This window comes from Anolis sagrei, chromosome 6 (genome assembly GCF_037176765.1).
Source record: "Anolis sagrei isolate rAnoSag1 chromosome 6, rAnoSag1.mat, whole genome shotgun sequence".
In the NCBI taxonomy this organism is placed as follows: domain Eukaryota; kingdom Metazoa; phylum Chordata; class Lepidosauria; order Squamata; family Dactyloidae; genus Anolis; species Anolis sagrei.
Genome location: NC_090026.1, coordinates 49,184,408 through 49,328,586, shown reverse-complemented (window position 1 = coordinate 49,328,586; position 144,179 = coordinate 49,184,408). Strand labels below are relative to the sequence as shown.

General features: G+C 43.2%; 1 protein-coding gene across 4 annotated transcripts; it reads right to left on the bottom strand.

Moving 5' to 3' along the window:
- Window positions 1–47,203: 47,203 nt before the first annotated feature.
- Window positions 47,204–143,912, bottom strand: PCGF2 (polycomb group ring finger 2). 4 transcript variants are annotated; one of them, XM_060781244.2, is made up of 10 exons: window positions 143,707–143,912; window positions 90,051–90,193; window positions 87,007–87,103; window positions 73,755–73,810; window positions 72,003–72,053; window positions 71,792–71,900; window positions 68,456–68,504; window positions 65,685–65,783; window positions 56,967–57,104; window positions 47,204–51,110 (listed from the first exon to the last, which is right to left on the bottom strand). In XM_060781244.2, exons 2-10 carry the CDS (start codon window positions 90,160–90,162, stop codon window positions 50,748–50,750), a joined length of 1,074 nt encoding a protein of 357 aa, XP_060637227.2. In that variant the 5' UTR covers window positions 90,163–90,193; window positions 143,707–143,912; the 3' UTR covers window positions 47,204–50,747. The 4 variants fall into 4 exon arrangements, with proteins under 4 accessions (XP_060637227.2, XP_060637229.2, XP_067326195.1 ...); XM_060781246.2 differs by having other exon boundaries at window positions 57,024–57,104; XM_067470094.1 differs by having other exon boundaries at window positions 65,685–65,780.
- Between the last annotated feature and the right edge of the window lie 267 nt (window positions 143,913–144,179).

The following is a 144,179-nucleotide window of genomic DNA, read 5'->3' as shown; positions in this document are numbered from 1 at the left end:
AAAACTGAACCACTTCTGTAAGGGAGTTCCCATTTTTATTTGTCAGCAAGAGTTTTACAAATTTGTCTCTTGGCATCTAGCAATGTGTGCGTCAGTTGTGTATAACAACATAGGAATCCCTATGCACGCCACTCTTGTCCATATGTGCCCCACCTTATCACATTCCTGTGACTCCTCTGATTGAAATGTATTGCCTGGGAAGAGGGTTTTTCCCACCTTCGTTTCATGGGAAGTGCTGGGTGAAAGTTTTATTAATATTCAGTTCCCATTTCAATTTGGAAATGCTGTGTTCAGGTTGCATTTCTTCCACTAAGCAAATGCATGCATTCAGACGCCAAAGAATCTGCTTGCTGTTTGATTCTGCCAGTCTGATCAGTGTCCTTACACGACCTTCCAGCCCCAACGGCAGAGCCTTGTTTGCTTTCCTTCTTTTCACTGACACACTGGAGCATATATCGTTCTCTTACTTCCCCTGCTGACATTCATACAAATGTGCTTATCAGTTGGGACTGATGGGAATAGTCTTAGCTTTTTCTGCCACATGGAGAAACAAAGAAATACAGACAAAGGGTATCGACTGAGACTGCTCAGAACGGCGATCTTATTAAAGATTAAAACAGAGGGTCCAGGGACAGAAAATAAATTAAGGCAGAAAACACAACTGACAGGTAGATTCTTTACCTTCGGAATCAATATTGTTTGAACAATGTACAAATGAGAGGGAGGAAATAGGCTGGTTTCCTGCATCACTTATTTCAGTGTTTCTCAACCTGGAGGTCGGAACCTCTGAGGGGGTCGTGAGGGGGTGTCAGAGGGGTCGCCAAAGACCATCAGAAAACACAATATTTTCTGTTGGGCATCAGGATTCTGTGTGGGAAGTTTGCCCCAATTCTATCATTTGTGGGGTTCAGAATGCTCTTTGATTGTAGGTGAACTATCAATCCCAGCAACTACAACTCCCAAATGTCAAGGTTTGTTTTCCCCAAACTTCACCAGTGCTCACATTTGGCCATATTGAGCATTTGTGCCAAGTTTGGTTCAGATCCGTCATTGTTTGAGTCCACAGTACTCTCTGGATGTGGGTGGACTACAACTCCAAAACCCAAGGTCCATGCTCATCAAATCCTTCCAGTTTTTTCTGTTTGTCATGGGAATTCTGAGTGCCAAGTTTGGTTCAGTTCCATCATTGGTGGAGTTCAGAATGCTCTTTGACTGCAGGTTAACTATAAATCCCAGCAACTATGCCTCCCAAATGATAAAAATCAATCCAGCCCCCAACCCCACCAGTATTCAAATTTGGAAATATTGGGTATTTGTGCCAAATTTGGTCCGGTGAATGAAAATACATTTTGAATATCAGATATTTACATTACATTTTAAACAGAGGCTGGATGGCCATCTGCCAAGGGTGCTTTGAATGCAACATTCCTGCTTCTTGGCAAGGGGTTGGACTGGATGGCCCATGAGGTCTCTTCCAACTCTAGGATTCTATGATTCTATAATTCATAACAGTAGCCAAAATTACAGTTACGAAATAGCAACAAAAATAATTTTATGGTTGGGGGTCACCACAAAATGGGGGGTTGTATTAAGGGGTCACGGCATTAGGAAGGTTGAGAACCACTGAATTATTTAGTTACATATCAATCGTGGATACAGAACAGTTACCCAGATTTACACATCCATAGCTATTTCGTATTCTTCATTGCTACATAGTTATGATTATGATACTATTGCCATGAATTTCACAGGTATCAGATAAATGAGGAGATCAATTCTGCCAGCAATTGGAGTGCGAATTTGAAGAGAAGTTGGGCCAAGAGAAGTTACCTTATTAAGTACAGGTAGTCCCAGAGTTACAAACTGTTAAGTAGATAATGCACTGTTAAATAGGATTCTTTGACTGTAACCTCATTGTGCAATGCTGTTTGAAAATACAGTTCTCATGGATATGTGGTCACATACCTACTGAAGGGTTAAGTAGGTAGTGATGTGGAACCGAAGGGACAGTCAATAAACCCGAATCATCTATCTAGCATCATCATTATTGTGATTATTATTATTTTACTGACACAAAACCACAGTATGTCACAGCAAATGACATCTATATGCTGGATTTCGTATCACAAAATCACAAATCGAACACTTCCCAAGCGTCTAGGACTGTGTGATGTATTTTCAAATGATGCGTTCAGATCCAAGTAAGGTGGCCTTTTGCAGTTGACAGATTGTGATTTTTTCAATGTTTATTGTTTTGGCATGGCAACGCAATGTGCTGATGACGACTGGGACCGCCTGTACTGGTTTATGCCAGAACCTTTGCAGTCCGATTTTGAGGTCCTGATACTGGCTGAGTTTTTCCTGTTGTTTTTCCTCAATATGACTAAAACCTAAAACACAGACATCTGCTTTTCACCTTAAGAACAGACAAGCATCCCGAGCTCTGAGGATTACCTGGGAAGGAATCCCACTGGAACATTGCAGCGCACCCAAATATCTGGGAGTCACTCTGGACCATGCCCTGACCTATAAGAAGCACTTCCTGAATATCAAGCAAGAAGTGCTAGAAATAATATCATACGAAAGCTGACTGGCACAACCTGGGGATCACAACCAGACATAGTGAAGACATCTGCCCTTGCGCTATGCTATTCTGCTGCTGAGCATACATGCCCAGTGTGGAACACATCTCACCACACTAAAACAGTGGATGTGGCTCTTAATGAGACATGCCGCATTGTCACGGGGTGTCTGCGCCCTACACCACTGGAGAAATTACACTGTCTAGCAGGTATTGCACCACCTGACCTCCGCAGGAAGTAGCAACCAATAGTGAAAGGACCAAGGCAGTGACATCTCCAGCTCATTCCCTATTTGGATATCAGCCAGCACGTCAACGACTTAAATCAAGAAATAGCTTTCTAAGATTACAGAGACACTCGCTGGAACACCTCAGCAAGCGAGAGTTCAAAAGTGGCAGGCTCAAATCCAGAACCTCAATCAATGGCTGATACCAAATGAGAGACTCCCCCCTGGGCACACAGAAGACTGGGCGACTTGGAAGGCGCTGAACAGACTGAGCTCTGGTACCACGAGATGCAGAGCCAACCTTAAGAAATGGGGCTACACAGTGGAATCCACGACATACGAGTGTGGAGAAGAGCAAACCACTGACCATCTGCTGCAATGCAACCTGAGCCCTGCCACATGCACAATGGAGGACCTTCTTGCAGCAATATCAGAGGCACTCCAAGTGGCCAGATACTGGTCAAAGGACATTTAATCAACTACCAGGCTTGCAACTGTTAGGTCTGCTCCTGACACGATAAATAAATAAATATAAATGTGACTGTCACCTGTTATGGAGACATCAATAATCCATTTTTTTCTCTTTTCCACAATTGTGATGTCTGGCATATTGTGTTCCAAAACTTTGTCAGTCTAGATTCAAAAGTCCCACAGAATTTTTATGTGTTCATTTTCCACTACCTTTGCAGGTTTGTGATGCCACCAGTTGGTACTTGTGACATAAGTTCCAATGAATCATTTGGGCCACGGAGCTGTGCCTCTGTTTGTAGTCCGTTCGTGCTATTTTCTTGCAGCACCTGAAGATATGATAAATGGTTTCATCAGCTTTTTTTGCACAGTCTGCATTTTGGGTCATCAGCTGACTTTTTGATCCTTTTGTTCTGATGGCTTGCTCTTGGGTTGCAAGAAACAGGCCTTCTGTTTATCTTATCTTTACTTTTGATGATGATGATGATTATTATTATGTTTATTTCTATCCCGCTTTTTCTCTCCACAAAGTAGAGTCAATGCAGCTTACATTAAATACATTTCAATACAATTTAAAATCCACATATACAAACATTAAAACAGAACTAAACATCAGTGATATTAAAAACCTTCATCTTTGACTGCAGGGTCTAGGAGAACCCCTAAAATGTGGGCCTGAGATTAAAGGGGGAATATAACTCTATCCAGTACAGGCGGTCTTTGTTCTCTGGTCTGCCTTTTGGCTAACAGCAGAAAATCGTTGAGTACTAAGGCAACTTCTTTGTAGCTCTTATAAATCCTAGCCAATAGTGGGGAATTATGGACAGCTGCAATAAAAAAGGATCATTTCCAAATTCAGTGTTCCAGTGCCAGAACTGTTAAGTGGGGAAAACCCAGAATTAATCAAGACGGCACTGACTCTAAGCACTAAGGTGTCTCTTTTCAGACATTAACTGCTACATTTCTGTTTAAAGTTTGTTGCTTTTGTGTTGGCTTTCATCTGTAAAGCAATCTCTCCTCCTTGAACAAGTTCCTGCTCATCCCACCTTTCCTCCCGTTTCCCACAAAGGGAAATTCAGTTCAGGTTACACTTTGGTGGGAAAGTTTATTTTGACGCTTTCTCTCAGATCCCTTCTCACTCCTCAACTCGGCACCCATGAATCACTTCCGACTTTGCCCTTGCCTACAGCAAGGTGGGGAAAAGAGGGTGCACCGCTTGCCCTCTCTAAACTGGCACAAAGGCTGACAAGGTAGCAGAGAATGGAGCCAGCGGTAAGGAAATTGGAGAATCACATCCAAGTAGCAGTGCTTGGGCTAAAAGATCAGAGCTCCAATTACAGAATAAGCCTTCCAGCCAAAGTAGTTTTGCACTAGCTTCAATTATTTTTCAAGAGTAACTGCAGGGATATAGATTTTTGGTGGGTTACTGACGGATCTCGTCAGCATGATGGAAAGAGATCTAATATTCAGGGGGCATGACACAGCAAGCTGATTTTCCAGTGAGTGATTAGCATTTCTATTGTTGCCAGAGGCGGCCCTAGGTAATTTTCAATGGTAAGCAAACAGTATTTTGGCACCCCTCTAACCAATAATTGATATATATTTTCTGTTTGTCGTGGGAGTTCTGTGTGCCATATTTGGTTCAATTCCATCATTGGTGGAGTTCAGAATGCTCTTTGATTGTAGGTGAACTATACATCCCAGTAACTACACTTGCCGCACTTGCTCCCTTGCCTGGCCCGCTTTGGGTCCGGAGGCATGCCTGAAGACCCCGGCGTGTGCATCAAAAGTTACCTCTTCTCCTGACTTTCTCCTCAGCCATTGGGACCAAGAGAGAGAGAGACAGAGGTGGAGATGCCCACCTTTCCTGAAGGTAGGCACAAAAACAAAGGAGGGAGCGGAGGTGGGAGATACCTCCAGCTGGAGGGGCTCTCTCTCTCTCTCTTGGTCCCAATGGCTGAAGAGAAAGTCAGGAGAAGAGGCGACTTTTGGTGCGCATGCTGGGATCTTCAGACATGCCTCCGGACCCGAAGCGGGCCAGGCGTGGCGGCTCCGCTCCTTGACCCACCCATGGATTGGGGAGAGGAGAGGAGGCGGGTGGAGCACTGGGGATCAGGAAAGGGAGCCGGTCATTGGGAAGGGATCGAACGCAGAGAACTATTGAGCACCGGCTCTGCTCGCGCACCCGGTGGCCCGGTGGAGCAGGAACGAGAGGGGCTAGGCGAGGCTCAAGGGCCCGGCCCCTTTGGGAAGAGGATCGCCCGGCAGCGAGGCAAGAAAGCCGAGGCTCCCCCCAGACTGCTAGGGCTCTTGTGAACTGAGGGGGCGCTCCTCAAGTGGCGGTCGAGGGGCATTTATAGAGGCGCCTCTGCACTCCTGGCAAAAAAAGTGTTCTGCGACCGCTTACTTCGCATAATGGATGAGCCACCCCTGATTGTTGCTATAAAGTTATTAAAGAAGCCTTTGTTCTGAAGAGCATACAAGTATTTTTCAGATTCCATCATCCACTGAAGAGATATTAGAAATAGCTGTTGTGACCAGGTGGTTTCTGAGCCAATGGCTTATTTGTCAACATATCTGTGTTTACAGTTTCGGTCTCATATCTGCAAGGAAATGCAAAATGTTGGACAATAGTGGACCAATAGAAATGATTAACTTTTGGCAGAAACATACCATGGAATTGAATTTGAGGGCCTAGAAAATGCCTGGAGAGAATACCCTAGCCTTTCTAGGTCCTCCAACACAACTATATGGATGACTTCTAGAAGGAAAATATCATAGAATCACACTGGAAGAGTGAAAAAATGTTAGAGAGAATATATCTTTGCCATTTCTAGGTCCTCTATGGTCAGCCTCCTGCAGAAGAATACTATAGAATCACACCTATATTCTCTCTAAGCAATTTCCCAATGAAATGCATATTAATGTGTGGGCCTGTAAAGAATTTCCTTGAGAACAGGACATGCAACCTTTGCCCAGCGGGAAGCCAGGGGGCCCAAGGAGAAGTTCTCAGAGGTTTTCCACCACAAATGATCTTTAGATGGCTTTTGAAGTATAACAAAGTCTTTTATTAATGAACAATCAAACAGAAACTTCTCTTGTCTTCAATAAAGCTAAACAAATGCTTCCAAGCTTTATGCAACTGGTGACTTCCTAATCTTGCCCACGAAGGACAGGCAACTGTCTTCAATAACTTCTTCTTTACTTTAGATGGAAAATCCCTTTTTAACTTCTCCCAGGCTGACTGTAATCTAACGCTTACTGATGTGGGCTCCGCTATTGGGTCGAACTGAGTCTCGAAGCACCGAGTGGACCTACCAGTAAAAGTTTAGATATTCTCCAGCTGGAGTTCTTTGATCTTTAGGGCTGTTTTCCTGGAAATCTTTGGAGAGTCTTAAGACTGTTTTCCCTCGGAAAGTCTTGGATGCTCTTTAGACTGCTTTCCCCCGGAAAGTCTTAAGGGTTGAAGCTTTTGTACAGGGGAAGCTTGCACACGTCCTGTACATTAGCTTTCCTTGCTGAGACTAACTAAAAAATGGCTCCCTTCCCTGCCCAATTGCCCTGAGCAAGGGGCGGGACCAAAACTTAAAGATGATGCACAAGTGACTTGCCCTATGACCGCAACCAAAGGAAGCCACCTATCTGCAGAGTTCCTGAAACCTTGGACTGCAAGCAAACATTTAAAACAAAGCAAATAGAGTTGGAGCTCCTGGTACAGCCATACCAGCACAATGTGTTCTGGCCCATTCAAACCCCCCCCTTATTTTGTTACATATTTTTAAATAAACAAATGTACTCTATAAATAACAAATGATGTATAAATGCACATTCAGATGGAACAATAAAAAAGAAAGATCAACTTTAAAATGGCTGAAGCACAATGTTGTGGCAACGAAGCATAAGGTGCAAAGTGAAGAGGCCGAAGCATCATTTCCTTCATACTGTATATATTCCAGCTTTCCTCCCTCTCTTGCACTTTCGCTCTCTTTCTATCTTTTTATGAAGCCAAACATACCAGGAATCATCACACAATATCAACTAACCCAAAGTTTCTCAAAGCCGACAAGAGCAAAGCAGACAGCCATCTCCCAAAGCGGACAAGAGGCACAGAGGCTGCTCCCTTGAAGACCTAGAGCTTTGTACTCTCGCACTAGCGCTCCCTCTGCTGCTAGCTCTTAACTCAAAATGCTGCTTATACATCAAAGCGAAACCCAGGCTGAGTGACCGCTCTTAACTCAAAATATGCTTAAGTTGGGGTGCTCTTAAGTCAAGGTTTATTTATGTACATATTATTTATTTATCGTGTCATCAGCAACCATTGTATTACAATTCCAACAGAGCAAAACAAACACAGAGATTAAAAAGAAAAAGAAGAAAAAAAGAAAGAAAAAAAAACCACACAGATTTTGTAAATTTGGTATTTGGTTAAATGTCCTTTGACCAGTATCTGGCCACTTGGAGTGCCTCTGGGGTTGCCGCAAGAAGGTCCTCCATCGTGCATGTGGCAGGGCTCAGGGTGCATTGCAGCAGGTGGTCAGTGGTTTGTTCTTCTCCGCACTCGCATGCCGAGGATTCCACCCTGTAGCCCCATTTCTTAAGATTGGCTCTGCATCTCGTGGTGCCAGAGCGCAATCTGTTCAGCGCCTTCCAAGTCGCCCAGTCTTCTGAGTGCCCAGGGGGGAGTCTCTCATCTGGTATCACCCATGAATTGAGGTGCTGGGTTTGGGCCTGCCACTTTTGGACTCTCTCTTGCTGGGGTGTTCCAGCGAGTGTCTCTGTAGTTCTAAGAAAACTATGTCTTGATTTAAGTCGTTGACGTGCTGAGAGAAGCCTCCTCGCAGGATTGCAAGACATCCGGGCGTCCCCTGGGCAACGTCTTCGTAGACGGCCGATTCTCTCAACCCAGAAGCAACCGGAGACAACCGGAGATTTATGTACAAATACAATAGTATTCCAGGCCCTTCTCCCATTTGTTCATACAGCAGCAGCCCTTCTTAATTCTTCCTTTCTAATCTTTACACTTGGAGAGAGGGAGACTGTGGTCTTCCAGATATTTTTTTGGATTTCCAAAGCAGGGAAACTTTAAATAACACCAATGACATTTGCTGAAATTTTTTTTGTCATGTCAGGAGCAACTTGAGAAACTGCAAGTCGCTTCTGGTGTGAGAGCATTGGCCGTCTGCAAGGACGTTGCCCAGGGGATGCCCAGATGATTTGCTGAATGAGATTTTGGAAATACAGATCCAGTGTTACTGCTGGATAATATAGCAGTACATCAAACATAAGGGTGTGAAACAGAACTTTTAACTCAAATTTCAGCAAATTACAAAATAGGAAAGTTTCCTCAACTTTACTTAATAGGGCCATAAAGAAGAAGCAACTTCAGTCTGATTTTAGAGCAGCCAGAGACAATGGTAAGGACTAAGGACCACAGCCTTTTCCTATATTTTTTTTTGCTGGAGTTTACATTTTATTCCAATTATGTCAGCCTTTCAAGCACATCAGTAGACGGCCTCAGTGGAGCTGCCCATGCCCCCCTTTGTCCTTTGGAGGCAGCCCAGACGGCCGATCAGGATCAATTATGTCCCTTGACAGTGATGGATGAGTAGCTTTGTTTCCTGAATAAAATGTCGAATGGTTTATAAGGAACCCCCACCCCGGTGCTTAATCTGTCCCCTGCATCCCTCTTGGCTTTATCAAGGGATAAAGAGCAAGAATATGTTGCTATGAAGAATCCATTACATGGACATGTTGGGCAGGATAATAAAAACTATGGATATGATAATGTGTGTGTTTCTTGGACAACAGAACCCCAACCCTAATTCTGCATGAATTTGAAACTGAAACATTTCAGAAGAGAACTAGAATAATTACATACAAAGTGAGTTGTTTCTTTCTCAATGAAAAAAATGCACACAAGGGGTTTAGCATTGCCAGGCTAAAAATGGGGGGGGGGGGGGGGGGGTTGTTGGTGGTGTTGCATTCTTATATTAATTGTATAACTGCATTGAATGTTTGCCGTATATGTGTTCTGTAATCCTCCCTGGGTCCCCTTAGGGAGATAGAGCAGAATATAAATAATGATGATGATGATGATGATCATCATCATCATCATTATTATTTGAAACACAACAAGATGAGTCCACAGCAGACACTCTGCTGGCTGTTGTATTGGATCATACGTCGGACACTTCCCAAGTGTCTAGGACTGTGTGATGTATAGACATGCAGATCCCAGTAAGGTGGCCTTCTGCAGCTGGCAGATGGTAATTTTGTCAGCTCCTATTGTGTTTAAGTACAGGCCAAGGTCTTTAGACACTGCACCCAGTGTGCCCATCATCACTGGACCACCTTGTGCCAGAGTCTTTGGAGTTCGATCTTTAAATCCTCATATCATGCCAGCTTTTCCAGTTGTTTCTCTGCAATCCTGCTGTCACCTGGGATTGCAACATCGACAATTCATACTTTGTTTTTTAACACGATCGTGAGGTCAAGAGTATTGTGCTCCAAAACTCACTCTGTCTAAATTCGGAAGTCCCAGAGGAGTTTGACATGTTCATTCTCTGTAACTTTTTCCGGGTTGTGATCCCGCCAGTTCTTTGTCACAGGCAGATGGTATTTGTGGCACAAGTTCCAATGAATCATCTGAGCAATGGTGTTATGCCTCTGCTTGTAGTCTGTCTGGGCGATCTTCTTGCAGCAGTTGAGGATGTGATCTACAGGGAGCAGTCTACTCCACTGGCTGCCGTTTATTTTCCGGTCCCAATTCAAGGTGTAGGTTATCACCTATAAAGCCCTAAACGGTTTGGGACCCGCCTACCTTCGTGACCGTATCTCCCTCCACGAGCCAGCCCGGCCCTCCGATCTTCTGGGGAGGCCCTCCTTTCGCCCCTGCCAGTTTACAAGCTCGCCTTGTGGGCACAAGGGAGAGAGCTTTATCCTCTGTGCCCCCCCCCCCCCCGACTCTGGAACTCATTACCTGGAGAGATTAGGAAAGCCCCTACTCTAGAAATCTTTAAAAACAACCTTAAAACCTGGCTCTTCCGCTGTGCCTTCAGTGAGTAGGTACACAATCTCACACTATTGCTCAGCCTCAACGTTTCTGCCATTGGAGTACACGTCCGTCAGTCCCCCCTCCCGTGGGAAAGCTTGGTTCCACAATCCCTGTTTTAATGACCCCCCCCCCCCTGCAAATAACCTGCACCTCCTTTTATCTCACCTGAGTTTTTTAATCAGTTTTTAAATCATTTTATTCTGCACATGTGCCCCCCCCCCCATTGTCACTGTGTCTGTGTTTATTGTAATTTCATATTGCTAATATATTCATATGTTTTATGTAATTATGATGTTGTTGCTTGTTGCTTGTGTTTTTGGTTTTATTTTGCTGTAATTTGTTGTTTGGGCCTGGCCTCATGTAAGCCACCCCGAGTCCGCCTTGGGGGAGATGGTGGTGGGGTATAAATAAAGAAGATTATTATTATTATTATTATTAGCATTGAATGTTTGCCGTATATGTGTTCTGTAATCTGCCTTGAGTCCCTTTGGGGAGATAAAGCAGAATATTATTATTATTAATAATAATAATAATAATAATAACAACAACAATAACAACAACATATATAGACAGACACACAGAGGCTACTTAACATTCCAGCTTTTTGATGAGAGTGTTCTAGGCACCAGGGGAGCTGTCATTTCACCGTCCATTTGTGACACTGATGAAGTACTTCCTCATTCTTTGCATGCTCGCTGGAGATTTTTATGGCCTTGTAAATTAGTTAAATTTGCCTCCCCGCATAAGTGGTACCTAAATTTCCTACTTGACAGATGCAACTGTCTTTCAGGCTGCGAAGGTCGACAGCAAGCTATACAAAATTGTTCGGAAGTTCACTCTGACCCGGCTGGCTTCGAACTCATGACCTTTCGGTCAGTAGTGATCTTAATGCAGTTGACTCCCAGCCAGTTGTGCCACAGTCTTTCTCCTATCCTGGACCATCCTCACAACCTCTGAGGATGCTTGCCACAGATGCAGGTGAAACGTCAGGAGAGAATGCTTCTAGAACATGGCCATACAGCTCGAAAAACCTACAACAACCCAACTCATGCTGAATTCCTCCTTCTACAAAACCATTAAATCTATAAAAGCTATTTCCAGTTTGCATCCTGCTAGCCTTAATTTACATAGGTCCTTTTGACTCTAGATCCGAATTTCAGATGGATAAGTTTGTCCAAAAAGACTGAAAGTGCCACTTCTATTCGGAAAAAGGTAACTTCAAGACGGCGCCTGATTTGGAGGGGGAAGTGAACTCCTTTTATCCCAAACAGTATCTAAAATTCAATCTCTCTATCTCTTCCTGTTTCCCATAGTTAATTTTCTACCTAGAAGCCACAATGACTAACTAGAAGCTTAGCATCCAACATGATCCTACTCTAGATGTACATGAATCACTAGGAAAGACAGTATTATAATGCTCACTAAAGTGGAAGCAGTAATAAGAGGACAACCACACTGGAGATGGATTGATAAAGAAAACCACAGATCTGGTTTGGCAACATCCGAGAAATACTGTTAAGAACCACCTGTTGGAAATCTCTCATTCAGAGGTTTGCTATATATTAAAGACTAGCCGTCCCCTTGCTGTGGCCCACATAGGGGTTCTGTGTGAGAGGTTTGGGCCAATTCTATTGTTGGTGGGGTTCAGAATGCTCTGTGATTGTAGGTGAACTATAAATCCCAGAAACTACAACTCCCAAATGACAAGATTCTATTTTCTCCAAACTCCACCAGTGTTCACATTTGGGCATATTGAGTATTCGTGTAGAGTTTGGTCCAGATCCATCATTGTTTGAGTGCACAGTGGTCTCTGGATGTAGGTGAACTACAACTCCAAAACCAAAGGACACTGCCCACCAAACCCTTCCAGTATTTTCTGTTGGTCATGGGAGAACTGTGTGCCAAGTTTATTTCAATTACATCATTGGTGGGGTTCAGAATGCTCTTTGTAGGTGAACTATAAATCCCGGCAACTACAACTCCCAAATGTCAGGATTCTATTTTCCACAAACTCCACCAGTGTTCACATTTGGTCATATTGAGTATTCGTGTAGAGTTTGATCCAGATCCATCATTGTTTGAGTGCAGTTCTGTGTGCCAAGTTTGGTTCAATTCGATCGTTGGTGGGGTTCAGAATGCTCTTTGATTGTAGGTGAACTATAAATCCCAGCAACTACAACTCCCAAATGACAAAATCAATTTTTTGAGTGAAGGACATACATTGGGTTGTTAGGTGTATGCTGTCCAAATTTGGTGTCAATTCGTCCAGTGGTTTTTGAGTTCTGTTAATCCCACAAACAAACATTACATTTTTATTTATATAGACAATGCATAAGAGAATGTCCTAGGAACCTGTGTCCTATAGGTCTGTCCATTTTATTCTCTTATTGATGCCCAGTTCAGGCAGATGTCTCAGCTTATGTTTTGACAGGTACTTCTTCCCAATCAAATAGAAAAATGGGGAGAGCATTTGAGCAGGTTCCCTTCATTCAAAACCCCTGTGCCGGTAGGTCTGAAGACCGACAGGTCGCAGGTTCGAATCTGCGGAGAGCATGGATGGGTTCCCTCTATCAATTCCAGCTCCTCATGAAGTGACATGAGAGTAACCTCCCACAAGGATGGTAAAAACATCAAAACATCCGGGCATCCCCTGGGCAACCTCCTTGCAGAGGACCAATTCTTTCACACCAGAAGCGACTCGTAGTTTCGCAAGTCGCTCCTGAAACAACAACAACAAAAAACAATTTAGAAGAGAGGCAGAAGTTGTGCAGCAATATATGGTCAACATGATCCTATTTTGAGTTTAAAGATTTATCTAGACCAGGGGTCCTTAAAGTTTTTAAGCAGAGGACCAGGTCACAGTCCCTCAAACTGTTGGAGGGCTAGATTATAATTTGAAGAAAACATGAATGAATTCGTATGCACACTGAACATATCTTATTTGTAGTACAAAAGACACTTAAAAATTATACAATAATTCAAATGAGGAACAATTTTAACAAATATAAAGTTATTAGTGTATTGTTGAACTATCTACAGACCCACCAAAAAAATCCAACAAATGCTTCGTTCAGCAGAGGACAACAGGGATCCTCTCGCTTCCGCAGGAGTCTACCGTATACCATACAGCTGTGGACAAGTCTACATAAGGGACCACCAAGCGCAGCGTTGCCCAAACACGAATCAGGGAACATGAAAGGCACTGCAGACTACTTCAACCAGAGAAGTCAGCCATAGCAGAGCACCTGATGAACCAACCTGGACACAGCGTATTATTTGAGAACACAGAAATGCTGGACCACTCCAACAACCACCATGTCACACTACACAGAGAAGCCATTGAAATCCACAAACATGTGGACAATTTCAACACAAAGGAGGAAACCATGAAAATGAACAAAATCTGGCTACCAGTATTAAAAATCTCTAAAATTAGAACAGCACAACAACAGAGAGGAAACAAACAAGGACATCTCATCACCTCTCAACAAAAGATTGCTCCAGGCACTGCCAGGCCATCAAATGCTAATCAAGGTGGTCAGTTGAAACATTCACACCTAGCTCCAGCAGACAAGTCCTTTGTCCCACCCTGGTCATTCCACAGATATATAAATCCTTTTTTCTAGTTCCAACAGACCTCACTACCTCTGAGGATGCTTGCCATAGATGCAGGCGAAATGTCAGGAGAAAATGCCTCTAGAACATGGCCACATAGCCCGAAAAAACCTACAACAACCCATAAAGTTATTAGTACTTCAATGGAAAGTGTGGGCCTGCTATTGGCTGCTGCAATAGGATTGTTGTTGTTATTGTGTGCTTTCAAGTAGTTTCAGATTTAGGTTGACCCTGAGTGAGGGCCGGGTAAATGACATTGAAGGGCCGCATCCAGCCCCCAGGCCTTAGTTTGAGGACCCCTGATCTAGACAATTGGGTGATTCTGTCTGTTGTTTGTCTTTAGGTCCCAACTTCTACAGCATTCCTTATCCTAGGGTTTACTTGATTGTCTTGCTTTTTATTGAGAGAATGTGACTTACCCAAGGTCACCCAATGCCTTTCCATGGCTGAGCAGGAACAGAGTTCTAGTCCAACACTCAAACCATTTCATAGAATCATAGAGTTGGAAGAGACCTCATGGCCATCCAGTCCAACTCCCTGCCAAGAAGCAGGGAAATTGCATTCAAAGCACCCCCAACAGATGGCCATCCAGCCTCTGTTTAACAGCTTCCAAAGAAGGAGCCTCTATCACACACCGGGGCAGATAGTTCCACTGCTGAACGGCTCTCACAGTCAGGAAGTTCTTCCTCATGTTCAGATGGAATCTCCTCTCTTGTAGTTTGAAGCCATTGTTCCGCGTCCTAGTCTCCAGGGCAGCAAAAAACAAGCTTGCTCCCTCCTCTCTCGGATTTCCTCTCATGTATTTATACATGGCCATCATGTCTCTTCTCAGCTTTCTCTTCTTCAGGCTAAACATGCCCAGCTCTTTAAGCCACTCCTCATGGGGCTTATTCTCCAGACCCTTGATTATTTTAGTCGCCCTCCTCTGGACAAATTCCAGCTTATCAACATCTCCCTTCAGTTGGGGTGCCCAGAATTGGACACAGTATTCCAGGTGTGGTCTAACCAAGGCAGAATAGAGGGGTAGCATGACTTCCCTGCATCTAGACACTATGCTCCTATTGATGCAGGCCAAAATCCCATTGGCTTTTTTTGCCGCCGCATCACATTGTTGGCTCATGTTTAACTTGTTGTCCACGAGGACGCCAAGATGTCTTTCACACGTACTGCTCTTGAGCCAGGCATCTCCCATTCTGTATCTTTGCATTTCATTTTTTATGTCTAAGTGGAGTATCTTGCATTTGTCACTGTTGAACTTCATTTTGTTAGTTTTGGCTCATCTCCTCTTATTGGTACAGTGTCGTTCATTTATAGCAGTGGTTCTCCACCTGTGGGTCTCCTGATGTTTTGGCCTTCAACTCCAAGAAATGTATTGTCGAAGGCTTTCATGGCTGGAATCACTAGGTTTTTGTGGGTTTTTTTTCGGGCTATAGGGCCATGTTCTAGAGGCATTTCTCCTGACATTTCACCTGCATCTATGGCAAGCATCCTCAGAGGTAGTGAGGTCTGTTAGAAATAGGACAATGTGTTTATATATCTGTGGAATGGCTGGGGTGGGGCAAAGAGCTCTTCTCTGCTAGAGCTAGGTGTGAACGTTTCAACTGACCACCTTCATTAGCATTTGAAGGCCTGGCTGAGCCTGGGAAAATCTTTTGTTGAGAGGTGTTAAGATGTGCCTGGTTGTTTCCTCTCTGCTGTTTTGCTGTTGTAATTTTAGAGTTTTTTTAATACTGGTAGCCAGATTTTGTTCATTTTCATGGTCTCTTCCTTTCTGTTGAAATTGTCAGAGCACCTGATGAACCAGCCTGGACACAGCATATTATTTGAGAACACAGAAATGCTGGACCACACCAACAACCACCATGTCAGACTACACAGAGAAGCCATTGAAATCCACAAGCATGTGGACAATTTCAACAGAAAGGAAGAGACTATGAAAATGAACAAAAACTGGCTACCAGTATTAAAAAACTCTAAAATTACAACAGCAAAACAGCAGAGAGGAAACAACCAGGCACATCTTAACACCTCTCAACAAAAGTTTTTCCCAGGCTCAGGCAGGCCTTCAAATGCTAATGAAGGTGGTCAGTTGAAACATTCACACCTAGCTCTAGCAGAGAAGAGCTCTTTGCCCCACAGATATATAAACCCATTGTCCTATTTCCAACAGACCTCACTACCTCTGAGGATGCTTGCCATAGATGCAGGCGAAACGTCAGGAGAAATGCCTCTAGAACATGGCCCTATAGCCCGAAAAAACCCACAAGAACTCCAAGAAATTCTAACAGCTGGTAGACTGGCTAGGATATCTGGGAGTTGTAGGCCAAAACACCTGGGGACCCACAGGTTGAGAACCACTGATTTATAGGGTGATGCTATGTCCAAGCAACAGCAACAAGAAATAAGCAATCCCATTCTGTTATCTAGCTTTGATACCCAGAAGAGGGGCTTATGGCTTACGTGCTCAGAGACATGCAGGAACGCAATTTCTCTTGGCCAGATGCCTGAGCTTGTTGATAGGGGATGGGTATTTCCACATCCCCCTGCCTGGGTCTCTCTTTGATAGTGATAAGATGTGCGATAGATAGGAGGGGAGGAAGGGGTTCACTGAGAGAAAACAACAGGACCACTTCTTTAGGTGCTTAACAATTGTTTTGACACTGCATTGCCAATGCCAGGGCAGCTTGTGATGTTGTGATGCTGCTAGCGGGGAAGGGAGAGGGGTCACAAAGGACTCAGGAGAAAGCAAAGCAGGGAAATGTCTTTCATATTACTCCCTAGCTTGGGAGTCAACAGGACAGGAAGGAAAAGTGTGGGGGATGGCGGAGACTCTGCCCATAACAATGAATCCATGCGGCTGCCTCAGGAAATGACAAGCCTCTGCTACCTTCTCCACACCTCCCAAATGACCGGGTTGGACCGTAAGACATAGCTGTGATATCACACCCAGAATTACAGTCCTGGAGCATTCTTTGAGGTTTCAAAAAAAAAGTCTTCTAATTTGCAATCCAATCATGGAATCAGAGGGCAGAAGACAGGCCAAACTGGCCCTCCGTTGATCTCAAGGGATGGCAGGGCGGTCAGTCCATCTGTTTCCTGTGCAAACACAACAAAAGACATTTTTTTGAAGCAGGAAAGAATTAGAACTGAAAAGAATCTGAGACTGAAAGAAAGAGATCTGTACCTTCCCCTTCTCAGAATGTGCTTGCAAAAATCCAGATGCTACAGTCATCTTCCATTTCTTCTTGTATTGTAAAATCCTGCAAATCTCTTGGGAAGAAATAACGTTACCGCACCTCTGTACGACCAATTATAAGGAACCGATTGCTGCTAATTATAAGGAACTTAGCAGGGAAAGGAACAGGGGATTTTAAAACAGTGAAAGAGGCAACTGGGAGATCTTCAAATTGTTTCTTTAATTGTCTTCGCTGCCACCTTTTATTTGTTTGGTATTCAGTTGTATGTGGAGAGTATACTGAGCAACAACCTTTTGTGTTAGAGCAGTGGTTCTCAACCTTCCTAATGCCACGACCCCTTAATACAGTTCCCCATGTTGGGGTGACCCCCAACCATCACATTATTTTCATTGCCACTTCATAACTGTTATTTTGCTCCTGTTACAACTCGTAATGTAAATCTATATAAATAAAAATGTAATGTTCGTTTGTGATATTCACAGAACTCAAAAACCACTGGGGGAATTGACACCAAATTTGGACACAAGACACCTAACAACCCAATGTATGTCCTTCACTCAAAAAAATTGATTTTGTCATTTGGGAGTTGTAGTTGCTGGGATTTATAGTTCACCTACAATCACAGAGCATTCTGAACTCCACCAATGATGGAACTGAACCAAACGTGGCATACGGGACTCCCATGACCAACAGAAAATACTGGAAGCGTTTGGTGGGCAGTGTCCTTTGGTTTTGGAGTTGTAGTTCACCTACATCCAGAGATCACTGTGGACTCAAACAATGATGGATCTGGACCAAATGCTACACGAATACTCAATATGCCCAGATGTGAACACTGGTGGAGTTTGGGGAAAATAGAATCCTGACATTTGGGAGATGTAGTTGCTGGGATTTATAGTTCACCTACAATCACAGAGCATTCTGAACCCCACCGATAGAATTGGGCCAAACCTCCCACACAGAACCCCCATGTGGGCCACAGCAACGCGTGGCAGGGTATGGCTAGTATCTGATATGCAGGATGTATTTTCATTCACTGGACCAAATTTGGCACAAATACCCGATATGCCCAAATTTGAATACTGGTGGGGTTGGGGGGTGGGGTGATAATGATTTTGTCATTTGGGAGTTGTAGTTGCTGGGATTTATAGTTCACCTACAATCAAAAGAGCATTCTGAACTCCATCAACAATGGAATTGAACCAAACTTTGCACCCAGAACTCCCACTACCAACAGAAAATAGTGGAAGGCTTTGATGGGCATTGCCCTTGAGTTTTGGAGTTGTAGTTCACTTACATCCAGAGAGCACTGTGGACTCAAACAATGATAGATATGGGCCAAACTTGGCATGAATACTCAATATGCCCAAATGTGAACACTGGTGGAGTTTGGGCAAAATAGACCTTGACATTTAGGAGTTGTAGTTGCTGGGATTTATAGTTTACCTACAATCAAAGAGTATTCTGAACCCCACCAATGATAGAATTGGGCCAAACTTCCCACACAGAGACTCCCATGATCAACAGAAAATACTGGAGGGATTTGGGATGAATTGACAGTGATTTAGGGGAAATGTAGTTCACCTACATCCACAGAGCACTGTGAACCCAAATGACTATGCCAAAGGGATTTCTAACACCACCAGAAATGTGTTTTCTGATGGTCTTTGGTGACCCCTCTGAAACCCCTTCGCGACCCCCCCGAGGGGTCCCGACCCCCAGGTTGAGAAACACTGTGTTAGAGTATTGTTTGTTTTCTTTAGAGGGTTTAAATCACAATGATATTCACACCGAGGCTGGTATAAAGTGTTAATAATAACAAAACTTTTATTTAACAGGCTTAAACTTCTTCTCGTACAAATGCGTAGTGGTTTCAGTAAATTACTGGTACATAAGCTTCTGGTTACTTTTGATGTACAATTCTTAGATGGGTTCTGGGTTCAAATCTTAACAAAGCAGGAGATTATCTCAAGAAATTAATCGCTGATAATAATTCCAAACAAAATTCCCCCTTTCTGGAACCCAGCCAATAGTTCTTTGGCCTAGCCTTCCTCAGGGACAAAGAACAGACCACAAACAAGGTCTTATTCCACTATCTGTATTCCTAGCTAATTTCTCTAGCTCTTGAATACCACAAAAGATTAACCCAGCTCTCCTATCTAACACCAACCAACTGTTATCACCAACTGACAAACTCCCTACAGACAAACTCCAGCCTCAGTTCAAAAGGTACATTTTTTCTTTTTTGAACTCTAGGCTCCGCCCCCTATTTTCTAACCAATCCTGGCCGTCTAATCTCTGCTTCCTGGATTAGGACACACCCCTTCTAGAAAACCCTTAACTAAGATTGCATCTCCTTGTTTCCCTATCCTAAGATGGCCGCCAGAGCTTCACCAGGCCCAGGCAAGCAGTTCTTTAAAGAAGACAAGGGGACAATGTCAATGTGCTGGAAGAAGCAAAGACCACCAGCATTGAAGCAATTCTCCTCCGTCATCAACTCCGCTGGACCGGCCACATTGCCCAACCACCGTCTCCCAAAGCAGTCGCTCTATTCCGAACTCAAGAATGGAAAATGGAATGTTGGTGGGCAGGAAAAGAGATTTAAAGATGGGCTCAAAGCCAACCTTAAAAACCCTGGCATAGACACTGAGAACCAGGAAGCTCTGACCTGTGAGCACTCCAGCTGGAGGTCAGCTGTGACCAGCAGTGCTGTAGAATTTGAAGAGGTACGAATAGAGGGCAAAAGAGAGAAGCATGCCAAGAGGAAGGTGCGTCAAGCCAACCACGACCGGGACCGACCGGGACCGCCTTCCACCTGGAAACCAATGCCCTCACTGTGGAAGAAGATGCAGATCAAGAATAGGACCCCACAGTCACCTACGTACCCACTGCTAGTACACTATCCTACTCAGACAACAAAGGATCGCCTAAGAATATTCACAAAGGTGGTTGCAGTGTTGGGTTGACTGCCAGACCCAAGGCAAACGAAATTGTGTGTATGTGTGTGTGTGTATATATATATATATATATATATCTTAATTTCCATTTCTATGGGATGTGTAGAAGGGAGGGGGAAGGACCGAGGATGCAAATTACAGTTGAAAAGGCTGATTAACAGTCATCATTTGAAGTACCCCTGTAATTAGGATGAATGAATCCCTCTCTTGAAAGATGAGACAAAGCTCTGATGAGGGAAGATTTATGCTCGTAACCCCAGGAGCAAAACAAGAAAAGAGAAATCCTTATTATACAGGGTTTCATCCTCCAGGGAGAGTTGAAATGCCAAGCTCTCTAAAGTTGGAAACAGAACTGAGAAACAGCTGGGTTGCATGTTTGCAAAATTGGGAGAGTTAATGCCGTATATGTTTTGTCCAAGCAGTTTTAGGGGCAATCCTGGGGCAACCGAAATCCTGAACAAAATGAAATGAGAGAGCAAGGAGAGATAGAATAATATAATCATAGAGTTGGAAGAGACCTCATGGGCCATCCAGTCCAACCCCCTGCCAAGAAGCAGGAAAATTTCATTCAGAGCACCCCCGACAGATGGCCATCCAACCTCTGTTTAAAAGCTTCCAAAGGAGGAGCCTCTACCACACTCCAGGCCAGAGAGTTCCACTGCTGAACGGCTCTCAGTCAGGAAGTTCTTCCTAATGTTCAGATGCAATCTCCTTTCTTGTAGTTCGAAGCCATTGTTCCACGTCCTAGTCTCCAGGGCAGCAGAAAACAAGCTTGCTCCCTCCTGCCTATGACTTCCTCTCACGTATTTATACATGGTTATCATGTCTCCTCTCAGCCTTCTTTTCTTCAGGCTAAACATGCCCAGAACTTTAAGCCGCTCCTCATAGGGCTTGTTCTCCAGACCCTTGATCATTTTAGTCACCCTCCTCTGGACACATTTATTTATTTATTTACTATATTTCTATACCGCCCTTCTCAGCCCGAGGGCGACTCAGGGCGGTTTACAGAACCGGCACAATTTGATGCCACAATAATATAAACAGTTAAAAGCATATAAACATTCCATGAACAATAACATCAATAAAACATAAATCCTCTGTATCTAATTCCAGAATCTCTATCCGACTGCAATTGTCAACTAATTATTTACTACATTGCATTTGAGAAAGCCTGCTCACCTTTTTTTCGGAATGTTAGAAGAGTGGGAGCCAATCTAATATCTCTGGGGAGGGCATTCCATAGCTGAGGGGCCACCACTGAGAAGGCCCTATCTCTCATCCCCGCCAACCGAACCTGTGAAGAAGGCGGGACAGAGAGCAGGGCCCCAGCTTTTCAACATCTCTTTTCAATTGTGGTGCCCAGAATTGGACACAATATTCCAGATGTGGTCTAACCAAGGCAAAATAGAGGGGTAGCATGACTTCTCTGGATCTAGACACTATACTATTGATGCATGCCAAAATCCCATTGGCTTTTGTTGCCGCCACATCACATTGTTAGCTCATGTTTAACTTGTTGTCCACGAGGACTATAGGATGAATGGAGTCCCCTAGGATTATATTTCTTGTAGGAGCCCGCCCTCTCCCCAGTGGTGCAATGGGTTAAACCAGCGTTTCTCAACCTGGGGGTAGAGACCCCTGGAAGGGTCATGAGGGGGTGTCAGAGGGGTCGTCAAAGACCATCAGGAACACACAGTATTTTCTGTTGGTCATGCGGGTTCTGTGTGGGAAGTTTAGCCCAATTCTATCATTGGTGCAGTTCAGAATGCCCTTTAATTGTAGGTGAACTATAAATCCCAGCAACTACAACTCCCAAAATGTCAAGGTCTATTTTCCCCAAACTCCATCAGAGTTCACATTTAGGCATAATGAGTATTCATGCCAAGTTTGGTCCAGATCTATCATTGTTTGAGATCACAGTGCTCTCTGGATGTAGGTGAACTACAACTCTTAAACTCAAGATCAATGCCCACCAAACCCTTCCAAGTTTGGTTCAGAGCCCCCGGTGGCACAGTGGGTTAAAGTGCTGAGCTTGTTGACCAAAAGGTCGCAGGTTCACATTTAGGCATATTGATTTCATTTGGTCCAGATATATCATTGTTTTGAGTTCGCAGGTGAACTACAACTCCAAAACTCAAGATCAATGCCCACCAAACCCTTCCCGTATTTTCTGTTGGTCATGGGAATTCTGTGTGCCAAGTTTGGTTCAATTCTATCATTGGTGGAGTTCAGAATGCTCTTTGATTGTAGGTGAACTATAAATCCCATCAACTACAACTCTCAAATGACAAAATCAATCCCCCATCCACCTCACCAGTATTCCAATTTGGGTGTATCATGTATTTGTGCCAAACTTGGTCCAGTAAAAGAAAATACATCCTGCATATCAGATATTTACATTGCTATTAATAACAGCAGCAAAATTACAGCTATGAAGTAGCAACAAAAACAATTTTATGGTTGAGGGTCACCACAACATGAGGAACTGCATTAAGGGGTCACGGCATTGAGAAGGTTGAGAACCACTGGTTAAACCCTTGTGACAGCAGGACTGAAGACTGACAGGTTGGAGATTCGAATCCAGGGAGAGCACATATGAGCTCCCTCTGTCAGCTCCAGCTCTCCTTGTGGGGACATGAGAGAAGCTTCCCACAAGGATGATAAAACATCCGGGTGTCCCCTGGGCAACGTCCTTGCAGACAGCCAATTTTCTCACACCAGAAGCGACTTGCGGTTTCTCAAATTGCTCCTGAAATGAAAAAATATATTCTTGTGCCTTTCCCAGGCTGCTACGAAAGACAAAAACATTACACTTTGAAGCTGCAAGGATATTCAACCTGAGCCCTGCCACATGCACAATGGAGGGCCTTCTTATAGCAACACCAGAGGCGCTCCAAGTGGCCAGCTACTGGTCAAAGGACATTTAGTATAATAAAAGGTAAAGGTTGTCCCCTGACATTAAGTCCAGTCATGTCTGACTCTGGGGTGTGGTGCTCATCTCCATTTCTAAGCCGAAGAGCCGCCGTTGTCCGTAGACACCTCCAAGGTCATGTGGCCGGCATGACTGCATGGCGCACCGTTACCTTCCCGCCGGAGCGGTACCTATTGATCTACTCACATTTGCATGTTTTCAAACTGCTAGGTTGGCAGAAGCTAGGGCTGACAGCGGAAGCTCATGCCGCTCCCCGGAATCGAACCTGCGACCTTTCGATCAACAAGCTCAGAAGCTCAGTGCTTTAACCCACTGCGCCACCGGGGGCTCCATTTAGTATAATACCACGTTTTAAAACTTTGCTTGTGTTTTTAAATACATTACAAGTGTACCCTTAGTTTGTTTTTGATATGATAAATAAATATCCTCCATTTTTCAGACAGAAACTTTTCTTTTTTCCCCCCAGAGATTGGAAAAGTTATTTTTAAACACTGTAACGCTCATACAGAGATACAGAACTTTATAGTCCAAACAACTAAATTTCCACACAGTCCTTGATCTACTTTACTTTCAATATAAGATAAAAGACGAGTTGCCAGATCTGTGCCAACATTAAAAAATGGCTCACAGATGCACAAATTCTGGCTCCACTCGATTTCTTTCCACTTTGTGACCCAGTCTACAGTTTGCTGCCATCTTTAGAAAGGTCAGATGAGCTGTTACATAAATATACCGGGTGGCTGTATTTAACTGAGCTGGAGGATAAGCTGGCAGGATAAAAATAATTGATTTTGCTAAATCTGGTGAACGAACGGGTTGTCCTGATGGTGACATGGAGCAGCTGTCGGAGGGACAGCAGTAATGCACGATTTTGTCTCTGTCCACTCCTGATTTCACACGTGCAGGATCTTTCTGTTTTTCAGCATTTTTTTTTGATCCACCAGAAGCATGCCTCAGTCTGGACAAGAGCTATTGAGTGCTGGCGTTAGGTAATATTAGGACATTATCCCATGTAGGAATCATATTCTGAGCTCATGATTCAAGTGGAAATGGGGAAAAGCAGGAGGAAACACGTGAGATGGGAGCTGTCAAATTTGAATCGCTTCAATGACATGGAGTAATGGGTATTCCACAGCAGACTGAAAGCCAAAACCAAGGTTTTAACAACATGTTATAGAACTCCAATATGCTGATGACAACATCATCTGTGCACATTCAGAAGAAGACCTACAAGCCACTCAAAACACCCTCGCAGAAACATACGAGAAGCTCAGCCTGTCATTGAACATCGAGAAAACCAAAGTGCTGTTCCAGCAGTCACCAGCTAATCCCTCTCCAATGCCAGAAATACAGCTTAATGGTGTGACATTAGAAAATGTTGACCATTTCTGCAACCTTGGAAGCCACCTCTTCACAAAAGTCAACATTGACACTGAAATAGAACACCGCCTGAGCTCTGTGAGTGCAGCATTTTTCCAAATGAAGCACAGAGTGTTTGAGGACTGGGAAATCCATAAGGATACCAAGGTGCTTGTTTATAAAGCTACTAGCCGTCCCCTGCCACTTGTTGCTGTGGCCCAGTCTGATGATCTGGAAAATAAAGTAATGGTTTCTAATATATGTAATTCCTTTATGCTTGTGGGTAATCAGTATTCATTGTTGTTTCTATGTCAGTGTTGATGTGGAGATTGTCTGGTTTGCCTACTCTGAAACATGTGATATAGAATTGTCCTTCTTTAGGGGTCCCTTTCAAATCGATGATACTATATCTGTGTGTGTGTGTGACTCATATATATCTATCTATATCTATTGCTGGATGGCTCTTTGTCAGGAGGGCTTTGATTACGTTTTCTTGCCCTGGTGAAGGGAGTTGGACTGGATGGCCTTAAGTATTTTCTGTTGGTCATGGGGGTTCTGTGTGGGAAGTTTGCCCCAATTTTGTTGTTCATGGGATTCAGAATGCTCTTTGATTGTAGGTGATCTGTAAATCCCAGTAAATTTGGGCGTATCATGTATTTGTGCCAAATTTGGTCCAGATCCATAGTCGTTTGGGTTCACAGTGCTCTCCGGAACTACATCTCCCTTAAATCACTGTCAGTTCCTCCCAAATCTCTCCAGTCTTTTGTGTTGGTCATAGTGGTTCAGTGTGGGAAGATTGGCCCAATTCTATCATTGGTGGAGTTCAAGGGGCTCTTTCATTGTAGGTGAAGTATAAATCCCAGCAGCTACAACTCCCAAATGTCAAGGTCTATTTTCCCCAAGCTCCACCAGTGTTCGCATTTGGCCATATTGAGTATTCGTGCCAAGTTTGGTCCAGATCCATCACTGTTTGAGTCCACAGTGCTCTCTGGATGTAGGTGAACTACAACTCCCAAACTCAAGGTCAATGCCCACCAAACCCTTCTAGTGTTTTCTGTTGGTCATGGGAATTCTGTGTGCCACGTTTGGTTCAATTCCATCATTGGTGGAGTTCAGAGAAGGAAATAAAAAAGCGAAAGGAGAAAGAGAGGGAAGGAAGGAGAGAAGGAACAAAAGATAGGCAAGGAAGGAAGGAGAGAGGGAAAGAAGGAAAGAAAGAAAGATAGAGAAGCAATGAAGGAGAGAAGGAAATAAAAAAGTGAAAGGAGAAAGAGAGGGAAGGAAGGAAGGAGAGAAGGAACAAAAGATAGGCAAGGAAGGAAGGAAGGAAGGAAGGAAGGGAGGGAGGGAGGGAGGAACCAAAGAGCAAAGAAAGGGAGGAAAGAAACAGGTAGAGATGGAAGAAAGATGAGAGATAAGGAAAGAAAAAGAGGGAAGGAAGGAAAGAGGGAAGAGAGGAGAGAAAGAGGGAGGGAAGTTTGGCCATAGCAACGCGTGGCGGATACAGCTAGAAAACAGACAGCCAAGGGGAAGGACGAGGGGAGAAGAATCAGCAAATGGGCACAGAAGTGAGACAGACGCACTGCACTAAAGTAGGTGAGGATAATCTTTTGTAATTGAGAGGTGTTGATAGGTTTTTTCCCCCCATCAATAGTAAGGGATGGGATAGTCATGGAGAGGAGGCAGACCTGCAGTGAGATAGGAATGCTCCATCTGCAATGCTGGTTTTGTCAATAAAATTCGGCCTCAGAGCAACTGCTTCAAACATTTACAGGATTCCCTTCCATATTGAGTAATGAGAGGCAGCGCTGATCAATATGAGTTTAGAAGTAAATATTTTTATTGGGAAAGGGTGTGAATTTATTCAGGCTGAGCCCAGTATTCCAAAATTGGAAGAAACTACAAATCCAATCTCTTGTCGCAAATGAAAGGATACACAGCTAAAGCATTCCCTGAAAGTTGTCCATTCAACCTCTGTTTAGGAAGGAGAGTCCATCACCCTCCAAGACAGCCTATTCCACTGACAAACGTTTCTTATATTCACATTAGACATTATGTTTTCATGTTCTAGCTGTCCTAGGAACATTTAATAGCAATTATTCTTATGTATAAGGTAATGACTCGAGACGCGATTCAAATGAGCCATGCTTTAATGGATGTGGTGACAATACAATGATGAATGTTGACTCTTTCCTCCGTAAACCAGTAATAAGAAACTTCAAACAGTGTTGGACTGCAATTCCCATCAACCTTGGCCATTATGGCTAATGGTGAAGAACGCTATGAGGTAGAGCCCATCCACCCATCCACAGCTTGGAATCTCTATATTTGAAGCAGAACACGAAAAAAGTCACATGGAAAGCTTTTATGCCTAAATTATTGATGACAATGAGGAGATAACCAGTCTTGGAGAAACCTTAAGGCAGGGGTCCTCAAACTTTTTAAACAGAGGGCCAGGTCACAGTCTCTCAAACTGTCGGAGGGCCGGATTATAATCTGAAAAAATCATGAATGAATTCCTATGCACTCTTACTTACTTACTTACTTAGGTGATCCCTCGTTGTCTGAGTAGGATGGTCTTCCAAGGTCAGCGTTCTGGTGGGTCCGTAGGTGACTGTGGAGCCTTCTTCTTGATCTGCAATCTTTTCTCACAGTGAGGGCATTGTTTACAGGTGGATGGCGGTCTCAGTCGGGGTTGGCTTGACACGCCTTCCTCTTGGCACGTTTCTCTCTTTCACCCTCCATTCGTGTCTCTTCAAATTCTACAGCACTGCTGGTCACAGCTGACCTCCAGCCGGAATGCTCTTGAGTTTGGAGTAGAGCAACTGCTTTGGGAGACGGTGGTCGGGCATCCGGACAACGTGGCTGGTCCAGCAGAGTTGTTGGCGGAGGACCATCGCTTCAGCGATGGTGCTCTTTGCTTCTTCCAACACACTGATAATAATAATAATAATAATAATAATAATAATCCTTTATTTGTACCCCGCTACCATCTCCCGCAGGACTCGGCGCGGTTTACAAGAGGCTGAGCCCAAAGTACATCATTAGCAAAAACACAACAACAACAATACAATGCAAACATAAATAACTCGTAACAAAGCAGAACATTAACAAAAACACGACACTATTAAAAACCTGTGGCAGGGCCAAATGTAATGGTTAAAATTCTAAAAATGCTGGGCATGTCCAGATGAGGTAGGATGAATATTTTGGAAATAAAAGGGTGTGCAGACAATTCTAACTCTCTCATTAAGTGCATTTGGGACATTGCTTGGGATTCCTTAATCTGGGAAGGCACACTGGAACATCCATGTTTTCAAGCTCCTTCTGAAGACTGCCAGTGTTGGGGAGTGCCTGATGTCCTTGGGGAGGGAGTTCCAGAGTCGTGGGGCCACCACCGAGAAGGCCCTGTCCGTCGTTCCCACCAATTGCGCTTGTGATGCCGGTGGAATCGTGAGCAGGGCCTCACCAGATGATATTTGTTTGCTTGTCTTCCCAAGAGATTTGCAGGAATTTTCCTGCACATATCTTATTTGTAGTGCAAAAAACACTTTAAAACAATACAATAATTAAAACGAAGAACAATGTTAACATATATAAACTTTTGACTGATGAGATAGGATTGTTATTGTTGTTGTGTGCTTTCAAGTAGTTTCAGATTTAGGTTGACCCTGAGCGAGGGCCGGGTAAATTACCTTGGAGGGCCTTATCTGGCCCCTGGGCTTTAGTTTGAGGACCCCTGTCTTAAGGAGTTATTGTATAAATTGTGGCTAATGGGATAGTCCATTTGGACATAGGGCGAAAGTGGAAGGAGGAGACAAAAACTGGAACTTTTTAATAGCAGGTGAAAAAGTGGGATGATAGAGGATGAATTGGAACTGTCCCTACAAAAATCTAGATAGTTGGAGGATAATAATTCACACAGTGGAGTTGGAGTGTTGAAAGTCTGGGCATACAGTAAGATGAAAGTTACATGATCTTCCATTTGTGTTAAAGTGCAGCTTCCTACATTACTCACCACAGACAATGCCTGCCTTATCCAATTACATTATGTAACACGATTTTTATTCCTGAATTATAAGTGTCATTTCCTAATTGATTCAATTATGAAAATATAGAAAAAGTATATTAAACTGCAAAAACTTTGTTTTTGCGGGACATTCTATTATTTATTATTAATATTATTTACTATTAACTAGTTGTCCCCTGCCACGCATTGCTGTGGCCCAGTCTGTGTATATGTGTATACATGTGTGTATATATTTGTGTATGTGTGGTTTTGCGCATGCGCTGTAATTTATTTTTGTTTCTTAGCTTTTTAAGCCTCTTCTGCTGTGTTTTTCAATGTTTTTATGAGTGATGGTCATTTGTTGGTCTGATATGTGCATTATGTCCAAATTTGGTGTCAATTTGTCCAGTGGTTTTTTTGAGTTATGTTAATACCACAAACAAACATTACATTTTTTATTTACGAGGGGTATTTTTTAAATAAGGTCCACTGGAACATAAGTACACAACGAAAGTTTATTTCAAAAAAGTAAATTTATTTTCAGAAAGTACATACTTCACTCTATTTTTCGACATAGTTGCCAAGTTTGTTCAAACACTTATCATACCTCTGAACCAATTTTAAAATACCCTCTTCATAATAACTTGCCGCTTGCTCCAATAACCAAGAGTTCACTGTATTCAAAGAAGGGCGACCGGAGCAGTCCTCATCATGGACGTTGTCACGGCCATCTTTGAATTGTCGTACCCACTTACGCACTTTGCTTTCACTCATAACAGTATCACCGCACAATCTGTCAATGAATTTCTGCAGCAGGCAGGTTCCTTGCTGACAAAAACTGTATCACTGAGCGAACCTCACATGCGGAGGGTGAGTTGATAGTCTTAAACATTTTTAAAGCACAGAACAGAACCGTACAGGTTAGCTACAGAGCGGAAACTGAGCTCAGTTGTTCCCAAGGCATGCCGGTACACGACACACACGCTCCTTGTGGTATGCGCGCGAACTACTAGTATTTACAACAAAACGGACCTTACCCCTCGTATATAGACTAGCCGTCCCCTGCCACGCATTGCTGTGGCCCACATGGGGGTTCTGTGTGGGAGGTTTGGCCCAATTCTGTCGTTGGTGGGGTTCAGGATGCTCTGTGATTGTAGGTGAACTATAAATCCCAGCAACTACAACTCCCAAATGTCAAGGTTCTATTTTCCCCAAACTCCACCAGTGCTCACATTTGGGCATGTTGAGTATTCCTGTAGAGTTTGGTCCAGATCCATCATTGTTTGAGTCCACAGTGATCTCTGGATGTAGGTGAACTACAACACCAAAACCAAAGGACACTGCCCACAAACCCTTCCAGTATTTTCTGTTGGTCATGGGAGAACTGTGAGCCAAGTTTGGTTCAATTTCCATCGTTGGTGGGGTTCAGAATGCTCTTTGATTGTAGTTGCTGGGATTGTAGGTGAACTATAAATCCCAGCAACTACAACTCCCAAATGACAAAATCAATTTTTTTGAGTGAAGGACATACATTGGCTTTTTAGGTGTCTTCTGTCCAAATTTGGTGTCAGTTCGTCCAGTGGTTTTTGAGTTCTGTTAATAGCACAAACGAATATTACATTTTTATTTATATAGATAATATTATTTATTATTCCTGAATTATAAATGTCATTTCCTAATTGATTCAATCATAAAAATATAGAAAAAGTATATTAAACTGCAAAAGACTTTGCTTTTGCAGGACATTCTACAGCTTAGAATGTCGTGTCTATGTTGTGTGTCTTGGCATTGAATGTTTGCCATATATGTATACATTGTAATCCATCCTGAGTCCCCTGCGGGGTGCGAAGGGCGGAATATAAATACTGTAAATAAATAAATAAATAAATAAATAAATAAATAAATAAATATTTTGCTCTAGTTTTTCAATTAATAGCTCATTAAGTCTCAACCAAGTCAACATAATTTGAAAAGTTTTCTGTTCCTGAAAGTGTTATTTTCTGTTTAATTGTGGGGCACTTACTTTGAAAGTAGTTTTTACACTCCTGAAACTTTCTTTTTGTGGCTGCCGCAAACTATGTTGAGCTGCATCAATAGGAGCATAGTGTCTAGATCTAGGGAAGTAATGCTTCCCCTCTATTCTGTTTTGGTTAGACCACATCTGGAATATTGTGTCCAATTCTGGGCATCACAATTCAAGAGAGATATTGACAAGCTGGAATGTGTCCAGAGGAGAGCGACTAAAATGATAAAAGGTCTGGAGAACAAGCCCTATGAGGAGCGGCTTAAGGAACTGGGCATGTTTAGCCTGAAGAAGAGAAGGCTGAGAGGGGATATGATAGCCATGTATAAATATGTGAGAGGAAGCCACAGGGAGGAGGGAGCAAGCTTGTTTTCTGCTTCCCTGGAGACTAGGACGTGAAACAACGGCTTCAAACTACAAGAGAGGAGATTCCATCTGAACATGAGGAAGAACTTCCTGACAGTGAGAGCCGTTCAGCAGTGGAACTCTCTGCCCCGGAGTGTGGTGGAGGCTCCTTCTTTGGAGGCTTTTAAGCAGAGGCTGGATGGGTGATTTGAATGCAATATTCCTGCTTCTTGGCAGGGGATTGGACTGGATGGCCCGTGGGGTCTCTTCCAACTCTTTGATTCTATGATTCTATGAGTTATTCATTGAAAAACTATAGCAAAATGTGCTGCAGGATATCCTGCAAAAAGTTTCTTTTTTTTTTGCAGTTTAATAAACTTTGTCCATATTTTAATGATAGAACCAATTAGGAAATTAGGTGTTACATAGTGTAATTCGGGCGTTGTTGGGACCTCTAAAAACAGCAACGTCTGTGGATTCAGAACATCACATGGACAATCATGCTTCTGGGCTGAAATGCTAAACAACTCTCCCTGCCTCGTAGGTTATAAGCTGTACAGTCATCTAGAAAGGGCAGGAAGGGTTGTTCAGCATTTCAGTACACAAGCATGGTTGTCCATGTGATGTTCTGAATCCACAAATGTTGTTATTTTAGCCTGGTATGCATGTGCATGGTTGGATTAAGGCATGCTGAAGCCCAAAGGCAACGTGTAGCTTAAAGGGACCCAGAGAATTATGTAATACACATACCAAAATGTGTATTTATCTATTAGAATTGTGTGTATGTGTGTTTGTATATGAGAAAGAAAGAGAAAAAAAATCCAACTACCGTGCTTAAAATGCTTAAGATTCCAGAATTAGTCAGATTTGCAACTCTCCTGATGTCTTGCTTTAACTTAGAAGACATTGTTTCCTATATAACCTAGAAGATGCTGTAAATTTGTGTCGTAATATTGAAAAAATGCTTGTGAATCTATATAAATAAAAATGTAATGTTCGATTGTGGGATTAACATAACTCATAAACCACTGGACAAATTGACACCAAATTTGGACACAAGTCACCTAACAACCCAATGTATGTCCTTCACTCAAAACATTTGATTTTGTCCTTTGGAGTTGTCGTTGCTGGGATTTATAGTTCACCTACAATCAAATAGAATGATAGAATTGAATCAACCGGGGCATACAGGACTCCCATGACCAACAGAAAATACTAGAAGGGTTTGGTGGGCATTGACCTTGAGTTTGGGTGTTGTAGTACACCTACATCCAGAGTTTGGGTGTTGTAGTACACCTACATCTGTGGCAAGTAAACACAGAAGAGTGTCTTAGGGCTGTTCAGCAGTGGAACTCTCTGCCTCGAAGTCTGGTAGAAGCTCCTTCCTTGGAGGCTGTTAAGCAGAGACTAGATGGCCATCTGTTGGGAGTGCTTTGATTGTGCTTTTCCTACATGAAGGTAGAAGGAGGTTGGACTAGATGGCCTTAGGGGTTCCTTCCAGCTCTGTAAGCCTATGATTCTATACTTCAATTATCTCTCTCTCTCTCTCCATAGATGCGCAAAACTGAAGAATCTACCTACAACTGAAGAAGCACACCTACACTGTGGACACAAACAATGATGGATCTGGACCAAACTTGGCACAAATATTCCTGTTCTGTTGCGCGCTGGGCTTGAAACAAATTGCTTTTAAAACAGGATGTGCAACTTTAGCCCAGTGGGAAGCCAGGGGGCCCGAAGAGGAATTCGTAAGGATTTTCACCATAAACAGTCTCTAGAGGGCTTGTAAAATATAGCAAAGTCTTTTATTGGTGAACAATCAACAGAAACTTCTTTTGTCTTCAAAAGGTTAAACAAATGCTTCCAGGCTTTGTGCAACTGGTGGCTTCTGGAGCCTGGATGGCCATCTGTCAGGGGTGATTTGAATGCAATATTCCTGCTTCTTGGCAGGGGGTTGGACTGGATGGCCCATGAGGTCTCTTCCAACTCTTTGATTCTATGATTCTATTATTCTAACTGTTGCTTTTACTCTAAAGGAAAATCCCTTTCCAAACTTCTCCCAGGCTAACTGTGATCCTAAGCCTAACTGATGTGGATCTACTACCGGGCTGAACTGCATCTCAAAACCGAGTGGACCTACCAGTAGGCATGTAGTCACTTAGCTGGAGTTCTTGATGTTTAAAGCTGTTGTTCCCTCCGAAATTCCTCGGGGCTGTAAGGCTGTTTCGCTGGGAACCTTTGGGAATCTTAAGATGCTCTTAAGACTGTTCTCCCCCGGGAGGTCTTAAGGGTTGAAGCCTTTGTACAGGAGAAAGTCTGTACACGTCCTGTACATTGACCTTCTTTGCTGAGACTGACTGAAAATGGCTCCCTTCCCTTCTCAATTGTCCTGATCAGGGGGCGGAACCAAACTTAACGATGATGGACAGGGGGCCTGCCCTATAACTGCAAACTTTAACAGGAAGCCACCCTTCTGCAGAATCCCAAGCCTTGGGCTGCAAGCAAACACTTAATACAAGGTAAATAAAGTGGGAGGTTCTGGTACAACTGTACCAGCACAATTCCATTTGCCCAACTAGGAACACAGATGGAGTTTGGGGGAAATAGACCTTGACATTTGGAAGTTGTAGCTACTGGGATTTATAGTTCACCTACAATCAAAGAGCATTCTGAACCCCACAAGCGATAGAATTGGGGCAAACTTCCCACACAGAACCCCTATGACCAATAAAAAATACTTATGGCCATCCAGTCCAACTCCCTTCACCAGGGCAAGAAAACATAATCAAATACTGTTTATCCACAAGCATAAAGAAATTACATATATTAGAAGCCAACACTTTCGCATTACTTTATTTTCCAGATCACCAGACTGGGCCACAGCAATGCGTGGCAGGGGACGGCTAGTCCATGATACTAATGTAGATTAAGCTCTGGTTGTATCTGTTTTCTCTCTTATATCAGCTTGTTTGTTTATAAAAAATTAAAGGATTCAGAACTTTTTTTAAAGAAAGTGAGGTTACAACAGCAAGACACTAAATAAAATGAATGCTAATGCAGATTTGTTATTCAAACCTTTTATCTCTGAAGCTTAACATGTCACAAACTCTGTGTCCTGGATCAGTGGGAGCTTATATTAACAAGAGCTTCGGTCCTCCAACCTTGTTCCCAGTTCCACATCTCAACTGTAAAACACGAGAATTAAATTCAAAAAGAGCACTCTTAACATGTGTATTTGTGTATGTGCCTGCCATATCCATGTGGGATGCTTTCCTGGGCTTACTATAAAAGTAAAGGTAAAGCCGGATCGGGGTATAGGGTGGAAACCTGTGCTGGACGGGGTTACACTCCCCCTGAAGTCACAGGTCCGCAGTTTGGGAGTCCTTCTGGATTCATCACTTACGCTTGAGGCTCAGGCGTCGGCTGTGTCTGGGAGAGCTTTTGCACAATTGAGACTCGTGCACCAACTGCGACCTTACCTCGTAAAGGCTGATCTGGCCGGGGTGGTCCATGCCTTGGTCACCTCTAGATTGGACTACTGTAATGCACTCTACGTGGGGCTGCCCTTGAAAACGGCTCGGAAATTTCAGCTAGTTCAATGGGCGGCGGCCAGGATGTTAACTGGTGCTCCTTTCAGAGAGAGGTCAACCCTCCTGTTCAAGGAACTCCATTGGCTGCCGTTCATTTTCTGGTCCCAATTCAAGGTGCAGGTGCTCACCTACAAAGCCCTAAACAGTTTGGGACCTGCCTACCTGCGTGACCGCATCTCCGTTTACGAACCCACACGCTCCCTTCGTTCATCCAGAGAGGCTCTGCTCGCGATCCCACCGGCGTCGCAAGCGCAGTTGGTGGGGACGAGGGACAGGGCCTTCTCTGTGGTAGCCCCCTGACTCTAACACCCTCCATAAGGACATCAGAGAAGCCCCTACGTTGGCAGTCTTTAGTAAGAGCTTGAAGACTTGGCTATTCCGGTGTGCCTTTCCAGAATAGGAAACCCCAGCAACACATCCCAGAAGCACTTTATTAGAGATTTAAGATTGTCCGCACATTGCACTTACTCAAATGTCCTATATCCCACTGTCACACTCAGCACTTTTAATGTGTACCCACTACATTTGGCCCGGCTTTAGTTTTTACTGTGCTATGGTGTACTGTTTTTACTGTTTATTGTTATTGCTTTAATGTTTTGATTTGCTTTATGGTTTATGTGTATTTGTTATATTCTTGTTTTATTGAGCCCTTGGCCTTTGTAAGCCGCATCGAGTCCATCGAGAGATGCTAGCGGGGTACAAATAAAGTTAATAATAATAATAATAATAAATAATAATAATAAAGGTAATTAATAATAAAGGTCTGGACGCTAAGACCAGTCGTGTCTGTCTCTGGAGGTTGGTGCTCATCTCCATTTCTAAGCTGAAGAGCCAGAGTTGTCCACAGACACCTCCAAAGTCATGTGGCTAGCATGACTGCATGGAGCGCCGTTACCTTCCCGCCAGAGCGGTACCTATTGATCTACTCACATTTGTATGTTTTCAAACTGCTAGGTTGGCAGAAGCTGGGGCTGACAGCGGGAGGTCATGCTGCTCCCTGGATTCGAACCTGCGATCTTTCAGTCAACAAGTTTAGCAGCTCAGTGGTTTAACCCACTGTGCCACCAAGTGTTCCTTGGACTTACTATGGAAACATGAAATTGTGGATAATAATGAAACTATTAAATTTTTGGATAATAACAAACCTGACAGACGCATATCATAGTATCCCCTGGAAGCTGACCATTATTGTTGCCAGTCTGTACACTGCCCTGAGTCGCCTTTGGGCAGTTTTGGGGTGCGGTGTCATCTGTACGCAGATTATGTCCAACTCTATCACTCCTTTCCACCTGCTACTAAGGAGGCTGTGGAAGTCCTGAACCGGTGCTTGGCCGCTGTAACGGACTGGATGAGGGACAACAGATTGAAACTAAATCCAGACAAGACAGAGGTACTCCTGGTCAGTCGTAAGGCCGAACAGGGTACGGGATTACAGCCTGTGCTGGACGGGGTCATACTCCCCCTAAAGGCGCAGGTTCGTAGTCTGGGAGTTCTCCTGGACTCATCACTGAGCCTGGAGCCCCAGGTTTCAGCGGTGGTCAGGGGAGCTTTTGCACAACTAAAACTTGTGCGCCAGCTGCGCCCGTACCTTGGGAAGTCTGACTTGGCCACGGTGATCCACGCTTTGGTTACATCCCGCTTCGATTACTGCAACGCTCTCTACGTGGGGTTGCCTCTGAAGACTGCCCGGAAGCTGCAGCAAGTCCAACGTGTGGCAGCCAGATTACTAACGGGTGTGGGGTACAGGGAGCACACCACTCCGCTGCTACACCAGCTCTACGGGCTTCCAATTAGCTTCCGAGCACAATTCAAAGTGCTGGTGTTAACCTATAAAGCTCTAAACGACTTCGGCCCTGTTTACCTCTCCGAACGTATTCTCCCCTACGAACCATCAAGATTATTAAGATCATCTGGAGAGGCCCTGCTCTCGGTCCCACCGGCCTCGCAAGTGCGTCTGGTGGGGACGAGGGACAGGGCCTTCTCGGTGGTGGCCCTGCGACTCTGGAACTCTCTCCCACCGGAGGTCAGAACCGCCCCGTCTATCCTGACTTTTAGGAAACGGGTGAAGACGTGGCTGTGGAGTCAGGCTTTCGATGAATGAGACAACACCCTAGGATTCTGGATGGAAGATGATGTAGATTTGATTTTAATACGACGACTGACCACTGTAGTTTTATATATAGTGTTATTTTAAATCTGTTACTGTAATTGTGATCTATGATATTTTAATGATTGTATGTGTTTTTATGGTTGGAAACTGGGCTGAGTCCCTCAATGAGGTTGAGAAGCTCGGGATAGAAAACTTTGAAATAAATAAATAAATAATAAAAGGGCGGAGTAAAAGTGTGGTAAATAATAATAAATAATAATAACAGAAATGCTGGGAAGTCTGACTTCCATGGTGTTGTTGAAAACAGAATTGTGCACATGCTCATCTCTCTTACTGTTATTTTTGCTGGTACTAAAAAGCATGCCCTCCTCTTCATCTTGGAAAGAAGTGACGAGCGAAGTGCCGCAGGGTTCCATCCTGGGCCCGTTCCTGTTCAACATCTTTATTAATGACTTAGATGAAGGGCTAGAAGGAATGATCATCAAGTTTGCAGACGACACCAAATTGGGAGGGATAGCCAATAGTCCAGAGGACAGGAGCAGAATTCAAAACGATCTTGACAGATTAGAGAGATGGGCCAAAACTAACAAAATGAAGTTCAACAGTGACAAATGCAAGATACTCCACTTTGGCAGAAAAAATGAAATGCAAAGATACAGAATGGGGGACAATGCTTGGCTCGAGAGCAGTACGTGTGAAAAAGATCTTGGAGTCCTCGTGGACAACAAGTTAAACATGAGCCAACAATGTGATGTGGCGGCAAAAAAAGCCAATGGGATTTTGGCCTGCATCAATAAGAGCATAGTGTTTATATCTAAGGAAGTAATGCTACCCCTCTATTCTGCTTTGGTTAGACCACATCTGGAATATTGTGTCCAATTCTGGGCACCACAATTCAAGAGAGATATTGACAAGCTGGAATGTGTCCAGAGGAGGGCGACTAAAATGATCAAGGGTCTGGAGAACAAGCCCTATGAGGAGCGGCTTAGGGAACTGGGCATGTTTAGCCTGAAGAAGAGAAGGCTGAGAGGAGATATGATAGCCATGTATAAATATGTGAGAGGAAGCCACAGGGAGGAGGGAGCAAGCTTGTTTTCTGCTTCCTTGGAGACTAGGACGCGGAACAATGGCTTCAAACTACAAGAGAGGAGATTCCATCTGAACATTAGGAAGAACTTCCTGACTGTGAGAGCCGTTCAGCAGTGGAACTCTTTGCCCCGGAGTGTGGTGGAGGCTCCTTCTTTGGAAGCTTTTAAGCAGAGGCTGGATGGCCATCTGTCAGGGGTGATTTGAATGCAATATTCCTGCTTCTTGGCAGGGGGTTGGACTGGATGGCCCATGAGGTCTCTTCCAACTCTTTGATTCTATGATTCTATGATTCTATGATTCTATGATGAATGCCTTTCTCTTCCAATGGAGATTGTTCAGCCAACAGTATTCAAAATGGAATTTACAGAGCTGGTATCCAGACACCTGGTGAACAAACCAGAATGAACCTGGTCTCCTGCACAAAACAAGCCACCTCTGAAAGGCATTCTTTCTATAGCACAGCCAATGGGAACTTTAATACTACACTCACAGTCAATGAGATACTTTCGAAAATTGAGATCTGGTGCCACCATATGGCCAGACTGAGTTCAAACGACTGCCTTCCTTTGTTCAAGTTCAGTTCTGCAAGTTGTCCTGATGAAATATTTCAGAGCTTGATATGCGGATCCTAAAATATTATTTTGTGACGCCACAATCTTTTGAAAGCAGTTCTATGAACAGAGAAAGATTTTGTTGTTGTTTCTTCGTTCAGTCGCTTCTGACTCTTCGTGACCTCATGGACTTCCCACCTGTTACCAAGGAGGCTGTTGGAACTTTGAACCAGTGCTTGGCTGCTGTGTCAGACTGGATGAGAGCTAAAAAATTGAAATTGAATCCAGACAAGACAGAGGTCCTACTGGTCAGTCGTAAGGCCGAACAGGGCATAGGGTTACAGCCTGTGTTGGATGGGGTTACACTCCCCCTGAAGACGCAGGTTCGCAGCTTGGGAGAGATCCTGGATTCATCGCTGAGCCTGGAACCCAGGTCTCGGCGGTGGCCGGGAGAGCTTTTGCACAGTTAAAACTTGTGCGCGAGCTGCGCCCGTACCTTGGGAAGTCGGATCTGGCTACAATGGTCCACACTCTTGTCACATCCCGAATAGATTACTGCAACATGCTCTGCATGGGGTTGCCTTTAAAGACTGTTCGGAAATTGCAATTAGTCCAACGGGCGGCAGCTAGATTACTCACCGGAGTGTCATACAGGGAGCATACCACCCCCCTGCTATGCCAGCCCTGCCTTTGTCTCAAATACGCTTGGCGGGGATGAGGGACAGGGCCTTCTTGGTGGTGGCCCCCCCTGTGGAATTCGCTCCCCAGGGAAATTAGGTCATCGTCATCCCTCCTCACTTTTAGAAAAAAGATTAAAACGTGGCTTTGGGACCACGCCTTTGGGCAATCAGGTTAAAGGACAATTGATAATGTTTGACTATGGCATGGAAGAGGATTTGGATAAGTTAAGCGGAGTAATCATTAGTAGATGGCTAGCTAAACAGCCACCAGACGGGCAATAGCTAATCAGAGTGTAAGTATACTGTTTTAATCTTTATGTATTAATGTTCATGTATAATTGTTACATTTGTTATTCTGTATTCTATGATGCGGCATTGAATTATTGCCAATTGTAAGCCGCCCTGAGTCCCCCCAGGGGTTGAGAAGGGCGGCGTAGAAATGTTTGAAATAAATAAATAAATGGACCATCTGAAGCCAATGCTCCCTGTTGGTGTCACCACCCCCAGCTCCTTCAAGGTCAATCCAAGGATAACTTCCATCCATCTTGCCCTTGGTCGGCCCCTCTTCCATTTTCCTTCCATTTTACTTCTTTTTGTTGTTGTTCATTTGTTCAGTCACTTCTGACTCTTCATGACCTCATGGACCAGCCCACGCCAGAGCTCCCTGTCGGCCATCAACACCCCCAGTTCCTTCAAAGTCAAGCCAGTTACTTCAAGGATGCCATCCATCCATCTTGCCCTTGGTCGGCCCCTCTTCCTTTTTCCTTCCATTTTCCCCAGCATCATTATCCTCTCTAAGCTTTCCTATCTTCTCATGATGTGGCCAAAGTACTTCATCTTTGCCTCTAATATCCTTCCCTCCAGTCGGGCTTTATTTCCTGGAGTATGGACTGGTTGGATCTTGGGCTCTCTGGAGTGCAGGGCTGCAATCCCATCAGTCCTAGTTGGGTTAGCTAATTATGTGGGATGATGGGAACTGGAGTTCATTCATATCTATTCCCCTTGTTAGTTGCTTTCTCTGGCCTTGGCTTGAAGTATCAATCATTCACCCTGGAATCCAGTTTAAATAACACATTTGGGAAGAGGAGGTGGCAGAATAGTAATAGGAAGGACAAGTAGCTTCAAGAAATTGCAACAAAGTGAGTAGTTTAAATTGCCTCCAGCATCATGATTTGTGCATGTAGCCAGGGGGGGGGGGGGCTCGGGGGGCTTCAGCCCCCCCCCCCCCCGAAATTCTCATGGTGGTTCGCGAAAAGACCTTACTGGTGCATTATTTAAACTGTTATGTTTATTCATATCATGATCTGATCACCATACTCAATATATCCCATATGCATGGGGGTATTGGGGTAATGATACAAAAGGTTTGCTAGGCTAGACCCTCTTTCACTCAGACTCAGCCCCCCCCCGAAACTCAGCCCCCCCTCAAACCCCCCCTGAAAAAATTTCAGCCCCCCCAAAAAACGAAATCCTGGCTACAGGCCTGTGTATCAGTGGGTGTAAGGCCCCTTCTACACCGCCCTGTATCCCAGGATCTGATCCCAGATTATCCACTTTGAACTGGATTATATGAGTCCACACTGCCAGATAATCTGGGATCATATCCTTGGTTATAGAGCAATGTAGATCCAGCTTAAGAGGCCTTCTACACAGCCCTATATCCCAGAATATCAAGGCAGAAAATCCCACATTATCTGAGTGTGGACTCAGATAAACACGTTCAGAGCAGATATTGTGGGATTTTCTGCCTTGATATTCTGGGATATAGGGCTGTGCGGAAGGACTTTCACATAAGTCTTCCCACTTTCACATACAGGCGCAATTTCAGTAATGGGTTGTTAACACATTGCATCAGATTTTGAATAGCAAAATTCAAAGTGCTGGCTTTGGCCTATAAAGCCCTAAACGGTTCTGGCCTAACTTACCTGTCCGAACGCATTTCCCCGTACGAACCATCAAGGACTTTAAGCCATCAATTTCAAACCCAGAAACATTCCAACATTCCAATAGGGAAAATCACCCTGATCAGCTAATAATGATAATAATAATCCATATAAATAAAAATGTAATGTTCGTTTGTGGGATTAACAGAACTCAAAAATCACTGGACGAATTGACACCAAATTTGGCCACAAGACACCTAAGAACCCATTGTATGTCCTTCACTAAAAAAAATAAATTTGATTTTGTCATTTGGGAGTTGTAGTTGCTGGGATTTATAGTTCACATACAATCAAAGAGCATTCTGAACCCCACCGACAGAACTGGGGCAAACTTGGCACACAGTTCTCCCATGACCAACAGAAAATATTGGAAGGGTTTGGTGGGCAGTGTCCTTTGGTTTTGGAGTTGTAGTTTACCTACATCCAGAGATCCCTGTGGACTCAAACAATGATGGATCTGGACCAAACTCTACACCAGTGTTTCTCAACCTGGGGGTCGGGACCCCTGGGGGGGTCGCGAGGGGTTGTCAGAGGGGTCACCAAAGACCATTAGAAAACAGTATTTTCTGCTGCTCATAGGGGTTCTGTGTGGGAAGTTTTGTTCAATTCCATCGTTGGTGGAGTTCAGAATGCTCTTTGATTGTAAATCCCAGCAACTACAGCTCCCAAATGTGAAGGTCTATTTTCCCTAAATTCCACCAGTGTTCTCATTTGGGCATATTGAGTATTTGTGCCAAGTTTGGTCCAGAGTTATCATTGTTGAAGTCCACAGTGCTCTAGTAGGTGAACTATAACTCCAAAACTCAAGGTCAATGCTCACCAAACCCTTCCAGTATTTTCTGTTGGTCATGGGAGTTTTGTGTGCCAAGTTTGGTTCAATTCCATTGTTGATGGGGTTCGGAATGCTCTTTGATTGTAGATGAACTATAAATCCCTGCAACTACAAACTCCCAAATGACAAAATCAATCCTGCCCAACCCCACCAGTATTCAAATTTGGGTGTATTGGGTATTTGTGCCAAATTTCATCCAGGGAATGAAAGTACATCCTGCATATCAGATATTTACATTATGATTCATAACAGCAATAACATTACAGTTATGAAGTAGCAACGAAAATAATTTTATGGTTGGGGGTCACCACAACATGAGACATTGTATTAAGGGGTCCCGGTATTAGGAAGGTTGAGAACCACTGCTCTACACAAAAACTCAATATGCCCGAATGTGAACACTGGTTGAGTTTGGGGAAAATAGAATCTTGACATTTGGGAGTTGTAGTTGCTGGGATTTATAGTTCACCTACAATCACAAAGCATTCCGAACCCCACCAACGTTAGAATTGGCCCAAACCTCCCACACAGAAAAGCCATGTGCGCCACAGCAACACATGGCAGGGGACGACTAGAAATAGAGTAAAATAATGGAAATGTAATAATAGTAATAAGAGAGTAAAATAACAAATGTAACAATAACAATAATAAATAGAGTAAAATAATAAATGTAATAACAAAAATAATAAATAGAGTAAAATAATAAATGTTATAATAACAATAAAGAGTAAAATAATAAATGTAATAATAATAATAATAAATAGAGTAAAATAATAAATGCAATAAAAATAATACTAATAACAGAGTAAAATAGTAAATAACATTGACTCAAGCATAAGCCGAGGGGAGTTTTTTCAGCCTAAAAAAGGGGCTGAAAAACTAGGCTTATACTCGAGTATATACAGTAAATTGATATTATATAGTGTGAAATATTGCTATAATAGTGTGAAAAAGGATTGAAAGAACCCAGCTGCCCCTTTGTGCTTTGGGTTTCTTGTTGCCCAGCCTGGAATGGATGGGGAAGACATGCAAGACCCAGTAAACCCACCAGAACAGTCCAGATGATAGCACTGAAGGACAAAGCTGTAGCATTTATTACCATTTACAAACTGTGTTATTGATACAAATGTTTTAACCAATAACAATATATGAATATCAGAATATATTACAGCACATTAAAACATCGTACAGATTGGCAAACATACAGAGCAATTTGGCTTGTACCATATTAAAAAAATGTACAAAAAGGTGAGGAGGGAACGAGGAAGAGGGAAAGGGAGAAACATCCATGAGGCCCTTTCATTGCCTTAGTCAGTTTACTCAGTATATACAAAGAGAACGAGTAGATAGGGAAGCCTTGTTTTGGATTTCTCAAGGTCCAGCAAAATCTCAAGCGGGGGCACATTGCCATGAACGCAAGATCGAAATCTCAATCTGCGGCAACAGGAAAAGGAGAGAAAACATTACTACATTTGTTGCTGTTCTTTTTGCGTCGTCTTTCCCAACATGGTAGCCTCCAGAGGTGTTGGACTACAAGTCCTATGTTTCCCAGCCAGCTGGAAGTAAGGATGTTTGTAGCTCAAGACATCTGGAGGATGCTGACTTGGAAAAGACTATTTATTGCCTTCAGTGGGCCTCCTGGACCTCGGCTCAGGAGGAGGCTACAAAACTACATCAGGCCTATTGAGATTTAGCCTAGCCACACTGAGCAAACTACAAAAAGAGGGATCCAAACAAAGTCGTATTTGTAGTAACAATTTGTTATCAGGCTGTTGTAGTGTGATCATGACGAAGTTCCTTCTCTTTTCAAGAAGGCTTGTAGATGCACCTAGACCCACAAAACTATGTGGGAGACAGTTCCCATGCTGAAAACATAGGATTGGCCACTTCTACATCAACCAATTGGGTCAAACTAGTAAGGTGTTGTCTGTTTTCACCTGCCCTACAAACCGTGTTTTGACTTTGCAGCACTCTGGCAACTGCTGTCTAAAAACACAAAACGGTGATGGAAGGAACCATCAACGTTGGTCCTTCCTTTTTTTGTATGCATAATGTGTTCAAAAACAATTACGGAATAATAAGGACTGTTCGACCAGCACCATGAAGAAAAGAGAAGCAGTGAAAAGAGAAGGGAGTTGGAAAGAGCATTCCTCACTGTAAGAGAATCCAACAAAATACATTGGGGTGTGCTGGGTTTCAGGATATGCTCTGGATACACGGCAAGTGTGAAGAACTTTTAGTCTTCAGAGATTTGGGGCCACCACTCTGAACAGCCTTTCCATCGGCGACAATAGGGTGTGGACCCACAAAAGAAATGGAGCCGTATCTCAGCCAAAACATAAATACATGACATCACATTACATAAAATCATAACCATCAATACATTATTTATGGCCTGTACATACATATTTCATGTCAAAGTTCAGAACTTTCTCAAACTATTTACTGGAGAAGTGACAACATGTGAGTAAAGGCTTAGGTTTGAAGTTTTTTGAAATCTATTTGTAGTTTTATGTAGGCACTGAAGAAGGCCTTAAGAGTCTACAGAAGATAAATACATTGGGATACAAATACAAAACAACCATCTTTGGACCACCTTGAGATGTGTCTCCCATTTCTTCTGTGGATTTCATTGGGTACGTCAAAATTGTCTTGCTTCCATATTTATTTATTTATTTAAAACTTTTATATCCCGATCTTCTCTACCTCCAAGGAGGGACTCCATGAAGTTGTTGGTCAAAATATTTGGAGGGACAAAGGTTCCCAAATTCAGAGGCATGGATATACTTTTCCTGTAATTATTGGCGTGGTAAGCCACAATCAGAGGCCGCCCTAGGTAATTTTCAATGGTAAGCAAACAGTATTTTGCTGTCCCCCCCCCCCCCCCCCAACCAATCATTGATATGGAGCAGGAACGAGAGGGGCGAGGCGAGGCTCAAGTGCCCGGCCCCTTTGGGAAGAGGATCGCCCGGCAGTGAGGCAAGGAAGCCAAGGCTCCCCCCGGACTGCTAGGGCTGTTGTGAGCCAAGGGGGCGCTCCTCAAGTGGTGGTCGAGGGGCATTTACAGAGGCGCCTCTGCGCCTCTGGCAAAAAAAGTGTACTGCGACCGCTTACTTTGCGTAATGGACGAGCCGCCCCTGGCCACAATTATTCCAAGAGAACATGCCTATTATCACCATGTCTTGCAGGTAACGGGACGCGATCGGGCAGGCCCAATTAAATTGGAAATACAAAACAGTGCCTCCACACATTACACATATTGACCAGACTGGCTCCTGACTACCACTTCAGCACTGGCGACGGGACAGCATCCTCCACCATTTTTCAGAATTGTTTATTGGGCATGAGCAAAACAATTTGAGATGTGTCACCGAGAAGTGTCAGTATTTGGAGAAAGAACAATCTACTCTACTCTACTTGGCTGCAGAAAGCTCCATCTGCCATAAACCTAAGCCATTCTTTGGATCTCATCAGACGTTTGGTCTGACCCAACAAGGCAAGTTGGGTGCTCTTGCCTCTACGGGGATGCTTGGATAAAACGACTTTGCAGTGCTAGGATTATTTATCAAAATATTGTATAACTCATGAAAAGTAGGAGTGGGGGGGGATGCATTGTTTTTTAAACATCACATTGTGCAAGGTCCAACATATACCTAGTGAAGCTTCACTTTTTCTCATTCAAGTACCGTATAACCTGGCATATAAGATTACTTTTTAACCCAAGAAAATCTTCTCAAAAGTCATCTTATACGCGGGAGTAGTCTTATACGTGGGAGTAGTCTTATATACTGGAGTAGCCTTATGTATGGGAGTCATCTTATACGCGGGAGTAGTCTTATACACGGGGTCATCTTATAGAGCGGGTGCTGAAACTTCCAATCTGGATTGGAGAATCTGTGGTTGCTGCATATTGTGGGGGGAGCTCAAACATGGCAGTGGCCACGTCTTTGCCATATGCAGTGACTGTATGAAAGCATTAAGGGCGGCACTGTACAAGTATGGTAGAAAAAAATCAATTCATCAGGATTCGTGGACTTAATGCGGTCCTGATGGTGAGGTGAAGGGGCACCTCACCGGGAAGGGCGGAGCAAGCTGCAGGCATCCGGGGTATGGAAAAAAGAGATAGAGAGGTTCTGGGCCCAGACAAACACATCTCTTTTACCTGTCTAGCCCGCCCTTGTATCCTATTGCCGTACCTCCTCCTCTGCCTCTCAGATCTCGCTCCTGGAGACTGCAGGTGCGCATGTGCGAGATCTGAGAGGCAGAGAAGGAGGTACAGTAATAGGAAAATTACCATATTGAAATCAAATCTGAGGCTTTTTAAATTTTTATTTGGTCTGCGTTGGAAGAGGGGTAGTCTTATATGGTGAGTATATCCCAAACTCTATATTTTAACTGGAAAAGTTGGGGGTCGTCTTATACACCCAGTCGTCTTATATGCCGGAATATACGGTACTTCTGTTAGGTAGGATTATCCAAGTACTCGCACACATCTTAGTGGGTTGGCATAACTTTGTTCATAACTTTGGATGAAAGGATTGGGGAGCACAGATACATTGCCAGCCTGCTGAACACGTTTTCCTCTGCTTCAGGCATGCCTACCTATACAACAGGGGCTCTTCCATACTGAAGAATTATAGCACTATGATTCCACTTTAATTTCCATGGTTGCATCCTATAAAATCCTAGGATTTGCTCTTGATTACTTAGAATTCTCAGACCCCTTCTACATAATCAAACAGATAATACACATTATCTGTTTTGAACTGGATTTTTTGAGTCTACACTGACATACAATCCAGTTAGGATCCCCCGGTGGCGCAGTGGGTTAAACCCCCTGCGCCGGCAGGACTGAAGACCGATAGAGAGAATCCGGGGAGAGCCGGATGAGCTCCCTCTATCAGCTCCAGCTCCTCATGCGGGGACATGAGGGAAGCCTCCCACAAGGATGATAAAAACATCAATTCATCCAGGCATCCCCTGGGCAACGTCCTAGCAGACGGCCGATTCTCTCACACCAGAAGCGACTTGCAGTTTCTCAAGTCGCTCCTGACACGACAAAAAAAATAATAATCCAATTCAAAGCAGATAATCTGGATAATATGGCAATGTAAAAGGGGCCTCAGTGAGCACTGCTGCATCTCCTATAAAACCTAGATTCCATAGGATAGCCATGGCTGTTAAAGTAGAATCATAGCATTATAACTAAGTCTAAATCCACCTTAAAAACTGTTTCCAAACATTGGTTGCCTTGTGGGATGAGGGGGTTGAAGTCTATTAAAAGGTCCCGGGTTTCGACATCCAGGGATACAAAATGTGCTTGGGTCAAGTTAGCCCTTCCTACCCTACAAGCAAAAGGGAAGGGAGAATCGTTCTGGATTTAATTGTCCTGTATAAGAAAAAGGCAAGAGGATTCAAGCTGACAGAAGAATAGAACTCTTCTCACTGGAAGTTGTGCGTCTCCACCTGGCAGTTTTGAAAGTTAGCAAAAGAAAAGACTTCTATCTTTCCCCACCTCACAGTTAAAAGCACAAAGCTGGTCGGTTGCCTCCGTGTGTTAATAAATAAAGTTTCCTTCTCAAAGGCACTATATTTATTTTTTAACTTGATTTACATGGTTTTTTTGAAAGAAAAACAGAAAGAAAGAAAGAAAGAAAGAAAGAAAGAAAGAAAGAAAGAAAGATGTATAACAAATTATTAGAATGGTAATGTATTTTCATGCCAATATTTGGAATGAGATGACTCTGACTGTCTGTAGCATGCAGAATTTAGGGAAGTTACTTTTGGGTGTCTAGAGTTCCTTTTACACTGCCATAGAATCATAGAGTTGGAAGAGACCTCGTGGGACATCCAGTCCAACCCCCTGCCAAGAAGCAGGAAAATTACATTAAAAGCACCCCTGACAGATGGCCATTCAGCCTCTGCTTAAAAGCCTCCAAAGAAGGAGCCTCCACCACACTCCGGGGCAGAGAGTTCCACTGCTGAACAGCTCTCACAGTCAGGAAGTTCTTCCTCATGTTCAGATGGAATCTCCTCTCCTGTAGTTTGAAGCCATTGTAATACAACTGTTTGCTCTGCCCCTGACACGATAAATAAATAAATCTGCTTTGAACTGGATTATATGAGTCTCCACTGCCATTTAATCTGGGAAAGAAGATAATCTGGGATCAGATCCTGGGATATAGGGCAGCATGGAAGGGGCCTATGAAAGAACTCACCCCAATACTTCCTATATTCGTATGTTAGGAAAATAAGTCAACTAGGTTAAAGGTGACGTGCATACATGCTCCAAGAAACAACAGACAGGCAGAGACATTGTGCACAATTGACAGAAAGGATGAAAATAATAATAATAATATACTGCTCCAAGAAATATGTGCTTTGCACAAGACTCAGGGCTCTTAGATACAGCCACTATAACCCAGAATATCAAGGTAGAAAATCCCACAATATCTGCTGTGAACTGGGTTATCAAACTATAAGAAAGGAGATTCCACCTAAACATGAGGAAGAACTTCCTGACTGTGTGAGCTGTTCAGGAGTGGAACTCTCTGCCCCGGAGTGTGGTGGAGGCTTCTTCTTTGGAAGCCTTTAAACAGAGGCTGGATGGCCATCTGTCAGGGGTGCTTTGAATGCAATATTCCTGCTTCTTGGCAGGGGGTTGGACTGGAGGTCTCTTCCAACTCTATGATTCTCTGATCTGAGTCCACACTGCCATATATTCCAGTTCAAAGTAGAAAGTGTGGGATTTTCTTCAGCTGAATGGAAGGGGCCTAAGGGCCCTTCTAGATAGGCCCTATATCCCACGATCTAATCCTGTTTATTCCAGATTATCTGGCAGTGCGGACTCATAAAATCCAGTTTAAAACAGAAAACCTGGGACCAGATCCTGGGATATAGGGCCCTTCCACACAGCCCTACATCCCAGAATATCACGGCAGAAAATCCCCCAATATCTGCTTTGAACTGGGTTATCTGAGTCCACACTGCCATATATTCAAAGTTCAAAGCAGATAATGTGGGATAATATTCAGCTGTGTAGAAGGGGCCTCGGGGAGCACCCGGTTTATGGAAATGTTCCCTTTTAAGACTATAACTCCCAATATTTGGGAATGAGCTGACTCTGTCTCCTTCTACACTGCCATATCAAATCCAGATTATCTGCTTTGAACTGGATTATATGGTAATGTAAACTCAGATAATCCAGTTCTTTGAGAATATGACTCTGGCCTCTTCTACACTTCCATATCAAATCCAGATTATCTGTTTTGAACTGGATTACATGGTAATGTAGACTCAGATAATCCAGTTCTTTGAGAATATGACTCTGGCCCTTTCTACACTGCCATATCAAATCCAGATTATCTGTTTTGAACTGGATTACATGGTAATGTAGACTCAGATAATCCAGTTCTTTGAGAATATGACTCTGGCCCTTTCTACACTTCTATATCAAATCCAGATTATCTGTTTTGAACTGGATTATATGGTAATGTAGACTCAGATAATCCAGTTCTTTGAGAATATGACTCTGGCCCCTTCTATACTGCCATATCAAATCCAGATTATCTGTTTTGATATTATGGTAATGTAGACTCAGATAATCCAGTTCTTTGAGAATATGACTCTGGCCCTTTCTACACTTCCATATCAAATCCAGATTATCTGCTTTGAACTGGATTATACGGTAATTTAGACTCAGGGTTGTTGTAGGTTTTTTCGGGCTATATGGCCATGGTGTAGAGGCATTCTCTCCTGACGTTTCGCCTGCATCTATGGCAAGCATCCTCAGAGGTAGTGAGTTCTGTTGGAACTAGGAAAAAAGGGCTTATATGTCTGTGGAATGACCAGGGTGGGACAAAGGACTCTTGTCTGCTGGAGCTAGGTGTGAATGTTTCAACTGACCACCTTGATTAGCATATAATGGCCTGACAGTGCTTGGAGCAAACTTTTGTTGAGGGGTGATTAGATGTCCTTGTTTGTTTCCTCTCTGTTGTGCTGTTGTAATTTTAGAGGGTTTTTTTTTTTGCTCCAGGCACTGTCAGGCTATTATATGTTAATCAAGGTGGTCAGTTGAAACATTCACAACTAGTGTCGAAGGCTTTCATGGCTGGAATCACTCAGTTCTTGTGGGTTTTTTCGGGCTATATGGCCATGTTCTAGAGGCATTTCTCCTGACGTTTCGCCTGCATCTATGGCAAGCATCCTCACCTCTGAGGATGCTTGCCATAGATGCAGGCGAAACGTCAGGAGAAATGCCTCTAGAACATGGCCATATAGCCCGAAAAAACCCACAAGAACATTCACAACTAGTTCCAGCAGACAAGAGTCCTTTGTCCCACCCTGATCATTCCACAGATATATAAACCCTTTTTCCTAGTTCCAACAGACCTCACTACCTCTGAGGATGCTTGCCATAGATGCAGGCGAAATGTCAGGAGAGAATGCCTCCAGAACATGGCCATATAGCCCGAAGAAACCTACAACAACCCAGTGATTCCGGCCATGAAAGCCTTCGACAATACAATGTAGATTGATATAATCCAGTTCAAAGCAGATAATGTGGATTATCTGTTATGACAATATAGATTATATGGCAGTGTAGAAAGGGCCTTGGTCCTTTAAGGGTGTGGAGCAGAGGCCATGAGAGGTAGGTATGAGAATATGGCCCCCCGAAAGGCAGTGTAAATGGTGTGAGAATGTGTGCTTGAGGCATTCCAAAGTTGGGCTACAGTCGTATGATAAAAAGCGCACACGAAAGCCACGTGTGCTTCTAGGAAAGGAAAGTCTGGCAGGTTTAAGGCTGTGCGTTTTTCTCTTTCTCTCTCACTCCGGGGCTGTGCAGTTAGTTTCGCTATAAATTGAGGGCACAAGTTTGTGTTTGTTTGTTTTTTAAAAAAATTATTAACAAGAAAGCGCTGCAGCTTTTACGACAGATGCCATCATGCAGTTACGTGAGCACATTTTCCGCTTTTTCCAAAATTAAAAAAAGGGGAGGACAACGTGGATTTTTTGTCTCTTTTTGCATTGTTTTTTCTTAAATTAAGTCAAATCAATCAATAGAAAATAAGTATGTATAATTTCCCCAACCCACCCACCACTGCCCCTATCTACACATAATATACTTATTTATAAAACTCAGGATCCGGCAACAAGGGGGATGGAAACGAGCCGTTCTTTCCTTTTTAAGTCAACGCCGACATCGCTGGACCGCCGTTCACCATGGTTTTGCGTCCCCTGCCAGCCAAGGGCTGCATCTGGTGGCAGTTCGAGGAGGAGCCATTGAGCATGGCGCCGGAGGAAGCGTTGGCAGGAATGCTCACAGTGGTGGTGTTGGAGCTCGGGGAGCCATGCGAAGGTGTGGCCGGGCTGGGCAAGGATGAGGAAGTGGTGGCCGGCAAGGTGGCGGGGCTATTAGCCTTGTCGCTGACAGATTCACACTCCGACGCACCACTGGTGTTGGTGCATTCTGAGTTGGGAGGCTGGGAGGACAGCTTTAACCTCTTGCAGGCTGGTTGGACCCGGTACTTCAAAGGAAGAGGACCATTCTGCAAAGACAGAGAACAACAAAAAGGATCAGGGACTTGAGAAATTCCTTCCAGTCTTTGTGTCATTCAGAAGTGACCAATGTGAGTTCATTTTACACAGCAAAGCAAGACATTTCTGTATGAGTCTAATCCAGTGATGTGGATTTTGCAGAAAAATTAGAGTCGGAACATTGTGGATAAATGTATTGTCGAAGGATTTCATGGTCGGAATCACTGGGTTGTTGTGGGTTTTTCAGGCTGTATGACCATGTTCTAGAAGCATTCTCCCCTTTTTTTAAGATTCATTTTTATTAGTGAATAACATGGACATAACACATCGACATTAATTTAATAATAATAATAATAATAATAATAATACTTTATTTATACCCCGCTACCATCTCCCCAAGGGACTCGGTGCGGCTTACATGAGGCCGAGCCCACAATACAACAATACAAGCAATACAAGCAGTAACAAATACAATACAAAGCAATTAAAATAAATCTCATACACATTTAAGTTAAAAATAAAGAGAAAAAAGAGAAAAAAACATACAAGTCAAGTATAAAAAGTCATTGGCATGACTAGACAATTGGTTTCCAGTACAATGAAAGAGGGTGAACATGGTTTTAAAAAAAAGTAGGAAGTATAGGATAGAGGAGAGAATGGGGAAGGGGAAAACAAAAAACAAAAAAAAAGGGGGGGGGAGGAGGGGACCAGTATCAAAGCATCTGTGTAGGACATACACATATACATATACACTTTTTTTCCTCTCACTTCCAGATCGCTTACATCAGGGGTCCTCAAACTAAGGCCCGGGGACCGGATACAGCCTTCCAAGGTCATTTACCCGGTCCTCGTTCAGGATCAACCTAAGTCTGAAGCGACTTGAAAGCACACAATAACAACAACAACAACAATCCTATCTCATCAGCCAAAAGCAGGTCCATACTTCCCATTGAAATATGAATAAGTTTATATTTGTTAAAATTATTCTTAATTTTAATTCTTGTATTGTTTTGAAGTGGTTTTTTTCACTACAAATAAGATATGTGCCATGTACGTAGAAATTCGTTCATGGTTTATTTTGTTTTGTTGTTGTTGTTTTTTTTAAAATTATAATCTGGCCTTCCAACAGTTTGAGGGATTGTGACCTGGCCCTCTGTTTAAAAAGTTTGAGGACCCCTGGCTTACATGGTTGATATATTCCTTTACTCTGTGTTTTACTTTAATTGTAGTAGTCACCTTCTATCCTGGACCTTAGGGCTTCTTTATTCTATTTTTACAAGTACTTGTAGCTGTTCTCTTTTTAAAAATATAATAATATTTTCCAGTCCGGTTTGTTTGATGGTCATCTGTTTTGGGCAATATTTTGGGTCAGCAGATCCATATTCATAATGTCAATTGTTTTCTCAATCCAATTATCTATTGTAGCTGTCTCTTTCACTTTCCAAAAGCAGGCTATACATATCCTTGCAGCCGTGGTAAGGTAAAAGAAAATTCTATCTCCATTTTTATCAATTTGAAAGTCTTTGATTCCCAATAAAAATATTCTGGTTTAAATTCGAATTTAAGTTGTAAGATTTCTCCCATTTTTTTTATACCTCATACCATTTTTTTAACAACTTTAATAATAATATAATAATAAAAATAAACCTTTATTTATACCCCGCTACCATCTCCCGAAGGACTCGATGCGGCTTACAAGAGGCCGAGCCCAAATACATCAGTAAAAAAGCAACAACAGCAATACAGATAATAAATAAACTCATAAACAAAGCAATAAACAGTAACAATAACACCACGACGCATTAAAAACCTATGGCAGGGCCAAATAATAATAATAATTAAAATTGTAAAAATGCTGGGCATTACAAGGTGACATATAACTAGGATAGGTATTTGGAGAGAGATGGAGCGAGCAGACAATCCTAGATCATTAGTAAAGTGTGATTAGGGACATGTTGCTTAGGGTTTCCTTATTCTGGGAAGGCACACTGGAACAACCACATTTTCAGGCTCCTCTTAAAGACTGCCAGAGATGGGGCATGCCTAATGTCCTTGGGGAGCGAGTTCCAGAGTCGAGGGGCCAACACCGAGAAGGCCCTATCACTCGTCCCCACCAATCGCGCTTGCAATGGAGGTGGGATCGTGAGTAGGGCCTCTCCAGATGAATGAAGACATCAAGCGGTCACGCAGGTAGGCAGGTCACAAACCGTTTAGGGCTTTGTAAGTAAGCACCTGCACCTTGAATTGGGACCGGAAAATGAACGGCAGTCAATGGAGCTCCTTAAACTTTACACCACCTCTGAGGAGGCCTGCCACAGATACAGGCAAAACGTCAGGAGAGAATGCTTCTAGAACATCGCCATACGGCCTGAAAAACCTACAACAACCCATTGTGGGTAAAAATTCCAAGTGATCCAAATCAGGGTTTGTTTAACTTTTCAGCTTGAGACATTTTTACACAACCTCAGGTACATAGGTGTATAAAACAGGTATAAAAATAAAATATTTATTGATAATAAATCAGCATTTGCAAGGCTTGCTAACCAAGCTGATTTTCCTTTTTATGAATCATAGAATTGAGTTGGAAGAAACCTCGTGGGCCATCCAGTCCAACAGCTCAAGCATCTTCTGCAGAGTCCACTGTAAACATTACATAACAGATTCATCTAAATATCTAAAACCGTATATTTACATATTTATATCAAATGTTATTTTTAGTATGTAATTCAACCTGGATTAGAATTTGATTCCAGAATTTTTGTATCTGTTCACACTCCCACCATAGAACTGAATACCAGGCTTCCCGATTCCCACAATGCCACATTTGGGATTTAATCCCAGAATCATATTTGTTTATTTATTGTTTGTTTCCGGTATTTGTACCCCACCCTTCTTAACCCCCTTGGGGGGGGGGGAGGCTCAGGGCGGCTTCCAGCCGGCAACAATTCAATGCCTCCAATGGCTGGATGGCCATCTGTCAGGGGTGATTTGAATGCAATATTCCTGCTTCTTGGCAGGGGGTTGGACTGGATGGCGCATGAGGTCTCTTCCAACTCTTTGATTCTATGATTCTATGTACACATAATAAAATACATAATAAAATCAAATAATTACATACATTTAAAACATTAAATCACCTTAATTAATTAAAATCTTTTTCTGATTCATATATGCTAGCTGAATTGGTGTCCTATACCATTTCGTTATTATTTTCAATTCTAATTCCTTATATTTTCCTATTTTTATTTTATTTAAACCAATGATGATCTCTTCCATTTTTTCTTTTCCTAAGCCCCCTTCCTATGCAAAAAATTGTTAATAAGGATATATGGTGATAGAAAAATTAAGGACCAAGATCAAGAATTGTTGAAAAACAGTATGAATATGTGTGGGACCAAATACAACTGGAAATTATGGACATTATAAGAACAAAAAAACATGGTCAGACAAACTTGAGCCACCTATAAGAATGTAAGTAGGCATGCATGTACAATGACAACCTTTTCAAAACTTTTCAAAACTATGCCAATTTGGGGATTGTAGTATATCTATTATTTGTATGTTGCTGTGTTTCTTATTTAGTGAATTACAACATCATAACACCTGATGAAGACATTGTGAAACAAGGGAAACAACCCGGGAGACCTTGTTGTGTGTCACTATCATTGATGTTGTTTATGGAAGAAGATCTTTCGACAACATAGAAAGTGTTATTTTGTGCCACTGTGCCGGATATTGTTTAACTGTTGTTTTGGAAGCTCTAAGCTCATTGTATTGACGAAATATTGATAAACCATGTGTCACTGTTTTTGATGTTGTTTATGAAAGAAGATCTTTCGATAATATAGGAAGTTTTATTATGTTAATAAAGTATTGAAAAATTATCTTCCAATTATAAACAGTCTTTAATTAGTCGTGTGAATGTTCTCATGTTACATTCAATGTAGAAATTCTTGGAATATAGAAATTGTGATTGGCAATCTACAGTTTTTGTAATTAACCTTGAGTATAAGCCTAGTTTTTCAGCCCCCTTTTAAAGGTTGAAAAGGCCCCCCTTGGCTTATACTCGAGAAGAAAATTAAAGAAATTTGGACTCCATTTAACAGATGGTTACAGGCTGTTAAACTAGATGACGAAAGCTGGAAGAAAAATATGGATAGAGTGGAAAGATTCATGCAATGGGAAATAAAAACATTAAAGTTGTCAATAGGGAAGGGGAGGGGTGGGTATGAGGAGGGAGAACGGAATGAAAAAGGAAAAAAATAGTAATTATCGTGATGTATAATTTATAAATAAAACATAAATAAAATGTCTAAAACAGCCACTAGGTGGCATTCAGAAATTGTTTACTATTGCCAAATTTTTCCGCAACCCCCATTTTCAGTTACAAAAGGGATCGGGAACCACCGTTTAAGAACCAGTGCGCTAAATAATATTTACCATATATACTTGAGTATAAGCCGACCCAAATATAAGCCGAGGCACCTAAATTTTACCACAAAAAACCGGGAAAACGTATTGACTTGAGTATAAGCTGAGGGTGGGAAATGCAGCAGCTACTGATAAATTTCAAAATAAAAATAGATACCAAAATAGATACATATCCTTCCAATATTAATAAAGAGAGTAAAATAATAAATGTAATAATAATAATAATACAGTGAAATAATGGAAATGTAATAATAACAATAATGAATAGAGTAAAGTAATAAATGTAATAATAACAACAACAATAAAGTATAATAATAATGAGTAAAATGATAAATGTAATAATAATAATAATAATAATGAGTAAAATAAAAAAATTGTCATGTCAGGAGCAACTTGAGAAACTGCAAGTCGCTTCTGGTATGAGAGAATTGGCCGTCTGCAAGGACGTTGCCCAGGGGACGCCCGAATTTTTTGATGTTTTATCATCCTTGTGGGAGGCTTCTCTCATGTCCCTGCATGAGGAGCTGGAGCTGATAGAGGGAGCTCATCCGCCTCTCCCCGGATTCGAACCTGCGATCTGTCGGTCTGCAGTCCTGCCAGCACAGGGGTTTAACCCACTGTGCCACCGGGGGCTCCTAAAATAATAAATGTAATAAAAATAATAATGATAGAGTAAAATACTAAATAACCTTGGCTCAAGTATAAGCCGAGGGGGGCCTTTTCAACCTTTAAAAAGGGGCTGAAAAACTAGAGTTATACTTGAGTATATACAGTACTTGATTTAGTATGCTTGGTTTCAATATTCTATTCAAGCATGGATATCATCGCCCAACATGTTGAAAGTTTTACATGCAAATCATTTTGCTGGAATATTTATATGCTATATTTAGCTCATCATATTCTCTACTTAGCCCACCTAACATGTTTGATTGTTGCGCAACCACCTATCTATGGCTAAATATATGCATGTGTAATTTTTTTCCATATAAAAATGTAACATCAGAAAAATTTCCATTGCACATCGCTAAGTCATTCTGCTTGTTTGCTCTCCTCTAACATACTATAAACATCATAATTTGTAGATAAGTATAAAGGCTTGCATGGTAATAAAACATTTCATCGACCTCTCTTACGATACATAAAACATCTTATTAACCTGTTATATGTGGAACAAAATGTTTTGGATGGAAAGCATGGCTAGATGACCCTCTCCAACAGTTTTATTTACGTTCTTCACCTCCCACTGTTCTACCCTTCCCCACTTGCATGCACAGATCTGTAATAAGATTTTAAATAAAATATAATCAACATTTTATGAAAACCGAGCAAAATCTTAATTTTAAAAAGTCTACTGCTGCTAACTCTCTTGACTCAGTTTGAAAACCCCACAATAGTCATTGATGCGGAAAGTAAAATTTCCCTAGTATGTCCAGTACCTTGAGTATTTCCGAAAGATGTACTTCTTTAATAAGAGGATTTCCCTCGTCACTCACCCTTCGCCAAGGATAGATGTAAGTAATGTCCATGAGTGTATAATATTCTTTCAGAGGCTCATCTTCATAGAGAACTTCAACCTAACAGATAACATAGGACAATTAAATAAGAAATTCTTAAATCTTCTGGCCCAAACAGAGGCCTGTGGTTTTGCAATCTGAATATCTTAATGTTATATTTCAGTCCCTAAAGCCACAAATGGCTCAAAAAAATTCTGCCAGAGGCAAAAGCACTCATTCCACATACAAAGCCAATCATATTGAGTAAGGAATCTTCAATATTGGTAACCAGGCTGCTGGAAATAGCAATCTTCTCAAGCCTCCACTAGTTATTTGTTATGTATATAATTGCTTACTGTCTTGTATATGTGTGTATTGGTATGCAATTTTACCTTTTCTATTTATTTATTTATTTACGACATTTATATGCCACCCTTCTCACCCCAAAGGGGACTCAGAGCGGCTTACAAGTAAAAAGTAAATACAATATATTATATTATTATCATAGCACAATATTAATATTATATATTACATTGTACTATAACATTATACTGTAATATTATTAGTAATATTACATTTAATATAGAATATATAATTATAATATCATTTTATTAGTAGTAGTAGTATATTGTATTACATTATAATGTTATCAATATTATATGTATATATAATATAATATAATATAATATAATATAATATAATATAATATCATAAGCACAGTGCAGGAGACAAGATGGAACTGCCTTCCTGGCCCCTCTCTTCACTCTGATCTCAGAGCAGCGGTGGTGCTGGAAGTGGGGGGCGCCCAACTGATGACACTGGAGGCAAGACGGCACTGCCTTCCTGGCCCCTCTCTTCACTTTGATCTCAGAGCAGCGGTTGGTGCTGGGGGGGGGGGGGGGGGCTCCCAACTGATGACACTGAAGGCAATATGGGACTGCCTTCCTGGTCCCTCTCTTCATTCTGATCTCAGAGCAGCGGTTGGTGCTGAAAAGGGGGGGGGGGTCCCAAATGATGACACTGGAGGCAATATGGGACTGCCTTCCTGGTCCCTCTCTTCATTCTGATCTCAGAGCAGCGGTTGGTGCTGAAAAGGGGGGGGGGGTCCCAAATGATGACACTGGAGGCAAGATATAACTGCCTTCCCAGCCCCTCTCTTCACTCTGATCTCAGAGCACCAATTGGTGCTGGAGGGGGAAGGGGCTCCCAACTGATGACACTGGAGGCAAGATGGCACTGTCTTCCTGGACCCTCTCTTCACTCTGATCTCAGCGGTTGGTGTTGGGGGGGGGCCTCCCAACTGATGACACTGGAGGCAAGATGGCACTGCCTTCCTGGACCCTCTCTTCACTCTGATCTCAGCGGTTGGTGTTGGGGGGGGGGCTCCCAACTAATGACACTGGAGGCAAGATGGCACTGTCTTCCTGGACCCTCTCTTCACTCTGATCTCAGCGGTTGGTGTTGGGGAGGGGGGGCTCCCAACTGATGACACTGGAGGCAAGATGGCACTGCCTTCCTGGACCCTCTCTTCACTCTGATCTCAGCGGTTGGTGTTGGGGAGGGGGGGCTCCCAACTGATGACACTGGAGGCAAGATGGCACTGCCTTCCTGGACCCTCTCTTCACTCTGATCTCAGCGGTTGGTGTTGGGGGGGGGGGGGCTCCCAACTGATGACACTGGAAGCAAGATGGAACTGCCTTCCTGGACCCTCTCTTCACTCTGATCTCAGCGGTTGGTGTTGGGGGGGGGGGCTCCCAACTAATGACACTGGAGGCAAGATGGCACTGTCTTCCTGGACCCTCTCTTCACTCTGATCTCAGCGGTTGGTGTTGGGGAGGGGGGGCTCCCAACTGATGACACTGGAGGCAAGATGGCACTGCCTTCCTGGACCCTCTCTTCACTCTGATCTCAGCGGTTGGTGTTGGGGAGGGGGGGCTCCCAACTGATGACACTGGAGGCAAGATGGCACTGCCTTCCTGGACCCTCTCTTCACTCTGATCTCAGCGGTTGGTGTTGGGGGGGGGGCCTCCCAACTGATGACACTGGAGGCAAGATGGCACTGCCTTCCTGGACCCTCTCTTCACTCTGATCTCAGCGGTTGGTGTTGGGGGGGGGGCTCCCAACTAATGACACTGGAGGCAAGATGGCACTGTCTTCCTGGACCCTCTCTTCACTCTGATCTCAGCGGTTGGTGTTGGGGAGGGGGGGCTCCCAACTGATGACACTGGAGGCAAGATGGCACTGCCTTCCTGGACCCTCTCTTCACTCTGATCTCAGCGGTTGGTGTTGGGGAGGGGGGGCTCCCAACTGATGACACTGGAGGCAAGATGGCACTGCCTTCCTGGACCCTCTCTTCACTCTGATCTCAGCGGTTGGTGTTGGGGGGGGGGCTCCCAACTGATGACACTGGAGGCAAGATGGCACTGCCTTCCTGGACCCTCTCTTCACTCTGATCTCAGCGGTTGGTGTTGGGGGGGGGGGCTCCCAACTGATGACACTGGAGGCAAGATGGCACTGCCTTCCTGGACCCTCTCTTCACTCTGATCTCAGCGGTTGGTGTTGGGGGGGGGGCTCCCAACTGATGACACTGGAGGCAAGATGGCACTGTCTTCCTGGACCCTCTCTTCACTCTGATCTCAGCGGTTGGTGTTGGGGGGGGGGGGCTCCCAACTGATGACACTGGAGGCAAGATGGCACTGCCTTCCTGGACCCTCTCTTCACTCTGATCTCAGCGGTTGGTGTTGGGGGGGGGGGGGCTCCCAACTGATGACACTGGAGGCAAGATGGCACTGCCTTCCTGGACCCTCTCTTCACTCTGATCTCAGCGGTTGGTGTTGGGGGGGGGGGGGCTCCCAACTGATGACACTGGAAGCAAGATGGAACTGCCTTCATGGCCTTGCATGAATGTAATTTTCCCAAAAGGTTATGACTCTAACAGGTCATGCTTTTACCAAGAGGTTATGGCATCTTTTTTATTTATTATTTTGTTTATTTATTTATTTAGAACTTTTATATACCGGTCTTCTCGACCTCCGGAGAGGGACTCAGGCCGGTTTACAACAAAGATTCATAAACAATAGTTTTAATTTTTCAAAAGGTTAAGACTTCTAACAAGGTCATGCCTTTCCAAAGATCATAAAATCTCCAGAAGGTTAGGAGATTTCCATTTTCCAATACAGACAGCATTTTCCGCTATGTCTGAGGGCAACAGACTACTTAGGGTGTGCATGCAACCCATTTGGAAATCTCAGTTCTGTCCTCCACCCAACAGCATCTGCTGTCAAAAACAATAATCAAATTTATGACAAGGCAACCTTGCATAAGATTATAAAACCATGGAAGGGAGCCTACTTCTCTCTTAATGCCGTTTGGCTTAATTATATGTGGATGGTATAAAGAAACAGAGAATGAGTGAGACTTATACAATGCTAGTGTTGCAAGCTTTACCCATTTTTATTTTTTGCTCTGGCAACATCCACCATCATTTGCTATCTCCCATTTTATCCATGGGGAAAAAATCTTGATCAAGTTCTACTACTAAATGAAGACTTTAAAGAACAGCTTTCCAAACTGTGTGTCTTGACATGTTAGTGTGCCGGCTGCAGTGTGTAGGTGTGTTTAACTTCTAGTTTGCTGTGTCATGAGTACTGTATCTCTAAAAAGTATGTCACCAACATGAAACGTGTGGGAAGCTCTGCTTTGAAGTGTTCCTCCCACACCTGAGTAGCAAGACTAAAATAAATTATGACACTAACTACCCTAAATAAAGGCACATTTCCTCAATTTACATCTTTGGACAGATATGGGTTGCTTTTCTGCAGCTTTAAAAAGACTTTAATACAGACTTCATTAAGTTAGAGACTAAGGCCCCTTCCACACAATTGTATAAAATCCACATTGAACTAGATTATATGGCAGTGTGGACTCAGATAATCCAGTTCAAATCAGATATTGTGGATTATCTGCCTTGATATTCTGATTTGTGGATTATCTGCCTTGCACTGAGACAGTGGTGGATAACTACTGACCAAAAGGTCATGAGTTCGAAGCCAGCCCAGGTCAGAGTGAGCTTCCAACAAAAATTGTGTCGCTTGTTGTCAACCTTTGCAGCCCAAAAGACAGTTGCATCTGTCAAGTAGGAAATTTTGGTACCACTTATGTGGGGAGACTAATTTAACTGATTTAAGAGGCCATAAAAATCTCCAGCAAGCATGCAAAGAATGAGGAAGTACTTCATCAGTGTCACAAATGGATGGTGAAGCAACAGCTCCCCTGGTGGCCAGAAGCTGGAATGTTAAATAGCCTCTGAGTATCTGTCTATATATGTTGTGTGTCTATGACATTGAATGTCTGCATGTATATGTACACTGTAATCCACCCTGAGTCCCCTGCGGGGTGAGAAGGGCAGAATATAAATACTGTAAATAAATAAAAATAAATATTCTGGGTTATATGGCTGTGTGGAAGGGCCCTAAGATGCAAACATGACTTCTATGGAATCTACTATTGTGCAACACTAATATTTGAGAAAAGGCTAACCGGGGTTCAAGCTAGGCTCCCTCCACACTGTCCTATATCCAAGGATCCCCTCTCAGATCATCTTCTTATCCAAGAATATTGAGCACTTGAGACTCTGGCCCCTTCCACACAGCTGTATAAAATCCACATTGAACTCGATTATATGGCAGTGTGGAATCAACAAATCCAGTTCAAAGCAGATATTGCCTTGGCATCCTGGGTTATATGGCAGTGTGGAAGGGCCCTCATATGAGACAGTTTAAAGCAAATAATCTGGGATGGGATCCTGGGATATAGGGCAGTGAAGGAGCCTCAGATTGTCTTTCAAAACCAAAACAAAAAAAAATGTTAATAACCTCATTTCCTGTTCATGTTGTACTTTCCATTATGTTATTTTGCACTGTTTTATTTTATTTTGTTATTGTATGTATTTTATTGTGATTTTTTTGCCTTGTATTTTATTTTGCTGTATTGTATTTTCGGGTTTGGCCTTATGTTAGCCGCCCCAAGTCCCCTTTGGGGAGATGGTGGCGGGGTACAAATAAAGATGATGATGATGATGATGATGATGATTATTATTATTATTATTATTATTATTTCCTGTGTGCTTTTACTCCACTTTTAGGTAGTCTGGGGTGGTCTAGTGGATGTGCCGGGAAACATGGTGATATTAATAACAGTGGCAGCAGGTCTTGGACAGTGGTGCTCAGTTCCAAATGCCAGTCCTTCCCCCTGATGTTCACAACCAGGGATGTGGGGGAAGCAAGCAATTGTTAGTTCACTCCTTTTTACTTTTATACTAGCTTGGGTAGTGTTGTCCAGGTTATTTGCAAAAATATATATTAATTGAACAAAATGCATAAGGTTGTGGGTGAATGACAACTGGCATCATGCCAGGTTAACCCCAAGAAACTCCATCAGTGCTTAAAGTTTGTTATGTTGGGCAAGTTTGCTCTGGATACATCATTGGTGGAGTTCAGTGTGCTCTCTGGCTATAGGGTAAAGTACAACTCCTACTATGGTGAGTCAGTCCCCTCAAACCACTCCAGTAGGTTGAGTTAGTCATGGGGGTTCTATGTGCCAAGCTTGGTCCAAGTGCATCATTGGTGGAGGTCACAGTTTCCCTGTTTGTGGGTGAACTACAACTCCCAGAAAGGAAGGTCAGTTCCCCTCCAGTAACCAAATTTTGTCATAGCAGGTATGTGTGCCAAGTTTGGTCCAGGTCAATCGGTGTTTGGGTTCACAGTGCTATCTGGATGTAGGTGAACTACAACTCCCCCAAATCAAGGTGAATTATCCCAAAGACCTTCAGTATTTTTTGCTGTTCATAGGGGCTCTATGTGCCAAGTGTGGTCCAATTCCATCTTTGGTGGAGTTCAGAGTGCTCACTGATTGCAGCTGAATTATAAATCCCAATACCTACAACTCCAAATTGTCCAGACCATATCCCCTCCAAACCCACCAGTATTCAAATTTGGTATATTGGGTATGCATGCTAGTCTGGTCCAGATCCATCATTGTTTGGGTTCATAGTGTGCTCTAAATGTAGGTGAACTACAACTCCTATAAATCCCTCCAAAGACCTCCAGAAAGTTTTGTTGGTCATGGGGTTCTGTGTGACATGTTAGTTCCAGGTCCATCGTTTGAACTCCACCGGCTCTTTGACTGCAGGTGAATTATACATCCCAGTACCTACAACTCCTCTAAATCACGATGAATTGCTGATCAATTCCTCTGTTTGCTGTGTTCAATAGAAAAGAATAGGAAAGGGTTATGGGAGAGGCAATAGACGGGGTCATACAAATTCCACAGCAATGGAGAGAGTAAGAAACACTGGGATGCCTGTGGTGGAGGAAAAACAGAAAATCTAGGATGAAATTGTCCCCATATGAAAGCCTTCACTTTGGTGGTGGGTAGTATGGTGTTGGTGGAGGACATTGGCAAGGCTCTTGTACATGTTCACTGCACTCTTATAACCTGTAATGTCATTGGAGGGAGGGCCATTGGTGTCTCCTAGGTAGTTGAAGCTATAGCTATTTGTGAAAGTGGGAGCTTGTCTGTATAAGTGGACACCCCAGTCACAAACACACACATAATTTCACTTTTATTATGTACTAGCTGTACCCGCCACGCATTGCTGTGGCCAACCTTCCCTCCCTCTTTCTATTTTTTCTTTTCTTCTTTCCCTTCCTTCCTTCCTTCCTTCCTTCCTTCCTCCCTTCCTCCCTCCCTCCCCCTTTCTCTCTCTCTCTTTCTTTCTCTCTCTCTCCTTCCTTCCTTCCTTCCTTCCTTTTATTTCCTTTCTTCTTTCTCCCCTTTTTTCCTTCTCTACCTAATCTTGGACTGCAACTCCCAGCAGTCCTCCTGATCCACCTACCTACCTACCTATCTCTAATATATCTAACTGGAGTATTGCTGGGAGTTGCAGTCCAGGAATAGGAAATTGGAAATATGCAGGGATCAGGATGCTCTCAAAGAAATCAAAGGAGAAGAAAGCTTGCAGCTTGGAAGCAGTGCATTGGAATCATCTTCCTCTCCTAAAGGGCCTGGTTTAGGGAATGCTGGGAGTTGTAGTCTGGAAAAGAGTGTGGATATGCGATTGTGTGTTTTGTTGCCAGGGGGAGTCGTTTTTGCGCATGCGCTGTAGCATATTTTTGCTTTTTTGGCTTTTTAAGTCCCTTCTGCTGTGCTTTTCAGTGTTTTATGAGTGAAGGTCACCCACTGGCCTGATTGGTGTATTGTGTCCAAATTTGGTGTCAGTTCGTCCAGTGGTTTTTGAATTATGTTAATCCCACAAACAAACATTACATTTTTTTTAATATAGATTACTAGCTATCCCCTGCCATGCGTTGCTGTGGCCCAGTCTAGTGATCTGGGAATAAAATAATGAGAAAGTGTTGGTTTCTAATATATGTAATTTCTTTATGCTTGTGGGTAAACTGTACTTCTTGCTGTTTCTTTGTCACTCTTGGTGTGGAGATTGCTTGGTTTGCCTACTCTGGAACATGCAACATATAATTGACCTTTTTAAGGGGTCCCTTTCAAATCGATGATACTATATATGTCATATACATATGTGTGTGTGTGTGTGTGCATGTGTGAATTGTATCTATCTATCTATATCTATGGCCCGACGGCTCTTTGTTAGGAGGTCTTTGACTATGTTTTCTTGCCCTGGTGAAAGGAGGTGAACTGGATGGCCTTAAGGCAGCATTTATTAACCTGGGGGTTGAGACCTGGGGGTTGGGACCACGGGGGGGGGGGGGGGGGTTGCGAGGGGGTGTCAGAAGGGTTGCCAAAGACCACCAGAAAATACAGTATTTTCTGTTGGTCATGTGGGTTCTGTGTGGGAGGTTTGGCCCAATTCTATCATTGGTAGGGTTCAGAATGTGTTGTAATGCATTTTTTAATTTTTTGGCTTTTTAAGTCTCTTCTGCTGTGTTTTTCAGTGTTTTTATGAGTGATGGTCACTTGTTGGCCTGATATGTGTATTGTGTCCAAATTTGGTGTCAATTTATCCAGTGGTTTTTGAGTTATGTTAATCCCACAAACGAACATTACCTTTTTATTGATATAGATTATTGTAAATAAACCTTTTGTGATTTTTAAGATTGAACTCTGCATCTTTGCCTGCCTAAGTTCATGGGAATGGCAATGCAATACTATATGTCATGGGGGGGACGCAATCTGTGTGTATGTGTGTATCAAACAAGAAAGAGAGAAAGGTACAATCTCTTGGGGGGAAGTAGTGGATGGGCTGTCTGAAATGCTGTGTGCAGTATGGTTTTAGCACAAGGGGAAGCAGCAGTTTCCTCAATGGTTCTGAAAGTACAATAGGAAAGAAAGCAATCCAGCTGGAATCGGGTTTTTACACACAACACAACTATAGTGAGAAATACGTCTTGTGCAAGAATGGTCAAAGTCTTCAACTTTTCGTGTAATTCAGAAAACCGCAATACGGGACAAACCTTCCTGGCTAAAAACAAAACAAAGTAAATAATTCACATTGAATTACGGCAGGCTTCAACTGAGATGCATGTGCATATTTTGTTCCTTGCGTACTTAATCCCAGGTACTAAACCAAACACTTCCAGGACGCAACTTCGGCCCACAACAGCCTGCCACGCTGGCTTTGCGACTCACTTTGTATTTGCTGGGCACATCCATCTTGTTGCGGAGAAACTTGGCCAGGTGCATGATGGTCATGGCGGCAGGACAACGGAGGAACCTCATGCTGTTCTTCTAGGAAGAATGAGATCGAGAAGGAGGGAGGGAGAGATGGTTTAGAGAGGTAGGGAGGGGGCTGGGCTGCTGTTGCAGCACTGACAGAGGCTGAAATATGTATTGAAAGAGCGGTAAATCTGCCAAAAGGCAGGGAAGTGGGAGGGGGCATGGCGTCCAGGGAGAGCCAAAGGTCACAAGGAGAGGGTTCTGATGCAATCTATATACCACTGTAATACAGGATTAAATGGACCAAGTCGGTAGCTGGAGACAAGAAGGAAGAAAGAATCTAGAAAGAGCATGCCAAAGAAAGAAAAAGAAAGGACAAAAGAAAAAGACAAGAAAGGAGAACTGGTAGAAGCAGCAGGAAGAGAGAGCAAACCATATAGGTCAGTGGTTCCCAACCTTCCTAATGCAGTGACCTCTTAATACAGTTCCTCATGATGTGGTGACCCCCCCACATCTATAAAATTATTTTTGTCGCTACTTCATAATTGTAATTTTGCTGCGATTATGAATCGTAATGTAAATATTTGCTATGCAGGATGTATTTTCATTCACTGGACCAAATTTGACGTGAATACCCGATACTCCCAAATTTGAATACTGGTGGGGTTGGGTGGGGATTGATTTTGTTACTTGGGAGTTGTAGTTGCAGAGATTTATAGTTAGCCTACAATCAAAGAGCATTCTGAACTCACCAACGATGGAATTGAATCAAACTTAGCTAAAGGTAAATGTTTTCCTCTGACATTGAGTCCAGTTGTGTCTGACTCTGGGGTGCGGTGCTCATCTACATTTCTAAGCCAAAGAGCCAGCGTTGTCCGTAGACACCTCCAAGGTTATGTGGCAGGCATGACTGCATGGAGAGCCGTTACCTTCCCGCTGGAGCGGTACCTATTGATCTACTCACATTTGCATGTTTTTGAACTGCTAGGTTGGCAGAAGCTGGGACTGACAGCGGAAGCTCATGCCACTCACCTGGATTCGAACCTGCGACCTTTCAGTCAGCAAGCTCAGCGCTTTAACCCACTGCGTCACCAGGGGCTCTGAACCAAACCTGGAAGGTTTTGGTGGGCACTGACCTTGAGTTTTAGAGTTGTAGTTCACCTACATCCAGAGGGCATTGTGAACTCAAACAATGACGGATCTGGACCAAACTTGGCACAAATACTCAGTATGCCCAAACGTGAACACTGGTGGAGTTTGGGAAAACTAGACTTGTTATTTGGGAGTTGTAGTTGCTGGGATTTATAGTACACCTACAATCAAAGAGCATTCTGAACCACACCAATGATAGAATTGGACAAACTTTCCCTCATTACCAACAGAAAATACTATGTTTTCTGATGGTATTTGGCGACCCCCCCTGTCACCCCTCATGACCCCCTGAGGGGTCTCGACTCCAAGGCTAAGAAATACCGATATAGGCTAAACTTTAGACAAGACACAATGTTGCCACTGGATTGTGGGAGTGAATACTGGAGATGGTGCAGCGTTTTTCAACCTGGGGGTCGGGACCCCAGGTGGGGTTGTGAGAGGTTTTTAGAGGGGTTGCCGAAGACCATCAGAAAACATATTTTTGATAGTCTTAGGAACCCCTTTGGCAGAGAAGGCTGAAGATCTCTCCACCTGTCCTTCTCTTCCATTTTGGAAGCAGATGGTGAATCCTCCCACCAAAAGCCCTCCTCCGCTGTGGTTGGCCAGCTTCTCAGCCAAGGGAAGGGCTGCTTCTAAGACTTCAAGCAGGAGAGGTGAGAGCAGGCATGTTCGGTGCATGGCACACATGTGCAGGCGAGGGAGAGTGTGTGAAGTTGGAGGGAGGCTCATGCCAGTGAGTCCCTTCAAGGCATGGGGGTTCTGTGTGGGAAGTCTGGCCCAATTCTACCATTGGTGGGGTTCAGAACGCTCCTTGATTGTAGGTGAACTATACATCCCAGCAACTGCAACTCCCAAATGTCAAGGTGGTATATATTGTCCGCAAACTCCATCAGTGCTCACATTTGGGCACATAGAGTATTTGTGCCAAGTTTGGTCCAGATCCATCATTGTTTTGAGTCCACAGTGCTCTCTGGATGTTGGTGAACTACAACTCCAAAACTCAAGGTCAATACCCACCAAACCCTTCCAATATTTTCTGTTGGTCATGGGAGTTCTGTGTGCCAAGTTTGGTTCAATTCCATTGCTGGTGGAGTTCAGAATGCTCTTTGATTGTAGGTTAACTATAAATCCCAGCAACTACAACTCCCAAATGAGTAGCAACGAAAATAATTTTATGTTTGGGGGTCAGAACAACATGAGGAACTGTATTAAGGGGCCACAGCATTAGGAAGGTTGAGAAACACTGTTTAATAGTTGTGTAGAAGCGGGAATTTCAGCAGGTATTGCCTATTTTCTGGTTATTTGACAAGTTTGTTGGTCAGGGAATGGATATACTTAGTCATGGTATTTCTCATTTTATAGATCACCACCTTTATGTCAAATATTTGGTATGCCAGCCTAAAGAAAGGCACAGATTTCAGGAAAGTTCCCTCCCACTTCCCATTCTACTAATTAAATAATGCTAACTTTTTTCAACAGCAACAAAAAGCATAGAGGTGAAGGAGACATCCAATTTCCTAATATTTTCAAAACAGTTGTGAATATACAGATGTTCAAAAGCCATTCTGTAGCTTCACAGTGACATCACTTACTTTGTCTTTATCCAGGTTTCCATTTTCAACCATTCCTTTGTTTTCTTCTCTAAGGAAAAAATAAATAAAAAAGGAAATCAATGAATATACATTTCCACACACATGCACTGGACAAGGAGAGAGCCAGCATGGTGTAGCGTTGAACTATGGAATACCCACTTGGCTTCTACACTGCCATATAATCCAGATTACCAAAGCAGATAATCCACATTATCTGCTTTGAACTGGATTATATGAGTCTACATCACCATATAATCTAGTTCAAAGCAAATAATCTGGATTTAAGTGCAGGCAAAGCTAAAACCACTTCTGAAACAACCACGTCAAGAAAACCCCATAACAGGCTCACCATAAATTGGAAATGACTTCAAGGCACACAACAACAACAAAATGTATAAAGAATTCAACCTGTTCCGCTGATTGAAAAAGATTGGGTTGATCCACCCGAGAAAAAATGATAAACCAGAAATTTAGCAAGTTCTGCCTACATTTCAACCAAAGAGATTACAGTCAATGCACAAAATTCACAAAATGCCTTAGTTGAAGTGCCATCTACTTTGTTTGTTTGTTTGTTTGTTTACTGTATTTGTATACCGCCCTTCTCAGACCTCAGGCAACTCAGGGTGGTTTACAATGGCAACGATTCAATTCCCCAAAACACTATAAAATATTTTAAAACATCAACACATAATATAATACCATAACAAGAATATTAAAACATAGATCATTTGCGTATCTTAATAAAAAAAAACCTTGTCCCATCTCGTCGTCCAGTCGTTCCAATTCCTATGTCTTCTACCTTGCATTTTCAAATGCTTGCTCAAACAACCAAGTCTTGAGTCTTTTCTGAAATGTTAAGAGGGAAGGGGCCGATCTAATGTCCCCAGGAAGGTCGTTCCATAGCCAAGGGGCCACCACTGAGAAGGCCCTGTCTCTCACCCCCACCAAACGTGTGGGGGTGTTCTTGAAAGATGAAATCCTTCCATCTACTGCCTGGTGACTTTGGCCCCTTCTACATCATCAAAGCAGATCATCAAGGACGATAATCCACATTATCTGTTTTGAACTGGATTATCTGAGTCTACACTGCCATATAATCCAGTTCAAATCAGTGTAGAAGGGGCCTCAAAGATAATGGCCAAAAGGCTAGAAGTAGCAGACCAACAGATCAAGGTAGCATCAGAATGGCAAAATTCAGGGGAGGGGCAAAGATTCAAGGAACAACGACACGCACTAATGATTTTAATGAGTTATACGGCCATGTTCTAGAGGCATTTTCTCCTGACGTTCCGCCTGCATCTATGGCCAGCATCCTCAGAGGTAGTGAGGTCTATTGGAACTAGGAAAAAGGGTTTATATATATGTGGAATGACCAGGGTGGAGCAAAGAACTCTTGTCTGTTGGAGCTAGGTGTGAATGTTTCAACTGGCCACCTTGATTAGCATTTGATGGCCTGGCAGTGCCTGGGGCAATCTTTTGTTGAGAAGTGATTAGATGTGCCTGATTGTTTCCTCTCTGTTGTTTTGCTGTTGTAATTTTAGAGTTCTAAATGTATGTGTGTGTGTGTGCTGTGTGGTTTTGCACATGCGTTGTAATGTAATTTTTGTTTTTTTGCTTTTAATGTCTCTTCTGTTGTGTTTTTCAGTGTTTTTATGAGTGTTTTTATTCAGTGTTTTTATGACCTGATAGGTGTATTGTGTCCAAATTTGGTGTGAATTCGTCCAGTGGTTTTTGAGTTGTTAATCCCACAAACGAACATTATGTTTTTATTTATATAGATTGTAGAAGGGGCCTGGCATGCAATGACAAAGGGACACAAGTTAGTTTCTGGGTTAAAAGTAGATGAGACAGGCCCCTTCGACACTGCCAGATAATCTAGGTCATCAAAGCAGAAAATCCACACTATCTGATTTGAACTGGATTATCTTAGTCTACATACCCATATAATCCAGTTCAAAGCAGATAATGTAGATTTTATATGGTGGTGTAGAAAGGGTCACAGTTTCCATATGATCAGTGAGTCTTACTAAATTATAATTTTAAACTATTTCCCTTATTTATAAAGAAGGCACTTCATGTACAGCCTTTGGCTTAAAGATGGTGTGGCGTTTGTATCTTTAGGAATAGTTACTCCAAGTTTCATTGTTCTCCCTTTGACTCACCACACATAAAACAATGCAAACCAGCTTTCCCCAACCAGGTGACCTCCAGGTGTGAATCCCGTTGCAATTTCAAACTTGTTTATTATGTAGGCACCATTGTTTCCTAGGGATTGCGTAGGCCCCATTGTTTCCTAGGAATTGCTCAAGGTGACATTGAGCCACACATGATTGTACAAACACAATACAAAATGCCTCTTACGATTAGAATCACAGAGTTGGAAGAGACCTCATGGGCCATCCAGTCCAACCCCCTGCCAAGAAGCAGGAAAATTGCATTCAAAGTACCCCCAACAGATGGCCATCCTGCCTCTGTTTAAAAGCATCCAATGAAGGAGCCTCCATCACACTCTGAGGCAGAGAGTTCCACTGCTGAATGGTTCTCACAGTCAGAAAGTTCCTCCTATTGTTTAGATGGAATCTCCTTTCTTGTAGCACCAGGATTGTGGTGCAGTTGGCTGGGAGTCAGCTGCATTAAGATCACTACTGACCGAAAGGTCATGAGTTCAAAGCCAGTCCAGGTCAGAGTGAGCTTCCGACCAATTTATGTAGCTTGCTGTCGACCTTTGCAGCCCGAAAGACAGTTGCATCTGTCAAGTAGGAAATGTAGGTATCGAGTATGCGGGGAGGCTAATTTAACTAATTTACGATGTCATAAAAATCTCCAGCAAGCCTGCAAAGAATGAGGAAGTACTTCATCAGTGTCACAAATGGACGGTGAAGCGACAGTTTAGGTACCGCTTCTGCGGGGAGCCTAATTTAACTAATTTATGATACCATGAAATCTCCAGCAAGCAAGGAAAAGAATAAGGAAGTACCCCAGTGTCACAAATGGACAGTGAAGCAACAGCTGCCCTGGTGGCCAGAATACCTTCATGAAGCTGGAATGTTAAATAGCCTCTGTGTGTCTACCTATATATGTTGCGTGTCTATGGCATTGAATGTTTGCCATGTATATGTACATTGTAATCCGACCTGAGTCCCCTGCTGGGTGAGAAGGGCTGAATATAAATACTGTAAATAGATAGATAGATAGATAGATAGATAGATAGATAGATAGATAGATAGAGATAATTTGAAGCCATTGTTCTGCGTCCTAGTCTCCAAGGCAGCAGAAAACAAGCTTGCTCCCTCCTCCCTATGACTTCCTATGAGGGCATCACGGATGTCATATTACCTGATTCCTTCATAGAACTCTATGGATAAGCTGACGATTTCATCATCCGATAGGTTCCCTTTCTCTTGTTCTGAAACTTCTCCCCGGTCTTCATTGGATCCATTAGGAACTAAACAAGCAAGAGAGGGAAAAGCATTAAAACTGCACTGGGACTTCCAAGTATAAATTGTTGTTGACGCATGTGAACGGAGATGTAAGATGGGCACCATACCATCAGCCAGAGGATATGCTGCATAGAAATCACGCCGCCTCTTCATTTCATCTGCAAGGGAAAGCAATTCATTTATCAGCGCTGTTATCTTTTCTTTCTAAAGAGTAGTTAAATGCCAACAGCAACAAAAAACACAAAACCCCCCAAAAAGAACTAATTTAAGCAACTAAAGATTAACTTGATAATTTGAAATATGACATTCACAAGAAGGTATAAGGGACATGTGGACGTAGTAACTTATTATCATTATTAGTACTATTTTGCTGTATTAATAGACAAATTAACGTCAACCACCGATGGATAGAAAGAAGTCAAACCAAAACTCTTGTTCTTTTGTTTGTTTGTTTGTTTTCCCCTCTTAGTTTCCCGCTTTCCTATCTGGATATTGTTCCCACACTTTCGATGTATCTTTCTCTTTTTTGATACTTAGAGGCATAACGAAAAACTTAAAGTGATGACAATAGTAAGAAAGAAATCAACAAGTATTTTTTATTCCTTATTCGATCAGTAATTTTTTCTTGAGCATCACTCCTTTATTATTTGTATTATAAATAAATATTAATTTATCACACTTATAAATATATTACTTTTATTTATAACTAGCTTGGGGACCCAGCGCTGCCCGGGTTATTAGAGAAAGAGGGTAATGGCGGTTCTGTATGCCAAGTTTGGTCTTTATTGGTCATTGGATGACAGTTGCATTGTTTTCAGGAAGTGAGTGAAGGTACTTGAAGTCCCATCATCCATGATCCATCCTCCTCCAAACTGCAGAGGGATGTAGAGTGGGTCATGGGGCTCTGTTTACCAAGTTTGGTCTTGATCAGTCATTGGATGAGAGTTACAGTGGTTTCAGTAAGTGAGTGAAGGTACTGCAAGTCCCATCATCCATGGTCCATCCCCCTTAGAACTGCATCAGGATGTAGAGTGGGCCATGAGTACTCTGTGTGCCAAGTTTGGGCCTGGTCTGTGATTTGTAGGGTCTACAATTTTCTGTGGGAAGTGAATCGGGTGAAGGTACTGCAAATCCCATCATTCATGGCCCATTCTGCCCTAAACCACATCAAGTGGGCCATTGGGCCTCTGTGTGCCAAGTTGGGCCCTGATCCGTCATTGGTGTGGGACACAGTGCTCTAAGGAAGTGAATTAAACTACTGCAATACCCGTCATCCATGGTCCATCCTCGCTCAAACTGCACCAGAATGTAGAGTGGGTCTTGGGGGGGGGAGGGGGCCTCTGTGTACCAGGTTTGGTCTTGTTCTGTCACTGGGGGCCACAAGGTGTTTTGGACTTCAACTCCAACCATTCCTGACAGCTTCAGGCCCCTTTCCTATTTCCTCTGCTACCTCGGAATGTTGAGGTTGGCCAATCAGAGACCATATGCAAATTGTACCACAGTGGCAGCCAATCAGAATCTTAGAATGTTGAGGTTGGCCAATTGGAGACCTTATGCGAATTGTACCACAGTGGCAGCCAATCAGAAAGCTGCCACATACACCTCCCATCCTCCCTCCGCATATAAACACTGACTTTTATTATATACATAGATAGATAGATAGATAGATAGATAGATAGATAGATAGATAGATAGATTTATCATAACAGAACCAAGCACCTACTTCTTCTGTCTACACAAAATAAATGGAAGCAAATTTTGCTCCAACATGGGTCCAATGTTATAAGAATACATTCCTTCCCATGCACACAGAAACCCTATTACGGATGTTGTGGTTGTTCCCACAAACACAATCATACCTTTGAATAGTCCTGGAACCAGTTTGTACACTATATCTTGTAGGGTTTTATCTGATCTGAAATGCAAAAAAGAAATACAGTTATCAGCAAAGTGAGGCTGGGAATAACTTTCATAACATTTAAATCCTCTTTCATTAAGAACCAGAGATAAAGGGACCATTTTGCCCTTGATAAAACCAGGCGGAGGTGTGGGTGGAAATCAATAGACACTTTAGGGCAATTACCTCTGCAAATGTAATAGGTGATACCAGAAGCTGCGGCAAGAAGAAGCAATCTGCATTTCAAAACACAGAGTTCACTCTCTCCTGCGGTTTAAATTGAGCAGTGACATTTTAAGCATTTAGCCCAATAACCTATTTCCAGTGCCAAGAAAGACGAGCGCTGTCTCTGGATTTAAGAAGAGTGTATTGAGCTCACAAGAAAGGCCAATCCTGTCCAACATCTTGTTTCCCACAGTGACAAACCAAAGGCTCGATCTTCTCAGTACTGGCATTCAGAGAAGAGTCGCATCCTTGGATTTATGGGTATATATGGCTGTGATGCACATCCACAAACCACAGTGCTTGGTAGTTACTTTTTTCAAACTTGTTGATGTGTGCCCTTCTTCCATCTCACTGCAATGTGCGAGTACAAAGGAGAAGGTGGACTCCAGCTCACTGATCAGAACGTGAGAATGTTCTTTATTTATTTACCTTACTTATATACCGCTGTTCTCAGCCCGAAGGCGACTCACAGCGGTTCACAACAAATACGAACAGCAAAAATTCAGTGCTACAGTATAGAAACAGTTAACAACCTAACACATTACACAATTAATAAACAGTTACTACAATACCCATTCACTGTCGTCTCGTCATCAAAAACATGTTCCAGATTCGTCATCCATTGTTCCATTCCAGTGTTCATTAACCAATCATTGCACTAATTATTCGAACGCCTGCTCAAACAGCCAAGTCTTCACCTTTTTGCGGAATACCATTAGAGATGGTGCTAGTCTAATGTCTGTAGGAAGGGCGTTCCACAGCCGAGGAGCCACCACCGAGAAGGCCCTATCTCTCGTCCCCGCCAGCCGAGCTTGAGAAGCAGGCGGGATCGAGAGCAGGGTCTCCCCGGAAGATCTCAAAGTCCTGGTGGGTTCATAGGCAGAGATGCGGTCAGATAGGTAGCTTGGGCCGGAACCGTTTAGGGCTTTAAAGGCCAACGCCAGCACTTTGAATTCAGCCCGGTAGCAGATCGGTAGCCAGTGGAGTTGGCGCAACAGGGGGGTTGTATGCTCCCTGCGCTCCGCTCCTGTTAAAATCATGGCTGCCGAGCGTTGGACTAGTTGGAGCTTCCGAGCTGTCTTCAAAAGCAACCCCACGTAGAGAGCGTTGCAGTAGTCTAAACGGGATGTAACCAGAGCGTGGACTACCGTGGCCAAGTCAGACTATTCCTGAATGGTTCTAACAACTGTCAAAAAATCTGGATGCCCCACTAAGAGATAAAAAGCAATGTTTGCACATACATCCTGAAGTGTGAGCAAAGCATAAGCCCTCCAAATATTGTCAGACCGCATCTCCCATTGCTTCTTGTTACACATCATGTTAGTTAGGGTTAATGGCCACCAGGATTGTGGCTGGGAGTCAGCTGCATTATTTTATTTATTTTATTTATTTATTTACAGTATTTGTATACCGCTTTTCTCACCCCGAGGTGGACTCAAAGCGGTTTACACATAAGTAATGGCAAAATTCAATGCCAGTACAAACAATGAGAATTATACACTACAATTAGACATAAATCAAATTTAAACAAAACATCCATAAGCAGTAAAACAATCATTAAAACAATAAAACAGTCTCGTCCGTCGAATCGCCGTTCCAGTCTTTCCGAAATGCTGCATACATTTACTTCTACTTCCCAAAGGCCTGATCCCAAAACCATGATTTTAATTTTTTTTCTACAAGCCAGAAGGGACGGAGCGGATCTTAAATCATTTGGGAGTGTGTTCCATAGGTGGGGGGCCACAGCCGAGAAGGCCCTGTCTCTCGTCCCTGCCAGGTGCATCTGTGCTATTGACAGAAGCAAGAGCAGGGCCTCCCCGGATGATTTAGATTACGAGGTGGCCGTAGGGGTGGATGCATTCGGACAAGTAAGCTGGGCCAGAACCGTATAGAGCTTTATAGGTCAAGACCAGCACTTTGAATTGGGCTCAGAGATGGACCGGCAGCCAGTGGAGCTGGCATAACAGGAGGTATGCCGCCCCAGTTAGTAATCTGGCTGCCGCCCGTTGAACTAGCTAAAGTTTCCGAACCGTCTTAAAAGGCAGCCCCACGTAGAGCGCGTTGCAGTAATCACTACTGACCGAAAGGTCATAAATTTGAAGCCAGCCCAGGTTGGAGTGAGTTTTCAACCTTTGTGTAGCTTGCTCTTGACCTTTGCAGCCCGAAAGACAGTTGCATCTGTCAAGTAGGAAATTTAGGTACCGCTTTTGCGGGGAGGCTAATTTAACTAATTTATGACGCCATAAAAACTCCAGCAAGCAAGCAACAAGAATGAGGAAGCGCTCCATCAGTGTCACAAATGGACGGTGAAGCGACAGCTCCCCTGCTGGCCAGAATACCCTCATGAAAGCTGGAAAGGTAAAGAGCCCCTGTGTCTATATTGTTGTGCGTCTATGGCATTGAATATTTGCCATATACATGTACACTGTAATCCGCCCTGAGTCCCCTGCGGGGTGAGAGGGGCGGAATATAAATAGTGTAAATAAATAAATAATACATAAATAAGTTCTCTATTCTAATCTGCAGTTTAGCCACAATTGTTTTCCTTCCTGATAATGAATTGCAACATAAACCAGGATTTCTTAATCTTTTCCACTCACAATCCCTTTTTGCCAGGATTTTTAAAAGTGACTTTGAGTATATCTATATAAATAAAAATGTAATGTTCGTTTGTGGGATTAACATAACTCAAAAACCACTGGACGAATTGACACCAAATTTGGACACAAAACACCTAACAACCCAATGTATGTCCTTCACTCAAAAAATTGATTTTATCATTTGGGAGTTGTAGTTACTGGTATTTATAGTAAACCTACAATCAAAGAACATTCTGAACTCCACCAATGATGGAATTGAACCAAATGTGGCACACAGGACTCCCATGACCAACAGAAAACACTAGAAGGGTTTGATGGGCATTGACCTTGAGTTTGGGAATTGTAGTTCACCTACATCCAGAGAGCACTGTGGACTCAAACAATGATGAATTTGGACCAAATTGGGAACAAATATTCCATATGCCAAAATATGAACACAGGTGGAGTTTGGGGGAAATAGACTTTGACACTTGGGAGTTGTAATTACTGGGATTTATAGTTCACCTACAATCAAAGAGCATTCTGAACCTCACCAACAACAGAATTGGGGCAAACTTCCCACACAGAACCCCCATGACCAACAGAAAATTCTTAAGGCCACCCAGTCCAGGTCCCTTCACTGGGGCAAGAAAACATCATCAAAGCCCTCCTGACAAAGAGCCATCCAGCTATAGATATAGATAGATATATATGACTCACACATACACAGACAGGCATGGAGCCCCCCGAAATTCTCATGGTGGTCTGCGAGAAGGCCTTACTGGTACATTATTTAAACTGTTATGTTTATTCATATCATGAACTGATCAACATGCTCAATATATCCCATATGCATGGGGGTATTGGGGTAACGATACAAAAGGCTTGTTATGGTAGACCCTCTTTCACTCAGACTCAACCCCCCCCCCCCCCCCGAATCAAACTCAGCTCCCCCCGAAACAAAATCCTGGCTATGGGCCTGCACACAGATATAGTATTATAAATTTGAAAGGGACCCCTAAAGAAGGACACTGTTGCAATCTCCACATCAACAGTGACAAAGAAACAGCAAGAAATACTGTTTACCCACATGCATAAAAAAATTACATAGATTAGAAACCAACGCTTTCTCATTACTTTATTTTCCAGATCACCAGACTGGGCCACAGCAATGTGTGGCAGAGGACGGCTAGTAGGAATATAAAATAGGTATAAAAACCAGAATTTACTGATAACCAATCAGGGCCTGTGGGGCTTGCTAGACAGACTGATTTTCCTCTTTATGAAGTACAACTGAAGCATCTTCTGCAGAGTCCACCACAAACACTACACAATAGAGACGTGTAAATGTCGAAAACAGACATTTAGAAACATTTTACTGTTGCCACATTTTTGGGACCCCAACATTGAGCTAAGGGGTATAAGAAGCAGTGACCTAGACCACCACGATTCCTCCATTGGTGAGATTCAGGTGCAGACAACAGAACAAATAAAAGAGATTTGTTTAAGACGAATTATTGCTATGAGGCCACAGATTTCAGATTTCCTTGGCTCTAACTTTGATTTCTTTTGACGGACAAATCTACAGGCTTCAACACCCTTGCTGCCTTCTTCATCTATTGATTTACACATGCCGTGAATGGAGATTTATTGAGGTTGGGAAGCAAGCACACAATTACGCCTGTGTCAAACAACATTTAAAAGGCTCAGCCTTGTTTTCTAAAAATAATTTTGGCAAGCGGTATTTCTTTTCATCGACACCGCCGTGATATTAGGCCATTTGGCAAGCCTACCCTCCCCCAACCCGCTTTTGTAATGCTATTTATTACACGTACATATTGACTTTGCTTCATAATTTATGGCATGCTAATGAAAACAAGCTTTGTCCAAGAGCTGCTTGACTGGCAGTTAGGTTACACTAAAGGCCATTATATATGCTTGAGTCAATAGCTCACTTAATGTGCCCGAGGCCGAATGCCCAGGACGCACAATTATGCTTGAGGTGTTTGTTGCCGAGGGAAATGAGTCACCTTTTTTCAAACGAAGTCTAAAGCCACCTGCTGCAACCAAGAGATCTCTGGACACTGGTAACTGTCAGGGACAATACCAACTAAACTAATACCAACTTCCTTCCTTCCTTAGGCGATCCCTCGTTGTCCGAGTAGGATGATCCTCCAGGGTCGGTGTGCAGTGTGCGGTGGGTCCGTAGGTGACCGTGGAGCCCTATTCTTGATCTGCATCGTCTCCTGCAGTGAGGGCATCGGTTTCCAGGTGGAAGGTGGTCCCGGTTGGGGTTGGCTTGACGCACCTTCCTCTTGGCACGTTTCTCTCTTTCGCCCTCCATTCGTGCCTCTTCAAATTCTACAGCACTGCTGGTCACAGCTGACCTCCAGCTGGAGCACTCAAGGGCCAGGGCTTCCCAGTTCTCAGTGTCTATGCCAGAGTTTTTAAGGTTGGCTTTGAGCCCATCTTTAAATCTTTTTTCCTGCCCACCAACATTCTGTTTTCCATTCTTGAGTTCGGAGTAGAGTAACTGCTTTGAGAGACAGTGGTTGGGCATTCGGACATCGTGGCTGGTCCAGCAGAGTTGATGGCGGAGGACCATCGCTTCAATGCTGGTGGTCTTTGCTTCTTCCAGCACACTGACATTTTCCGCTTGTCTTCCCAAGAGATTTGCAGGATTTTCTGGAAGCAGCGCTGATGGAATCGTTCCAGGAGTTGCATGTGACGTCTGTAGACGGTCCACGTTTCGCAGGCGTATAGCAGGGTTGGGAGGACAATGGCTTTATAAACAAGCACATTGGTATCCCTACGGATGTCCCGGTCCTCAAACACTCTGCTTCATTTGGAAGAATGCTGCACTCGCAGAGCTTTGGCGGTGTTGTATTTCAGTGTCACTGTTGACTTTTGTGGAGAGGTGGCAGCCGAGGTAGTGGAAATAGTCAACATTTTCTAATGTTACACCATTAAGCTGTATTTCTGGCATTGGAGAGGGATTGGCTGGTGACTGCTAGAAGAGCACTTTGTTTTTTTCGATGTATATAACAAATGAAGGACTAAATCAGAGCTTTCCAAATGGTGTGCCACAACACATTACTAAGGCAGCTGCAGTGTGTAAGTGTGTCGCACAAAGGCATTGAGAAACCTCTGAGCCTATGTGAAATAAATAAATCATATATTATTAAATACTAGCCATCCCCTGCCACACGTTGCTATGGCCCAGTCTGTGTATATGTGTTTTTGTGTGTATATATGTGTGTATATATTTGTGTATATGTGTATATATGTGTGTTTGTGTATATATGTGGTTATGCACATGATTTGTAATTTTTTTTTACTTTTAAAGTCTCTTCTGCTGTGTTTTTAATGAGTGGCAGTCACTCGTTGGCCTGATACACGTATTGTGTCCAAATTTGGCGTCAATTCGTCCAGTGATTTTTGAGTTATATTAATCCCACAAACGAATCATTACATTTTTATTTATATAGATACATGAAAGGTTTTCATGAGATGCATTGTGTCACTGCACATTTCATTATTACAATTTATGTATGTGTTTGTATCGTATAATGGGTTGGTTTAACCTCTGGTTTGCTAGTAAAACATATTTGTTTCGACAGGCCTTTGATCTTTGATATTGCTGTTTTTAAATTGTTTTAAATTGTTTTTAAATTGTGTTAGATTTTAGCCTGTTCTTGTAAGCCGCTCTGAGCCCCAGGGGAGTGGCGGCATATAAGTTTGAATAATAAACAAATAAATAAAATGGAATGACTGTGTTGCGAAATGACGCATGACTAAAAAGTGTGCAATCAACAGACATGCCTGGAAAGCACAGGGCTAAACGTTGAATTTGGAGAAATAGAATGTTTTCCTGCTCACAAAATATTAGCACACAGATCCCACTATCATGGAAAAATTGAAATGCACTTTTATCACATGCCCACCATCTCCTGCTATTCTTCCCTACTACCTATGCATTTAAAAGAGCAAGGGAGAAAGCTTGCAATGTCCTAAGTGGCACGTGTGAAATCAATCAGAGATGACCTTTAAAAACCCTAATGCCATTTCGCTGCACTCTTATTGTTTGTTGTTCATTCGTTCAGTCGTCTCCGACTCTTCGTGACCTCATGGACCAGCCCACACCAGAGCTCCCTGTCGGCCATCACCACCCCCAGCTCCTTCAAGGTCAGTACAGTCACTTCAAGGATGCCATCCATCCATCTTGCCCTTGGTCGCCCCTCTTTCTTTTACCTTCCACTTTTCCCAGCATCATTGTCTTCTCTAGGCTTTGCTGTCTCTTCATGATGTACTTCAACTTTGTCTCTAGTATCCTTCCCTCCAGTGAGCAGTCAGGCTTTATTTCCTGAAGTATGGACTGGTTGGATCTTCTCGCTGTCCAAGGCATTCTCAGAACTTTCCTCCAACACCACAGCTCAAAAGCATTGATCTTCCTTCGCTCAGCCTTCCCTAAGGTCCAGCTCTCACATCCGTAGGTTACTACAGGGAATACCATGGCTTTGACTAGGCGGATCTTTGTTGCCAGTGTGATGTCTCTGCTCTTTACTATTTTATCGAGATTGGACATTGCTCTCCTCCCAAGAAGTAAGCGTCTTCTGATTTCCTGGCCACAGTCTGCATCTGCAGTAATCTTTGCACCTACAATACAAAGTCTGTCACGGCCTCCACATTTTCTCCCTCTATTTCCCAGTTGTCAATCATTCTTGTTGCCATAATCTTGGTTTTTTTGATGTTTAGCTGCAACCCAGCTTTTGCACTTTCTTCTTTCACCTTGATTAGAAGGCTCCTCAGCTCCTCCTCGCTTTTGGCCATCAGAATACATGTATTGTATTGTTATTGTACATGTTGATATTTTTTCCAACGCACAGACACTTTTTTATCTTGATGGGTGTTTGGATCTGGATGTTAGCGGACCACTGAGGCGAGACCAGTGGGAGAAAGGCGTGTAAATATTTTGCAGAGAAACCCAAGTGTTACAAGAGAAATTAATTTACACAGTGCAGCAGCTAAAAATACACCCAGAGCTGCATTTGTGGAAGACCGTCTTCTTGGTTTCTATGCCAACCATCTGTGGAGTTCATTAAGGTGCGCCAGGCTTCCCCCAAAATCCAGACAAATAGGGAAGTCGCAAGATTACAGCCTCAGAGCCCATGGAGAAAATACTGCTGGGTTTGTTTAACTGTTGTGCCTGCAGAAAGAGACGGTCCACGGCAAAAAAAAGGCAAACCCACAAGCTGTTCACCTCTCCCAAGCAAGCAAGATTGCATTATAGTCCTAATTTAATATAAGAAATATATCATCCTTAATGTACCGCATTTTCCGGCGTACAAGACGACTTTCTAAACCTGGAAAATCATCTCAAAAGTGGGGAGTCGTCTTGTATGTCAGGTATACAGTCTGTCAGATCATTGTTCCCTCATCTCCCTCGCCCTTGGCATCCCCGAGGAGAGAGGAGGAGGGCGGAAGGAGGCGAGGAGGAAGAGCAACAGGCCGCGCTACCATTCCGGCCAAGGATGGTTGCCCGCTGGGCTGTCCCGACCGCCACTGGTCTGGTGCTGGCTCCACTTCTGCCTCCAAGCCCAGAGCAGCTGCCACAGGAGCTGAAGCCGGAGCGGGGGGGGGGGGCTGCTTCCGCCCCACCCTCCGCTGAGGGCCCCTCCCCTCCCAGCCCTTCCTCCTCTGGCTTCGACTCCTGAAGCGGTTGTTCCAACTTTGAGGGCGGAGGCTGAGCCAGCACCAGGCTAGTGGCCCAGCAGGCAACCACCAGTGGCTGGCCTGGTAGCATGACGGGAGTTGAAGCTGGAGCGGGGGGGGGGGGGGGCAGAAGAGGCAGGGCCCTCCAGGGAGGGCGGGGTGGGAGAAGCCAGAGGCAACCTCTCCCGCCGCCCCCCCCCCCCCCCGCTCTGGCTTTGGCTCCCATGGCAGCTGCTCTGGGCTTGAGGGCAGAGGCGGAAGCAGTACCAGGCCAGTGGTGGTGGGGACAGCCCAGCGGGCTACCACCCCGCTGGTCTGCTACCACAGCCTGCCGGTCCTCCTCCCCACCCCCTCCCTCCTCCTCAGGCCACGCTACTCGGGGATGCTGAGGGCAAGGGAGACGAGGGAACAATGAGGGCTACAACATTCTGGAGATGTTGATAATATCTTGTAATTATGAAGCAGAACTGGATGGTCACCTGTTGGGAGGGCTTGGATGGTGTCCTTCTGCCTGGCAGGAGTGAGTGGGGTTGGACTGGATGGCCATTGGGGTCCCTTCCAACTCTAGGGTTCTATTATTGTTGTTGCTGTTGGGGAAAAGGACGTTAGACCTGGCCCTGGGCTCACTCTAGGTAAGGTAAAGGTTTGCCCTTGACGTTAAGTCTAGTCGTGTCCAACTCTGGGGGTTGGTGCTCATCTCCATTTCTAATCCGGCTATGGAAGAGGCGTAGACTTGCACGGTGAGTATATCCCAAACTCTATATTTAAACTGGAAAATGTGGGGGCCATCTTATACGCCCAGTTGTCTTTTACGCTGGAAAATACGTATACCTATGTATGTAGTCATAATTGCAGAAGAAATAAACCTGAAAGTGTTTGAGGTGTGTCTGGCTAAATGGTAGAAACTGACAACTGAGCAAATCTTGGGTTGGTATTGAGTTCAGCACTTTGTACAGTGTGATTGTCTTTTGCCAAGACTTACAAAAGCAATAACAAATCATGGAAAATTTGTGGACCTATGTCAATATTCTGTATTTTAACAAAGCACTTGGACTTGAGTTTGGGTCGTGACTTAAAGAAGTGTGGAAATCTGGTGTCCTAGGGAAGAAAAGGCAGAATTTTCATCTTGCTTCTGGCAAAGGGTCAAAGCAAAAGTACCAAGACAAACGGATCAATATGATGTAAACCGCAGTGGTACTCAGGTTAAATAGTTGTTGCAACTTCTTCCGAAGGTTTGCTTCACCGTCTGGATAATTATTCACAGACAGTCCTTTAATGAGCACGGAGATATTACTATATGATCGGATGTGGGGCAAGTGCTACACAAAGAGCCATATGTAAGTATGTTTACATTAAAGAAGGTTAGAATAATGATTTAATCAGAGTTGGGCTTTAAGTCTTATCTTAAATTACAGTCTTATGTAAATATTCAAAATCATTTCACCTCCTGATGCCTCAATTAATGTAATTTTATTGGTTATCTATTTTTATTTTGATATTTACCCATAGCGACTGTATTTCCCACCCTTGGATTATCATAGAATCATAGAATCAAAGAGTTGGAAGAGACCTCATGGGCCATCCAATCCAACCCCCTGCCAAGAAGCAGGAATATTGCATTCAAATCACCCCTGACAGATGGCCATCCAGCCTCTGTTTAAAAGCTTCCAAAGAAGGAGCCTCCAACACATTCCAGGGCAGAGAGTTCCACTGCTGAACAGCTTTCACAGTCAGGAAGTTCTTCCTAATGTTCAGATGGAATCTCCTCTCTTGTAGTTTGAAGCCATTGTTCCGCGTCCTAGTCTCCAAGGAAGCAGAAAACAAGCTTGCTCCCCCCTCCCTGTGGCTTCCTCTCACATATTTATACATGGCTATCATATCTCCTCTCAGCCTTCTCTTCTTCAGGCTAAACATGCCCAGTTCCCTAAGCCGCTCCTCATAGGGCTTGTTCTCCAGGCCCTTGATCATTTTAGTCGCCCTCCTCTGGACACATTCCAGCTTGTCAATATCTCTCTTGAATTGTGGTGCCCAGAATACTCGAGTCAATACATTTTCCCAGGCTTTTTTGGTAAAATTAGGTGCCTCGGCTTATATTCAGGTCGGCTTATACTCGGGTATATACGGTATGTTAATCCAAACCATTTAAAAGAGGAGGCATTAACACACTCACTCTGTTGTAAATGCACAAAGGGGAGGCAGAAAAATGAAGGCAAGAACTGGGGTGGCAAGACTTTCTCAAAAAATGTAGCTTCACGGTTGGAATGTATGGAAGGGATGTTCGACCTGGGCAGATCAATGAGCTAAATGCAAAGCATTTAGCTCATTGATTATGTCTGCCTCTTCCTCCATATGAGAAGCATTCCAGGCTTAGTATACTTTGCTGTCTCCTGCCATATTTACAGCAATCTCTACTTTGTTTTGCCTGCCTTCCTTCTCCTCCCACTCCAGCTGAGTTTCACCCAGGACAAACTCAATCAAAGCTCAGTCTCCTAGTTAACAGGATACAACGCCCTGCCTTGTGAACCAAATGCCTGTAAATCACTTCTCAGGGACTGCAGCCAGCAAGTACTCACTCCAGAAGTGGGGGGAGGAATTTCGGGTCAGAGGGCAGGAATCCCAGGCAGGCTTATGCTAAGCCCCTTTTCGAAACAGGGCAGTTGGAAAGATTATAAGCTTTGGGCCGTAGCAATGTTCACCTCACCTCTTGGTTAGGCAGAATGCAACCGTAAATGGAACAGAGAAGGCATTTATCATTGGCAACATGGAATAAGATAGAGATAGAAAAATAGAGCAATGCTCATTCATAAGCAATGGCTCCTTGCAGGCATGTAGCCGGGGGGGGGGGGGGGGGGGGGGGCTTGAGGGGCTTCAGCCCCCCCCCCCGAAATTCTGATGGTGGTCCGCGAAAAGGCCTTACTGGTGCATTATTTAAACTGTTATGTTTATTCATATCATGATCTGATCACCATAATCAATATATCCCATATGCATGGGGGTATTGGGATAATGATACAAAAGGTTTGCTAGGCTAGACCCTCTTTCACTCAGATTCAGCCCCCCCCCCCGAAACTCAGCCCCCCCGAAACCCCCCCTGAAAGAAATTTAGCCCCCCCCCCCCCCGAAACGAAATCCTGGCTACCGGCCTGGCTCCTTGAGATAAACAGAAAAGTAGGAATAGCATCATCATACTCTGTTGAAGAGCATCAATCTATATAAATAAACATGTACTGTTCGTTTGTGGGATTAACAGAACTCAAAAACCAGTGAGCCAATTGACACGAAATTTGGACAGCATACACCTAACAACCCAATGTATGTCCTTCACTCAAAATTTTTTGATTTTGTCATTTGGGAATTGTAGTTGCTGGGATTTATAGTTCACCTACAATCAAAGAACATTCTGAACCCTACCAATGATGGAATTGAACCAAACTTGGCACACATGACCAACAGAAAATACTGGAAGGGTTTGGTGGGTCTGGTTTGCCTACTCTGGAACATGCAACATATAATTGTCCTTCTTTAGGGGTCCCTTTCAAATCTAGGATACTATATCTCTCTGTGAGTGAATCATCTAACTGTCTGTCTGTCTATCTATCTGTGTACCTGTCTACCTGTCTATCTGTCTATCTGTCTATCTATATCTATGGCTGGATGGCTCTTTGTCAGGAGGGCTTTGATTTTCTTGCCCTGGTAATGGTAGTTGGACTGGGTGGCCTTAAGCATTTTCTGTTGGTCATGGAGGTTCTGTGTGGGAAGTTTGCCCCAATTCTGTCGTTGGTGAAGTTCAGAATGCTCTTTGATTGTAGGTGAACTATAAATCCCAGTAACTACAACTCCCAAATGTCAAGATTTTATTTTCCCCAAACTCCATCTGTGTTCATATTTGGGCATATGGAATATTTATGCCAAGTATGGTCTAGATCCATCATTGTTTGAGCCCACAGTGCTCTCTGGATGTCATGAACTACAACTCCCAAACTCAAGGTCAATGCCCACCAAACCCTTCTAGTGTTTTCTCTTGGTCATGGGCATTCTGTGTGCCACGTTTGTTTCAATTCCATCATTGGTGGAGTTCAGAATGCTCTTTGATTGTAGGTGAACAATACATCCCAGCAACTACAACTACAATATAGCAATATTTAAAACTGATATTGTACTATGCTAATAATATAATATATTGTATGTATATATACCTTCTAAGCCGCTCTGAGTCCCCTTCGGGGTGAGAAGGGTGGCATATAAATGTCGTAAATAAATAAATAAATAAATAAATTCCCAAATGACAAAATGATTTTTTTTTTGAGTGATGGTCATTCCTTGGGTTAGTAGGTGTCTTGTGGACAAATTTGGCAGCAATTCGTCCAGTGGTTTCTGAGTTATGTTAATCCCACAAACGAACTTTACATTTTTATTTATATAGAAGATGCTACTTTGAGGTCCTTAGAAAAAGGATAGGAGAGATATATATCAAATAAACCCTCTTCCATCAAGCGGTCAAGCTGACAGAGGATGCCCCGAAGTTCAGAAAAGTAGAAGACTAATAGCAATGGATGGCCCCATCTGTGACTATTCCATGTAACCACTTCTCAATACAACTGCTAATGTCGTATTATAAGATTCAAAGCGGTTCTCATGCTCCTGTCTGAATCCATCCTAAGCAGATTAATGGTTAAAATACAAATAGACAGTAATTACCTGATACTGAGAAGAGGTCGTGTTTTATGCACTTGAACATCACACATTGGGCAATATTTGTTGGTTTCCAGGTAGCGGACAATGCAGGTTTTGCAGACTAAAAAAGAAACAAAAGAACAGGGATGAAATATTACAATTGGCTAGCATTGCCTTGCCTCTGAAAGTAAAATGTCTTTGGTTCAGCTCTGGAGTCACATCATGAAAAGCCATCAAGGGAGTTCAACATTAATTTTTGAACAAATGCATAGTGATTACTCAGGAATTCATTGGCTGAAGAACGTCCCCTAAATGTTAAGGTCCCGAAGAGCTACAGGCAAAATTGCAAAGCGAAGGAAGCAAGAGACATTGGAGGTGACACTAAAAAGATATTATTTAATATGCCAGTTTCTCTTGCTCTGCATGGAAAATACAAAACAATAGTATAGGGAGCATAAAGCCTTCTGGTAGTAAAGTGGTATAATACAAGGTTCCATGACAAAGAAACAAACAAAGAAACATTTCATTGGTTTCAAATTATTTCAAATATTTGGAGGAAACAATGGGACTTATATGCCAGCAGTACACTGGAGACCCTTCTACGCTGCCATATAATCCAGATTATCTGTTCTGAACTGGATTACATGAGTCGGTACTCAGATAATGTGGGATTTTGTCCCGATATTCTGAGATATAAGGTCGTGTGGATGGGCCCTGAGAATTCTAAATGCCCCCTGAAACAGAAAATATTTTTAATATATACTACCCGTCCCTTGCCACATGTTGCTGTGGCCCAGTCTGCGAATATTTGTGTACACTTGTATATATGTGTGTTTGCACATATATATGTGGTTTTGCGCATTTGTTTTAACATTTTTTGGCTGTTTTTCAGTGTTTCTATGAGTGATGGTCACTCGTTGACCTGATAGGTGTATTATGTCCAAATTTGGTGTCAATTCGTCCAGTGGTTTTTGAGTTATGTTAGTCCCACAAAAGAACATTACATTTTTATTTATATAGACTAGCCATCCCCTGCCATGCGTTGCTGTGGTCCAGTCCGTTTGTATGTGTTTTGTGTGCATATATGTGTATGTTTGCGTATATATGTGGTTTTGCGCATGCATTGTAATGTATTTTTTTTATTTTTTGGCTTTTTAAGTCCCTTCTGCTGTGTTTTTCAGTGTTTTTATGAATGATGGTTACTTGTTGGCCTGATAAGTGTATTGCGTCCAAATTTGGTGTCAATTCGTCCAGTGGTTTTTGAGTTGTGTGTTAATCCCACAAACTAATATTACATTTTTATTTATATAGATGTGTAATTGTGATAATTTTATGCTTATGTTGTTTTGTTAATTTTATTATGCTGTTTACTCTGTATGTTTTGCTTGGAAACTGCCCTGATTCCCTCTCGGGGAGATAGAGCGGTATATAAATAAAGTATTATTATTATTATTATTATTATTATTATTATTAAAAATTATTTAAAAATAATTCTTCTCACCTCTATTGAGGGACTCAGGCCGGTTTCCAACAACAATCTCACAAACAGTCAATAAAACGTCATATTTCATATTCCAACAGAACATTAAAACAGCAAATACAATCAAGAACTACAATGGTCGGTCGTCATACTAAAATCGTTATTCAACATCATCCATCCGTATCTCAGGGTATTAGCTCACTCATCGAATGCCTGTTTCCATAACCAAGTTTTCACCTGTTTCCTAAACGTCAAGATAGAAGGGGCGGTTCTGATCTCCAGTGGGAGAGAGTTCCAGAGCCAAGGGGCCACCACCGAGAAGGCCCTGTCCCTCGTCCCCACCAGGCGCGCTTGCGAGACTGGTGGGACCGAGAGCAGGGCCTCTCCAGACAATCTTAACAATCTTGACGGTTCATAGGGGAGAATACATTTGGAGAGGTATTATTATTATTATTATTATTATTCTGTTAGCGTAATAATAAATATATCTACACACATAGAACTCACAGAACAGCTTTACTCATATTGCTCATAGTTATTTGTATTTTGGACTTTGCTGGATGACACAGATATCACAAGCAAAGTATTACCAAGTCAATCCCAATACTGCTGTCCAAGATGACATGGGGCAGCCCTATGCACCGCTGCCTTACTGCTAAACGTCTGGAACATCCCTTCCCTTGTAGTTCCTCCTTTCCTGAACAATCTGTCCAGCCTTTCACAAAAATGAGCATTATTTGGGCTGACTATGTTGTTAGATCAATAGGTACCGCTCCGGAGAGACGGTAACGGTGCTCCATGCAGTCATACCGGCCACATGACCTCGGAGGTGTCTATGGACAACGCTGGCTCTTCAGCTTAGAAATGGAGATGAGCACCACATTCCAGAGTCGGACACGGCTGAACTTAATGTCAGGGGGAAACCTTTACCTTTACCTATGCTGTAGCTAACTCCACACCTCAAAGGTGATTACCTTTCTTAGGTTTGAGACCGTACCCTTCTCCCAACGTGGACATCATCTTACAGTAACTGCATGCTCTGCCTACCTTTCTATGTGTTGTTTGAGAGTTCCCCATCTCACCATACCTGTTTTTAATGCCTGGAGCCTGTGTCAAAGGTTACGAAACGCATGGAAGAAGAGGGAAACGTTCCTTCACAGTCATGTCAAGTACATTCTCTAATGTGGCTCATATCTGAAAATATTCGAAGTGTTTAAACAGCTCATCTCTCATCTTGGTGATTAATTGAAAGAAATCCTCAACTACTTAATGCTGTCAGGTCTCAAGTATGTTTGCATCTTGTCTCTTGATTTTTGTGTCTCTTCCTTTGTAATAAATCAAATACAACCTTCACACCCTGACAGCTTAGAATAATTATTTTTTGAATTGCGACCCCAAGATTGTTAAGATAGCTCAGGGATTGTGGGTATTGTAGTCCTAAAATATTTTTTCCAAGCTCTGAACTCAAAAGGGGTTGCTACTGTTTTTCATAAAGTACAACTGGCTTTACACTGAAACGGGGGGGGGGGGGGGGCAAAACAGATTCCTAGTTAAGTCCCCAAAGTACCAGAGTTGTTTTTGTACTTACAAGAGTGTAAGCATTCCACAATGGTTGTGGCATCTATGAAGTAGCCTCCACACAAGGCGCACATCAAGTGCGGGTTGAGCTCTGTGATTTTTATCCTGGTGGTCCTGTGCATTTTGGATCCTGGGGAGCTCAGTGCGTCCTTCCTAGAATTAAGAAGGGAACAAAAAATTTGGAAGTCAACAAAGCAGCAAAAGAAAATATTAATGATGAAGCCATGCTTTTCAAACCAGAGTTCCATATATACACAGCCTTTATTGGCATACAAAAGCAAAATCACAACACAAGCATCTACAACAAGGGGAGGTCATAGATAAAAAGGAAAACATACTTAAAAGTTACTAATCTCAAAAATAAAATTTGCAACAGTCTCACAATAGAGTGCATCAGAGTTGCTCAGAAGATATGGAATTTTATAACACCCATGCCATTGACAACACTCTGAAAAAATGGGAATTCCTGAATTTCATCCACATAGTATCATATTTGGGGCAAACAAACGAAGAAAAGTGAAATGTTTCAACAGAGACCAAGTCACAACAACAAACCATTTTGGAATGTTTCATGTTTTTTATATCTTCCATCCAAAAGATCTGATGGCAACACATTACATTTTGCTATCACCAAAACTCTCCTCTGGGTGGGATTAATCAAAATGCGACAATAAGATGCCATGATTCCATTCTCACATGGAATTAATGATGTGGTAGGGGAACAGGGGCGGCTCGTCCATTATGCGAAGTAAGCAGTCGCAGAACATTTTTTTTTGCCAGGGGCGCAGAGGCGCCTCTGTAAATGCCCCTCGACTGCCACTTGAGGAGCGCCCCCTCAGCTCACAACAGCCCTAGCAGTCCGGGGGGGGGGGGGAGCCTCGGCTTTTTTGCCTCAATGCCGGGCGATCCTCTTCCCAAAGGGAAGGCCCTTGAGCCTCGCTTCGACTCTCTCATTCCTGCTCCACCCGGCCACTGGGTGTGCGAGCAGAGCCAGCGCTCAATTGTTCTCAGCGTTCAATCCCTACCCCAAGACCGGCTCCCTTTCCCAATCCCCTGACGCTCCACCTGCCTCCTCTCCTCTCCTCTCCCCAATCCGCGGGTGGGCCAAGGGGTGGAGCCGCCCACGCCTGGCCTGCTTCGGATCCGGAGGCATGTCTGAAGACCCCAGCGTGCGCACCAAAAGCCGCCTCTTCTCCTGACTTTCTCTTCAGCCATTGGGACCAAGAGAGAGAGAGAGAGAGAGAGCCCCTTCCAGCTGGAGATATCTCCCACCTCCGCTCCCTCCTTTATTTTTGTGCCTACCTTCAGGATAGGTGATCTCCACCTCTCTCTCTCTCTCTCTCTCTCTCTTGATCCCAATGGCTGAGGAGAAGGTCAGGAGAAGAGGTGACTTTTGGTGCACACACCGGGGTCTTCAGGCACGCCTCTGGACCCAAAGCGGGCCAGGCAAGGGAGCAAGTGCGACAAGTGTAGTTACTGGGATGTATAGTTCACCTACAATCAAAGAGCATTCTGAACTCCACCAATGATGGAATTGAACCAAATATGGCACACAGAACTCCCATGACAAACAGAAAATATATATCAATGATTGGTTGGGGGCGGGGGGCAAAATACTGTTTGCTTACCGTTGAAAATTACCTAGGGCCGCCTCTGTAGGGGAACAAGTTGTTTTTGCTGCAAGAGTCAGATTATGAAAGTCAAGATCCCAAAGTCTGCTTTTGACTGGTTTATAGGCTTATAAGCTGCTCCAAGTCCCTTGGGGAGATGGTGGTGGGGTATAAATAAAGTTTTTTTTTAATAATAATAATAATAATAATAATAATTATTATTATTATTATTGTCATTCCTCGTTTGTAAGCATTAAGAGTGCTTCCAAAGACAGGCCAATTGCATCGATCTTTCTGAAAATCAAATAATACAATTCTGAAATAAAATGAACTGATAACAGAGAAGGAATATAGCTATCGGGGTCTGTTTGAAAATGTAAATGCAGTCAAAATTTTATAGCTCTCATCCATGTTGAGGTTTCAAGAGTGATTTGACCCGTCTCAATGCACAGCAGGATGCAAGGAACACATCTAAGGAACCCAATTAGTTTCCGGAGAAACTTGGAATGTAGTGTATTAAATGATTTATTGAATGCAGAAATCCAAATAGGCGAGCCATACAGGAACAGAGAACAAATCCCAGCCTCAAAAACTTTGAGGGCAGCAGGGATATATTGGTTACCCTTGCCATAGAAAAAACCGATATATTGCTGCAATGTTGTAATGTGCAGAAGCCATTACTACTTGTCACTGTGAGAGCCACAACAGGTTGGAGAACGTTATTTAACTAGGAGACGCTGATGACTATTATGTTGTTGCTTCTATTGTGGTTTTATACTGTTATAATGTTTAATTTGTATTTTGTTGTTATGTGTGCTGACTTGTTGTAAACCGCCTTGAGTTGCCGATAAGGCTGAGAAAGGCGGTATACAAGTATAGTAAATAAATAAATAATAAATAATATCTATAGCAAATACCAAGATATTGAAAGTATTTGACCTGTTAAATTTTGTGGCCTCTGATCTGTCAAGATATAGAATCATAGAATCAGAGTGGAAGAGACCTCATGGGCCATCCAGTCCAACCGCATTCTGCCAAGAAGCAGGAATATTGCATTCAAAGCACCCCTGACAGATGGCCATCCAGCCTCTGTTTAAAAGCTTCCAAAGAAGGAGTCGCTACCACACTCCGGGGCAGAAAGTTCCACTGCTGAACAGCTCTCACAGTCAGGAAGTTCTTCCTAATGTTCAGATGGAATCTCTTTTCTTGTAGTTTGAAACCATTGTTCCGTATCCTAGTCTCCAGGGCAGCAGAAAACAAGTTTGCTCCCTCATCCCTATGACTTCCTCTCACATATTTATGCATAGCTATCATGTCTCCTCTCAGACTTCTCTTCTTTAGGCTAAACATGCCCAGCTCTTTAAGCCGCTCCTCATAGGGCTTGTTCTCCAGACCCTTGATCATTTCAGTCGCCCTCCTCTGGACACTTTCCAGCTTGTCAATATCTCTCTTCAATTCTGGTGCCCAGAATTAGACACAATATTCCAGGTGTGGTCTAACCAAGGCAGAATAGAAGGGTAGAGGGGTATGGGCTTCTACTTTTTGGAAAAAATGAGAATTTTAGATTTCTTTCTATTTATTTCACAGTAATTAGCAAAGCAATGATTTAATCATTTAAGGCCAATACTAGATAAGGACAGTAGCACATCATCATCTGCATATAAGAGTAATGGACCATGGGTAGAATGGAGTTTGAGTCTATGACCATTCACCAACACTAAAGTCTGATGTAAATAATACAGGAATATGATGAACAATGGAAGAGCCAGAATGCAGCCCTGCTTGACCCCACGTGTAGCACTACTTCTAGAAGCTAGCTGCCCTTCCTCAGAGCATCTAATTTGACAAATGGTAATGGGGTACAGTTGTGTAATTAGAAACAAAACACTAGGGAGGTCCATAGCAAATTGCAATTTAGGGGCTATACCAGTGATTCCTGTCACTCTTAAGCGGAATTTAGTCTGGTCCAGTGCAAAAGACACAATAACTTTGCACAAAGGCAAGAGGAAAAAGAACAGAAAAACTTTACTCTTGTCAGCAGAGTCAAAACATAAACTTGCAGTGTTGCATACAAAATAAACAGTGCAACAAACTTACATAGTCCTTGTAAGAATTACAGAATGCAAAGAGCATGGCTGCTTCATCTTCCTTCAAACGAGCAGCGCAAATGGTTGAGCAGAATGCTGTGAGCATGAGCTCCTCAGAGCAAAAGCTAAACTGTATTCTAAAACACGTACAGTTATACCCCACCGGGTGTGGCTCAAATTTACTAGCTGACCTAGATTAGCAGCTGCACATAATGATTAACAGTATAAGGTCTTCTTTAACACACACACTTAATGTTGATCCTTTTGCAACTTACTGTAACAGTTCCCAACCTTTTTTTTTAACCAGGGACCACTCTCCAACATTAGTACCAAAAGGGTTACAAATCGGGTTTTGGTCAACTTTAGGTCCAGTTTGTTTATTTGGGGTGCTGATTCAGAAAATTGCATTAGATAGACCACATCAGCTCTAGTTTCTGATACAGGACATATGCCATCCGGTAGACACCATCTGCTCGCACAAAGAAAACCATATTTAATAATCTAGAGCTGATGTGGTCTACCCAATGTAATTTTCTGAATCAGCACCCCAAATAACCACAGGAACAGGCCTACAAATGAAGGCGCCCCCACTTCCATGTGCGACATGGAATGGCTCTGCTCAGGGGGAGGGAAGAGGAGGAGAAACAGCAGTCAGGAGGCTTGTTGACACGCCTTTTATGGGTAGTCAGGCTCTCCCTTCCTGATATCCCCATTGCCTCTGCACTATAAGATGTTTCCATGAGACCAGTTGCTCTCGTTACAACAGTGGAGTAATGGTGATGCTGCGGACCATATTTTAGTTCTTGGGGATCATTGGACTATACGGGTAACAAACTTTATTTATCAAGGATATCTTTGTGTTTGTGTATCATGTTTTCATGCAAATGTGAGTAGATCAATAGGTACCGCTCCGGTGGGAAGGTAACTGCGCTCCATGCAGTCATGCCAGCCACATGACCTTGGAGGTGTCTACGGGCAACGCTGGCTCTTCGGCTTAGAAATGGAGATGAGCACCACACTCCAGAGTCGGGCACGGCTGCACTTAATGTCAGGGGAAAACCTTTACCTTCACCTTTATCATGTTATCAGTGTTTTCTATAAATTTCAGAACTTGAAATTAATGACACCAGTGCTTCACCGTGTTTGGCCCTAATTTGAAAATCCTTGGTTACTTGCTGATAGTGAAACTTTTGGGAACTGAAGTCCAAAACTTCCAAAGATTGGACTACATTGATGATGACACAAAATTCATTATAGCTATCTACAGATCTTATCTAATGAAACCAACCATGAGTCAGTAGTTTATGTGTTGGAGCAACAATTTGTCATCCACAGGTGCAGTGGTTGACCTTGAACCAATAGTTATCTCAAAGATTGACCTGCTTTGCAGGTGAGAAAGAAGATATCAATGTAACGAATAAAAATGAAGTGTGAATTGCTGAAGAATATTTCTTGTTTTGTATGCTTCTTTTAACTTTTTCGTTCCATCTGATCCTCCTTCCAGTTATATTACATGGCTTCTCACCCAGTGTTTCTAAATTTTTAATCTTTACAATCGGCCCTGCCCATTGTGTTCAATTGCTATGAATGAATAATTGTGGGTTTTTTTATTGCTTTGTGTGTTTACCTGTTTTGTTTTTTGTATTATTTTGTATTTTGCATGTTTATTTTTATTATATTTTATTGTTTGTATTCTTATGTTGTACTAGCTGTACCCGCCACGCGTTGCTGTAGCCAACCTTCCCTCTTTCTCTCCTTCTTTCCCTCCTTCCTTCACTCCCTCTTTCCTTCCTGCTTTCCTGTCTTTCCTTCTCTTCCTCCTTCTCTATCTCTTTCCTTCTTCCCCCTTTTTCTTTTTCTTCTGTTGTCTCTCTTTTCTTCCTTCTCTCTTTCCTTCACTCCCTTTCTCTACATCTTCTCCCCTTCCTTCGCTCCCTCTTTCCTTCCGTCTTTCCCTTTTTTCTTTCCTTCTCTCCTTCCTTCCTTCTCTAACTTTCCTTCCTTCCCCCTTTTTCTTTCCCTCCTTCTTTCTCTCCTTTTTTCCTTCTCTACCTCTTTCCTTCCTTCCTTCTCTTTGTTTCCATGCTTCCTTCTCCCTTTCCTTGTTTCTTTCCCTCCCTCTTTCTTTTCTTTTCTTTCTTTCTTTCTTTTCTCAGCTTCCCTCCCTCTTTCTTCCCTTTTTTCTGTATTGTCATTTAGCTTTCCGTCATTTAGATTTTTGGGGCTTTTTAAGTCTTGTCTGCTGCGTTTTGTTGGGTTTTTATGAGTGAAGGACATACAATGTGGTCTTAGGTGTCTTGTGTTCAAATTTGGTGTCAATTCGTCCAGTGGTTTTTGAGTTCTGTTAATCCCACAAACATTACATACATACATACATACATATATATATATATATATATATATATATATATATATATACTTGGCCTCATGTAAGCCACCCCAAGTCCCCTTGGGGGAGATGGTGGCAGGGTATAAATAAAGCTATTATTATTATTATTATTATTATTATTATTATTATTATTATTATTTTACTAACATAAAAACAGTATGTCACAACAAACAAGATCTATATGCTGGATTTTGTATCACAAAATCACAAGTCGAACACTTCCCAAGCATCTAGGACTGTGTGATGTATTTTTGAATGATGCGCGCAGATCCAAGTAAGGTGGCCTTTTGCAGTTGACAGATTGTGATTTTGTCAATGTTTATTGTTTCCAAATGCCGGCTGAGATCTTTTGGCACGGCACCCAGTGTGCCGATGACCACTGGGGCCACCTGTACTGGTTTATGCCAGAGCCTTTGCAGTTTGATTTTGAGATCTTATTATTCTTATTCTTGATTTATTATTATTATTATTATTATTATTATTATTATTGATTAGGGAAAATACTCCATTACTCATTTTAGAATGATAAATTTTGCCCGTTTCTTTGTTTGCCTTATTTCACCATATAGAAAATTTTGAATTAAAAACGGACAAGCAGACATATAGAATGACTAGCCATCCCCTGCCACGCGTTGCTGTGGCCCATTCTGCTGATCTGGAAAATAAAGTAATGAGAAAGTGTTGGTTTCTAATATATGTAATGTCTTTCTGCTTGTGGGTCAACAGTATTCCTTTGTTAGTGTTGATGTGGAGATTGTCTGGTTTGCCTACTCTGGAACATGCAACATATCATTGTCCTTCTTTAGGGGTCCCTTTCAAATCTTTGATACTGCATCTGTCATATACATATGTCTCTGTGTGTGAATGGTTGGATAGCCCTTTGTCAGGAGGGCTTTGATTATGTTTTCTTGCCCTGGTGAAGGGGGTTGAACTGGATGGCCTTAAGGCAGCATTTCTCAATCTGGGGTTTGGGTCCCCGGGGGGGGGGGGGTCGCAAGGGGGTGTCAGAAGGGTCAGCAAAGACCACCAGAAAATGCAGTATTTTCTGTTGGTCATGAGGGTTCTGTATGGAAATTTTGGCCCAATTCTACTGTTGGTGGGGTTCAGAATGCTCTTTGATTGTAGGTGAACTATAAATCCCAGTAACTACAACTTCCAAATGCCAAGGTCTATTTCCCCCAAACTCCATCTGTGTTTATATTTGGGCATATTGAGTATTTGTGCCAAGTTTGGTCCAGATCCAACATTGTTTGAGTCCACAGTGATCTCTAGATGTAGGTGAACTACAACTCCCAAACTCAAGGTCAATGCCCACCAAACCCTTCCAGTGTGTTCTGTTGGTCATGGAAGTCCTGTATGCCATGTTTGGTTGAATTCCATCATTGGTGGAGTTCAGAATGCTCTTTGATTGTAGGTGAACTATAAATCCCAGCAACTACAACTCCCAAATGTCAAGGTCTATTTCCCTTAAACTCCATCTGTGTTAATATTTGGGCATATGGAATATTTGTGCCAAGTTTGGTCCAGATCCATCATTGTTTGAGTCCACAGCGCTCTCTGGGTGAACTATAATTCACAAACTCAAGGTCAATGTCCACCAAACCCTTCCAGTTTTTTCTGTTGGTCATGGGAGCCCTGTGTGCTATGTTTGGCCCAATTCCATCATTGGTGGAGTTCAGAATGCTCTTAGATTGTAGGTAAACTATAAATCCCAGCAACGACAATTCCCAAAAGACAAAATCAATTTTTATGAGTGGAGGACATAAATTGGACTGTTAGGTGTCTTGTGTCCAAATTTGGTGTCAATTCCCCCAGTGGCTTTTGAGTTCTGATGGTAGCACAAACTAACATTACATTTTTATTAGATTATTATTATTATTATTGACTAGGGAAAATACTCCATTACTCATTTTAGAGTGATAAATGTTGCCTGTTTCTTTGTTTGCCTTATTTCACCATATAGAAAGGAGCCCCCGGTGGCGCAGTGGGTTAAACCCCTGTGCCGGCAGGACTGAAGACTGACAGGTCGCAGGTTCGAATCCGGAGAGAGGCGGATGAGCTCCCTCAAAATTTCAATTGGTACAACGGGCGGCAGCTAGGTTACTAACCAGTGGTTCTTACAGGGAGCGGTCAACCCTCCTGTTTAAGGAGCTCCATTGGCTGCGTTCATTTTCCGGTCCCAATTCAAGGTGCAGGTTTTGACCTACAAAGCCCTGAACAGTTTGGGACCCGCCTACCTGCGTGACTGCATTTCTGTGTACGAACCCGCATGATCTCTTCGATCATCTGGAGAGACCCTGCTCACACTCCCACCTCCTTCGCAGGCGCGATTGGTGGGGACGAAGGAGAGGGCCTTCTCGGTTGAGGCCCCTCGACTCTGGAACTCACTTCCCAGGGACATTAGATATGCCCCACCTTTTGCAGTCTTTAGGAGGAGCCTGAAAACCGGTTGTTGCAGTGTGCCTTCCCAGAATAAGGAAACTCTCAGCAATATGCCCTCAAAATGCACTTTACCATTGGAGCTCCCGGTGGCGCAGTGGGTTAAACCCCTGTGCCGGCAGGACTGAAGACCAACAGGTTGTAGGTTCAAATCTGGGGAGAGGCGGATGAGCTCCCTCTATCAGCTCCAGCTCCTCATGTGGGGACCTGAGAGAAGCCTCCCACAAGGATGATAAAAACATCAAAATCATCCAGGCGTCCCCTGGGCAACGTCCTTGCAGACGGCCAATTCTCTCACAGCAGGAGTCACTCCTGACACGACCAAAAAACCATATAGAAAATCTTGAATTAAAAATGGACGAGCAGATAAATAGAACGACAAACAAATGTTCCCTTCCCAAAATCAGGATGCTTGGATGGCAAGCTTCTTCTAAGTAAAGAAATCTGAACCAAGTCTGAATAGGATGTATCGCATGTCTCAGATTAACTGAGGAACGTTTCTGATCTGAAATAAAACGAGAGCCTCGCTTCTATTTTATAGGTGAAAATGGGCTGCTTTAAAAATATGAAAGAGCAAAGAAAGCCCTTTTGGCTATGCAACCTGGGGAGCCCATCACTGTAGTCCCAAAATAAGTACCTTTCTCAAGCCCTACATTTCTCAAGCTCTACCTCAGAGGAGTCTGCTCTTGTTTCTCTTTGAAGCACCGCTCAGAAATTCATGGCATGGGTTCTCACTGGAAACAGCAAGTCCAGGGTAATGGTTCATTCATGGACACAATAGGCAACCGCTTCATAAGGTGGGTAATCCATTCCTGAGGCATAGGTCAGGACAAAACGACCTACCTACAGTGAAGCTAACTGGAAGGAGTCAAGAGAGATACTTATTTTTCACTGCACTGTATGTTAGTGTCCTTTCATGGTATTTTAGTGCACATCAGCATACTACATGCCTTTCTCCATACTACATGCACATCTGCAAAACTTAACGCACCAACCACTGGAAGATGACCCACACATTAGGTCAGTGTTTTCAACCTGTGGGTTGGGACCTCTGGGGGGATCACAAGGGTGTTCCAAAGGGGTCAACAAAGACCTTCAGAAAACACATAGTTCTGATGGTCTTAGGAACGCTTTTGGCAGAGAAGGCTGAAGAGCTCTCCACCTGTCCTTCTCTTCCTTTTTGGAAATAGCCAGCGAATTCTCCCACCAAAAGCGCTTCTCCTGCTCTCTGGATGTAGGTGAACTACAACTCCAAAACTCAAGGTCAATATCCACCAAACCCTTCCAATATTCTCTTTTGGTCATGAGAGTTCTGTGTGCCAAGTTTAGCTCAATTCCATCATTGGTGGAGTTCAGAATGCTCTTTGATTGTAGGTTAACTAAAAATCCCAGCAACTACAACTCCCAAATGTCAAGGTGTATTTTTCCTAAAGTCCACCAGTATTAACATTTTGGCATATTGAGTATTTGTGCCAAGTTTGGTCCAGATTCATCATTGTGTGAGTCCACAATGCTCTCTGGATATAAGTGAACTACAACTACAAAACTCAAGGTCAACGCCCACCACACCCTTCCACTATTTTCTGTTGGTCATGGGAGTTCTGTGTGCCAAGATTGGTTCAATTCCATTGTTGGTGGAGTTCTGAATGCACCTTGATTGTAGGTGAACTATAAATCCCAGCAACTACAACTTCCAAATGACAAAATCAACCCCCTTAAACCCACCAGTATTCAAATTTGGGGGTATCGGGTTATTGTGCCGAATTTGCCCCAGTGGATGAAAACACATCCTGCATATCAGATATTTACATTACGATTCATAACAGTAGCAAAATTACAGTAGAGAAGTAGCAACAAAAATATTTTTATGGTTGGGGGTCACCACAACATGAGGAACTGTATTAAGGGGTCACAGCATTAGGAAGGTTGAGAACCACTGCATTAGGTTGATCTGAACTACTGTGTGTGCAGTGATTGAATTGTGGTCATAATGTGTATTTGCAAGGACAGCACTTGAGTATACTATCTGCATTGCACAAAGCCATACTCATGTCACCTACTGAACACACAAATCCACCAGATTATGAACAGATTAAACACAGAGACATCTTGAACTGTCTATACCAGCTATGGGCAAACTTTGGCCCTCGAGGTATTTTGAACTTCAACTCCCACAACTCCTAACGGCTGGTAGGCATAGACACCGAGAACTGGGAAGACCTGGCCCTTGAGTGCTCTAGCTGGAGGTCACCTGTGACCAGCAGTGCTGTAGAATTTGAAGAGGCACAAATGGAGGGTGAAAGAGAGAAACATGCCAAGAGGAAGGGACGTCAAGCCAACCCTGACCGAGACCACCTTCCACCTGGAAACCGATGCCCTCACTACGGGAGAAGATGCAGATCAAGAATAGGGCTCCACAATCACCACTGTCAGGACGCCGCACTTGGTGGACAATCTTACTCGGACAATGAGGGATCACCTATGTAAGTAAGTAAGTAAGATGTATGTAAGTTAGGAATTGTGGGAGTTGAAGGCCAAAACACCTGGACGGCCAAAGTTTGCCTATGGCTGATCAGGTCTCGGTGGTGACCAGGAGAACATTTGCATAATTAAAGCTTGTGCGCCAGTCGTGCCCGTACCTTGGGAAGTCTGACTTGGCTAAGGTAGTCCATGCTCTGGTTACATCCCGTATAGACTACTGCAACACTCTCTACGTGGGGTTGCCTTTGAAGACTGTTCGGAAGCTTCAAATGGTCCAACGGGCAGCAGCCAAGTTGTTAACAGGAGCGGCACTCAAGGAGCACACAACTCCTCTGTTGCGCCAGCTCCACTGGCTGCTAGTTTGCTACCGAGCACAATTCAAAGTGTTGGCTTTAGCCTATAAAGCCCTAAACGGTTCTGGCCCAGCTTATCTGTCCGAACATATCTCTCCTTATGAACCATCTAGGACCCTAAGATCTTCTGGGGAAGCCCTGCTCTCGGTCCCGCCTTCTTCACAGAATCGTTTGGTGGGAACGAGAGACAGGGCCTTCTCAGTGGTGGCCCCTCGGCTGTGGAATGCCATCCCTAGGGACATTAGATCACCCCCATCCTCTTAACATTTCGCAATGCTTTTTGAGCAAGCTTTCCCAAATGCAGTGTAGCAGTCAAACTCTGAGCCAGGCTTCCTTATTTTGCATATTTTCATTTATCGCGGCGAGTCCTGGAATGGAACCCCCACAATAAGTAAGGGAATACTTTATATAACAGTGTAGATAGGGCCATAGTTCCCGGCACTCAACCAGAAAGAAGAATGTCCCCATTCATGTGAAAGGTGGGGAATATAATGGGAAAACTACTTCTGATGCTGAGGGGCGCTGTATTAAAAATTGCCTTGCTTTGTTTTCCAAACATGGGACTTCAGCAAAAATTGTTTGTTTGAATTTCAGAAATGCAATCACATTCAATGTGGAAGAAAAACAGGGACGGCACATGAGAAGTCCACGTCGACATGTGCATCCGTACACACACAGAAAAAGAAATGCCTACGAGATCCGTCTGAATCCCTGACAAAGGAAGGCGAAGTAGTGGGAGTTGTGTCACAATCTCCAGACATATCAAATTAGTAGTTTCAAAGCTCAGAGGACACACTCTGGTTTTTGTGTGCTTGAAATAACGTGAACCACACTGTGTGCGCACACCCTGGTTTTCTCAATGACAGTTTTATGGTACTGTCTGGCAGGTTTTTTAAGTTAGTCTAGTCAATGCTTTTTTTAAAGTGCTTAAAGGGGAAGAAATGAGGAAGGTGGTACAGATTTCATATTTTGCTATGCATATCTACTCTGACAGAAGTACAATAAAGTTCAGTAGGTCCAGGGTCGAGCATCGAAAAAGGAGTAAAATCAGCCCTCCACAGCTCTCCACATTTGTGGGCTTGACTTCTGTGAATTTGATTAATTGTGGATTTCATTAATAAGGTCTCTCTAGGAGCCCCCGGTGGCGCAGTGGGTTAAAGCACTGAGCTACTGAGCTTGTTGATCGAAAGGTCGCAGGTTCGATTCCGGGGAGCGGCGTGAGCTTCCGCTGTCAGGCCTAGCTTCTGCCAACCTAGCAGTTCGAAAACATGCAAATGTGAGTAGATCAATAGGTACCGCTCCGGTGGGAAGGTAACGGCGCTCCATGCAGTCATGCCGGCCGCATGACCTTGGAGGTGTCTACGGACAACGCTGGCTCTTCGGCTTAGAAATGGAGATGAGCACCACACCCCAGAGTCAGACATGACTGGACTTAATGTCAGGGGACTACCTTTACCTTTAGGGCCCCTTCTACACTGCCATATAATCCAGATTATCAAATCGGATAATCCAGACTATCATCTTTGAACTGGATTATATGAGTCTACACTGCCATATAATCCAGCACAAAGCAGATAATCTGGATTTTATCTGGCAGTGTAGAAGAGGTCTAGGAATCTCTAGGTACTCCAGGACAACTCTATGACAAATTCCGTCATACTGGAGGACGTAGAGGTTAATAGAAAAGAGGTAAATGAAGTTTTCCCAATATCACAAGAGTCTTCTGCTTTAACCCCAGCAAATATGGTCAGATTGCTAACACAGGAAAGAAACAAGACTTATTTGTAAAGATTGCTAGTTGTTCAAGTACTTCAACTTATTCTCTCTTCCTTATGTGTATGCAGAACTTTGCAATGTTCTTTCAAAACTACCATTGCCATCCTGGCAGGAGAAAACTGGGAGTTGTTGTTCATTCGTTCAGTCGTTTCTGACACTTTGTGATCTCATGGACCAGCCCACGCCAGAGCTCCCTGTCAGCCGTCACCACCCCCAGCTCCTTCAAGGTCAATCCAGTCACTTCAAGGATACCATCCATCCATCTTGCCCTTGGTAGACCCCTCTTCCTTTTCCCTTCCATTCCCCCCAGCATCATTGTCTTCTCCAAGCTTTCCTGTCTTCTCATGATGTGGCCAAAGTACTTCATCTTTGCCTCTACTATCCTTCCTTCCAGTGAGCAGTCAGGCTTTATTTCCTGGAGTATGGTCTGGTTGGATCTTCTCATGGTCCAAGGCACTCTCAGAACTTTCCTCCAACACCACAGTTCAAAAGCATCTATCTTCCTTCGCTCAGCCTTCCCTAAGGTCCAGCTCTCACATCCATAGGTTACTACGGGGAATACCATTGCTTTTACATCTAAAGGAAAATGCTACACAAAACACTTCCACACAATATGCCTACCTTCCCAGTTTCTTGCACGCAGAAACATGCAAATATGGAGAGCTTCGCTTGCCACCAGTATTTGTAATCATCCAAGAAAAGTGTTAGCAACTGATGTTGATAGATGTCCCTTCCAATGTGGATCTAAAATAATCTTAAAGCAATCTTTTATAGCTTGTTCCACATGCAGAAACAAGTTATTGCTTGTGTTATGCTTGAGGTGTCCGGAAGCAGCCTATCCCCAGCAGCATGGGAGGTTTACAATGCACCCTTAGTGTCGACACCAAGTCTTTTCTGTCTTTTAATGTGTTTTTAATGGTTTTAACTATTGGTTTCAATAGGTTTAATTCTACTCCAGTACTTATATGCCTTAGGTTTTAAAGCGTACATTGTATTTTTTGGCAGTGTTTGCTGCTTTGAGTCTCCTTTAAGAGAGAAAAGGGACATCATCACCATCATTCTTTGAACACATCTCCTTAATACTGCTCAGAAGACTTTTATCTACTATAGTCCCTTAACTTGTACACAATAAATCATTATTTCTTAGGAAAGCAATTAATTATACCACAGAACTAATTGTACCAACTGTAGTAGAAAGTGCTACTCAAAGCAGTGGTCAATGTACGAGGGTTGAATGAAAAGTAATGCCTCCACCTTTGTAACTCCGCAACAGATGGCAGTTCTGGTATGCGGCAGGTACTGGCTTGTTCAGTAGACTCTCCTCTACTGTTCCATTTTGGTAAGAAGCCTTAGCATTGAACAGTTGTGTTGTTAACGTGCGAAGTATGGAACCCTGCACAGACGGTTGGTCAATGCGACTTAAGCAACGTGCAGTCATTGAATTATTGACAGCAAAAGGTGTCACCCCAAAGGAGATTCATCAGAGAATGCAAGCTGTTTATGGTGATTGTGTTGATGTGAATACTGTGTGTCGTTGAGCGAGTAAGTTTAAAGATATTGAGGTGGGAACATCTGACTTGCATGACAAAAAAAAGAGTTGGACGTTCTGTGACAGCAACCACTGAGTTTCACAAGCAAAAGGTTGATAGATTGATTCAGGACGATCGTCGTATCACTCAGAGAGAAATTTCAAGCATAATCGGCATTTCCCAAGAACATTTGGGTCACATTATTGCTTTGCTTGACTATCAGAAGATCTGTGCAGAAACAGAGTGTCGACTTCTTCTGTGACGGCTTCAGAAAACTTGTTCATCGTTGGCAGAAATGTATCCAATTGTCTGGTGATTATGTGGAAAAGTGAATAGTGGTAGTTAAAGAGCACATTCCAAGGATTATTTCTACGTTTGATTTATTAAAATATTCCCATCCAAACCCAAGTAATGAAGGTAGAGGCATTACTTTTCATTCAACCCTCGTACAAAGACAAGTCCACAGCTGCCATTCCATGACCAGTTTTCAGAAAACCATGCAAATAATAATGGAAAAAAAGCATAGCACACTGGGAAGTATAATTCCTGATTATCCCCATCAGATCACTTGACAAAAGCTGAACTTTAGACCAGCTGCATCTCAAACCCATTCGACAATTTTAACTATGTGGAGAGGCAGGTCTGGGGAGGGTGTGACTCTTTAAATATGGTTGGGCTGCAGCTTGCAAAAGTCCTCACCCTTAGCTGTGATGGCGAAGACCAATGAAGCATCTAGTCCAGTGACACCTGAGAGAATACAAATAATTGCCTATAGCAGTGGTTCTCTACCTTTCTAATGCCGTGACCCCTTAATACAGTTCCTCATGTTGTGGTGACCCCCAACCATAACATTATTTTTTTTGCTACTTCATAACTGTAATTTTGCTCCTGTTATGAAGCATAATTTGGGAGTTGTAGTTGTTGGGATTCATGGTTCACCTACAATCAAAGAGTATTCTGAACTCCACCAATGATGGAATTGAACCAAACTTGGCACACAGAATGCCCACAACCAACAGAAAACACTGGAAGAGTTTGGTGGGCATTGACCTTGAGTTTGGGAGTTGTAGTTCACCTACAGAGAGCACTAAATCTGGACCAAACTTGGCACAAATACTCAGTATGCTAAATGTGAACATTGGTGGAGTTTGGGGAAAATAGGACTTGATATTTGGGAGTTGTAGTGTGCTGGGATTTCTAGTTCACCTACAATCAAAAAGCATTCTGAACCCCACCAATGATAGAATTGGGCCAAACTTCCCACACAGAACCCCCATGACCAACAGAAAATACTGGAAGGGTCTGGTGGGCATTGACCTTGAGTTTGGGAGTTGTAGTTCGCCTACATCCAGAGAGCACTGTGGGCTCAAACAATGATGGATCTGGATACCCAATATGCCCAAACGTGAACACTGATGGGGTTTGGGGAAAATAGACTTTGACATTTGGGAGTTGTACTTGCTGGGATTTATAGTTCACCTACAATCAAGGAGCGTTCTGAACCCCACCAATGATAGAATTGGGCCAAACTTCCCACACAGAACACCCATGACCCACAGAAAATACTGTGTTTTCCGATGGTCTTTGGTGACCCCTCTGGCACCCCTTGGCGACCCCCTCCAGGGGTCCCGACCCCCAGGTTGAGAAACACTGGCCTATAGCTTTAAGGTAGGACACTGCAGCCCAGACCATTTTGGACAGTGGCTCCCCACTAACAGTAACAGTATGGCTAGTTGGAATTGGACAGTGTTGTCCTCATTTTGCCCTTCCCCACCACCACCTTATTGAAGGTCTAACTCCACTGTTCTGCCCCCTACGAGCTCCTCCTTTATAAATATACCTTTTCACTGCTATCTCATCTAGAGTTTTATCATTTTATGTCATGCATAAAATGTGTTTGATTTTTTATGTTATTTTGCACTTTTTATTTACTTGAATGTTTGTATTCCATTGTGATGTTATTTCTTGTTGATCTGTATTTTATTTTGCTGCAATGTATCGTCAGGCTTGGCCTCGTGTAAACCACTCCGAGTCCCCTTTGGGGAGATGGTGGCGGGGTAAAAATAAAGATTATTATTATTATTATTATTATTATTATTATTATTATTAGAAACACAGCAAGATGAGTCCACAGCAGACACTCTGCTGGCTGTTGTATTGGATTACACGTCGGACACTTCTCAAGTGTCTAGAACTGTGTGATGTATCAGCGGATAATGCGAGCAGATCCCAGTAAGGTGGCCTTTTGCAGCTGGCAGATGGAAATCTTGTCAACGCCGAGTGTGTTTAAGTGCAGGCCAAGGTCTTTAGGCACTGCACCCAGTGTGCCAATCACCACCTTCACTAGTTTGTGCCAGAGTCTTTGCAGTTCGATCTTTAAATCCTCATATCGTGTCAGCTTTTCCAGTTGTTTCTCGTTAATCCTGCTGTCACCTGGGATTGCAATATCGACAATCCATACTTCATTTTTTAACACAATCGTGAGGTCAGGAGTATTCTGCTCCAAAACTCTGTGTCTGAAACTGGAAGTCCCAGAGTATGTGTTCATTCTCTGTAACTTTTCCCGGCTTGTGATCCCACCAGTTCTTTGTCGCAAGCAAATGGTATTTGTGGCACAAGTTCCAATGAATCATCTGAGCAATGGTGTTATGCCTCTGCTTATATTATTATTATTATTATTATTATTATTATTATTATTATTATTATTATTATTGGAATTCTAGCAACAAAAACAAAAAGCCCAGAGAGCCACATTGGCTCATTCATACTTAAGAGGGATACCGCATACTAGTGTTTTGCAACCTTGTCTGTGCATTTATCAGCTATGATGCTTAGACAGTGTCTAGTCATATCCAAATCCATAATTTTGCCCTCCAACCCTGCCCTTGACTTATACATGAGGTTGGCATACATTAGCATATACTGTAATTCCCCTTCTGATGTCTCAAAAGATTTGACCGCAAAAGACCCAGCAACTTCCTAAAAGGCAACACCAATATAGTGTTTTGGAAAGAAAGAAAATAGGAACAGGTGGAGGCATCATGAGTAGCACATATGTGCCCACATGGATTATGCCCAGGCAAAGATTGTCAGTGGAAACCAGCAACCAAAGTGTATCTGCAAGTAGATATGCCTTTCTGCTGCTCCTTGGGCTCTATGGAAGATCAGAGGACCATATCACATTGGGATATTACCCATTGTTGTTTTTTATAACTGATTTTTATTGAGGATAAAAGATTCCAGAAAAAAGAAAGTATTTGTTTACATTAAAAATGGGTGAACAATGTGATTAAGAAAAGTAGGAAAAGTAAGAAAAATAGGGGGGAAAGAGTGAAAGAGAAAGAAAAAAAAGAAAAAAAGGAAATAATAATAATAATAATAATAGAAAAAATAATTAAAAATAAAAAGAATAATTCAAAAAAAATTAAAAAAAATAAAGGTTTTTTTTGTTTTTTTAAAATAAGGATATTAACACACCTAGCTCCAGCAGACAAGAGCCCTTTGTCTCACCCTGGTCATTCCACAGATATATAAACCCTTTTTCCTAGTTCCAACAGACCTCACTACCTCTGAGGATGTTTGCCATAGATGCAGGCGAAACGTCAGGAGAGAATGCCTCTAGAACATGGCCATATGGCCCGAAAAAACCTACAACAACCCAAGGATATTAACCATTTATATCAGTATGCATCCCATATTATTTTAAGACTGGATGCATATTAAAACGGGATGCATACTCTCCTCACCACACCTGATTATTACGATTCTTATTATTTGAAAATACTGCGTTTTGACTCATCACACTATGAAAGGCTGACTCTATTCTGCTTTGGTTAGACCACACCTGGAATATTGTGTCCAATTCTGGGCACCACAATTCAAGAGAGATATTGACAAGCTGGAAAGTGTCCAGAGGAGGGCGACTAAAATGATCAAGGGTCTGGAGAACAAGCCCTATGAGGAGCGGCTTAGGGAACTGGGCATGTTTAGCCTGAAGAAGAGAAGGCTGAGAGGGGATATGATAGCCATGTATAAATATGTGAGAGGAAGCCACAGGGAGGAGGGAGCTAGCTTGTTTTCTGCTTCCTTGGAGACTAGGACGCGGAACAATGGCTTCAAACTACAAGAAAGGAGATTCCATCTGAACATGAGGAAGAACTTCCTGACTGTGAGAGCCGTTCAGCAGTGGAACTCTCTGCCCCGGAGTGTGGTGGAGGCTCCTTCCTTGGAAGCTTTTAAACAGAGGCTGGATGGCCATCTGTCAGGGGTGATTTGAATGCAATATTCCTGCTTCTTGGCAGGGGGTTGGACTGGATGGCCCATGAGGTCTCTTCCAACTCTTTGATTCTATGATTCTATGATTCTATGACTCTTCCCAATCTAGTCAAAAACATCCCCTACATCACTCTATGACTTTTCAAACAGTCTCCGAAATGGACTATTTCCTAATGTGATAAGGTCCAGAGTCATAGTAGTGGATATTTTGAAAGATCAAATGCCCTGCCTTCACCGAAAATATATACACATACATATGCAAATACATCTAGAGCAACTCACCAAGGTCTGTGCATACGGTGCACTGAAATGTGTATCAAATTCTGGACCGAGAAGCGCTGAATTAGCTGTGACATGTAATTACAATACAGATTTACATATGGTTGTCTACTTTGCATAATTTAATTTCCTGATCGTCATCGGTGGGATAGAGGGTCAACCAGCCATGCACAGCGCGGAAGCCACAGAAAATGCTGCTTAATATGCACAGATTTATCCATACGCATCTTCTCATATTTTTAACATACATCCCCTACGTCACAAAGCCTACCTCTGCATCTGCCAGGACAAAGAGGTGCCAGCTTTCTCTGGCAGCTTTTGCAATGTTACAGGAGAAGACCATGGGCACACCTCCGGGTTGCGAGTTGCATTCAGATCCCCTAGCCACATACTCCTAGTTGATGGAGCACAGCAGCTTCAAGCAGTCATTTGGTACAACGAAACAGCAGCCACAGCAATATATTCATGACTGAAAGCCTGAGGACAAGATCTCCCCGACCCCATAATCTTTCTGTAACATCCAGGCAGGGGCGGCTCGTCCATTACGCAAAGTAAGCGGTCGCAGAATACTTTTTTTTTTGCCAGGGGCGCAGAGGCGCCTCTGTAAATGCCCCTCGACTGCCACTTGAGGAGCGCCCCCTCAGCTCACAACAGCCCTAGCAGTCTGGGGGGAGCCTCAGCTTTCTTGCCTCGCTGCCGGGCGATCCTCTTCCCAAGGGGGCCTGGCCCTTGAGCCTCATCTAGCCCCTCTCATTCCTGCTCCACCCGGCCACCAGGTGCGCGAGCAGAACCAGTGCTCAATCGTTCTCTGCATTCAATCCCTTCCCCATGACCGGCTCCCTTTCCCAATCCCCCGGCACTCCACCCGCCTCCTCTCCTCTCCCCAATCCGTGGGTGGGCCAAGGGGCGGAGCCGCCATGCCTGGCCCGCTTCGGGTCTGGAGGTGTGTCTGAAGACCCCAGTGTGCGCACCAAAAGTCACCTCTTTTCCTGACTTTCTCTTCAGCCATTGGGACCAAGAGAGAGAGAGAGAGAGCCCCTCCGGCTGGAGGTATCTCCCACCTCTGCTCCCTTCTTTGTTTTGGCACCTACCTCCAGGAAAGGTGGGCATCTCCACCTCTCTCTCTCTCTCTTTCTCAGTTCCAATGGCTGAGGAGAAAGTCAGGAGAAGAGGTGACTTTTGGTGCACACGCCGGGGTCTTCAGGCACGCCTCCGGACCCAAAGCGGGCCAGGCAAGGGAGCAAATGCGGCAAGTGTAGTTACTGGGATGTATAGTTCACCTACAATCAAATAGCATTCTGAACTCCACCAATGATGGAATTGAACCAAATATGGTACACAGAACTCCCACGACAAACAAAAAATATATATCAATGATTGGTTGGGGGATCCAAAATACTGTTTGCTTACCGTTGAAAATTACCTAGGGCCGTCTCTGCATCCAGGTGTCTGAATATGACAAATCAATGGGCAATCCCCTACTTTACTAAGGGAAATTCCATTTGGCACAAGTGCAAAGAAGGCAAGCAATAGCTTCTGCTGCCTTTGCAATTCCCTGGATCGAAGCTGTCATTTTAAAAAGCAGGAGACATCTCTGAAAGCCTGTTCTCTCAATATAAAACAAAGACGAAAAATGAAGGTATGGCACATTAAGATACTTAGAAGGATTTTGGTTGTCTCTAAGGATGAGAAGAGTGAGTAGGAAAAAGGTATGCATCCCTTTCCTCCTCCCAAACATCTCCCTCCCTGCATTCAATACAAATTGAGTTGTGGAATGGATGCAAATGGAAGGGGGCATGCACAATTTTGCATCCGAAATTGCATTTCCCTTCTCCGTACCTTTCTCTTTCTGTCTCTCCTTGCTTGGATGTATACAACAGGAGACATTCACAGCCTCACAAACCATTTCTGGCTCATTCAGGCAGCTTTCCTGTTGCCATAGTAACTCCTATACTTGGCAAGAAGCCATATTATTATTGCACCTCGCCAAGGTGGAGGTGGGAAAATGGGAAATTGCGGGGAGAGCAATGGAGAAAGTGAATGAAATAAAGGAAGTGCCACCTTGGCAATTGCAACTGGCAACTGCTGCAATTCTTTTGAGCAATTGCATTGTCCCAAAACAATGGGATGCAAGTCCCATTGTTTGGGAGACTGCATCGTTGTGATGGGGATGTCCTACACAACCCTATAAACAAAACACACACACAATAAACTCCCACATTAAAGTGGTGCACACAGATACCTCATTACCATGTTGCTGGGGAAAATAATGGGACACCAATTGTTTGGTTTTTAACTGATAGACAGCAAACCTCTCCAGTTAAACTATAACAGTGTTTCTCAACCTGAGGGGGTCGCCAAAGACTATAAGAAAACACAGTATTTTCCGATGGTCATGGGGATTCCATGTGGGAAGTTTGAGTCAATTCTGTCGTTGGTGGAGTTCAGAATGTTCTTTGATTGTAATGAACTATAAATCCCAGCAACTACAACTCCCAAATGTCAAGATCTATTTTCCCCAGACTCCACCAGTGTTCACATTTGGGCATATTGAGTATTTGTGCCAAGTTTGGTCCAGATCCACCATTGCATGAGTTCACAGTGCTCTCTGGATATAGGTGAACTACAACTCCCAAACTCAAGGTCAATACCCATCAAATCCTTCCAGTGTTTTCCATTGGTCATGGGAGCCAAGTTTGGTTCAAATCAATTGCTGGTGGAGTTCAGAATGCTCTTTGATTATAAGTGAATTATAAATCCCAGCAACTCCCAAATTACAAAATCAATCCTCCCCCAACCCCACTAGCATTCACATTTGGGTGTATTGGGTATTTGTGCCCAGTTTGGTCCAGTGAATGAAAATGCATCCTGCATATCAGATATTTACATTATGATTTATAACAGTAGTAAAATGACTGTTATGAAGTAGCAACGAAAACAATATTATGGTTGGGGGTCACCACAACATGAGGGACTGTATGAAGGGGCCGCGGCATTAGGAAGGTTGACAACCACTGAACTATAATAAACATGGAGCTCGTTTTCAATTTACTGGAGTGGGAATGATCCCCAAGGCGCACTTACCAGGTAGGAAACCTGACTCAAGGATAACCATCCCTACTGGAGCAGGGAGCACTTATCTTGCATTATTTGTTTTGACAGAAAATCTTTGGACGAGAGGTTTTCCTCGCATACTGTCAAGGGAGGAAATATATTTATTTACTAAAATAAATATATTACCCAATCTCAACAACTCCAGAGTCTTTAAAGTGGAAAACCTGCATACCTTTGGCACATGAAAGGAGGGTGGAAAGATGTTTTAATTCACTGATTTTGCTTTGTTTCATGACGAAACATGTCCTGTCCTGTACCATTTTTGGGAAGTCTTTCCACTTTAAAAGGAAGCATCAAAGAGCAACATTTTGATCTGACTCGTCCAATATCCTGTTCTTTCCACCCATAGCCACATCTTGTATTTTCATCCTCTTTGGAAATAAGGTGCAGATTGAGGCTGAGTCTGCACTTAACCCCATGATGGCGAACCTATGACACGTGTGTCAGCACTGACATGCGTAGCCATTTTCGATGACACACAGCCGCATGTGGCCGCATACAGAGAAGATGGGGCTGCATCCCAAAAAGGACATTTCATCCTCGGCTCCTACACCAGCATTTTTCTATAATGCCGAGATATATGGCATTATAGAAAAAGCAGGTAAGTTAAATAATTAGTTTTTGGTTTATTAAATACAGTTATATATTACAATAATATATTTTTTGTTATTAAACTATAAATATCATGAAATTATGTTGTTTTTTTTCTCAAAGTGACACCCCACCCGAGTTATGCTCGGGTTTTTTGGCGAGTATTGACACACCAAGCTCAAAAGGTTGCCCATCATTGACTTAACCTTTCGGAAATTTTAAGATCTTTGGAAAAACACGACCTTGTTAGAAGTCATAATCTTTTTTGAAAATGATGGCAAACCCTTTTGGGAAAATGGCATTCATGCAATAATCATAATCATAATCATAATCATCATAATCATCATCCAATCCAGAGCAGAAGAGAAAACTGGCAAAAGAAGTCACTCCATGGACAGTTGCTGGCAAAAATTGAGAGCCAAATTGTCAAAGAAAAAACATGGCCGTGGCTCACAAATCGAACTCTGAAAAAGGAGACGGAGGGCCTGATTCTGACAGCCCAAGAACAAGCCAATCGAACCAATGCCATCAAAACCAGAATTGAAAAGTCGACGACAGATCCCAAATGTAGACTCTGCAAGGAAGCAGATGAAATAATAGATCACATCCTCAGCTGCTGCAAGATGATCGAGCAGACAGACTACAAGGAGAGGCATAACACCGTTGCTCAGATGATTTATTGGAACCTGTGCCACAAACACCATCTGCCTGCGACAAAGAACTGGTGGGATCACAACCCGGAACACGCCAAACTCCTTTGGGACTTCCGAATTCAGGCTGACAGAGTTCTGGAGCACAACACTCCTGACCTCACAATCGTGTTAACAAACAAAGTATGGATCATCGATGTCGCAATCCCAGGTGACAGCAGGATTGCAGAGAAACAACTGGAAAAGCTGACACAATATGAGGATTTAACGATTGAACTGCCAAGACTCTGGCACAAGCCAGTCAAGGTGATCCCAGTGGTGATCGGCACACTGGGTGCAGTGCCTAAAGACCTTGGCTTTCACTTAAACACAATCGGCGCTGACAAAATTACTATCTGCCCACTGCAAAAGGCTCCCTTACTGGGATCTGCACACATTATTCGCCGATACATCACACAGTCCTAGACACTTGGGAAGTGTCCGACGTGTGATCAAATTCCACAGTCAGCAGAGTGTCTGCTGTGGATTCATCTTGTTGTGTTTCAAATCATCATCATCATCATCTTTATTTATACCCCGCCACCATCTCCCCAAGGGGACTCGAGGCGGCTTACATGAGGCCAAGCCTTACAATGCTAACAACAACATACAATGACAATAAAATAAAAATAAAATACAAAAACAATATAAAAAGCACATCAAACAATACAAAATCGCAATTATACACAGAAAATAACACAATTGCAAAGCAATTGGGTTTCTCAGTTGTTAAACCGATGTACCTAGATATGTCTTTGAATTGTCAGGGACAAAGATATGCCAATGCATAAAACACACACATACAGAGAGACAGAGAGAGAGAGAGAAAGAGAGAGAGAGAGTTTCAGAAGTGTTCTTTTCAGTTGCCCAAAAGGATCGACTCTCCCTTAAAATATATTTTCCTTTAAATCATGCTCTCAAGAGACAAAAATAAGCAGACGTCTTTAAAAGTAACATAGTTGGTTTACTCACAAACTTCATATATTCAGCATACAGGTACATTGCTTATCACTCCAGTTACAGATAATATTTGAAGTAGTTTCTCTGTGTAGGTAACACAGGGCATCTTCCTTAGAATCCACAGTCCAAAGCATCTCTCTGTTCTGAGAGTCTAATACAGTAACTGTCTAGTCTGAAAGTCCAATGGAGTTTCTAAGCATACTGCTCCTACTGAAGTCTAGAGCTGGCATCTGAAAGCATACTGGTTCTAAAATGGAGCCTGAGTTCTGAACAAGCCCAGATCTGATCACATGGTTTGGAGCCCCTCCCACAACAAAGAGTTAAAGACAAACTGCATACCAATGCATACATATACAATACAGTAAACAATAGGAGCCTCCAGTGGCGCAGTGGGTTAAAGCACTAAGCTGCTGAGTTTGTTGACTGAAAGGTCACAGGTTCGAATCCGGGAAACGGCATGACTTCCACTGTCAGCCCCAGCTTCTGCCAACCTAGCAGTTCCAAAGCATGTGGATGTGAGTACATCAATAGGTCCCGCTCCAGCGGGAAGATAATGGCGCTCCATGCAGTCATGCCAGCCACATGACCCTGGAGGTGTCTTTGGACAATGCTGGCTCTTTGGCTTAGAAATGGAGATGAGCACCACACCCCAGAGTCAGACGTGACTGGAGACAACCTTTTTACCTTTACCTTAAACCAGGGGTCCTCAAACTATGGCCCGGGGGCCGAATACGATCCTCCAAGGTCATTTACCTGGCCCTCGCTCAGGGTCAACCTAAGTCTGAAATGACTTGAAAGCACACAACAACAACAACAACAACAACAATCCTATCTCATCAGCCAAAAGCAGGTCCGCACTTCCCAATGAAATACTAATAAGTTTATATTTGTTAAATTGTTCTTCATTTTAATTCTTGTATTGTTCTAAAGTGTTTTTTGCACTACAAATAAGATATGTACAGTGTGCATAGCGATTCATTCGCGTTTTTTTCAAATTGTAATCCGGCCCTCCAACAGTTTGAGGGACTGTAACCTGGCCCTCTGTTTAAAAAGTCGGAGGACCCCTGCAGTAAACAATAGGAGCCCCCAGTGGCGCAGTGGGTTAAAGCACTGTGCTGCTGAGCTTGTTGACCGAAAGGTTGCAGGTTCGAATCCAGGGAGCAGTATGAGCTTCCACTGTCAACCCCAGCTTCTGCCAACCTAGCAGTTCGAAAACATGCAAATGTGAGTAGATCAATAGGTACAACTCCAGCAGGAAGGTAACAGTGCTCCATGCAGTCATAACCTTGGAGGTGGCTATGGACAATGCTGGCTCTTTGGCTTAGAAATGGAGATGAGCACCACACCCCAGAGTCAGACACGACTGGTCTTCATGTCAGGGGACAACCTTTACCTTAAACAATCTGAACTATATACACAACAAATAACTACTATAGGAGGCTTGTAGAAGCTTGCTATTTCCAACATACACTGCCCTATAAGCCAGTTTCTGAATCCAGATTGTCTGCTTTGAACTGGATTATATGAGTCTACACTACACTGGGTTTAGAAAAGGCAGAGGAACAAGAGACCAGATGGCCAATATCCGCTGGATAATGGAGAAAGGCAGGGAGTTTCAGAAAAACATCTACTTCTGATTCATTGACTATTCTAAAGCCTTTGACTGTGTGGATCATAATAAATTGTGGCAAGTTCTTGGTGGGATGGGCATCCCAAGCCACCTTGTCTCTCTCCTGAGGAATCTGTACAAGGACCAAGTAGCAACAGTCAGAACTGACCACGGAACAACAGACTTGTTCGAGATTGGGAAAGGCGTACGGCAAGGCTGCATACTCTCACCCAACCTTTTTAACTTGTATGCAGAACCCATCATGCGATGTGCGGGGCTTGATGACTGCAAGGCTGGTGTTAAGATTGCTGGAAGAAACATTAACAACCTCAGATATGCAGATGACACCACTCTGATGGCCGAAAGCGAGGAGGAGCTGAGGAGCCTTCTAATCAAGGTGAAAGAAGAAAGCGCAAAAGCTGGGTTGAAGCTAAACATCAAAAAAACCATACTAGAGACAAAGTTGAAGTACTTTGGCCACATCATGAGGAGACAAAGCCTAGAGAAGACAATTATGCTGGGGAAAGTGGAAGGCAAAAGGAAGAGGGGCCGACCAAGGGCAAGATGGATGGATGGCATCCTTAAAGTGACTGGACTGACCTTGAAGGAGCTGGAGGTGGTGACGGCCGACAGGGAGCTCTGGTGTGGGCTGATCCATGAGGTCACGAAGAGTCGGAGACGACTGAACGAAAGAACAACAACACTGCCATATAATCCAGCTCAAAGCAGATCATCTGGATTCACAAACTGGATTATATGGCAGTAAGGTTCTTCCTGAATCAACTCATTTGAAATATGGTGCTGAAGGAGAGTTCATTGACTGCCAACAAGATAAATGAATGGGTCCAAGTTTATGTATGTGTCCGTATCTCTTATAAGGGTTGGTTGAACCTTCGGTTTGCTAGTAAAACTGGATTACTGTGTCGCGAAATGACGCGCGTGTTAAAAATGTGTCACCAACATAAAAAGCGTGGCAAGGTCTTGCGTAGAGCTTCTACAGAAAGGGAGGATTTCAGCCTTTCATTGAAAAGGCATCTCTCATTCTCTCTCTCTCAGTTGCATGAGTGACGTTCTCTCTCCTGATTGGCGGAAGGCGGGAGAACCAGTTTCCATGGTTACGTGCTTGCTCCAGCTGGCAAGATGCCAACCGCCCCCAAAAGATAAATCAGCCCAGCGGACGAATTGCCTTTTTTACCTTTTTGTGTCTCAGCGGCCTCCTTCCCTCCCTACTCTCCAGATTTTAGATCTGTGTTTATGAGAAATGTCCCACTGATTTATAACCAAAAAGGAAAAAAAAATCACCTGCTTTTTATTAAATCCACACATTTTGATTCCATAATTTCTGCGAACGTGCCTGCGAACGTGGTCCAAAGAAGCAGACAATAGGATGCATCTCCACTGAAGAATTAATGCAGTTTGATACCTCTTTAACTCCTATGGCTCAGTGCTATAGAATCCTGCAGACTGTTGTTTGATAAGCTTTCTCTGCTAAAGAGTGCAAATGCCTCACCGAACTGCAAATCCTAGGATTCAACAGCATTGAGCCATAGGAGTTATAGTGGTATCAAACTGCATTAAGTGTACAGTGGAGATGCACCCAAAGACATTCAGAAGGGCAGATTATTGCCGTCAATTTAAGAACAAATGGGTTGTTTTGGGTTTTTAAGGTACTGGAGGTTTTAAAATGTAATTATTATGTTGTAAAAAGAAATATACACAAGACTACGAACAAATAATAATAATAATAATAATAATAATAATAATAATAATAATCCTTTATTTTTATACCCCACTAACATCTCCCGAAGGACTCAGTGTGGCTTACAAGAGGCCAAGGCCCAACACATCAATAAAACAACAACATAACAAATACAACAATAAATAAACTCATAAACTCATAAAACAAAACAATAAACATTAAAAGATTAGCAGTAAACAGTAGACAATAACACCACAACGCAAAGGACATTTAACAACACTATGTAACACATTTTTTTTATTCCTGGGGCCTTTCCTCACAACCCTGGAGACTAGGACGCAGAACAATGGCTTCAAACTACAAGAAAGGAGATTCCATCTGAACATTAGGAAGAACTGACTGTGAGAGGCGTTCAGCAGTGGAACTCTCTGCCTCGGAGTGTGGTGAGGCTCCTTCTTTGGAGGCTTTTAAACAGAGGCTGGATGGCCATCTGTCAGGGATGCTTTGAATGTAATTTTCCTGCTTCTTGTTGGACTGGATTGTCCATGAGGTCTCTTCCAACTCTATGATTCTATGTCCCAGAATATCAAGGCAGAAAATCCTACATTATTTGAGTGTGGACTCAGATAACTCAGTTCAAAGCAGATATTGTGGGATTTTCTGCCTTGATCTTCTGGGATATAGGGTTGTGTGGAAGGCCTTAAGTTATAAATGCGTTTCCTAATTGGTTCTATCATAAAAACATGGAAAATGTTTATTAAACTGCCAAAACTTTGTTTTTGCGGGACACCCTGCAGCACATTTTGCTATTGTCTTTCAATGAATATCTTATCGAGTCTCAACCATTTCAACATAGGGCCCTTCCACAAATCCACATAACCCAGAATATCAAGGCAGGTTACCCCCAATATAAACTTTGAACTGGGTTATCGGAGTCCACATTGCCGTATAATCCAGCTCAATGTGGATTTTATACAGCTGTGTGGAAGGGGCTTTAGCTGAACATAGACATGCAGTTTCAAATTGCATTATATGGTAGTGTATATGGGGCCTTACCATATAATGCAATTTGAAACTGCATGTATATGTTCAGCTAAAGCCCCTTCCACACAGCTGTATAAAATCCACATTGAGCTGGATTATATGGCAGTGTGGACTCCGATATGGTAGTGTATATGGGGCCTTGGAGCCCCCGTTGACGCAGTGGGTTAAAGCACTGAGCTAGTTGACTGAAAGGTCGCAGGTTCAATTCCAGGGAGTGGCATGAGCTTCCGCTGTCAGCCCTAGCTTCTGCCAACCTAGCAGTTCGAAAACATGCAAATGTGAGTAGATTAATAGGTACTGCTCCAGCGGGAAGGTAATGACACTCCATGCAGTCATGCCGGCCACATGACCTTGGAGGTGTCTATGGACAACGCCGGCTCTTCGGCTTAGAAATGGAGATGAGCACCACTCCCCAGTCAGACATGACTGGACTTAATGTCAGGGGACAGCCTTTACCTTACTATATGGGGCCGTAGAAGTCAGAGCTATGAGCATCACGCATATGGTTTGAGTACTACGGTACTCTTTCTCTCCTCCAATCCTTACCAGAAAAAAGAAAATTACATACTGGAGCCAAGCCAACTAACAAATCAACTTGCTAGTGCAGGCTGGTCTTAATAAAACCCTTATGCTAAACTCAAGATCTGATTCATCTATATAAATAAAATGTAATGTTCGTCTGTGGGATTAACAGAACTCAAAAATCACTGGACGAATTGACATCAAATTTGGACACAAGACACCTAACAACCCAATGTAGGTCCTTCACTCAAAAAATTGATTTTGTCATTTGGAAGTTTATAGTTCACCTACAATCAAAGAGCATTCTAAACTCCACCGATGATGAAATTGGGCCTAACTTAGCACAAAGGACTCCCATGACCAACAGAAAACACCAGAAGGGTTTGGTTGGCATTGACCTTGAGTTTGAGAGTTGTAGTTCACCTACATCCAGAGAGCAATGTGGACTCAAACGGTGATGGATCTGGACCAAACTCGACACAAATACTCAATATGCCCAAATATGAACACAGATGGAGTTTGGGGAAAATAGCCTTGACAAAGAGCCATCCAGCCATAGATATAGATAGATATGATTCACACACAGAGAGATATAGTATCATAGATTTGAAAGTGACCCCTAAAGACGGACAATAATATGTTCCATGATCCAGAGTAGGCAAATCAGACAATCTCTACATCAGCACCGACAAAGACACAGCAAGAAATACTGTTTACTCACAAAGCATAAGGAAATTGCATGTATTAGAATCCAACACTTTCTCATTACTTTATTTTCCAGATCACCAGACTGAGCCACAGCAACACGTGACGGGGGTGGCTAGTGGTATGTAAAACACAATAGATTTCCAAAAAGGTAACAGCATTTACTTATACGGCACAATATACGTATCCTTCTAAGGGTGCATCAACATTGTAGAATTGCACCAGTCTAACTGTCATAGATCATGTCTAACCAAGATTATGGCAACAAGAATGATTGACAACTGGAAAATAGAGGGAGAAAATGTGGAGGCCGTGACAGACTTTGTATTTCTAGGTGCAAAGATTACTGCAGATGCAGACTGTGGCCAGGAAATCAGAAGACGCTTACTTCTTGGGAGGAGAGCAATGTCCAGTCTCGATAAAATAGTAAAAAGTAGAGACATCACACTGGCAACAAAGATCCGCCTAGTCAAAGCCATGGTATTCCCTGTAGTAACCTACGGATGTGAAAGCTGGACCTTAGGGAAGGCTGAGCAAAGGAAGATAGATGCTTTTGAACTGTGGTGTTGGAGGAAAGATCTGAGAGTGCCTTGGACTGCGAGAAGATCCAACCAGTCCATCCTCCTGGAAATAAAGCCCGACTGCTCATTGGAGGGAAGGATACTAGAGACAAAGTTGAAGTACTTTGGCCACATCATGAGGAGACAGCAAAGCCTAGAGAAGACAATTATGCTGGGGAAAGTGGAAGGTAAAAGGAAGAGGGGCCGACCAAGGGCAAGATGGATGGATGGCATCCTTAAAGTGACTGGACTGACCTTGAAGGAGCTGGGGGTGGTGACGGCCGACAGGGAGCTCTGGCGTGGGCTGGTCCATGAGGTCACAAAGAGTCGGAGATGACTGAACGAATGAACAACAACAAACTGTCATAGTGCAATGATGTGGATTCACGGGAGTTGTAGTTTCACAAGGTCTTTAGCCTTCTCTGTCAAAAAGTGTGATACCTCACCAAACTACAACTCTCACAATTCCATAGCAGCGAGCCATAGCAGTTAAGGTGCTGTCAAACTGCATTAATTCTACAATGGAGATGAATGCTATGTTAAAATGAACTTACACCCAGGGAAACATGTAAAGGACTCTTGTCTTACTCTTTCTCCCCATATACCCATGATGTAACTTCTATCCATTTTCCCCAAACATATTCATTCCCCTGAGTATATCCCCCTCTCTAAAAATTACATGAAATCAAAGACTTCTCTATTTTTTCCAGTTAGTAACCTGGGACATGGGTGGGGAATAATTCCGTTTCTGATCCCAGATTATCTGCTCTCAACTGGATTATTGGCACTGTAGACGCATATAATTCAGTTCAAATCAAATGATTTGGATTCAGAAACTGGCAGTGTAGATCCAGACATAATTTCATTGGGACAGAACAGAAATTTGGGGGGAATCAATGCCTTCTTTGGTCTCTATCCTGCAGCTAGGTTATTTCCATGTATTATTCTACAACAAATAGAAATGTGATTCACAGCCGGTTTCCTAGACTATTGTTCCGCACTGAGAGTTCTTCAAGAAGACACCCATCAAGCCTTTGGTAATATGCTTATTTATTAAAATTAATTAACGGGAAGCCAGATGAAGAGTCAGGAGAAAATCTTTAATCTATTGACAGCGTTTTTAATAGATTTCAACCTGGAAAAGAAATTAATTCATATAAAAGCCCCTTTGAATTGGATTTAATTAGCAGATGGTAGAGGTTTGGGAGAAGTGTCTTTCAACTCTGCTGCACCAACTCCCACACAGAATGTCCATCTCGCAAACTCCTTATTTTTAACGCCTTTCAATTCAGTAGTATTTTTCATTTACAGAAATGTTTGGGCCATTTCTATTGTTCGCATCTTGCAAATGGGAAATGCTGCTCCAAGCCACATCCAAGCAAAAATATGGTGCAGCTACACCAGTGTTTCTCAACCTTTCTAATGCCGTGACCCCTTCATACAGTTCCTCGTGTTGTGGTGACTCGATATCATAAAATTATTTTTGTTGCTACTTCACAACTGTAATTTTGTTACTGTTATTAATCGTAACATTTCACCCGCCTCATAGGAAACATGCTACAAAACATGAGCTTTTTTGTTGAGTTCCAGGGCCAGAGAAGCAGATGGCAGAAACAGAAGAACGGCTTGCCTTAGGGGAGCGTGCTTGCTCCATCCATGTTCAACAGCTACACAAATGACCAGCCACTGCCAGAAGGGACAGAGGGTTTCATCTATGCTGATGACCATGCCATTACTGCTCAAGCAGGGAGCTTTGAGATGGTAGAACAGAAGCTCTCCGAAGCTCTAGGTTCCCTTACTGCCTACTACAGGGAAAACCAGCTGATCCCTGATCCATCTAAAACACAGACATGTGCCTTTCACCTTAAACACAGACAAGCATCCCGAGCTCTGAGAATTACCTGGGAAGGAATCCTACTGGAGCATTGCAGCGCACCCAAATACCTGGGAGTCACTCTGGACCGTGCTCTGACCTACAAGAAGCACTGCCTGAATATCAAGCAAAAAGTGGGTGCTAGAAACAATATCATATGAAAGCATAACCTGGGGATCACAACCAGACACAGTGAAGACATCTGCCCTTGCGCTATGCTACTCTGCTGCTGAGTACGCATGCCCAGTGTGGAACACATCTCACCACACTAAAACAGTAGATGTGGCTCTTAATGAGACGTGCCGCATTACCACGGGGTGTCTGCGCCCTACACTACTGGAGAATTTACACTGCTTAGCCGGTATTGCACCACCTGACATCCACTGGGAAGTAGCAGCCAATAGTGAAAGGACCAAGGCAGAGACATCTCCAGCTCATCCCCTCTTTGGGTATCAGCCAGCACGTCAACGACTTAAATCTAGAAATAGTTTTCTAAGATCTACAGAGACACTCGCTGGAACACCTCAGCAAGCGAGAGTCCAAAAGTGGCAGGCTCAAACCCAGAACCTCAATCAATGGCTGATACCAAATGAGAGACTCCCCCCTGGGCACACAGAAGACTGGGCAACTTGGAAGGCGCTGAACAGACCGCGTGCTCTGGCACCACGAGATGCAGAGCCAACCTCAAGAAATGGAGCTACAAAGTGGAATCCTCGACATGCGAGTGTGGAGAAGAGCAAACCACTGACCACCTGCTGCAATGCAACCTGAGCCCTGCCACACGCACAATGGAGGACCTCCTTGCAGCAACACCAGAGGCACTCCAAGTGGCCAGCTACTGGTCAAAGAACATTTAATCAACTACCAAGCTTGCAAATTTTGTATTTTGTCTGTTTGTTTACACGAGGCCAAGCCCAAACAACCAATTACAACAGAGTAAAACCGAAAACGCAAACCGAAAAAACGAATAATAAACAACAACATCATAATTACATAAAACATGTGAATACATAACAATATAAAATTACAATAAGCACTTGGCACGAATACTCAATATGCCCAACTGTGAACACTGATGGAGTTTGGGGACAATAGATTCCAATGCTTTGGAATTTTTGTAGTTTGTAGAAGAACCAGCGGACTTAGGTAGTGAAGACTTAATACTTTGTAAAGCTACAATTCTCATGATTCCATAGCTGTGAGTCATGGCAAATTAAGTCACATCAAACTGCATTAATTCTACCCAAAACAACTTTCCAAATATTTCATGTTGGTTCAATGTGCATCATTTCACAACACAGTATTTCAGTTTTACAAGCAAACTGGAGGTTAAACCAAGCCCTAATAGGCGATATGGACACATAGGGCCATTCCACACAGCCACACCCACAATACTTACTTAGGCGATCCCTCGTTGTCTCAGTAGGATAGTCTTCCAAGATCGGTGTACTAGCGGTGGGTCCGTAGGTGACTGTGGAGCCCTATTCTTGATCTGCATTTTCTCCCGCAGTGAGGGCATTGGTTTCCAGGTGGAAGGCAGTCCCGGTCGGGTTGGCTTGACCCGCCTTCCTCTTGACACATTTCTCTCTTTCGCCCTCAATTCGTGCCTCTTCAAATTCTACAGCACTGCTGGTCACAGCTGACCTCCACCTGGAGCACTCAAGGGCCAGGACTTCCCATTTCTTAGTGTCTATGCCAGAAATTTTAAGGTTGGCTTTGACCCATCTTTAAATCTCTTTTCCTGCCCACCAACATTCCGTTTTCCGTTCTTGAGTTCGGAGTAGGGAGACGGTGGTTGGGCATTCGGACAACATGGCCGGTCCAGCCGAGTTGATGGCGGAAGACCATCGCTTCAGTGTTGGTCTTTGCTTCTTCCAGCATGCTGACAATATCAAGGTAGATAATTCGTAATATTTGATTTGAACTCAATTATCTGAGTCCACACTGTCATATAATCCAGTTCAGTGTCAATTTTATACAGCTGCGTGGAAGGGGCCACTCATAAATTGTAATAACGGAATTTATGGGGAAATATCATATGTCATTAAAACCTTTCATTTATATATTTTACAATATATGATTGATTGCTTATTTCACATAGACTCAGAAGTTTCCCGTTACAGTCCCACGTCACACCTACGCATTTCAACTGACACACTAACATGACACAACATACACTCTGGAAATCCCTGATGTAGATGTACACGTGGAATGTTTGCAGGAAAACACATAGAGATTTAACATAACAATAGATAGGTGGACAGTTCCATAGAATGGGTAGTACAGACCAGGGGCGGCTCAACCCATTACGCAAAGTAAGCCTTTGCAGTATAGTTGATTTTGCCCAGGGGCGCTCTTGAGGCGCTTTTGGGGGAAAATAGACCTTGACATATGCGAGTTGTAGTTACTGGGATGTATAGTTCACCTATAATCAAAGAGCATTCTGAACTCCACCAATGATGGAATTGAACCAAATATGACACACAGAACTCCCACGACGAACAGAAATATATCTATCAGAAATATATATATCAGTGATTGGTTGTTTGCTTACCGTTGAAAATTACCTAGGGCCGCCTCTGGTACAGACTACTCAACAGAAAAGGCAGACAGGTCTGCCAGGGTTTGAGAAAGTTACTTTTCCAGACTATGGTGCCCCAGAAAGCACAGAAACTATTTTGTGTTCTGGGAGTCCAAAAAAGAGCTTTCTCAAGCTGTGGCTTTTTGGCGTACACCCAGCTGAAAGGATAGGGTTTCCTGCTTCTCCCATGGTGCACAAATTATAAAATAAAGGGGGACCCCCTCCCCATTCCCCACTTCCTCAGCCTTCCAATTGTAGATGGTTTACAGATGTGCTTCAGCCGGCATCGATCTTCTAGCCCTGAGCCGGAGAGATCAAACAGCCTTTGGCTGGAGACACATCAATGACCCGTAAAGCAACAAGCCAAAGTAGGGGAGATCCCCCCTCCTTCTCCTCCCCTGCCGCGTTTTACTCTCAGGTCACTAAAAGGATTTGATTCCCTTTTTCTTGCCCAGTATGCTTAGAAACCAAGAAAAATATTTGCACAGATGTGTTGCCAAAACCTCCCAAATCATGACTCTCATTTTAAAATAGTGCATTTCCCCCATCACCTGCACATGTCCCAGTAGTGGTTTCCTGCACATTGGCTCGAATCCTACAAAACAAGGTCATAAAGTATGTGCTTAATAATGAGACCTGTTTTTTTTTCAGATAATGATAATAATAATAGTAATAATATAATAATAAAACTTTATTCCGAGCTCCGAGCACAATTCAAAGTGCTGGTTTTAACCTACAAAACCCTTTACGGCTCCGGCCCAGCGTACCTGTCCGAACGTATCTCCTTCTACGTCCCACCTCGGAGTTTAAGATCTTCTGGGGAGGCCCTGCTCTTGGCCCCACCTTTATCACAAGTGAGACTGGTGGGGACGAGGGACAGGGCCTTCTCGGTGGTGGCCCCTCACCTGTGGAATGCATAATCAACATCCCTCCTCTCTTTCAGAAGGAAGTTAAAAACCTGGATGTGGGACCAGGACTTTGGGTAAGCTGGCAGATGGACAAAAGACAATGACGACCAGAGTAGGAAAGGACAATGACGATGCTGGATGGATTATGGATTTATGAATTGGCGAACATTGACCACAAGATGATTTTATTTCTGCTTTTTATTGTTTTGATTATTTTAACTAGTTATAATTCTTGACGTTATATTGTAAATTGTATATTGTATTTTGTGAATTGTTGGGCATCGAATTGTGCCTTTTGTAAGCCGCCCTGAGTCCCCCCTAGGGGGTTGAGAAGGGCGGGGTAGAAGCACCCTCCGGCTCAGGGCAAATAAATAAATAAATAAATAAATATTTACATACCGCTCTATCTCCCTGGGGGAGACTCAGGGCGGTTTCCAAGTAACAACATCAGAACATACAGAGTCACAACATAAACAATAATAACAATAACAATAGCATAAGCATAGAATAAACCACAATATACCTATCAGGCCAACAAGTAACCATCACTGCTGCAGAAATTGCGAGATGCCATCAAAACCAAGAGACGTGGCATGCTCAACAAAGGTGTCCACCTTCTGCAAGACAATGCACCAATTCACAACTCACATGTTGCCCAAGTGGCTTTGAAATTCTACCACATCCCCCTTATTCACCCGCCCTCGCACCATCGCACTTCCACTGCTTTCCAACAATGAAGTAATTTTTGAAGGGCAAGCATTTTTCAGATGATGAGACTCTGGTTTCCGAAGTCACAACGTGGCTTTTGGAGCAACCTGTTGTCATCTACAAGTGAGGTGTTTACAGTTGTTTAAAAAGATGGGAGAAGTGTGTGTCCCTAGGTGGCACCTATGTAGAGAAGGACTAATAACTGAGCCAAGTTTCATTGCTCTCAGTCCATAGGAAGTGGGTCAGGGGAAATCTTTAATGAAAGCCCCTTTGTATATTTATTATTTATTTATTTACAGTATTTATATTCCGCCCTTCTCACCCCACAGGGGACTCAGGGTGGATTACAATGTACATATACATGGCAAGCATTCAATGCCATAGACGCACAACATATATAGACAAACACACAGAGCCTATTTAACATTCCAGCTTTTTGATAAGGGTATTCTGGCCACCAGGGGAGGGAAGGGAGCCATTTTCAGTCAGTCTCAGCAAGGAAAGTCAATGTACAGGACGTGGACAGACTTTCTCCTGTACAAAGGCTTCAACCCTTAAGACTTCCCGGGAGAGAACAGTCTTAAGAGCAAAAGGATTCCCAAAGATTCCCAGGGAAACAGCCCTAAAGCTCTGAGGAATTTCGGAGGGAAAAACAGCTTTGAATATCTAAGAACTCCAGCTGAAGTGACTATAGGCTTACTGGTAGGTCCACTCGGTGCTTTGAGATGCAGTTCAACCCGGTAGTGGTGCCCACATCAGTTAGGTTTAGGTTCACAGTTAGCCTGGGAGAAGTTTGGAAAGGGATTTTCCCTTTAAAGTAACAGTTAGAAGCCACCAGTTGCCCAAAAGCCTGGAAGTATATGTTTAACCTTTTGAAGACAAAAGAAGTTTCTGTTGATTGTTCACCAATAAAGACTTTGTTATATTTCACAAGCCCTCCAAAGACTGTTTATGGTGAAAATCCTGAGAACTTCTCTTCGGGCCCCCTGGCTTCCCGCTGGGCTAAAGTTGCACGTCCTGTTTTAAAAGCAATTCGTTTCAAGCCCAGCACGCCACAGAACAAGTGACATACAAACATGTTAAAAACCAATGACTGGGCCAAATGTAAATGATTAAAATTAAAATAATGCTGACGTGACATGAACATTTTCAGAGAGAATTGAGGGAATGCAGTCAGTCCTAAATCAATGGTAAAGTGTGTTTTGAGGGCATATTGCTGAGAGTTTCCTTATTCTGGGAAGGCACACTGGAATAACCATGTTTTCAGGCTCCTCCTAAAGACTGCTAAAGTTGGGGCATGTCTAATGTCCCTGGGAAGTGAGTTCCAGAGTCGAGGGGCCACCACCGAGAAGTCCCTCTCCCTCATCCCCACCAATCGCGCCTGCGAAGGAGGTGGGAGCGTGAGCAGGGCCTCTCCAGATGATTGAAGAGATTGTGTGGGTTCGTACACAGAAATTTGGTCACGCAGGTAGGTGGGTCCCAAACTGTTCAGGGCTTTGTAGGTCAAAACCTGCACCTTGAATTGGAACCGGAAAATGAACGGCAGCCAGTGGAGCTCCTTAAACAGGAGGGTTGACCGCTCCCTGTAAGAAGCACCTGTTAGTAACCTGGCTGCCGCCCTTTGTACCAATTGAAATTTCCAGGCCGCTTTCAAGGGCAGCCCCACGTAGAGTGCATTACAGTAATCCAATCTGGAGGTGACTAAGGCATGGACCACCCTGGCCAGATCCGACTTCACGAGGTACGGTCGCAGCTGGAATGAGGTACGGAACTTAGGGCCCTTCTAGATAAACCATATATTTCTGATAACTTGGCAGAGTAATTAATCAAAATGCAGTCAAGAAATCAGAAGAAGACTATGACTTTGGAAGGTATGAAGAAACTAGGCAAAATCCTCAAATGGAAAGTTACGCATTAAATACCAAAGTCAGGGTTGACTCGGCCATTATATTTCCTCTTTCTAAGCATTGCTGTGAAAACTGGACAGTGAAGGAAGCTGATGTGAAGAAAATGAACTCATTTGTAATATGGTGCTGGAGGAGAGCTCTTTGGATACCCATGACAGCCAAAAAGGACCAATAAATCCTGGAGAAAATCAAGCCAGAACGTTCCTAGAAGCCAAGATGATTAAAGTGAGACTTTGGACATATCATGAGAAGAGATGATTCACTAGGAAACCCAATGGTTCTTAGCAAAGTAGAAGGCAATAGGAAAAAGAGAGAGACCATTATAGCTGGACAGACTATTATGGAAGCCATGGCCCTGAGTTTGCAAGATCTACTGATTTACAACAGTGTTTCTCAACCTTCCTAATGCCACAACCCCTTAATACAGTTCCTCATGTTGTGGTGACCCCCAACCATAACATTATTTTGCTACTTCATAACTGTAATTTTGCTCCTGTTATGAAACATAATTTGGGAGTTGCAGTTGTTGGGATTTATGGTTCACCTACAATCAAGGAGTATTCTGAACTCCACCAACGATGGAATCGAACTAAACTTGGCACACAGAATGCCCACGACCAACAGAAAACACTGGAAGGGTTAGGTGGACATCGACCTTGAGTTTGGGAGTTGTAGTTCACCTACAGAGAACACTATGGACTCAAACAATGATGGATCTGGACCAAACTTGGCACCAATACTCTAGAAGAGTTTGGTGGGCGCTGACCTTTAGTTTGGGAGTTGTAGTTCACCTATATCCAGAGAGCACTGTGGACTCAAACAATGATAGATCTGGACCAAACTTGGCACCAATACTCAGTATGCTAAATGTGAACACTGGTGAAGTTTGGGGAAAATAGGCCTTGACATTTGGGAGTTGTATTTGATGGGATTTATAGTTCACCTACAATCAAAAAGCATTCTGAACCCCACCAATGATAGAATTGGGCCAAACTTTCCACACAGAACCCCCATGATCGACACAAAATACTGTGTTTTCTGATGGTCTTTGGTGACCCCTCTGCAGGGGCGGCTCAACCCATTACGCAAAGTAAGCATTTGCAGTATAGTTGATTTTGCCCAGGGGCGCTCTTGAGGCGCTCTTGGGGGAAAATAGACTTTGACATATGTGAGATGTAGTTACTGGGATGTATAGTTCACCTACAATCAAAGAGCAATCTGAACTCCACCAATGATGGAATTGAACCAAATATGGCACACAGAACTCCCACGATGAACAGAAAATATATTTCAGTGATTGGTTTGGGGGTGGGGGCAAAATACTGCTTGCTTACCATTGAAAATTACCTAGGGCTGCCTCTGCCCCTCTGGCACCTCCTGGTGACCCCTCCAGGGGTCCCAACCCCCAGGTTGACAAACACTAGATTACAAGTTGACTTGGAAGCCTCTTATTCATAGAGTCACCATAAGTCCAAGTTGACTTCACAGGAGTTAGGAAGGAAGAACAGAAAGAATTTAGGGCCTTTCTAGATAAGCCCTATATCCCAAGATCTGATCCCAAGTTTTCTGTTTATCCCAGATTATCTGGCAGTACAGACTCATATAATCCAGTTTAAAGCAGAAAACCTGGGATCAGATCCTGGGATACAGAGCCTGTCTAGAAGTTTCCATCCATCCTTTACACTTTAAGGAGGAGGAAAACCCTACTCCAATACAGACCCCTTCTATACTGCCATATAATCTAGATCAGGGGTCCTCAAACTAAGGCCCGGGGGCCGAATATGGCCCTCCAAGGTCATTTACCCGGCCCTTGCTCAGGGTCAACCCAAGTCTGAAAGCACACAACAACAACAATCTCATCAGCCAAAAGCAGGCCCACACTTCCCACTGCAATACTAATAAACTTATATTTGTTAAAATTGTTCTTCATTTTAATTATCGTATTGTTTTTAAGTGTTTTTTGTACTACAAATAAAATATATGCAGTGTGCATAGGAATTCGTTCATGTTTTTTTCAAATTATAATCCGGCCCTCCAACAGTTTGCGGGCTGTGACCTGGCCCTCTGTTAAAAAAGTTTGAGGACCCCTGATATAGATGATCTAAACAAATAATCCACGTCATCTGCTTTGAATAGGATTATATGAGTCTACGCTGCCATATAATCCACTATAAAGCAGAAAATCTAGATTTTATGTGTCAGTGTAGATGGGGCCACTGTTTATTTTTATTTCTATTTATTCAACTCTTCCCAGACTGGATTGTTTGTTTATTTATTTATTTGTTGTTGATTTGGCTTTTCAGGTTTCCTATCATACCCACTCAGATTGGTTCTACACGGCCATAGAAAATCCAGATCTGCTTTTAAATGGATTATATGGCAGTATAGACTCATATAATACAATTGAAAGCAGATAATTGTGATAATTTTATGCTTATGTTGTTTGGTTAATTTATGTCATGATGTTTACTCCGTATGTTTTGGTAATGTTTTGGTGAAGACTCGTGAGTCAACACCCTGAGATATGGATGGAGGATGATGAACAACGATTTTAGTGTGACGACTGACCATTGTAGTTATTGATTGTAATTGCTGTTTTAATGTTTTACTGTAATATGAATTATGATGTTTTATTGATTGTCTGTGATATTATGGTTGGAAACCGACCTGAGTCCCTCAAGAGAGGTGAGAAGGCCGGTATATAAAACTTTTAAATAAAATAAATAAATAAAATGTTGCTTGGAAACCACCCTGAGTCCCCCTCGGGGAGATAGAGTGGTATATAAATAAAGTTTATTATTATTATTATTATTATTATTATTATGTGGATGATCTGCACCAGGACTGCATTAAGATCACTACTGACTGAAAGGTCATGAGTTCGAAGCCAGCCCGGGTCGGAGTGAGCTTCCGACCAATTTGTCTAGCTTGTTGTCGACCTTTGCAGCCCGAAAGACAGTTGCATCTGTCAAGTAGGAAATTTAGGTACCACTTATGTGGAGAGGCTAATTTAACTAATTTACGAGGCCATAAAAATCTCCAGCAAGCATGCAAAGAATGAGGAAGTACTTCATCAGTGTCACAAACGGACGGTGAAGCGACAGCTCCCCTGGTGGCCAGAATACCCTCAGGGGAAAAAACTGGATTGTTAATAGCCTCTGAGTGTCTGTCTATATATGTTGTGTGTCCATGGCATTGCCATGTATATGTACATTGTAATCCGCCCTGAGTCCCTTGCAGGGTGAGAAGGGCGGAATATAAATACTGTAAATAAATGAATAATCTGGATTATGTGGCAGTGTTGATCCAGCCTCAGAAGTCAGTTCTGTTCGCTTATTCCCTTCCACACAGCCATATAATCCAAATTATCAAGGCAGATGATCCACAAGATCTGCTTTGAACTGGGTTATCTGAGTCCGCACTGCCATATAATCCAGGTATTTCTTTAATTTCTTTACAGCTGTGTGGAAGTGGGGCAGGTTAATAAAGGCCTCTTCTACAGGGGCATATAAAATCCAGATTATCTGCTTTGAACTGGATTATATGGCAGTGTAGACCGAGTTCAAAGCAGATAATGTGGCTCACTCATTGCTTTGATTTCTACCCTGCCTTTCTTCTCCAAGAAAGAATCACAAAGACCTTAACATTACAGGAGCACTACAATCTCCCACTTTCAAGCATCAGTACTTTAAAGCAATCCAAAATCATTTCAAGAACAATGGAAAAGGCAGCCCTTAAAGACCTTCCCATACAGGCATTTGCTCAAATGAAAGGCAGGTTGGGGGGCTGAGCCTTGTTGCTGTTGTTCCTCTGCCTTTCAAGTCATCTCCGACTTACAGAAAATGCGGTTTTTCTGGGCCAAAAGTGAACCCATCGGGACTCCTTTCCAGGAATTATCAATCGGAAAGCGATCAAGCAGGAAGAAATGGGAAGGCTTTGGCTGTCACTGAACCCTCCCAGGAATAATCAAGGGAAGTTGGTAGTCTACACCAGGGACCTTAGTATGGGAATGCGCTCCAGATTTTGAAGGGCAAAGCTAAGTAACCCTGGGGTTTATAAGCGTATAAGAGAAAGAAGGAAAGAAGGAGGGAAGGAAAGAAAGGGAGAGAAGGAAGGAAGGAGAGAAAGAAGGAGGGAAGGAAGGAAGGAAAGAGAGAGAGAGAGAGAGAGAGAGAAGGATGGAACCAAAGAGGGAAGAGAGGGAGGAAAGAAACAGGTAGAGAAGGAAGAAAGAAGGGAAAGAAAAAGAGGGAAGGACGGAAAGACGGAAGGAAGGGAGAGAAAGAAAGAAGGAAAGAGAGAGGGAGGGAAGGAGAGAAAGAAAGTATGAGAGAAAGAGGGAGGGAGAGAAGGAAGAAAGAAAGGAAAGAGAGAAAGAAGGATGGAACCAAAGAGCAAAGGAAAGGAGGAAAGAAACAGGTAAAGAAGGAAGGAAGAAGAAGGGAAAGAAGAAAGAAAAGAAAAGAGGGAGGAAAGAAAGGAAAGGGGGGAGGAAGAAAGGAAAGAGGAAGGAAAGAAAGTGAAAGAAGGAAGCAAAGAAAGAGGGAAGGAACAAAAGAGAGAAAGAGGGAGGGAAAGAAGGAAGGAAAGAGAGAAAGAAGGATGGAACCAAAGAGCAAAGGAAGGGAGGAAAGAAACAGGTAGAGGAGGAAGAAAGAAGAAGGGAAAGAGAAGGGAAAGAAAAAGAGGGAAGGAAAGAGGGAAGGAAGAAAGGAGAGAAAGAAAGAAGAAAAGAGAGAAGGAAGGATGGAACCAAAGAGGAAAGGAAGAGAGGAAAGAAACAGGTAGAGAAGGAAGAAAGAAGAAGGAAAAGAAAAAGAGGGAAGGGAGAGAAAGAAAGAAGGAAGGAAAGAGAGAGGGAAGGAAGGAAGGAGAGAAAGAAAGAATGAGAGAAAGAGGGAGGGAAAAAGTAAGGAAAGAGAGAAAGAAAGATGGAACCTAAGAGCAAAGGAAGGGAAGAAAGAAACAGGTAGAGAAGGAAGAAAGAAGAAGGGAAATAAGAAAGAAAAGAAAAGAGGGAGGAAAGAAAGAAAGTGAAAGAAGGAAGCAAAGAAAGAAAGAAGGATGGAACCAGAGCAAAGGAAGGGAGGAAAGAAACAGGTAGAGGAGGAAGAAAGAAAAAGGGAAAGAGAAGGGAAATAAAAAAGGGAAGGAAAGAGGGAAGGAAGAAAGGAGAGAAAGAAAGAAGGAAAGAAAGTGAAAGAAGGAAGGAAAGAGAGAAGGGGGAAGGAAGGAGAGAAGGAAGGAAAGAGAGAAAGAGGGAGGGAGGGAGGGAGGGAGGGAGGGAAGGAGGGAGGGAAGGAAGGAAGGAAGGAAGGAAGGAAGGAAGGAAGGAAGGAAAGAGAGAAAGAAGGATGGAACCAAAGAGGAAAGGAAGGGAGGAAGGAAAGAGGTAGAGGAGGAAGAAAGAAGAAGGGAAAGAAAAAGAGGGAAGGAAGGAAGGAGAGAAAGAAGGAAAGAAAATGAAAGAAGGAAGCAAAGAAAGAGGGAGGGAAGGAGAGAAGGAACGAAAGAAAGAGGGAGGGAGGGAGGGAGGGAGGGAGGGAAGGAAGGAAGGAAGGGAAGAGAGAGAAAAGGATGGAACCAAAGAGCAAAGGAAGGGAGGAAAGAAACAGGTAGAGAAGGGAGAAAGAAGAAAGGAAATAGAAGGGAAAGAAAAAGGGGGCAGGAAGGAAAGAGAGAAGGAAGAAAGGAGAGAAAGAAAGAAGAAAAGAAAGAGGGAAGGAAGGAGAGAAGGAAGGGAAGAGAGAAAGAGGGAGGGAAGGAAAGAAGGAAAGAGAGAAAGAAGGATGGAACCAAAGAATAAAAGGAGGGGGGAGAAACAGGTAGAGAAGAAAGAAGGGAAAGAGGAAGGAAAAGAAAAAGTGGGAGGGAAGGAAAGAAAGAAGAAAGAAAGGAGAGAAAGAAAGAAAGAGAGTGAGAGAGAGAGAGAGAGAGAGAGAGAGAGAGAAGGAGGGAAGATTGACCACAGCAACGCCTGGCGGGTACAGCTAGTATTTATATCTATCTATCTATCTATCTATCTATCTGTCTGTCTGTCTGTCTGTCTGTCTGTCTGTCTATCTATCTTTAAGGAAAATTTCTTGGATGAGGAAAGGACTTGGTCCTCCCCCTAAAATGGCAAAACCCTTGCTGACACCAAGCCTTTTGCGACTTAGGGAGACCCTCAAGGGAAGCTATCAGGTGACTTGTGAGTGTGCCCATAAAATGAAGCTATCGCAGGCTTTTCTTGACTAGATTTATTCAGAAGAGGTTTGTTCTTGCCTTCCTCTGAGGCTGAGAGAGTGTGACCAGACAACCCAGTGATTCCAGGGTTGGACAGTACTTGTTCCTGGGTTTATTTAGGGCACTGATTCAGAAAACTGAACTGCATAGACCACATTCATTCCAGGCCCCTTCTACTCTGCCATATAATCCTGATTGTCAAAGCAGATAATCCACAACATCTACTTTGAACTGGATCATATGAGGGCCCATCCAGACAGGTCCTATATCCCAGGATCTGATCCCAGGTTTTTTTGTTTATCTCATATTATCTGGCAGTGCCAACTATCTGGAAGGGCTCAGAGTCTATAATGCCATATAATCCAGTTCAAAGAAAATAATCTGGACTTGATATGGCAGTCTAGAAGGGGGCCTAGTTTCTTAGGCTGGATCTACACTGCCCTATGTCCCAGGACCTGATCCCAGATTTGAACTGAATTATATGAATCTCCCTTGCCATATAATCTGGGATAAGAAGATAATCCAGAATCAGATTCTGGGATATAGGACCCTTTAAAAGCAGAAGCAGCATTCGTCTGGATCTACACAGCCATATAATTCAGATTATCGAAGCACATAATCACAGGATCTGCTTTGAACAGGATCATATGAGACCATACTGCCATATAATCTAGTTCAAAGCAGATAATATGGATGTTATATGGCAGTGTAGTAGAGGCCTCAGGCCCCTTCCACACAGCTATATAAAATCCACAGGGAACTGAGTTATTTAGCAGTGTGGGTTCAGATATTCCACTTCAAAGCAGATACTGTGGATTATATGCCTTGATGTTCTGGGTCATATGGTTGTAGAAGGGCCCTCAGATAGGTTTGACCTGGTTTTCTATGGGTAAGCAGATTACAAGTGTCTGTCTGACTGTCTGTGTATATATGTTGTGTGTCTATGGCATTGAATGTTTGCCATGTATATGTACATTGTAATCCGCCCTGGGTCCCCTGCAGGGTGAGAAGGGTGGAACATAAATACTGTAAGTAAGTAAGTAAGTAAGTAAGTAAATACATAAATGTGTGTTAGGGTCCCTTCACACAGCCATATAATCCAGAATATCAAGGCAGAAAATCCCACAATACCTGCTTTGAACTGGGTTATCAGAGTCCACACTGCCAAATATTCCAGTTCAAAGCAGCTAATGTTGGATTTTATTCAGCTGTATGGAAAGGGCCTTAGATGAGATATTTTCTATGATAGGGAGAAACTGGGGGCATTTTTGGAATTATCAGGAAAGGGCTACCATTTGAGGCACCACAATGTGTGTTGGTGGCCAGGGTCATATATTAGAGGAGACAGGCTGCTTGCCTTTCTGCAACTGTACAGATATTAAGAATATATTCCAGGAACTGCTGTTTTCTCTATTTTATAGGGGAAAATAGAATTTTGATAGGAAGACAACAGGAGCCACGGTTTGGTTTAGGGAGCTGGAATCCTTCTACACTACCATACAATCCAGATTATCAAATCAGATAATCCACATTATCTGCTTTGAACTGGATTACATGACTCCAGACTTCCATATAATCCAGTTCAAAGCAGATACTATGGATTGTATATGGCAGTGTAGAAGGGGTCAGAGTTGGTTGGATAACCTAGTATCACAGTGCCCTTCCACACAGGCATATATTCCAGAATATCAAGGCAGAAAATTCCACAATATCTGCTTTGAACTGGGATCTATGGGGGCTTCCATACAGCCATATAACCAAGAATATCAAGACAGATAATCCACAATATCTGCTTTGAACTGGGATATCTGAGTGCCCTTCCACACAGCCCTATATCCCAGAATATCAAGGCAGAAAATCCCATAATATCTGCTTTGAACTGGGATATATGGGGGCCTTCCATACAGCCATATAACCAAGAATATCAAGACAGATAATCCACAATATCTGCTTTGAACTGGATTATCCGAGGGCCCATCCACACAGCCCTATATCCCAGAATATCAAGGCAGAAAATCCAACAATATCTGCTTTGAACTGGGTTCACACTCAGATAATGTGGGATTTTCTGTCTTGATATTCTGAGATATAGGGCTGTGTGGAAGGGCCCTGGGTCCACACTGCCATATATCCCAGTTCAAAGCAGAAAATGTGGGATTTTATTCAGCTGTGTGGAAGGGGGCTGAGTCTATACTGCCATATATTGTAGTTCAGAGCATATAATGTGGGATTTTGGATTGTTGTAGCTTTTTCAGGCTATATGGCCATGTTCTAGAAGTATTTTCTCCTGGCTTTTTGCTTGCATCTATGGCAAGCATCTTCAGAGGTTGTGAGGTCCACATAACCTCTGAGGATGCTTGCCATAGATACAGGCGAAAAGTCAGGAGAGAATGCTTCTAGAACATGGCCATATAGCCCGAAAAACCTACAACAACCCAGTGATTCCAGCCATGGAAGCCTTGGACAATACAATGTGAGATTTCATTCAGGGCCACAGTTTAAATTGAGAGGGATAAAAATAGCCCACCCAATTCCATCAATGTTTTAATGACTATTTTTCACCAGTGAGTGAACAACACTTAAGAGTGTAAATAAATAACTACACAGGGTTCTTAAAACAAGCCAGGATAAGACAAAAGCCAGGGAAGGGAAGAAGGAGAGTGTGAATCCCTCACTTCTTTAAAACCCTCCTACCAGGTATATCCTACCTTGTTCATGCACAGCATTTATTTTTAAAATTTTAAATTATTACATTTTAAATCCTTGTGTGTCATTGTTATATGTGATTTATATTAATTTGTATTGCATTGTATTGTTTTGTTTACTGCTTTTCTGTTTTATTGATGTGTTGTTGGGCTTGGCCTAATGTAAGCCGCTCTGAGTCCTTTGGGGAGATGGTGGCGAGGTATAAATAAAGTATTATTATTATTATTATTATTATTATTATTATTACTAGCCGTCCCCTGTCCCACGTTGCTGTGGCCCAGTCTGATGATCTGGAAAATAAAGGAATGAGAAAGTGTTGGTTTCTAATGTATGTAATTTCTTTATGCTTTTGGGTAAACAGTATTTCTTGCTCTTTCTTTGTCGGTGTTGATGTGGAGAGTTGTCTGGTTTGCCCACCCTGGAATAGGCAACATATCATTGTCCTTCTTTAAGGGTCCCTTTCAAATCTATGGTACTATATCTGTCATAAACATATGTGTGTTTGTGAATCATATATGGTTATCTATATCTATGGCTGGATGGCTCTTTGTCAGGAGGGCTCTATATTTTCTTGCTCTGGTGAAGGGAGTTGGACTGGATGGCCCTAAGGTAGCATTTCTCAACTTGGGGTTTGGGACCCCTGGGGACGGGTTCCGAGGGGGTGTCACAAGGGTCACCAAAGACCACCAGAAAACACAGTATTTTCTGTGTATTGTCGAAGGCTTTCATGGCCAGAATCAGTGGGTTGTTGTAGGTTTTTCCAGGCTATATGGCCATGTTCTAGAAGCATTTTCTCCTGATGTTTCGCCTGCATCTATGGCAAGCATCCTCAGAGGTCTGTTGGAAGTAGGAAAATGGGTTTATATATCTGTGGAATGACCAGGGTGGGACAAAGGACTTTTGTCTGCTGGAGCTAGGTGTGAATGTTTCAACTGACCACCTTCATTCCACAGATATATAAACTCATTTTCCTACTTCCAACAGACCTCACTACCTCTGAGGATGCTTGCCATAGATGCAGGCGAAACGTCAGGAGAAAATGCCTCTAGAACATGGCCATATAGCCCGGAAAAACCTACACCAACACAGTATTTTATGTTGGTCATCATGAGGGTTCTGTGTGGGAAGTGTGCCCCAATTTCGTCGGTGGGGTTCAAAATGTGTTTATATTTGGGCATATTGAGTATTCATGCCAAATTTGGTCCAGATCCATCATTGTTTGAGTCCACAGTGCTCTCTCGATGTAGGTGAACTACAACTCCAAAACCAAAGGACAGTTCTCCCGTGCCCACCAAACCCTTCCAGTATTTTCTGTTGGTCACGGGAGAACTGTGTGCCAAGTTTGGTTCAATTCCATCATTGGTGGGGTTCAGAATGCTCTTTGATTGTAGGTGAACTATAAATCCCAGCAACTACAACTCCCAAATGACAAAATCGGGGGGTTTTTTTTAGTGAAGGACATACATTGGGCTGTTAGGTGTACTGTGTCCAAATTTGGTGCCAGTTCGTCCAGTGGTTTTGGAGTTATGTTAATCCCACAAACAAACATTACGGTGAACTATAAATCCAAGCAACTACAAACTCCCAAATGACAAAATCTTTTTTTTTTTTTTAGTGAAGGACAATCATTGGGTTGTTAGGTGTACTGTGTCCAAATTTGGTGTCAGTTCGTCCAGTGGTTTTGGAGTTATGTTAATCCCACAAACAAACATTGCATTTTTATATATATAGATTATTATGATCAAAACCAGGAAGCAACACAGAGGAGGAGGAGGAAAAAAAGGTGTAAGCAAGCTGGCTTTCTCATCATTATATCTGTTCTTTCATTCATAGCTTCAGCTTCCTTTCCTTCGACAGGCGACCAGAAATATTTCCAGGCTCTTTCCAAGCCCCTTTCCCACAAGATCCTTCAAACCCTTTACACCAGTGTTTCTCAACCTGGGGGTCGGGACCCTTGGAGGGGTCGCGAAGGGGTGTCAGAGGGGTCGCCGAAGACCATCGGAAGACACAGTGTTTTCTGTTGGTCGTGGGGGTCTCTGTGTGAGAAGTCTGGCCCAATTCTATCATTGGTGGGGTTCAGAGTGCTCTTTGATTGTAGGTGAACTATAAATCCCAGCAACTACAACTCCCAAATGTCAAGATTCTATTTTCCCCAAACTCCGCCAGTGTTCACATTTGGGCATATTGAGTGTTTGTGCCAAATTTGGTCCTGATCCATTGTTTGATTCCACAGTGCTCTCTGGATATTGGTGAACTACAACTCCCAAACTCAAGGTCAATGTCCACTAAACCCTTCCAGTATTTTCTATTAGTCATGGGAATTCTGTGTGCCAAGTTTGGTTCAATTCCATCGCTGGTAGACTTCAGAATGCTCTTTGATTGTAGGTGAACTATAAATCCCAGCAACGACAACTCCCAAATGTCAAGGTCTATTTCCCCCAAAACTCCACTAGTGTTCACATTTAGGCATGAGTATTTGTGCCAAGTTTGGTCCAGATCCATCATTGTTTGAGTCCACAGATATAGGTGAACTACAAGTCTAGTATTTTCTCCAAATTTCACCAGTGTTGACATGCGGGCAGAGTTTGGTCCAGATCCATCATTGTTTGAGTCCACAGTGCTCTCTGGATGAAGGTAAACTACAATTCCCAAACTCAAGGACAATGCCCACCAGAGCCTTCCAGTATTTTCTGTTGGTCATGGGAGTTCTGTGTGCCAGGTTTGGTTCAATTCCATCGCTGGTAGACTTCAGAATGCTCTTTGATTGTAGGTGAACTATAAATCCCAAATGTCAAAATCACCCCCCCCCCCTAACCCCACCAGTAGCAATGAAAATAATTCTATGGTTAGGGGTCACCACAGCATGATTAACTGTATTAAGGGGTCGGTCGCAGCATTAGGAAGGTTGAGAACCACCAGGGCCGTAGCCAGAAAAAAATTTCAGGAGGGGTTGAAATTTTCGGGGGGGGGGGTTGAAAATTTTGCGGGGGGGGGGTGTTGAAAGCTGTCTCCTAGCTCACGCTGAAGTAAAGAGCATAGCAGGGGGCAGAGCAGCCTTCAATAGCCTGCAGCTCCGCCCTTGTCAACCACCTCCACCAAGTCTGGCCTCCTTAATGAGAGCATTCAATATCCCGCCCCCCAACTTGGTTGCTTCACTACTGTTCTGTCGAGCGCTGGGCCTGTAAATAATTGTCTTTAGAACAGGATGTGCAACCTTTGCCCAGCGGGAAGCCAGGGGGCCTAAAGAGAAGTTCTCAGAGGTTTCCACCACAAACAGTCTTTAGATGGCTTGAGAAGTACAACAAAGTCTTTTATTAATGAATAATCAAACAGAAACTTCTCTTGTCTTCAGTAAAGTTAAGCAAATGATTCCAAGCTTTTAGGCAACTGGTGAATTCCTAATCTTGCCCACGAAGGACAGGCAACTGACTTCAATAACTTCTTCTTTAAAGGAAAATCCCCGTTTTAACTTCTCCCAGGCTGACTGTAATCTAACCCTTACTGATGTGGGCTCTGCTACCGGGTCGAACTGCGTCTCGAATGCCGAGTGGACCTACCAGCAAGGCAGTAGATGTTCTCCAGCTGGAGCTCTTTGGTCTTTAGGGCTGTTTTCCTGGAAATTCTTTGGAGACTCTTAAGACCTTTCTCCCCCGGAAGGTCTTAAGGGTTGAAGCTTTTGTACAGGGGAAGCTTGCACACATCCTATGCATAAGCTTACCTTGCTGAGACTAACTAAAAATGGCTCCCTTCCCTTCCCAATTTGCCCTGAGCAAGGGGTGGAACCAAAACTTAACAATGATGGACAGGTGACTTGCCCTATGACTGCAACCAAAGAAGCCACCTATCTGCAGAGTCCCTGAAACCTAGGACTGCAAGCAAACATTTAATACAAAGCAAATAAAGTTGGAGCTCCTGGTACAGCTGTACCAGAACAACTACATCGGCTATTGCTGCAAGTAATGACAGTGTGAATAAATTGCCAATATCTACGTGGGGCTGCCCTTGAAGACGGCCCGGAAGCTTCAGCTAGTCCAGCACGCGGCAGCCATGTTACTAACAGGAGCAGGACGCAGGGAGCACACAACGCCCTTGTTGTTCCAGCTCCACTGGCTGCTGATCTGCTTCCGGGCCCAATTTAAGGTGCTGGTGCTATCCTACAAAGCCCTAAACGGTTCCAGCCCAAAATACCTTTCGGACCGCATCTCGGCCTATGAGCCCATGAGGACCTTGAGATCGTCTGGGGAGGCCCTTCTCTCGATCCCGCCTGCCTCACAGGCACGTCTGGCGGGGACGAGGGATAGGGCCTTCTCAGTGGTGGCCCCCCGGCTGTGGAACACCCTCTCTGTTGACATCAGGCAGGCGCCCTCCCTTATGTCCTTCCGGAAGAGCCTGAAGACCTGGCTTTTCGAGAAGGCATTTAACTAAATGCTACGGTAACTGGAAATGACAACTGGAACGGAATGTAGACTACGAGATTGGTTATGATTCTATGATAAGACGAAGCGGATTATTTTAGTGTAGTTAGATGATAGTGTATTAGTGTTATGTTGTTGATAGTGTCATGGTAGTTTATTGTATAATATGTTTGTTATATGTTGTACACCGCCACGAGTCGCCCTACAAATGAAGTAAATAAATAAATAAATAAATAAATTGAGATAGTGCTTGCAGTTCTCGAGGGACTCTTGATTTTTTGCATCTCATAGACTTAGCATGGGTTTTTGGTTAACCAGTTAAAATTCATGAGTAAACCAGTTTTTTAAAAAAAAAATCTGAAACATTTCGGGGGGGGGTTGAACCCCTAACCCCCCCCCCCCCCCTCGCTACAGGCCTGAGAACCACTGCTTTACACAAAAAAGCTCAGATTTGGAGACAGACAGCCTCTTTCCAAGCCCCTTCCCCACAAAATCCCTCACACAGAATCCTGCCCAGATTTGGAGACCGCCAACGTTGTCAACCCCCTTTTCCTTTCCCCGCCTCCGAAAGGGGAGAATAATAATAATAGTCCAATTCCCATGTGATTTGGGGAATGACAGGAGCGCACACACAAGCTCTAGATTTCCCAAGATCAAATTATATTAACCCCTTCCAGCCTGGGTCCCAAGAAAGAAAGAAAGTCCATGCAAAACCCTGCTTGCGATTCCAACGCGAGGCAAAACAAAACAATGCATTTCTCTTCTTCCTCCCTAAAGAAATACATCATTTTCTAGACACACACACATACACACCCTGCGGCCATATTCTCTGGATCCCCTTCTGTGAAATGAGGGTTGCAATTCCCATCATTCCCTGTTTATTTTCCCTACAACCAAGCATCTCTGGGGCCTGTGCGCCCTGGGAAGAATTACGCACGCGTTTTTACGCACCAAAACATCTTGGCATTTGGATCGCTTTAGAACCATTAATAACCACATAAACCCGAACCATCATAGTCTTTTCTTTCAGAGACAGCATAAGAGATGCTGGCTGTCAAAAAATACAAACCTCCAAACCCTCTGGATTGTCCAAATCGCTTTATTTCCAATGCGCCCCCCGTTTCTTTCCAAAACAGTCCACCTTTGCGCATTAAAGCGTTCCCAAAAATTGTTGCAAAACAAAGAGGCCAAAATACACAAACAGATACATAGTGTCTCCCCAGTCACAAAATATGTATATATAGAGAGAGAGGTTAAGAGGGGGGGGGGGGATTTGGAAGGAAAGGAAGGTTGCAAGATGGGGTGTTTTGGGGGTCCTTTTTTGGAGAGGTGCTGGAGAGTGGCGGCACCTCTCCAAAAAGAGATTTGGAGGCACTGTGAAAGAGAGAAGGGAGGGAAAGGGAAAAAGAATAGAGAGAGAAAGGATCGGCCATCTTGAAAGCAATATACACTACAGCGAGGCTGGGGGGGGGGGGGGGGGGGAGGGAAGAAAAAGCAGAAGGAGGGAAGGAAGGCGCGACAAAGGAAGGAAAGAAGGAAGGAGCCCAAGCAAGGCGGGAGGCGCTCTCCAAAGCCATCCTTTTGGAGAAGGAAAGGAGGGGGGGGGGGGGACACACAATAAAGAAGCCCTACCTGATCCCGGATCCTTTCTAGGGCCCCCCAAAGCAGCCAAAGCCGGGACAGAAGGGGGGTTTGCGGGGATCCACACCCCCTTCTGTAAATCGGATTGTAATTTTGGGGGAAATCTCTCCTCTTGAGACGCAAACGTTCCTCCTCTGTCTGCCAAACTGGAGAAAAGAAGCCCAGGGCCGGGAGAGCGACAAAATGGCCCTTCCCCCCCCTTTTCCCCGCCCCTTTGGGGGCCTCACGTGATCCTGTCTCTGTCGGGTGTTTGCCAAAGAGAGGAGCCCCCCTTTTTCAAAATCCTAATCACCCTAATACTGCTAAATGTCGGGGAAAGGGAAGGACAGCAGTGGAATATAGTTTGGCTGGTGCAAAAATGGGTGGCAGCCTTTTTTTCCCAAACCAGACACCCATGCAGACAATACCCAAACAACTCACCCTCCTTCCTTCTCTCCATCCATCAGGCAAAATGATATATAGCT

Bases quoted from the DNA above. Each gene is read 5' to 3' on its own strand.
- PCGF2 (XM_060781244.2), bottom strand. From the start codon at position 90,162: ATGCACAGGACCACCAGGATAAAAATCACAGAGCTCAACCCGCACTTG. The intron at 73,811-87,006 runs GTAATTACTGTC...TTTGCATTTCAG, and splicing joins CGACCTCTTCTCAGTATCAG to ATCAGATAAAACCCTACAAG. The intron at 51,111-56,966 runs GTACTGGACATA...CTGTCTTTGCAG, and splicing joins ATCTTTCGGAAATACTCAAG to AATGGTCCTCTTCCTTTGAA.